This window comes from Macaca nemestrina, chromosome 4 (assembly GCF_043159975.1).
Source record: "Macaca nemestrina isolate mMacNem1 chromosome 4, mMacNem.hap1, whole genome shotgun sequence".
Lineage (NCBI taxonomy): Eukaryota > Metazoa > Chordata > Mammalia > Primates > Cercopithecidae > Macaca > Macaca nemestrina.
In genome coordinates this window covers 74142451-74286629 of record NC_092128.1, presented here as the reverse complement: position 1 = coordinate 74286629, position 144179 = coordinate 74142451, and the positions used below count along the sequence as shown (strand labels likewise).

General features: G+C 36.8%; 2 protein-coding genes and 2 long non-coding RNA genes across 22 annotated transcripts; 1 reads left to right on the top strand and 3 right to left on the bottom strand.

Annotated features, from left to right (window-relative positions):
- Positions 1-24760: 24760 nt before the first annotated feature.
- Positions 24761-32881, bottom strand: LOC105475532 (uncharacterized). 2 transcript variants are annotated; one of them, XR_011621659.1, is made up of 3 exons: positions 32730-32881; positions 25884-25934; positions 24761-24881 (listed from the first exon to the last, which is right to left on the bottom strand). It is a non-coding gene; the product is annotated as an uncharacterized lncRNA (long non-coding RNA). The 2 variants fall into 2 exon arrangements; XR_983431.2 differs by lacking the exon at positions 32730-32881 and adding an exon at positions 27453-27607.
- Positions 32882-45719: 12838 nt separating this feature from the next.
- Positions 45720-59023, bottom strand: LOC105475531 (paternally expressed 10). Its single transcript, XM_011730865.2, is given in 3 exon segments — positions 45720-50904; positions 50907-52078; positions 58769-59023. Coding segments are annotated over 3 exon segments (2352 nt in total). The 5' UTR covers positions 58774-59023; the 3' UTR covers positions 45720-49729.
- Positions 59024-59197: 174 nt separating this feature from the next.
- LOC105475528 (sarcoglycan epsilon) lies at positions 59198-130533 on the top strand. 18 transcript variants are annotated; one of them, XR_011622149.1, is made up of 13 exons: positions 59198-59371; positions 76088-76195; positions 85747-85869; positions 87504-87661; positions 92469-92541; positions 96905-97103; positions 112251-112413; positions 114928-115139; positions 116069-116095; positions 116820-117008; positions 126889-126955; positions 127053-127096; positions 130240-130533. XR_011622149.1 is itself a non-coding variant. In XM_011730853.2 (13 exons), exons 1-13 carry the CDS (start codon positions 59263-59265, stop codon positions 130288-130290), a joined length of 1491 nt encoding a protein of 496 aa, XP_011729155.1. In that variant the 5' UTR covers positions 59198-59262; the 3' UTR covers positions 130291-130533. The 18 variants fall into 18 exon arrangements, 16 of the variants coding, with proteins under 16 accessions (XP_011729155.1, XP_024646714.1, XP_011729161.1 ...); XR_003016663.2 differs by lacking the exon at positions 130240-130533 and adding an exon at positions 127967-127989; XM_011730853.2 differs by lacking the exon at positions 126889-126955 and adding an exon at positions 127967-128001.
- On the bottom strand, positions 128012-137098 carry LOC139362797 (uncharacterized). The gene is made up of 2 exons (XR_011622152.1): positions 130840-137098; positions 128012-128405 (listed from the first exon to the last, which is right to left on the bottom strand). It is a non-coding gene; the product is annotated as an uncharacterized lncRNA (long non-coding RNA).
- Between the last annotated feature and the right edge of the window lie 7081 nt (positions 137099-144179).

The following is a 144179-nucleotide window of genomic DNA, read 5'->3' as shown; positions in this document are numbered from 1 at the left end:
TTCTCCAGCTTTTGGTCCTCATGAATTCAAATGTTTTGTTATTGACAAATTCAGTATGCCTGAGGATTTCAAGAAAGTTAGTCTTCCTATTTTTTATACTTAGGCAGTACTGCATGGCTTCTGAGCCTTTCTAAGTGTATTGTTTTTAATAACTTGTATGTACAGTCGAAGAAACTTCAGGAAACAAGGTTGTTTGAGGATATTTTCCGTATTTCTTGGGTAATTGCTGAGCATCCTTCCAGCTTCAGAATGCACTGTGGAAACCTCGTGTTTATTCAACTGCCCCTGCATGTGACCTCTAGATTCCAAAGAGTGGATTGAAGTGCCATTCTGAGGTCCAATAATTTATATAAGGCATACTTTTTTTTTTTTTTTGAGATGGAGTCTCGCTCTGTCACCCATTCAAGTGCAGTGGCGTGATCTCGGCTCACTGCAAGCTCCACCTCCCAGGTTCCCGCCATTCTCCTGCCTCAGCCTCCCGAGTAACTGGGACTACAGGTGCCTGCCACCAGGCCTGACTGATTTTTTGTATTTTTAGTAGAGATGGGGTTTCACAGTGTTAGCCAGGATGGTCACGATCTCCTGACCTTGTGATCTGCCTGCCTCAGCCTCCCAAAGTGCTGGGATTACAGGCATGAGCCACTGCGCCCAGCCTACAAGGCATGTTTTAATTTAGTATATTCTCTATCTTAAATTAGTATATTCAGATCATGTTTAAGCATTTTGAGCTAGAGTTTATGCTATTCTTATGATACTACAAGAATATACATGGACATTAAGTTTAGTAATTACCAGAAGAAATGTTTGCAGAGCAAAAACAAAACAACCGTGGGCAAGGATCATTCTTGAAGTTAATGTCGCTGATGCCAACTTCCCCACCCCCTGCTACAACCAATCAAATCTAATCCTGTTATTAAGCTTACAATTTTTTTAAACCAGTTACGTTGATTACTGTTAATTTAAATATTCCAATAGTTTATATTTAAGTGATGAACAAATGCTGTCATTCAGCAATGCCTAAAGAAATGGAGGAGATATTACTAGGCTTCAAGCCACTGCAAAGCTAGTTGAATTTTGGGTGCAAAAGCAATGACATTTTTGTGGAAGTAAGGAATGTGCATATTGCACTAACATGCTTTATCAGAGAAAGAAATACAGTGAAACTGTATTTCAGAAACATTTTTAGAAGAATAACCTTCCTAGAGTCCTGGTATCTTCTATTTTAAATTCAGCTGTTTCCATTATTGACAATAACTGTTATAATCCTGATCCTAAACTTGGGAGTTCGTGAACTTATTCATCACTTATATACCAGTTAGATTGTTGCTGTACTCCTGAGGAGATAATGAGGGACAAGATAAGGCAAAAGAAACAGAAAAGGTAAGTTTAAAATATACTTAAGGTAGGATATATAGAATATGGGTACTGCTTGGAATAAAAAAAAAAAGTAGATTTGGAAGCTTAAAATGGGGTATAATTGTGACTGACATACAAATACAAAATGATTTTATTTAGCTCATTAGCTAATGAGGGACCCATAAATGTTCCAATTGATCCAAATGCGTGTTAAAGAATATGCACATATATAAGCAGTAAATATGCTGGAATTTATTTACAAATTGGTGTAATCCATGGGAAGTAGAGAGAAATCAGTTTGATTTCCCTAAGACAGAATTCATTTGTGTGATTCTGGAGAGTAATTACTTGCGTTACTATCAGTTACTTACAACTTACAAGAATTATAAAATAACTCAAAGACAAGGAAAAATACAGAGAACCTATAGATCAGATGACAGTAATAATGTACTTAGACAACTGCCTAGTTTCCCACTGAAGACACCCTGTAATCCTTCTGGTTCATTACAAAGAAGAGAAAACATGAGCTTAATTTATAAAAAAATTTTAATGGCCGGGCGCGGTGGCTCAAGCCTGTAATCCCAGCACTTTGGGAGGCCGAGACGGGCGGATCACGAGGTCAGGAGATCGAGACCATCCTGGCTAACATGGTGAAACCCCGTCTCCACTAAAACTACAAAAAACTAGCCGGGCGAGGTGGCGGGCGCCTGTAGTCCCAGCTACTCCGGAGGCTGAGGCAGGAGAATGGCGTGAACCCGGGAGGCGGAGCTTGCAGTGAGCTGAGACCCGGCCACTGCACTCCAGCCTGGGCGACAGAGCGAGACTCCGTCTCAAAAAAAAAAAAAAAAAAAAAAAAAAAAAAAAAAAAAAAAAAATTTTAATTTGTTTTCTCAGAGATTTTTAGAATAAATCCTGATAAATGTTCTTTATATTTGACATCTGATAATTCTATTTTTTTTTTCCCAGAAAAGACTGAGAACAAGACTCATAGAGTCTTAAGAGGTTTATTGATCTAATTCTACTAGATAGGACACAGTAAAACTTGGGTAAGAACATGGACTCTCAAGTCAGATTGCGGAAATTGCAATTCTGACTTCCTTACTAACTAGTAATTGACTTTGGGAAAGTTAATTTACTTTCTTTGTAACTCAGTTTCTACATTGCTAAAATGAGAAAAATAACAGCATTTAATTTACAAAACTGTTGAGAGGATTTCTTAAGATAATAAATGCCATGTATGTGACAAACAGTAAGATTCAGTGAATGCTTTCCAGTATACCTTGAGAGAAAGGCTATTAATATTGCAAATCTTCTTATATAGAATATATTTTGATGGAAACTTTATGTAAGTCAGTGATCCTTTTTCTGATTACAGCATTGCCCAGTCGTCTGTAATTTTCAGTCGCAAACATCCTTAGCCGCATTACTTTCAAAGCCAACCTTCAAGCAGCTACCAAGAGAAATGGAAGTGAAGAGATGCAAAAGATGCACCCCAAAATATGTCATTTTGGCATATTGATTATTTTGAGCTGAAGACAATTAAGAAGAAACAGACATAAGAAAAACTCTTCCCTCCCTTATTTGATTAAAAGCAGAACGTAAATTTGTAAATGTGCCTCTCTCTTCTCTCCACCAGGAAGGACAGAGGTAATTACTGGAGACAGCTCTAGACCCTTATCTGCCTGGAGACTGCACCAGGGGAATCTATGTAACAAATCTTATTAATTAACGCTTATCTTTCATTCATCCCCCCATATATTTGCCTTCCCATAATTTGCTGCCCTAGAAACTCAAAGTCCTTTTCCTTCATCTTGTCACATCTCTAAAATTTATTGCCCTAAAATCTATTAAGATGCTATGTAAGCCGAAATACTAACCATCCCTTTGAGTGCTCTTCTGTGTACGCATACTATACATGTTAACAAACTTCTGTTTGTTCTTCTCTTATTAATGTGTCTTTTGTCAGTCTAATTTACAGGGCCCCTGCCAATGATTCTAAGAGGGGTAGAGAAAGGAAAAGAAAACTTTCTCCCCTACAGAAGGAGCAGATATTGCTCAATTTTAGCCATGACAGTTTCATCTTTCATCATCACCATACACCCTCGTGGCATCTTAAGTCCCACAACCTTCACCTTGTCAACAGGGAGTGTTTTCCAGATAGATCCATCCTCTGACACTGTGGTACCAAAGGTATTTCTTCCCTCTAGCTAGTATTTCTCCATGAAATAAATTCCAAAATGACATAAACCCTACATGTCAAACAGAGAAAATAAATATTTTAAGGCAAAAATGACATATTATTAACAAGTTATGCTGAATGATAGCTGGCTCGGCTAGATTCTATTGTAAAGGAATAAAGGTAAAGAAATACTAGACAAGGCAGTTTAATATGTGTAACCCAGTCATTCATTTAAGCAGGCACCTGCAATTCCTTTTACAATTGCAATGAAAGCCCCCAACTATCTCAGCTATGTTTGAAAAAATACTTGGAGAACTTAGATCAAATTGTTAAGTAAAATTAACTCCAGATAGTGGATTTATGGTTTTTTTTTTTAATTTGAGGACACTTTTATTAGTTTTTATCAGTTAGTCCTTTTGTTTGTTTCTGTTTTTAAGGAGAATTTAAAATTCAACCTAAAATCAGTAAAGTAACTTCAGAAAAAATTTAATGAGAAAAGAGTGTTTTTCAGGAAGAATTTATTATCTCTGGCTAATTTTCTTTCCTCTTGTTAGACTTTATCAGTAAGTTATTTAGTTAAACCTTGATTTCAGTAAAAATTTCCTGTAGTCAGTGGAGCGATGTAAAACAGTCTGGAGCAGTGATTTAGAATCTCAAACATTCTGACGTGTCAAATTGAAGCCATGTTTGAAAAATCCATGTTACAGCTATTATGTTATTTTTCAATGCTGCTCTTTGCCCTGGAAGGAAGCTATGCATTCCTCATAATCTTAGCAGCCTGGAGAGCTGGCTACAACACCTTCGAAGATTACATTTCATTTATTTATTTATTTATTTATTTATTTATTTATTTATGAGACAGAGTCTTGCTCTGTCACCCAGGCTGGAGTGCAGTGGCGCGATCTCAGCTCACTGCAAGCTCCACCTCACAGGTTCAAGCGATTCTCCTGCCTCAGCCTCACGAGTAGCTACACCATGGCCAGCTAATTTTTTGTATTTTTAGTAGAGATGGGGTTTTATCATGTTAGCTAGTCTGGTCTAGAACTCCTGACCTCAGATTATCTGCCTGCCTCGACCTCCCAAAGTGCTGGGATTACAGGCGTGAGTCACCGGGCCTGGCCAAAGATTGCATTTTAATGAGGTAGACCAGGAATACAAAAAAGTCTTTCAGCTTTTCCTGTGCCTTTACATATCTTACTGAAAGAGTGCTCAGAAATCATAATTTGGGTATGTTAGGACTTCATTTCTTTTTGTTGAATTTTAAGTGTTTGTTACATATCTTGGATAATATCTCTTTCCAGGTAGGTGTTTTGAAACTTATTTTGGCTGGATATGAAATTCTGGTTTGAAAATTCTTTTCTTTAAGAGTGTTGAATACTGGCCCCCACTCTCTTCTGGCTTGTAGAGTTTCTGCCGAGAGATCTGCTGTTAGTCTGATGGACTTCCCTTTGTGGGTAACCCAACCTTTCTCTCTGGCTGCCCTTAACATTTTTTCCTTCATTTCAACTTTGATGAATCTGACAATTATGTGTCTTGGAGTTGCTCTTCTTGAGGAGTATCTTTGTGGCGTTCTCTGTATTTCCTGGATTTGAATGTTGGCCTGCCTTGCTATGTTGGGGAAGTTCTCCTGGATGATATCCTGCAGGGTGTTTTCCAACTTGGTTCCATTTTCCCCATCACTTTCAGGCACACCAATCAGACATAGATTTGGTCTTTTCACATAATCCCATATTTCTTGGAGGCTTTGTTCATTTCTTTTTACTCTTTTTTCTCTACATTTCTCTTCTCACTTCATTTCATTCATTTGATCTTCAATCACTGATAATCTTTCTTCCAGTTGATCGAATCAGTTACTGAAGCTTGTGCATTTGTCACGTAGTTCTCATGTCATGGTATTCATCTCTATCAGTTATTTTAAGGTCTTCTCTGCATTGATTATTCTAGTTATCTATTCATCCATTCTTTTTTCAAGGTTTTTAGTTTCTTTGCGCTGGGTATGTAGTTCCTCCTTTGGCTCTGAGAAGTTTGATCGACTGAAGCCTTCTTCTCTCAACTCGTCAAAGTCATTCTCTGTCCAGCTTTGTTCTGTTGCTGGTGATGAGCTGCATTCCCTTGGAGGGGGAGATGTGCTCTGATTTTTTGAATTTCCAGGTTTTCTGTACTGCTTTTTCTCCATCTTTGTGGTTTTATCTGCCTTTGGTCTTTGATGATGGTGATGTACTGAGGGGTTTTGGTGTGGGTGTCCTTTCTGTTTGTTAGTTTTCCTTCTAACAGTCAGGACCCTCAGCTGCAGGTCTGTTGGAGTTTGCTTGAGGTCCACTCTAGACCCTGTTTGCCTGGATATCAGCAGCAGAGGCTGCAGAAGATAGAATATTGCTGAACAGTAAGTGTTGCTGTCTGATTCTTGCTCTGGAAGCTTCGTCTCAGGGTGTACCCAGCCGTGTGAGGTGTGATATGTCAGTCTGCACCTAGTGGGGGATGTCTCCCAGTTAGGCTACTCAGGGGTCAGGGACCCACTTGAGCAGGCAGTCTGTCCTTTCTCAGAAATCAACCTCCATGCTGCGAGAACCACTACTCTCTTCAAAGCTGTCAGACAGGGACTTTTACATCTGCAGAGGTTTCTGCTGCTTTTTGTTTAACTATGCCCTGTCCCCAGAGGTGGAGTGTACAGAGACAGGCAGGCCTCCTTGAGCTGTGGTGGGGTCCACCCAATTGGAGCTTCCTGGCGGCTTTGTTTACCTACTTAAGCCTCAGAAATGGCGGGCACCCCTCCTCCAGCCTTGCTGCCGCCTTGCAGTTAGATCTCCACTGCTGTGCTAGCAATGAGGGAGGCTCCGTGGCCGTGGGACCCTCTGGATCAGGTGTGGGATATAATCTCTTGGTGTGCCGTTTGCTAAGACCCTTGGTAAAGCACAGTATTAGGGTGGGAGTTACCCGATTTTCCAGGTGTTGTGTGTCTCAATTTCCCTTGGCTAGGAAAAGGAATTCCCTTCCCCCTTGCGCTTCCCAGGGGAGGTGATGCCTTGCCCTGCTTCAGCTCTCGCTGGTCCGGCTTCACCTGCGGACCAACATCAACTGTCCGACACACCCCAGTGAGATGAACCCGGTACCTCAGTTGAAAATACAGAAATCACCCGTCTTCTGTGTTGCTCACACTGGGAGTTGGAGGCTGGAGCTGTTCCTATTTGGCCATCTTGGGTACCACCCACGTGTTACATTTGCCTTTTATTCTTTGTGAAAAATCAGTTAACTGTATTTTAGTAGATATTTGAGATTTGTGTTTATTAATCAATTTGTGGATTATTTTGCAAATACAATGTTTCATGATTACTACAGACTTATAATAAGTATTGAAGTTGAGTAATAACAGTCCTCTTTGTTCTTTTTCAATATTGTGTTGTTTTGATTTTTTTCTCTTCATATAAATTTTAGAAAGTATTCTCAAAATCTACAACGTAATTTCTTTGGGTTTAAATTGGGATTGTGTTGATCAATTGATGAAGCTGAGAAATGACATCTTGACAATACTGAGTTTTCTTGTATATGAGAAGGAAATATTTATTCTGTGAAATACAAACTATACTCTGTGAAATACACTGCTTCTCATTTGAATAAGAAGATGAGGCACCAACTGGAAAAAACTACTTTCAAAATACCTATAATATTGTATGTGGTTATTGATTTTTTTCATCAGAATTATATAGTTTTTATCAAAATGATCTTGAATATATTTTGTTAGATTTATATGTTTCATTTTGGAAAGTGCTAATTTACATGTTAATGCATTTAAAATTTCAAATTTGACTTGTTCATACCTGCTATACAGGAAACAATTTACTTCTGTATATTAATCTTGTGTTCCGCACCCTTATTATAATTGCTGATTAGCTCCAGATTGTTTTAGGTTGATCATTTTTGATTTACTACATAGACAATTTAGTCATCTGCAAAAAACGGCAGTTTTATTTTATCCTTCCCAAACAGTATACACTTTCCCCCATATTATACTATTCAGATTTTCAGTAAAATGTTGAGATGGAGTGCTGATAGAGGACATCACTGACTGGATCCTGATCTTGACAGGATAACTTCTAGTTTCTCACCATCTAGGTTATGATGGTAGCTGTTGGCCTTTTTTTCTTCTTCTTCTTCTTCTTCTTCTTGTTGTTTGAGATGGATTCTCACTCTGTCACCCAGGCTGGAGTGCAGTGGCATGATCTTGGCTCACTGCTACCTCTGCCTCCCGGGTTCAAGTGATTCTCCTGTCTCAGCCTCCTGAGTAACTGGGACTACAGGTGCCCGCCGCCACACCCGGCTAATTTTTTATTTTTAGTAGAGATGGATTTCACCATGTTGGTCAGGCTGGTCTTGAACTCCTAACCTCAGGTGATCCGCCCACCTCAGCCTCCCAAAGTTCTGAGATTACAGTCGTGAGCCACCGTGCCTGGCCAGGTGTTGGAGTTTTTAAAAAATATATGTTGTATGAAGTTGAGGAAGTTCCCTTCTGTTCCTTCTTTGCCCAGTCTTTTAACCACAAGAAGGTACTGGAGGTTTTCAAATGTTTTTCTCTCCATTTATATGCTCATGTTATTTTTGTTCTTTAGTCTCCATGGAATGGATTGCATTAATTGGTTTTTAAGTGTTAAACCAGATTTGCATTATCTGAAATAAATCCAAGTTGGTCATAGTGTGTAATTGTTTTTGTATCTCATTGAATTTGAATTGCTAGTATTTTGTTGAAGTTTTTGCATGTATATTTATAAGAGATATTGGTCTGTGGTTTTATTTTCTTGTAATATCTTTGTCTGGTTTGATGTAGGTTAATGCTGGCTTCATATAAAGATTTAGGAGGTATTCTGTCTTCTCCTGTCTTCTGGGAGTTTGGCTACTGTCTCATGTCTCTTCACATTGCAAGGCTATTTCCTTTCCTCCAGACAGGTGAGCAGGTCTGGCTTCAAGATGGTGACACCATTTCTTGGCTTCAGGAGTGTCCTGGGGTCTTAGCTATGAATGTTCCAATACCAGCAGGTCACAGAGCGATGGAGGCTGAGGCTGTGGCAGAATCACCGAGACCTCCTGGAGCAGAGGACACAGGGCAGTGAAGCACTGACCCCAAGCTCTGACTGGAGCGAGAGACAAAGGCTTTATGTTTTGTTTTGTTTTTTTTAAATTTTTTATTACTCTTTAAGTTCTAGGGTACATGTGCACAACGTGCAGGTTTGTTACATATGTATACATGTGCCATGCTGGTGTGCTGCACTTATTAACTCATCATTTACATTAGGTATATCTCCTAATGCTATCTTTATGGGTTTTTTAAAATCTTCTTTACAGTACACTGTGCTCCCCAAATTCTGTACAATGAATTATATCAATGTTTAATTAAAAATAAAGGGAGCCAACCCCTCACAAAATCTTCAAGGATGTCCTTTTAAACCCTAGATGCAAAAGGAATGATGTAGACACATAAGATAATATGAATCATGTCAATTTAATTTTTTTCACTACCTTACTGCTATGTCAAAAAAAAAAAAACAGATATTTTTCTAAGTCAGAAAATATTGTTTAATACAGAAAACATTAATACAGAAAACATTGTTCCCATATTGGGAATACACTTGAAGAATTATGGAACACCTGGTAAAAAAGAAGTAGTCAACTTTACAATAGAAAGTTTTGTATTCCCCTGGTAAATGCACAATTGTTATTCCAGCTTTGGCAGTAACAAGTATGCACTTCTGTTAAAGTTACCAAGTTACTTGCTCCCCAGTTTCTATGGTAACCACTTTTTGGGGGGAAGGTATGTGTATAAAAACATCATAAAATTAAGAATGGGGTTTCTTCCAGAAATTCCACAGCATAGAGCTGAGAGGTAAGCGGTCTATGTTTGAATTGACCTTAAAATGGATTGGCACTTCTGGCCCCTTTGTAAGAATCATAATATAATGTTCCTCCACTGAACTAAAAGGTGATGTGGAAATGAGAATAAACAATCAATAATGGATTTAACTACTTCAAAAAGGGAAACATAGAGCTTAAAACTGAGCATACTAATGGACTAGAGCTGAAGAGCTGTGAAAGTTATTCACTCACAATGTGTCTTTTGTCTGCCCCTAGAAAGGAATGCATAGGTTACACACATAGACTCCCTTTTCTATGGTAACAGCAACTTTCCCCAGGGCAACAGGAAATAGGAAGGGAAAATATTTTTGCAGGCCTGACATGGAGTTAAGTAGATGAAGTTTTTGGTAAATAACCAGGCTTCACCAGACTCTTAATCTCCCTTCACCAAGGACACTCTGCCCTCCTGCTCTTTGCTTTGTGTATTCGGTCAACGCTTACTTGTAACAATCTGTCATAAATGTCCTTAGAAATATAAATGCTTGATTACAGGTTGTTACTTTAGGTATTTATTCACAATGGGGAATATGCTCATAACCACAAGGAAGGGCGCTCCACAGGTAACACTTAAGGCATAAAACAGGTTGGTAAAGGAGATAGCAAGGTAAAGGGAATCCTGTGGTGAGCCTGAAATTAGGCTCCTAAAGCTGCCTTCTCTTAAAGTCATAAAGTTAATCCTATCCAGAAATACTTTTTTTTCTTCTATTTTTAATTGTGATTAAAAAAAATCCAACATAACAGTTACAGTCTTAACTATTTTTAGGTATAGAGTTCAATAGTGTTCATTATATTCACATTGTTGTGCAATGGATCTCCAGAATGTTTTCATCTTGCAAAACTGAAATTCTATATCCATTAAACAACAATCCCCCCCCCCCCCCCCCCATTTCCTGGTTCTCCCAGTTCTGGTAACCATGATCTATTGTTCGTCTCTATGAATTTTTTTTTTTTTAATAGAGACAGGGTCTCTCTATCGCCCAGGCTGATGTTGAACTCCTGGGCTCAAGTTATCTTTTCACCTTGGCCTCCCAAAGTGCTGGGATTACAGGTGTGAGCCACTCCACCCAGCCTGTCTCTATGAGCTCGACTGCTTTAGATATCTCATACAAGTAAAACCATGTGGCATGGTCTTTTTGTGACTAGTTTATTTCACTTAGCATAATGTCCTTAAGATTCATCCATGTTGTAGCGTGTGACATGATTTCCTTCCTTTTTAAGACTGAATAATATTCCATCATATGGATATACCACATTTTGCTTATCCCTTCATTCACTGATGGACATTTGAGTTGCTTCCACCTGTTAGTGGAAGCTGCTACAAACGTGGGTGTTCAAATACCTCTTTGAGATCTTGCTTTCAATTCTTTTGTATATATACACAGACATGGGATTGCTGGATTACATGATAATTCTATTTTTTTTATTTTTTGAGAAACTGCCATACTGTTTTCCATAGTGGTTGTGTGATTTTGCATTCCCATCAACCGTGTGCAAGGATTCCAATTTCTCCACATCCATATCCCTTCTAACACTTGTCATTTTGTTTTCGTTTTGGTGGTAGCCATCCTAATGTATGTGAAATAATATTTCATTGTGGTTTTGAATATTTATATTAATACTACATCTTTTACTAGACTAATTTATAAAAATTACTTACAATCTAACTAAATTATATCCCTGCAAATATTATAATACTTGGCAAACAATGATGCAAAAGAATGAAAAAGCTTAGTGATTCTCCAATACTCACGGGAAATTAGTAATAAATTGGGAGTTAAACTTGTAGCTATGAAGCCCCCTGCCATTTATGTAATCCCTGGAAGCACAGATATACTTTTGACTTCCATGTTCTGTTATTATTTCTCTATGCTAAAATATGTTTTTTATACTGCCTAATATGGATGCCACCCAATTTTGATAAAGAACATAGTCATGTGGTATATTTCTGCATGTTAACATAAAAAGGACTCTGCGAGGTGCTTTAATGAAAATAAAACTAAAGAGAAAATCATTTCTGATTAAAAGTCATCATCATATGACACAACGTCTTGATAGTCTTAAGAAAACATTGAAGCACATAAATCTGAGGCAAGAAAAGGAAATCTATTGAAATATTGTAAGAAATTTTGAAGCAATTTCATGAATTTCACAAAAGATGTACCTTTCTATTTAAAAGATATTACCTTGATGCTCTGTGTACAACACTTGATTACAATTATATAATAAAATCCCAAAGCACCAAAATTCAGTGAAAAACCATTCATTCAAATGTGTTAACGTATAGTTTTCACAAAAGTAAAATTATTACTCTCATACAAATATAATATAAACAAGTGTAAAAAATGCTATTGAACTCACATTTGCATGGGAACCAGTAAGGTATTAAAACCAGTTCAAGAAGCAGTTGAGAAACTATTATGCATGCATGCATGCACCTGTGTGCACAAACACACAGAGACATATTCAGTTAAGATAGTTGGGTAAGATACAAAACTGGTAATGTCTTATAGGGCAATAATATTTAGTATTATATGTTACTCTGGACAGAAATTATTTCCATTTCTACTGAACAGAAGTCTATAAACTGATACCTAGAAATGCAGATGAATAATGTACAGTAAGTCTAGGTAGGTATCTTCTTCTGTATCAATGATTCTGAAGTTATAGTTCCTGGATTGGAAATTCCTGGATCTGTCTCACCTGGAAATTTGTTAGAAATGAATATTCTCAGTCCCCTTTGCCAGATTTACAGAACCAGGAGCTCTGAGTGGGAGCCAACAGCCTATGACTTAGTAAGTTATTTAGATGATTTTGAATGCACACTGAAGTTTGAGACCTACTTCTCTAGATAATAATTAGGTTGCTGTCCCCCTAGTATGACATTGAAGGGATATGGTACCCAACTTTTTGCCACACTTTCAAATTTTGCCTAATTTTTTCATAGCAAGTAAAAATGTTAATATTTTATACTCTTGATTTTCCCCAAATTTTGCAAATGCCTCATAATGTCACTTCTACATTTAGGGTCATCTTCTGTCCCTGACATCACAGGAACTTTTATTGGATGAATCACAGATATTTTAAAAGGAAAATGCTAATGTTACATTTTCATAAAATAATCTTTATGCATATAATTTTCATACAATTTTTGGGGAAATGCGAGAGATGTGGGTTGTAAGCCAAACTATAATGGAGTCCACTAAACTCTATATTTGCCTTGTTAGGCTTTGGAAGACTTAGAGGAGATTTCATAAGGCTGTGAACACATATTTCTTCTGCATTATACATGTTACTGTTAAGTAAATAGTTAACATTGATCTTTTGTTGCACATCCTAACGAAATTATGGTTCTTTTAAGGTGTACTAACGGGACTAATTTCTAATCTCAGTTTTTACAACTTTGTTCTGCCTTTATACAGTACTGCCAAACTACAGTCTGAGGAGAAGGAGAACTTCTAGCAGTAAAACGTCCTATTTCACACCGGTTCTCATGAGTCAACTTAATAATATGTTGTTTTGAAGGTCAGCAGCTGGCAGGAAACAGCACAGAAGAAATAACACATGCAGTTTTAAACTTTCATTCTATACTATGGTATATACACAGAAATCTTTATGCAATCTGTATACATAAGGCTGTTTATGCTTTTTTTGTTTTTTGCTTCTTAAATTTGCTGCTGTTTGTGACTACTTCTCTTGGTAGCCATGGGCATGGTATAACATTTATCTAGCAAACTAAAAAAAAAAAAAAAAGCAAATACATTTATTTTTAAAAGTCCCCCTTCAAGTTACACACATGTTTATTGTAGAAAACTGAGAAAACACAATCTGAAAGCAAAAAAAATCAACATCGCTCTAAATTCTACCTTCTGGAATAACCACATTAATATTTTTATCTTCATATGAAAATATATATTTATGTTAATGTATGTTTTAATGTTAATGGACATATATCTTACTCAGAAAAGGGCTAAGAAAACAATTTCTAAGTAGAAGTACTGAAATGAATTATACAAACATCACATAACAATTTGCATTTTTAAAGTATCATGGTAAAAATCCTGTGCCTAAGGATTCATTTGCACAAACACAGATTCCAAATATACCAAGGAAAAAGCTGAGTTTTTGATCACAGCCATGCATCATTGTTTGTTTTATTGAGTCTCAGCTAGCCTGAAAATTACCATGTTACCTAGTGGATTATTCACCCATTGTGTGGTAGAAAAAGACAAATGTTGTCACCAAACAAGATGATACAGTATTTCCTTTTATTCATAAAATCACCTTGAAAAACAGAAGTGATTCATTAATTTAAAAAATCTATAGCAGCACTGGAGACAAAGCAGAGTGTCATTATCATACTTAAAATTTGAGGAATTTCTTAAAAACATACAGTAGTTAGCAGGATTAGTGCTAGAAACCATAGTGAAATGCAAAGCTTTGAGTCAGCAGGGTTAGTAATGGGAGCTGGACATGGGTCAGATAGTGAGCCAGTTCACTGAAGAATTGTGCAACAGTTGATCCAGTCCCAACTTGAATATTCTTTAGCCTACAGGCTAAATCATGTTAGAAGAATTAAATAAGTAGAATTTTAAATGAAGCCTTGGCATGAACTCCTGAACTGGAGTAAGGCAAAAAGGTAAAATTTGACCCTTAGAATGGACTTAAAGAAAATGACAAAGACATTGCAGCTCCATGCTAAGAGTTGGGCTACACTCATACTTTTCTTGTTTCACCATTTGAGAAAAGTCAGTAGATGATCTCTTTGCTTTTTGTCTATGGGCCTTTCAAAAACAGCTGCCCTTTTTTCTCCTGGCAAGAAGCATTCTTGTACATTTTTCCCCGTCACACTTATGGAGCCCTAAAGTTACAACTCCCTTTTGAGGGGTAGTTCTCTATAGCAAAGAAGGCTTGAAAGTGGCCAGGGAGCCCCATGACACCCACAATGGTGAGGCAAGTCTTTCATTTATAAATGTGAATACAAAATTTGCCAGGCATTTTGAGGAAAACCAAGAGCACATTTTAGTGAGGGATACTAAAAGGAATACAAAAATACAGAGGAAAAAGAAACATATTCCTTAAATAATTTGTAATTAATACCTTCAAATAGATTTGAAAGGTTATTGCATACAAAAAATGGAACTATCAGAACAAGAGAGCATTCTTAGAAGTAAAAACATGACACAAGGGTATTTTTGAAAAAGAACTCAATTGTTAGACTGAAGATAAATGACGTGTTTGTAGAATGACGTAATGACTGGAAGACAAAGTAGAAAGAAATTAACTGTTTTAGGAACTAAGCAAAGAGGTGAAAAACGGTAGAAAAAGTAGTTAAGAAAAATATGTAGTAGATTTTGTGTTCTTTGTGGCTGCTCAGCAATTTTGAACATCCTTTCTATGTTTGAAAAATTTCTTTTCTTATGAATCTCACCAAGATAGAGGCGAGAAAGTTGTCTTCCCCATCTCTCTTGTTATTTAAAGGTAAATTTGATTAGTTAAAAATTAAAATTGAAAACTCTAGGGCAGTCTCTACTAAATTATTTTTACAAAGAAGTATAATTAATATGCTAAAGAATGAGATAATGGAGAATTATAAAATGCTCAATTAAACCCAGGCAAGACAGAAAAAGAGGGAAGCGAAAGGAACAAAAAATAAGTGGAATAAACAGAAAACAATTATAAACAAGGTAGATGTTAGCCAAACTATATCAGTAACCATTTTAAATGTGAATGGTCTAAATACACCAATTAAAAGACAGATATGTCAGAGTGGATAAAATATCAAAACCCAGCTAAATACTGCTTACCAGAAAGCCACCTTAAATATAAAGACACAGATAGAGTAAAACTGAAATAATAAGAAAGATGGACTATGCTCACACTAATAAAAAGAAAAGAAAGCTGTGCTTTAGGAGGGCCAAAGTGGGAGGATTCCTTGAGCCAAGAAGGGGAAGACCAGCTTGGGGAACATAGGGAGATCATGTCTCTGTAAAATATTTAAAAATCAGCCAGGCATATTGGTGTGTGCCTCTGGTCCCAGCTACTTGGGAGGCGGAAGTGGGAGGATCACTTAAGCTTAGAAGGTTGAGGCTACCATGAGCCATGATTGTGTCACTGCACTGCAGACAGCAAGACTCTGTCAAAAAAAAAAAAAGAAAAGAAAAAAAAGAAAAAGAAAAAGAAAAAAGGAAAAAGCTAGAGTAGTTATTTTAATTTCAGGAAAAAAGTAGACTTCAGAAAAAAATATTAGGAATAAAGGCATGCATTACACAATGGTAAAGGTATCAACTCTCTAAAACGACATAACAATCGGTGTGTGTGCAGCTAAGAACAGACCATCAAAGTACATTAGGCAAAAACCAATGGAACTGTAAAAAGAAATAGATCCACTACAGATGTGGAGAATTCATCTGTTAGCAGGGGTTAATAATGCATACATCAAGCAGGTTGAAAACTAGTAAGACTATAATTGACAAGAATAGCACTATCAATCAATATGATCTAACTGACAATTACAGGATACTCTATCCAATAACAGCTAAATATACATTCTTCTCAAGTTCACTTAGAACATTTGCCAAGGTGGACCACAATCCGGGTCATAAGACACCACCTTAAAAACTTGTAAAGAATAGAAATCATACAAAATATGCTCTCAGACCATGATAGAATTCAACTAGATCAATGAAAATTCCCAAATGTTTGGAGATTAAACAACACCCATCTAAATAACACATGATTGGGAGGCCAAGGAGGGCAGATCATGAGGTCAAGAGATTGAGACTATCCTTGCTAACATGGTGAAACCCTATCTCTACTAAAAATACAAACAATTAGCCAGTCGTGGTGGCACGCACCTGTAGTCCCAGCTACTCAGGAGGCTGAGGCAGGAGAATCCCTTGAACCTGGGAGGCAGAGGTTGCAGTGAGCTGAGATCATGCCACTGCACTCCAGCCTTGGTGACAGAGAGAGACTCCATCTCTAAATAAATAAATAAATAAATAAATAAATAAATAAATAACAAATGAATAACAAAGAAACTTCAATAAAAATTATAACATTATTTAGAACTAAATGAAAATGAAAAATTTTCAAGTTTGTGGAATGCAGAAAAAGCAGTGTTTCGAAGGAAATTTAAAATTAAATGCCTTTATTAGAAAAGAAGAAAACCTAAAATCAATAATCCAAGCTCAGGAAACTAGACAAAGGACAGCAATTTATACCTAAAGAAATCAGAAGAAAATAAATACTAAAATTGAAAGCAGAAAGTAATGACATTGAAAAGAATAAAGTAATAGAAAAAATCAGGAAAGCCAAAAGCTCTTTAAAAAAAAAATCGGTAAATTTGATAAACTTCTAACCAAGATAACCAAAAAAAAGACACAAGTTACCAATATCAGACATAAAAACAGGGCCATCGCTACTGATTACTATCAGTACTGGGCCAATTCCCTGAAAGATACAAACTCCCAAAACTCACAACGAGAAAGAAATAATCTAAATGAGTGTACGTCTATTAAGAAAATTAATTAATCTTAATAACCTTCCAAAAAAGAACACATCAGTTCCAGATGATTTCACCAGTGAATCTTATTGAGCAATTAAAGAAGAAATTACATGAATTCTCTACAATCTCTTCCAGAAAATGGAACCAGAGGAACACATTCTAACTCATTGTATGAGGCCAGCATTATCCTAATACCTAAACCAAATAAAAATATTATAAAAGATAGCTTTCAGTAAAAAACTACAAATCACAATCTCTCAGTACAGAGATGACAAATTCTCAAAAATAAATTAGCAAATTGAAAAAAAAAATCTATGAGAATAATTATAAAACACAACCAAGTAGGATTTATTCCAGTTCTGCACACCGATTCAACATTCAAAAACTGAGTAATATAATCAGCCATTAGTAGCTAAAGAAGAAAAATTTCTTGGTCATGTCAATTGAGGCAGAAAAATCACTTGACAAAATTTATTACCTATTCATGATAAAATCTGTCAGCAAAGTAGGAATAGAGGGAGAACTTTCTATATTTAGTAAAGAATATCTACAAAAACCTACAGCTAACATTGTACTTAATGGTGAGACACTGGGTGCTTTCCTACAAAGATCCAGAACAAGAAAGAATGTTTCCTCTCACCAGTCCTATTCAATGTCATACTGTAAGTCTTAGTTAGTGAAATAAGACAAGAAAAGGAGGGCTTCAAGAGTGGATTACTGGAGGCATCTGGTACTTGCTTCCTCCACAAAGAAGAACAAAAATAGTGAGTAGATAATCACGCTTTGAGTAGATAAACTACAGAGAAGTGACAGGAAACATCCAACACAAGAAGAGAGGGAAGTGAAGCAGTCTGTTTGGCTAGGATCATCTGGGAGCATGGAGAGGCTCCCAAAGACACAGAAAGGGTAAGTGAGAGACCCTTAATGGTGCACATTTCCATCACAGACTCCTACAATCCTAATAGGGCCCTTTAAGGAGAACCCCTAGACCCTCAAGGGCCCCAAGCGCACAGGGAACTGCCCGGAGACTGTGCAAAGGTATTTCTCCAGAGTAGGAGCTCATGCTGGGTCTCACAAGGTGACATTTTGAGAGCCAAACCCCCACCAGGCTGTATCCTGCCTGGGGGCCCAGTAGCCCCTGTATGTCCACATCCTTGGAGCCCCATTGACATTCACCACCCACAGCCACTGCCGTTAGGGGCAAAAGTGTGAACTATTAGCAATGACCCCACTGCTCCAAGCGACAAAGCTGTCATTCATTTCCATGCACCCTGAGGACAAATTACCTCCCCAACACACACATACAACCACCATATATGCAGTCTGAAGTGCACACTCCCAGTTACTTGCATATGGTTGCTGCCACTGAAAACAACCACAGCTTCCCTAATAGCAGAGCTGTAGCACAACCACTGCCAATCCACCTGAACATTCTGCGAAGGGCCTAGAAATCACCCTGCCCCTGCCTACATGCACCACCGGAGGGCCTGATGACACGTCCACATTACCCAGCTGCAATCCACCAGTACCGACGCATACATCCAAAGTCCTGAGATTGCCCAGCCCAGCACACTACTGTTGGCATCTGAGCACTTATCCCGGGAGCCTGAGGTCGGGTCTGCTCAACCTGCCCTTATCACCACAGCCAGCAGCCACCTGCAGATGCCACCTGAGGGCCTGGAAACTGTCCTGCCCAGCCCTTCATAGTCACAAGTAATATCAAGATAGACTGCTTGGGAGCTAGAAGAATGTCATGCCACTGCTACTGCATCATATGTGCCATAAGTACACTGCTTTGGGCCCAAGAGCCTTCCCATCGGCCTGCCCCACTGCTGCCACTACCAGCACCTGAAAAAGTTACATGGAGGCCCAATAACTGGTCCACCTGGACCCGCTAACACTGGTGCCAGCATATACTGCCTGGAGGATCAAGGATAGGTACACTTGGCCCAATGCTGCCACCACCAGAGCCCACGGATAGGCCCACCTGATACCCTTATCCTCAGCAAAACTTCACCACCGCCACAAAAAACTGCACCCTAAGCCACTGAAGAAATCACAAATACCATTGATGTTATTTACAGTCAAAGAAATGCTGAGACTACACTACCACACACATCCAGAATCAAAGCCAAAGTGCCCTACTCAACCCACACCATAGATACACCTTCAAGAAAATGTCCTCTGCTATGAAAGAAAATTCAAAAAAATGGGAGAAGTGATTATTACACCAGATGCACAGAAATCAACATAAGGATACAACAAACATGACTGGGTATGGTGGCCCACAGCTGTAATGCTAGCACTTTGGGAGGCCAAGATGTTCACATGAGTCCAGGAGTTTGAGACCAGCCTGGCCAACATGGTAAAACCCCATCTCTACTAAAAATACAAAAAATTAGCCAGACATGTTAGTGTGCACCTGTAGTCCCAGCTACGCGGGAGGGTGAGGCATGAGAATCACTTGAACCCAGGAGGTAGAGGGTACAGTGAGCAGAGATCATACCACTGCACTCCAGCCTGGGTGACAGAGTGAGACCATGTCTCAAAAAAAAAAAAAAAAAAAAAAAAAAAAAAAAAAAAAAAAAAAAAGGAGGCACGAAAAAGCAAGGAAATATGATGTCTCCACAGTAACACAATTTTCTCCAGCAACAGATTCCAATCACAAAGAGATTTATGAAATTCCAGAAAAAGAATTCAAAATAATGAGGTGCAAGAGAATACAGAAAAACAATGCAAGGAAATCAGAAACACAATTCAATATATGATTGAGAAACTCACCAAAGAGATCTCATAAAAAAGAGCCAAACAGAAATTTTGAAAAGAATTTAATGAATGAAATACAAAATATATTCAATAATTTTAACAATAGACTAGATCAAGCAGAAGAAAGAACTTCAAAACTTGAAGACAGGTCTTTCAAAGTAATGAAGTAGACAAAGGAAAAAGAAACCTACATGACATATGGGACACCTTAAAGCAACCTCATCATTGAATTGCTGTTGTCTCAGGGGGTGAGGAGAAAACTAAAGGGACGGGACACCTATTTAATGAAATAATAGCTGAAAACTTCCCAAATCTAGCAACAGATTTAGGCATCCAGACACAGGAAGCTCAGAGAAATCTCAAACATACACAATTCAAAAATATCTTCCCCATAGCACATAATAGCCAAATGGTAAAATATCAAAGACAGAGAGAATTCTAAAAACAGCAAGAGAAGAGCATCTAGTAACTTATAAGGGAATCCCTATCAGACTAACAGCAGATTTATCAGTAGAAACATCTCTGGCCAGGAGAGAATGGGACGATGCATTCAAAATGAAAAAAAAAAAAAAATTAAGAAACCGTCGGCCAAGAATACTATACTGAGCAAATTTATCCTCATAAATAAGAAGAAATAAAGTCTTTCCCAGACAAGCAGAAGTTAAGGGAATTCTTCACTACTAGATCAGCCCTATAAGAAATGCTTAAGGAAATTCTATACCTGAAAGTGAAAGGTTGGTATCTACCAACATGAAAACACACAGAAGTATAAAACCCACTGGTAGAAATTCTAGCCAAAGAAATCAGGAAAGTGAATGAAATAAATGACATCCAAATTGGAAATGAGGAAGGAAGGTTGTCCCTCTTTGCAGATGACATGATCTTATATTTAGAAAAACCCATAGACTCTGCCAAAAAACTCTTAGATATGATCAATAAATATAATAAAGTTGCAGAGTACAAAATCAACATATAAAAATCAGTACTGTTTCTGTATACCAATAATGAGCTAGCAGAAATGAAATTAAGAAGGCAATCCTACTTGCAATAACTAAAAAAAGAAAAATCTAGAAATGAATATACAAACAAGAGAAACAAATCAAATGTTACCACTACAGAAAAACAACAAACCACAATGATAAACAATTAGAGAGGAAGAAAGGAGCAAGGAATATACAAAATAATCAGAAATCAATAAAATGACAGGAATAAGCCCTCACATATCAATAATAACATTAACAGAGTAAATGTTTCACTTAAAAGATACATACCAGCTGAATAAATATAAAAACACGGCCTAAAAATGTGTTGCCCATAGGAAATTGATCTCATCTGTACAGACACATATAGTCTGAAAGTAAAGGGATGAAAAAGACAGTCCATGCAAACCAAACCCACAAGTGAGCAGGAGCAGCTATACTTCTATCAAATAAAAGAGACTATAAGCGAAAACAGTAAAAAGAGACAAGGAATGTCATTATATAATGACAAAGAGATCAATTCAGCAGAGGATATAACAGTTCTAAACGTATATGAACCCAATATCAGAACACTCAGATACATAAAGCAAATATTATTAGCTCTAAAGGGAGAGAGAGACTTCAACATAATAATGTTTGGGGACTTAAACACCCCATTCTCAACATTAGACATGATCTAGACAGAAAATTAACAGAGAAACATTGGATTTAAACTACACATTAAAGGGACCTTAACAGTTATTTACAGAATATTTCATCTAACAGTTAAATAAAACACATTATTTTCATCAGTGCATGGAACATTCTCCAGAATAAACCATGTATTAGTACACAAAACCAGTATTATTAACAAATTTGTAAAAATAAAAATTATATTAAGCATCTTGCCAGAATACAATAGAATAAAACTACATATCAATAACAGGAGAAATTTTGGAGACTGTACAAATACATAGAAATTAAACAACATACTCTGGGATGTCCACTGGGTCAAGGAAAATACTCAGATGGAAATAAAAACATTTCCTGAAACTAATGAAAATAAAAACATACCAAAACCTATGGGACACAGCAAAAGCAGTATGAAGGGGGACATTTATAGCATTAAATGCTTACATTAAAAAAGCAGAAAGATTCCAAATCTACAATCTAATGATGCACCTCAAGGACCTGGAAAGCAAGAACAAACCAAACCTCAAATTAATAGAAGGAAATCAGCATGCAATAAAAAGTAAACATCTCTTCATGATAAAAACTTTCAACAAACTAGGCATAAAAGAAATATACCTCAACATAATAAAAGCCATATATGACAGATTTGTAGCTAACATCATACTGAGTGGGGGAAAGCTGAAAAGCTTTCCTCCTAGGAACTGGAACAAGATGAAAATGTCCACTTTTACCACTCCTATTCAACATAATACTGGAAATTCTAGCCAAAGAAATCAGGAAAGTGAATGAAATAAAAGACATCCAAATTGGAAAAGAGGAAGGCAGGTTGTCCCTCTTTGCAGATGACATGATCTTATATTTAGAAAAACCTGTAGACTCTGCCAAAAAACTCTTAGATATGATCAATAAAGAAGTTGCAGAGTACAAAATCAACATATAAAAATCAGTACTGTTTCTATATACCAATAATGAGCTAGCAGAAATAAGAAGGCAATCCTATTTGCAGTAGCTAAAAAAAGAAAAACCTCGAAATAAATTTAACCAATGAGGTAAAATACCTCTACAAGGAAAACTGCGAAACACTGATGGAAGAAATTGAAGAGGACACAAACAAATAGAAAGATATCTCATGCTCATTGACTGGATGAATTAATAGTGTTAAAATGATATTAATTAATATTTGAATTAATAGAATTAATACATAATACTAATGTATCATATTAGTGTTAATTAATAATACTAATTAGTAATATTATTAATACTATCCAAGGAAATCTTCAGATTCAATGCAATTCCTATAATATTGTCAACATCATTTTTCACGTAATTAGAAAAAACAATCCTAAATTTCATATGGAAACAAAAAGGAGCCTGATCAGCCAAAACAATTCTAAACAAAAAGAACAAAGCTAGAGACATTACATTACCTGACTTCAAATTACACTGCAAGGTTATAGTAACCAAACAGCATGGTACTGGTATAAATATGGACATGTAGATCAATGGAACAGAATAGGGAACCCAGAATTAAAGTCACATACCTACAATTAACTGATCTTTGACATAGCCAACAAAAATATACACTGGGGAAAGGACACCTTATTCAATAAATGGTGCTGAGAAAATTAGCCATATGCAGAAAAAAGAAACTGGACCCCTGTCGCTTGCCATATAAAAAAATTAACTCAAGATGGATTAAATATGTAAATGTAAGATGAGAAACTATAAAACTACTAGGAGAAAACATAGTTGAAACACTTCAGGACATTAATCTAGGCAAAGATTTTATAGCTAAGACCTCAAAAACAAAGGCAACAGAAACAAAAGTAAGCAAATGAGATTATATTAAGCTTAAAAGTTTCTGCACAGCAAAGGAAACAATTAACAGAGTGAAGAGATAACCTGTCGAATGGGAGAACATATTTTCAAACTATTCATCTGACAAGGGACTAATACCCAGAAAATACACGGAACTCAGACAACTCAACAGGAAAAGAAACAATTCCATTAAAAAGTGGGCAAAGAACACGAATAGACATTTCTCAAAAGAAGGCAAAGAAATGGCCAGTAAGTATATGAAAAAAAGCTCAACATCAGTAATCATCAGGGAGATGCAAATCATAACCACAATGAAACATCATCTTATCTCAGTTAGAATGGCGATTAGTAAAAAGACAAAGTAAGTACAGATGCTGGAGAGGAAGCAAAGAAAAGGGATCTCTTAAACGCTGTTGATAGAAATGTAAATTAGCACAGCCACTATGGAAAACAGTATTGAGATTTCTCAAAAAACTATAAAATAGAAATATCATATAATCCAGTAATCCCACTATTAGGTATTTATCCAAAGGAAGGGCTATCAGTATATCAAAGGGATACCTGCACTCACATGTTTATTACACCACTATTCACAATAGTGAAAATATGGAATCAACCTAAGTGCCCATCAACAGATGAATGGATGAGGAAAATATTGTGTATATATACACAATTGAATGTTATTTGGCTGTAAAGAATAAAATCCTGCCATTTGCAGAACATGGATGAAACTGAAGTTTATTACATTAAGTGAAATAAGTCAGGCACAAATAGATAAATATTGCATATTCTTTATCATATGTGGGAGCTAAAAATGTTGATCTCGTGGAGGTAGACCATAGAATGATAGATACCAAAGGCTGAGAAGGTTTCCTTGGTTGGAAGTTGGAATAAAGAGAGCTTGCTTAATGGATACAAACATACAGTTACACAGATAGAATAAGCTCTAATGTTCGATAGCAGACTAGGGTGATTATAGTTGACAGCAATGTGTTGTATATTTAAAATAGCTGTAAGAGAGGCCTTGAAACATTCCCAACACATAGAAATAAATACTTGAGGTAATGGACACCTCAAATACCATGACCTGATCATTACACAGTCTATGCATGTAATAAAATACCACATATATCCCATGAAAAATGTACAGCTATTATGTATCGATAAGAAAATAAAAAAGGAAATAAGCAGTATACAGATTGGGAAGGAAGAAAAAAACCTCTCTGTTTGCAGATGACTTCATTGGCTATATAGAAAATTCAAAGAATCAACATAAAACACCTGAAACTAATAAGCATATATAGCAAGACTATAGGATACAAGATTAATATACAACTAATCTTATAAATTTAATTGTTTTTATAAATACCAGCAACAAATAATTACAATTGAAATTTAAAGTGATACAACTTAAAATAGCACCCCCCAAATGAAATACTTGGGTATAAATCTAACAAATTTTGTACAAGATTTATATGCAGAAAAATTCTGATGAATGAGATCAAAGAATATCTAAATGAATGAAGAGCTATTCCAAGTTCATGAATTAAAAGATTTAATATTGTTAAGATTTCTATTCTTCCCAACTTGATCTATGATTTAACACAATCCCAACCTAATGGTAGCAAGTCACTTTGTAGGTATTGACAAACTGATCCTGAAGTTTTTGTCAAAAGGCAACAGACCTTCAACAGCCAACACAATTCTGAAGAAAAAGAACAGAGTTAGAGGTCCAACACTGTTTGATTTTAGGACTTAGTATAAATTTCAGTGATCAGAATAGTGTGATGTTGGTAAAATAATAGATATATAGTTCAGTGAAACAGAATAGGGAATTCAGAAATAGATCCAGAAAATATTGTCAATTGGTTTGACAAAGTTGCAACGGAGCAAAGGCAATACAATGTAGAAAGAGTAGTTTCTTCAATAAATGTTGATTGAACAACTGGACATTCACACGCAAAAAAAATGAATCTAGACATTGATCTTTTACAAAATGTTTCTGAGTTTTCAAAAATTCAAAATAGATCACAGATCTAAAAATAAAATACAAAACTATAAAACTTCTAGAAAAAAGTATAGGCAACCTTCTGATGGCAATGAGCTTGTAGATATATCATCAAAAGCATAATTAATAAGCCTTAACGTCGTCAAGATAGACTAACTTTGGAGGATTTTTAAAGTGTTTCCAGGTATATTCAGATTTTTTTTTGAGAACATTTACCAATAATATTGTATCTTGGTAGAGTTCATCTTCTAGAACTTAAAAATTTGCCAGGATGTACCTCAAACCTCTTCTTCCATATTAGCAGCTTATCCAAGAAAACGTGTGATTTTTCTGTAGCAATCATGTTAATTATTTAGGATCTGTCATTGAAAGACTTAATTATTTTCATATGTTTTAAAACATGTGCAAGCAGAACTCACACTGTCATAAAATAATTTCTTTCATAGTCTCATAAAATGATTTCTTTGCTATAGTCTAAATGTTGGTGTCTCCCCCAAATTCATGCACTGAAAAATGTACCCCGAAAGCAATGGTATTGAAAGGCAGGAACTTTAGGAAGTGATTAGGTCATGAGGGCTCTGCTTTCATGAATAGGATTAATATTCTTAAAAAGGAAGATTGAGGGAGCCTGTTTGCCTTTCCGCTATATAAAGACGCATCTAGAAGATGCTAAATTTGAAGAAAGGAATGAGCACTCACCAGACTCTGAATCTGCTGGTACCTGGATCTTGGACTTCCTAGCCTCCAGAACTGTAAGCAATAAATTTACGCTGGTTATAAATTACCCAGTCTAAGGTATTTTGTTATAGTAGCTCAAACAATCTAAGATAAAAATTGGTAATGATAGTGGGGGCTGTTTTAACAAATACCTGAAAATGTGGAAGCAGGTTTGGAATTGGGTGATGGGTAGCAGCTAAAAGGGCTTTGAAGTGCATTCCCAAGAATGGACCATAAAATGTAATTCTTGTGAGAACCAGGAAAAAGAGAAGAGCTGTAGGGAAGCCTCAGCCTTCTAGTGATTGCCTAAGTGGTAGCCATTAGAATGTTGGTAGAAATACGAACAGTAAAGGCCATTCTAATGAGGTCTCAGACACAAATGAGGAACATGTCATTGAAAAATGGAGGAAAGGCAATCCTTGTTATAAAGTGGTAATTAGGCTGAACTGTGTTCATGTCCTAGGGTCCTAGTGTTTTGTGAAAGGTACAACTTGTGAGTAATGAAATAAGATATTTCATGAAAGAAGTATCTAAGCCAAGTGTTGAAGGTGTAGCATATCCTTTCTTAACTGCTTACAGTAAAGAGTAGGAAGAGAGAAATGAGTTCAAGATAGAATTTATAATAAAAATGGAAGCAGAAATTCCATTTATCAAGATTTAAAAAATTCTAAGCATGGCTGTAAAGAATGAAAAAGCATGTTTTGGAGAGAACACCAATGTTGTGGCCAAGTGATTGTTAAATAAGAAGATTAGTATGGTTAGAAGCCAGGTGCTATTCATTAAAACAATGGAAGAATGACACCAAAGTCATTGTGGAGATCTTCAGGGCTGTCCCACCTATCATAGGCCCAGAATGTCAGAAGCTTGAGGAGAGAACAATTCTAAGGCTCCATTCATTTCATTCATGTGAAGTGGTCCTTGGTCATCCCAGCTGCAGCTTAACCAGGCCCAGGTGTGACTTTGGCGGGCCCTCCAGAAGGCACAGGTAGTAAACCATGTGGCAGTGTCTGCACAGTGCCACCTCCACAGGTCCACAGAGTACATGAACTGTGTGGCCATGGCTATCTCCAGCTAGATTTCAAAAGATGCCCTGGAGAGCCTCTGTATCCAGACAGAGAGCTGCCACAGAGGTGGGGCCACTGCAGAGAACCCCCATAAGGGCAATGCCCAGCACAGGCATAGGTCGGGGTCATCAGAGAGAGCATCACAACATTTAGTGTTGTTGTGGGAGTAGGCTCTGAGACTCCAGAATGATGCAACTCCAGCCTGGGAGAGCTGTAGGCACGTGATTCCAATGTATGAGAGGTACTGTGTGGCATGCACCCAGCCAAGCCTTGGGGATGGGGCTGCCTGCATCCTCGAAGGCCCACTCCCAAGGCTTGGTTGTGCCCCAATGTGTACAGAAGGCAGGACATCAAGTCAAAGGATATTATTCTCAAGACTTAAGATTTAATGTTATTAGCCCTGTTGGGTTTTGGACTTTGAATCAATTACTCTTTTCTTCCTTTCTAGTTCTCTCTTTTGGAATGAGAATGTCAATTTTATGCCTACCCCAATGTCGTGCTTTGGAAGGACATGACTTGTTTGATTTCATACGCTCACAGCGGGAGAGAAATTTGCCTCAGGATGAATCACACATTGGAGTCTCAACAATTTTTGATCTTGATGACATTTAGATGCAACTCTGGACTTCAGGCTTTTGAGTTGATGCTGGAACAACTTAAGATTTTGGGGGCTATTAGAATGGAATCAATGCATTTTGCATGTGACAAGAACATGAATTTGGGGGCATCAGGGTGAAATGCTGTGATCTGAATATGGTTTTACCACCAAAATTCATATGTTGAAATCTAATCCCCAGTGCAACAGGTATTGAGAGATGAGGTGTTCAGGAGGCAAACCCGGGGCCTTTGGGAAGTGGAGACCTCATAAATTAGATTAGTGCTTTTATAAAGGCTTGAGGGAGCTTGTTTGCCCTTCTGCCGTCTGAGGACACAGCTAGAAAGTGCCATCTTTGAAGCAGAGACTAGATAAAACCAGATACCAAATCTGCTTATTTTGTCTTGTATTTATTTTAAACTTGAAATCTTCTGGTTTTATCTTGAACTACAGCATCCAGAACTGTAACCAACAAATTTATGTTGTTTATATAAATTACCCAGTCTAAGGTGTTATAGCAGCTCAAACTGGACAAAGACAATGTTCAAAAAGTATTTTTTTGTTATTATTGTTTCATAAAATGTACAACTTGTGCTCAATAAGCATAGGAAGATTTATTCTCTTAAAAGCCAGCAAACTTCTCTGGTGGTGATCACTTCCTTTGCCCATTCCTTGACAAAAATTTTTAAATGAAATGATTCACATACCTTTTTCTGATAAAGTTAATTAGTTTTATGTCTGTTGACAAAACTTATTTTAAGACTGTAGGAAGAGTTTTGTTGTGAGTACATGAATGTGTTAAATGATGATGCAAAGCACTTTCTTTTCCCTAAAAGTAGTAAAAACTGGAGACATTATCAAACATTATGGGAGCTCCATCTAAGCAAAGAATATAAACCTTACTTCCTGATAGAATTACTTTGGCCAAAATATGATGTGCTGTTTACTAACTGCAGCAATTTCTAAGTAATAATGACTAAAAACATTATTTTTAGATATCTGTAATTGCAATTTGATATAAAAATCTCTAATTTCTATTGGTAGCCAAGTCAGGGATACAGATATTGCTGCTGTAGTTTGTTTCCTATGCTCATCATTGAAGGAAAGTATAAATACCAATTAGATGTTAGTGAAAATAAAAGGGAATATTTTTCCATTCAGATTCACAGATTTGCCCTGAATCTGTGGATCTCTTGGGGGACCCATGGATGCTACTAGTCTGCTTAGTAAATTATGATAGAAAAATGGTTAGCAATATAAAATAAATGATTCTTAAGTAACATCATAATTTTAAAAGGTTCTAGAAGGGTCAAAAGTATCAACATTTTTAAAAATTGCAAAAGAAATAGAGAAACATGTTGAAATATATTTTAATTTTGAATGGGATAGAACTTTTCTGAGCTTGCTTTATAGCATAGAGACCATCAATAACTGGAAAAATGTGTGACCATAAAATAAGCTATTCAAAGAAGAAATACAAAAGCCCAATAATGTGAGCAGCTCAAACTCTCCAATACTTAAAAAAAAATAAAACAGCAATTACATTATATTTTTGTCTACTGAATTGGTAAAAATAAATCACGCTGATAATATCCAGCATTTTTAAGCAAAAGTTTCTGTCTTTTTTTTAAAAAAAATCTTTATTTTAAGCTCCTGCTACATGTGCAGGACATGCAGGTTTTTTACATAGGTAAACATGTGCCATGGTAGTTTGTGGCATGTATCAACATATCGACTAGGTATTAAGCCTCACATGCATTAGCTATTTATCCAGATACTGTCCCTCCCTCTGCCCCCTCAATAGGCCCCAGTGTGGGTTCCTGTGTCCGTGTGTTCTCATTATTCAGCTCCCACGTATAAGAGAGAATATGCAGTGTTTGGTTTTCTGTTCCTGTGTTAGTTTGATGAGGATAATGGCTTCCAGCTCCATCATGTCCCTGCAAAGGACACGATCTCTTTCCTTTTGATGGCTGCAATAATATCTAGCATTTTTTAAGGTGTAATAAATCTGCAACTTTCTCATACTATTGTTGGGATTGCAAATTTTTATGACCTCTGGAGAGTGAGAGGACTAAGGAAAAGGTATCATCAATTTCAAATGTCTGTTCTTTTTGAAACAATTAATACCCATTTTAAGAACCCAGTGGCCTACCAGAGGCAGGTCAGTGGGAAGATCTGCCCAGGATATAGGTAATCAAGGGGTTTGGAGAGAGTTAAAAAAAATAAGAAGAAAACCAACCAAAAGTTATTCTTTGTATTATCACTATGCGCCAGCAATTCTAAGCAATTTCAGTAATAAAACACTTCTCTTAGGGTTGACTGCTCATTGTCACTAGCTCAACCCACCCCTTGATTGCTACTTTAAGATTTAATCCTTCAGAATTACTAGTTCAATGCAGCATTATTTATAATAATAAAATAAGCACCTGGCCAGGCACAGTGGCTCATAACTGTAATCCCAGCACTTTGGGAGGCCAAGGCGGTTGGATCACTTGAAGTCAGGAGTTCAAGACCAGCCTGGCCAACATGGTGAAACCCTGTCTCTACTAAAAATACAAAAATTAGCTGGGCGTAGTATTGTGTGCCTGTAGTCCTAGCTACTCGTATGGTTGAGGATGGAGGATCACCTGAGCCCAGGAGGCAGAGTTTGCAATAAGCTGAGGTAGTACCACTGCACTCCAGCCTGGGTGACAGAGCAAGACCCTGTCTAAAGAAAAATAAAAAGGCACCAATTTAAATACAATGGTAAAATAAATTAGACACCTATTGTTCAACATCATTCAGCTCTTAAATCAGATGGAACTCTAATAGAAAGTGATCCTGACCTATTCCATCTCTACTAAAAATACAAAAATTAGCTCGGTGTGATGGTGCACACCTGTAGTCCCAGCTACTTGGGAGGCTGAGGCAGGAGAATTGCTTGAACCCAGGAGGCGAAGGCTGCAGGGAGCCAAGATTGTGTAACTGCACTCCAGCCTGGATGACAGAGTGAGACTCTGCCTCAAAAAAATAAAAAATGAAAAGAAAAAGACAAGTTATATGATCTTACTAAATTTAAAAAGTATGTGTATACGCATGTGGTATGTGTTTGTGAGTACATATGTATGCTTAGAAAATTCAGAAAGCAACTGTTGTTACTCCTAGGGGCAATCCTTGCAGAAGAACAAAAGGAAGAATGTATTACTTTTGTATTACTTAGAGAAAAATCCACTAAAATTTTAAAAGAAAGAAAAGAAGGAAAGAAGTAAGAAGGGAGAGAGGAAGGGGGGAAGAAGGGAAAAAGAAATAGTATTCAACTACTATGTGATTCAAATCTATGCTCTGTAATTAACCATGAGTCTAAATTTTCTTCAACTACAAAACATGGCTGGGTGCGGTGGCTCATGCCTGTAATCCCAGTACTTTGGGAGGCTGAGGCAGGCGGATCATGAGGTCAGGAGATGGACACCATCCTGGCGAACATGGTGAAACCCTGTCTCTACTAAAATACAAAAAAAAAAAATTATCTGGGCGTGGTGGCGCACACCTGTAGTCCCAGCTACTCGGGAGGCTGAGGCAGGGAATCGCTTGAACCGGAGAGGCGGAGGTTGCAGAGAGCTGAGATTGCACCACTGCACTCCAGCCTGGTGACAGAGCGAGACTCTGTCTCAAAAAAGCAAAAACAAACAAGAAAAAATAACAACAACAAAAAAAAACCCTACAAAACACAAATCAAATAATTAAAGAGAAAATATTTTTAAATAGGACTTAAAGGCTTAAATGAAGACCACGAGGAATGATAATAGGAAATGCTGAGGAAACTGATGAGATTCAGTTGGCTATCATGAAGTTTTGTACAGAAGTGTGGGGAGAAAAGTGCGAATTAGGTAATGAAGAGTTTTAGTATAGGACCACTCCATGTCCATCACAGTCCATCTCTTGCATTTCTCAGATTTATTTCTTCACATACATTTTGGCAAGCAACTCTTTCAGGATTCATTCCAGTAGGCCTTCCTGCCCGGAGGAAACTTAAAGGAAGAAGATCAGTAAAATAAACTATGGCCCCTGCCTCTGCAGATTTTCTCAGTAAATATGAATTTCTTTTGTCAACAGTGTAGGAGAGTATTATTTTTTAAACACTTACCAGTTTGTGTCCTCTTACCAATAAAATATCTCCTCCTTGTCTACCATCTGCCATTTAGGTAAAGCTCTGAACTAGATTTGGAAAAGAGGAGGATGTAGGGAAGATGAGAAGGGGAAGTAAAAGATGAGCCTGCTCCTTGCAGTCAAGAAAGGGATACAGTGGTAGGGCGAGAACAGCAAGTGTTGAGATGTTTTGCTGTAACAGGACACCAAAGTAGAAATGTATGAATCACTGAGACGGAATACCATGTACCTGTTAAAATAGGTGGAGTGGAACTACATGTACATTTAGCCACAATAATGCAAGCTGTGATATTATTCAAACAATACTTGGAACAGGTATAACATACCCAATCTTAATGTTGGATCTGTATATATGTAGTTATTCTATAGAAACATTCATGGAAATGATAAACATGACATTTAAAATCGTTGGCTCTATGAAACATAAAATCTGAGATTGAATTTAGTGTGCTTGGCATCAGCCCCTGTGGAAAGGAGGAGAAGGAAGTAGAGGACTGGGAAGAGATAGAAGTCTAACTATGATACAGCCCCAATTGTGGCCATCATTTTACTTTCTTTAGGGTATGTTTTGATTAAAGATTTTAATATAGTCATGGATCAATGTGTTCTCTATTGTTAGCATTTTTGTGTTTTGAATTTTTTTTCCCTGTCCTGATATCATACAGTTACTTTTTCACATTTTCTTCTAAAACTTTTAGAATTCTAAAGTTTGCTTTTCAAATTAAAAGCATTTATTCACTTGAATTTGACTTTTGTGCATAGCAGGAGGCAGAAACTCAGTTTTGATGTTTGCTTTTTTCCCTTATGAATAAGCAAATTTATCAACACCTATGTTAATTATTTATATAACAAATCACCCTAAAAAATTAATGGTTTAGTACAACAATACTTATTTATCTCTCATGGTTGCTGTGGGTCAAAAATGTTGAGGAAAGCTCCACTGAACATTTCTCACTTGAGGCCTTTCATGCAGTTTCAGTCTTATGTCTTCTGGGGCTGCATTAATCTGGAAACCTGTCTTACCTAGGGCTAGGACATCGACTTCAAAGGTATCTCATTCACTTGGCTGGCAAAATGATGTTCGCTGTCAACACGGGCTTCAGTTTCTCTTTGCATGAGCCTCTCAAAAGGGCTGCTTGATTGTCTTCATAGCATGAAGGCTGGATTCTCCCAAAGGAAATGTTTCAGAGTGAAAGACAGAAAATAAAATGCCTTTTATGACCTAGCCTCAGAAGTCATGAACTGTCACAACCACTGTTATTTACTGGTTAAGGCAGTTACAAAGGTCTGCTTAGTTCAAGGGAAGGGAACACAGACTCCACTTCTCAGGGGGAGATATGTTCGTGTCACAGTATGAGAAGGACATAGTGGGCTATGATATATATTTGGTGCAGTCATCTTTGAAAATAAAATCTGCCACAACACCCATTAAAAAGTCCATTCTTTCTGCACTCATCTTCAATGCCATCTTTTTCACACATTTTAAATTTCCATATATCCATACTTCTGCATTTCATTTCTCTACTGGTTTATGACTCCTTGCCTATCTGGCTATAATAACATTTATCTTAATAATCTTAACAATATATTTATATTGTTGATATCTGCAAGATATACTCCTCAATTTTATACTTATAATTGAGGTAAATTTAATAGGTTTGGGACTCAGAATAGCATGTTCTCAATTCACTACTTCCATAAAGTCAAGATCTAAATCAACACCATTTCCTCATTTTGCTCATGATTCCCTTCATTCACCTTCCTTCCCTCAATACAAGTTGATATGGTTTGGCTCTGTGTCTTCACCCAAATCTCACTTCGAATTGTAATCATCCCTGAGTGTTGTAGGAGGGGCCGCATGGAAGGTAATTGAATCATGGGGGTGGTTTTTCCCATGCTGTTCTCGTGATAGTGAATCAGTCTCATGAGATCTGATGGTTTTATAAAGCGGAGTCCCCCTGCACGTGCCCTCTTGCCTGCCGACATGTAAGATATCCCTTTGCTCTTTGTCTTCTACCATGATTATGAGGCCTCCCCAGCCATGTGGAACTGTGAGTCCATTAAACTTCTTTCCTTTATAAATTACCCCGTTTCTGGTATATCTTTATTAATAGCATGAGAACAGACTAATACATAAGTAGGTCAAAAACAATGTGGATCTGGATTGTACTATGTGGTAGAAATTGAGTTGTCTATTCTAACATCATTGTTCTTTCCTTTTTCCTTAGGGATGGATCCCAGATTTTAGCTGGGAACAGAAACATTTAAAATGAAATGTTACATTTCCCATCCTGCTATACTCCCACTCATAACTGAGTTCTGAGCAATGAAATCTAAGCAAAGAATGTTGGGTTTTAGCTTAAAGAGACCTGACTCAGCATAGCAGGACCCATCTTGCTTTTTTGCCTTTGCTGCTTTTGACCAGCAACAGTCTTAGACTAGAAGTTGGTAGGATGGAAAGATCAGAGTCTAGGTATCTAGTGATACTGGAGAACTACTTCACTAGCTGTGGACTATTTCTTTTTGGTCTTCTTTTATTTGAGAGAGGAATGACTTCTGTCTTTAGCCACTATCACTTTGTGGTTTTCTTTTGTATGCAGTTAAAATTAACTGATTCAAACCATATGCTAGGGCTTAGAAACATCATTTTGCTTGGTTAAAATCTTTAAGGGGTAAGGGGACTGTGTCTGTGTGTGTGTGCAACTGTAATATTCTTATGTATTCCATGATCTGTTTTTCTAAAAATGTGGGACACATGAGAGACTTGGATTAGTTTAACTCAGTTTGGAAATGCTGAAGAAAGTACCATCATCCCTTCAGCACCAAATAACCCAAGCTTAAGGAAACAATGCTCCAGCTGAACAGCTGTGACACCCTTCTGAGTTAAACTGAGTGGAATAAGAAATTAGTGTGAGCAAAAGTTTGATTTGACTTAATGCAATAATTTGAACATTGACTTTTAGCTTTAACTTCAGAGACTTTTACAGTAGTAGAAGTTTCATACATTCTAACATGGCTTCCATATCAAATTTAGAAATTTGTCTAGGAATTTCATTTGTGCCTTCCTGGGCATAATTTGAGATTGAATTAGTAAATGGGATAAAATGTTGGCCTAGACTATGAAGTATTTTTGAAATTAATGAATACTCTATTATGACCCATTTCAGAAGTTTCTGGGAATAAAGCTGAACTACCCATCATTGGTCTTAAATAAAAGGAGCAGTGCATGTTTTGGGGGAGATACCTCAAGGTAGGTATGGGCCCGCATTGACAAGGTACTGGTGGCCTCTTCTCCAAGAATGATGGCCACCCCCACCACACCCTACAGCCTTGGCTGTGAAACCCAACCAGTTAATAGAATGAGGAGCTGGAGTAAATAGAGGGAAACCATTTCTCTGTTTCATCTTGCTTTCATACTATGGCCCATGTAACAAGAACTCAGCCTCTCGGAGGAATTTCAGTAAGGAAAGTTTCCCCTTCACTTCCCTGGAGCATCAAAGATATGTAGGTGATGATCAATGCTACTTCAAGGTCCATCATATTGCATTTGCACTTTCTTATGAGGCTTGCTGCCAACATAATGTTTTCCGTTACATCAGTCTAGAGCTTTTGAATTCCAAGACCTCCTGTGTCAGGGTCATGAGCAAGGCTGTATAATTACAGAGGATTCTAAGACCAAGACCTATGGTGAATACACTACAGACATTCCACTTGTTTTGATATAATAATGCGAACACAAACCAGAGAGAAACTGTTGAGATTACTTATACTTATTTTACTATAATAAATACCAAATACATATGCACATACAGTCATACATCTAATAATTACATTTTGGTCAATAACTGACTGCATATAAGATTATAGTGGAGCTGGAAAATTCTTATTGCTTAGTGCTATCCATCATAGCATTGTAGTGTAATGCATTATTCATGTGTTTGTGGTTAGCTGGTGTAAACAAACCTACTGCATTGTCAGTTATATAAAAGGATAGCACATACAATTATGTAGAGTAGATATTTCTAATGATAACAAATGACTGTATTACTGGTTTATGTATTTACTGTAAGATACTTTTTATCATTATTTTAGAATGTACTTCTTCTACTTATAGAAAAAAAAGTTAACTGTAAAGTAGCCTCAGGCAGATCCTTCAGGAGATATTCAGAAGAAGGCACAGCAATCATAGGAGATGATGGCTTCATGCGTGTTATTGCTCCTAATGACCTTCCAGTGGGACGTGATGTGGAGGTAGAACACTATGCTATTAATGCTCCTGACCCTGTGTAGGCCTAAGCTAATGTGTGTGTTTGTGTCTTAGTTGTTAACCAAAAGTTTAAAAGTAAAAAGAAAATAAAAAATTTTCAAAAGAAAGAAGCTAAGCTGTCAGAAGAGAAAAAGTAACAAAGATCAGAGGATAACTAAAGGAAATTTAGACCCCAAGAAACAATACAAAGGCTGAACAAAGTGAAAATTGGTTCTTTGAAAAGATAAACAAAGTTGATAAATCACTAGCTAAATTAACCCAGAAAAAACAAGACTCAAATAAGTACAATCGAATGAAAATAGAGGCATTACAACTGATTACATAGAAATGCAAAAGATCATCAGAGACTACTATGAGCATCTCTATGCGCACGAACTAGAAACCCTAGAGGAAATGGTTAAATTACTGAAAACATACAACCTCCCAAGATGAAACCAGAAAGAAATAGAAATCTTGATCAGAGCAATAATGAGTACTGAGATTGAATCATTAATGATAATAATAATAATAAAGGACCAGTCAGATTCACAGCTGAATTCTGATAGATGTACAAAGAAGAACTGGTTCTAAAAAATTGAGAAGGGACTCCTCCCTAACTTGTTCTGCAAAGCCAGTATCACCCTGATACCAAAGCTGGGCAAGCAAAAAACAGCAACAACAGAAACTACAGGCCAATATCCCTGATTAACATAGATTCAAAAATCCACAACAAATTACTAGCAAACCAAATCCAACAGCACATCAAAAAGATAATTTACCACAATCAAGTGGATTTTATTCCAGGGATGTAAGCATGGCTCAACATTTGCAAATCAATAAATGTGATTCACCACATAAATACAATTTAAAACAAAAACTATACAATCATCTCAATAGATGCAGACAAAGCATTTGATAAAATTTAGCAGCCCTTCATGTTAAAAACCCTCAGAAAACCAAGAATCAAAGGAGCATACCTCAAAATAATAAAAGACATATATGACAAACCCACAGACAACATCATACTAAATAGGGAAAAGTTGAAAGCATTCCCCCTAAGAACTGGAAAGAGTCAGGAATGCCTACTTTAATCACTCCTATTCAACATAGTACTGGCAGTCCTAAATAGAGCAATCAGGCAAGAGAAAGAAATAAAAGAAATCCAAATTGGAAAAGAGGAAGTCAAATTATCTGTTTGCAGATGATATAATCTTATACCTAAAAAATCCAAAAGACTCTTCCAAAGACTCTTAGATTTAATAAATGACTCAGTAAAGTTTCAGGATACAAAATCAACATACAAAAACCGGTGGCATTTCTATACACTAATAAAGATCAAGCTGAAAACCAAATCACAAACTCAATACCATTTACAATAGCTACCAAAAAGAAAAAAAAACACACAAAATACCTAGGTATACATTTAACCAATGTGGTGAAAGATCTCTATGAGGAGAACTAAAAAATACTGATGGAAGAAACTGTAGATTCTTCTATCAGTATTCTTTCCACAAACAAATGGAAAAACATTCCATGCTTATAGATTGGAAGAATCACTATTGTTAAAATGAACATACCGTCCAAAGAAATCTACAGATTCATTGCAATTCTTATCAAACTACCAATATCATTTTCCACATAATTAGAAAAAACAATCCTAAAATTCATATGGAAACAAAAAAAAGCCTGACTAGACAAAGCCATCCTAAGCACACACACAGAAAAAACTTCTGGACATTGACCTAGACAAAGAATTTATGACTCAAAAGCAAAGGCAACAAAAACAAAAATAGACAAATGGACCTAAACTGAAAAGCTTGTGCACAGCAAAAGAAATAATCAAGAGAGTAAACAGACAACCCACAGAATGGGAGAAATATTTGCAAACTATGCATCTGATGAAGGACTAATGTACAGAATCTACAAGAAACTAAAACAACTCAAAAGGAAAACAAACAACCCCATAAAAAAGTGGCCAAAGTGGTGAAAGTATTACACTGGTAATACTGTGGGTTTTTATTCTAATTTTATACTCCAGATGGAAATGGGGAGGTGATTCCTGGGCTTAATTTTCTTTAAGGACATGGGAGTTTGGTTTCTTTTTTTTATTGCCATGGGCTCTTTTGGAAGACAGTGAGTTGATTAGCAGGGAAGAACCATAGGGAGTTATACACTGAGATTAGGGTGTACTGGCTGAACTGTGGAAACTGTATGCAATTCTGCATTCCTCAGTAAGTGAGATTAGCATCTAATGAGTAGCACACATTTACTAACTTACTAAGTAGTGGTATAAAGGGATTTTTATTTAGTTGATTACTAGGGAGATTTAGCATAAAGGTTCTGGATTCAATAAATCAAGTCAGATTAGATCATTCACCTTAACTTTTACTTTAGCAGCCATTTCCACTAATCTCCATTAATAGTGTTCTATAAACTTTGGTTCAAAGTGGAATCAATGTCTTCTTCATCTTGTGACAAATTTCTGTGACTATGATGCATGTGAGTGTTTTCATTTCATCTGGTAACTCTGTTGTTCCTTTCACCATGATATTCACAAGATCAAATGAATAACTGACCAGAATGAGAATTGTCCAGTGGCCAAAAAACATGAAAAAAATGCTCAATATCACTAATCATCAGGGACATGCCAATGAAAACCACAGTGACGTAGCATCTCACAACAGTCAGAATGGCTATTATTAGAAAGTCAAAAAACAACAGATTCCTGTGTTTTGAGGGAGCTTAAAAAGATTAACAAGAATGAAACAACAGATATTGGTGAGGTTGCAGAGAAAAGATAATTCTTATACACTGTTGGTGTGAATGTAAGTTAGTACAACATCTATGGATGGAAAACAGTGTGGAAGTATCTCAAAGAACTAAACAGAAACTACCATTTGATCCAGAAATCCCACTACTCGGTATCTACCCATAGGAAAATAAATCATTGTATGAAAAAGAAATCTGCACTTGTATGTTCATCACCACACTACTCACAGTAACACAGTCATGGAATCAACCTAAGTGTCCATCAATGGATGATTGGATAAAGAAAATGTTAGTAATATTTCTTGGTGTATGTGTGTATATACCTTCAGTGTGTGGGTGCCTCAGTATGTGTGTATTTCTTCAGTGGAAATAGCTCAGAAACAAAAGCAAGTACCACATGTTCTCCCTTATAAGTGAGAGCTAATAAATGTGTACACATGGACATAGAGAGTGGAATAACAGACACTGGAGAGTTCAAAAGGTAGGAGGGAGAGAAAGGAATAAGGGATGTGAAATTACCTGTTGGGTACAACATACACTATTTGGGTGATGGTTACACGGAAAGCCCAGACTTCACCGCCATAAAATATATCCATGCAAAAAATAAATACTTATCCTACCTAAATCTATAAAAATAAAAAATAGAAAAAAGCTTATAGAATAAGGATATAAAAAGAGAAAATATTTTTATACAACTGTACAATATCTGTTTTAAGCTGTGTTACAATAGTCAAAAATCTAAAAAAATTTAAAAGTTTTTGAGGCTAAAAATTACAGTAGGTTAATTTATTATTGAAAAAAGAAAAATTTTTAAATAAATTTAGTGTAGCCTAAGTGTACTGTTTATAAAGTCTACAGTAGTATATAATAATGTCCTAGGCCTCATATTCACTCATGACTCACTCAATGACTCAGCCAGAGCAACTTCCAGTCCTATAAACTCCACTTATTGTATGCCCCCTCTATAGGTGTACCATACTATTTTTTAACTTTTTAAATTTTTATTTATTTATTTATTTATTTATTTATTTATTTATTTATTTATTTATATTTTGAGACGGAGTCTTGCACTGTCGCCTGGGCTGGAACGCAATGGCACAATCTCGGCTCACTGCAACCTCCACCCCCCAGGTTCAAGCAATTCTCCTGCCTCAGCCTCCCGAGTAGCTGAGATTACAGGTGCCCACCACCATGCCTGGCTAATTTTTTACATTTTTGGTTGAGATGGCATTTTACTATGTTGGTCAGGCTGGTCTTGAACTCCTGACCTTGTGATCACTGCCAGCCTCGGCCTCCCAAATTGCTGGGATTATAAGTGTAAGCTACTGCACCTGGCCTATTTTTTATCTTTTATACTGTATTTTTACTGTAAATTTTCTACAGAAATATTGACCTTTGTGTTACAATTACCTATAATGTTTAGTATAGCAACATGCTATACAAGTTTGTAGCCTAGAAGCAATAGCCATACAGCCTAGGTGTGTAGTAGGCTATACCATCTAGGCTTCTGTAAGTACACTCTATAATGTTCACACAATGACAAAATTGCCTGACACATTTTTCAGAATGTATCTGAATACTATATAACATATAATAATATGTTTATACTTATTTTACCTACATCTGTTATACTATATTGTACTATTATTATAAAACATATTAAATAACTATATAATATATGATATAATATATACTAATATTTAGTATTCTTATACTATATTATATGTTATACTCCTCTATATTATAATAAATATAAAATTTATAGAATACAAAATACAATAGTGTATTAGTCTGCTGGGGCTGCCATATCAAAATACCATAGGCTGATTGGATGAAATAACAAAAATTCATTTTCTCCCGGTTCTGGATGTCAGAATTCTAAGATCAATGTGCTGGCAGAGTTGTTGTCTGGTAAGATATTTGTGTTTGACTTGCAGATAGCTACCTTTTTCTGTGTCCTCACATGATCTTTCCTCTGTGTGGGTGTTCCTGGTGGTTCTTCCTTTTCTTAAAACACTAATTCTGTTTGATTAGGACCCCACCCTTATGAACTCATTGAATCTTAATTGCTTCCTTAAAGGCACTTTCTCCAAATAGGTCACATTGGGAGTCAGGGCTTCAATATACAGATTCGCGGGAGGGAAGGCAGAAAATTTAGTCCATAACAAATATGTATTATAAGGATTAACTATATATATGAGTATGGAATTAATCAACATTTAGAAATTCTACGTAGACTGGGTGCGGTGACTCATGCCTGTAATCCCAGCACTTTGGGAGGCCGAGGCAGGCGGATCACTTGAGGTCAGGAGTTTGAGACCAGCCTGGCCAATGTGGTGAAACTCCATCCCACTAAAAATACAAAAATTAGCTGAGCATTGTGGCAGGTGCCTGTAATCCTAGCTACTTGGGAGGCTGAGGCAGGAGAATCACTTGAACCTGGGAAACAGAGCTTGCAGTGAGCCAAGATCACATCACCACACTCCAGCCTGGGTGATAGAGTGAGACTTCACTTAAAAAAAAAATTCCTGTGTAAAACTAAACTGTCTAAACTACACATTCCTATTTATAATAAAAATATCTCACACATTTCTTTGCAGTAGGTATAGAACACCACCTTTTAACCTCTAGGTGGGTGTCCGTGATGGTTCATTTATCATCTCCTAGGTAGGAATGTGTCTTCTTCAAAGTGGTCCTTTAGGCTATCACTGTGGATTGGAATCACTGTGAGGACTCTCATCACAGTGAGGTCCAGAGTATTAGGTCAGATACTTGATCTTTCAATATTAGGGGAACAAAGGACAGCAGGTCCCCTGAAGTAGGAACAAGTGTCATCAAGTTCTTAATCAGGATTTTTATACTTAGTGAACCCTAATATGCTACACTAGACATACGTGCAACCCTTAGCTTTCTGGTTGTAAATTTTACATATGTGCAAATAAGTCCAATCTCATATGTATCTCCTGATAAGAGCTATCACTGGACTGGAGAAACCTTACATATCGGTGTTGACAATGTCCTGAGAACAAACTGGGACTTCAGTTCTATACTCTATACTTACATGCAATCTACATAGACCTTGTCTTAAAAAGGTAGGCTTGTAGGCATATCTGCCTTGCTTTTGTTCCTCTCCCAAGTTCTTGATGGGTGTGAGGCAGCTCACGTGCCTCCTTGAGGGGGCTGTGTAGTGTATCTACTCTGAGCACATCTTATCCTCAGATCCAGAATTGGGGAGGAGGAAAGGAATAGGATGGATAATTTTAACCTAAGGCCCAAATTGCATTCTACAGCTTAGCTTGACCATAATAAAGATGCATTTTAATCCACATCTAACTACCTGTGTTCATTCTCAAGTAGGTACAAAAGAAAAGAGAGGCCATTAGTGAACACTCTTCCAACCTCAACATTGGATTTTGGTGAGGTTTAGTGCTTAGTAAGAAGACTTAAGCCCAGTTGTCACAATTGGGTAGTATTTCAGACTTGGACTGATAGGGTAATTTGCTGTACCAATGTTGTGGTTCAAAAGCTAGCAAAATATTGTTCACCCTACTTTAACTAACCTTAAGAACTGCAGGCAGTGATGAAACTTAGGGTATTGCTCAAGAGACTCAAAGTAGAAATGAGCATGTGTAGTCTTCACATCAACTTATACCTAGAAAGTAGGATGCTGTGTTATTTTATTAGATTTATTCTAACATAGGCTGATATATATGAGATTTAAGTAATGTTGAAACCTCTTAGAAATAAAATAGGAAAAAATATTTGTATTTTAAAAAGAATTTTATCTATAATAAATTTTTATAAGGTGCTATCTCTGAGTCTAAATTCCACCTATTTCTTTTTTTGTAACATGGACTGATTGAGAATAACTAGCCAATGATTTAAAGTTATATAAGTTATAATTCATTTTAATTCATGGATTTTCTTATGTAAGGACTATAAGGCTAAATAGAAAATAGCAATTAATGATTTAATGATATTCCAAAGATTCACTTGCTCTCTTTTTTGACTGTCTTGGATCAAAATGTTATTCTGTAAATTATCCTGAGTTTCCAGGAACTGGGATTCTAGATATACAGCTGTCAACTACCTCTAGGGATTATCTGGGAATAGAATAAGGGAATTTTATTATATGCTAAAAGGGCTGCTTGGGAGGTCAATTTGGGAGGAAGGAATCATTTCTCTTGTTCATTCTTTCTAATCCTCAACTGAAAAAGATTAGTAAAAATAAATATTTAAGAAATTTAGTGTATTCTAGAAAAAATCTTAAATGTCAAATATCCTTTGTCTGCACTAAACGATAATTAAATGCTGCCTACTCACAAATGACTTGGGCAACTATGGTGCCTAAGAACAGTTGGAGTACTCGGGTGTTATCATATGGATATGGTTTGTTTGTCCTTACCAAAACTCATGTTGAAATTTGATCCCCAATGTGGCAGTGTTGGTGGGCATGGAGCTAATAGGAGGTGTTTGGGATATGGGGGCAAGTGCCTCATGAATGGCTTGGTGCTGTTCTTGAGGTAGTGACTGGATTAGTTTCCTTAAGGGTGGGTTGATATAAAGCCAGATGCCCCTCAGGTTTTTCCATTTGCATATGTCTTCTTCCCCTTTGACCTTCTCAGTCAGGTTGTGACAAAGCTTGAAAGTCCTTGCCAGAAGCCAGGACCATGTCCTTGAACTTCTCAGCCTGCAGAACTGTGAGCTTAATAAACTACTTTTCTTTATTGATTACTCAGTCTCAGGTATTCTTTTATAACAACGAAAATGGACTAAGACACCTAGCTAGAGAACCCTTGGGTGCTCACCCTTCAACTGCATTAGGTGTGGTAGTCCAAGGTCTGTGCCCTGAATTGCATTCCCTTAGACCTAGCTTACTGCCTTGAACATTGAAAAAAATTAATAAATTGTTATTGAACATACCACACACACATACTCTCTCTCTTTTTGTTATTTATCCCTCCTTCCAGATTCTTCTTCAAATACAGTTGTCCCTTGGTGTACGAAGGTAATAGGTTCCAGTACCTCCCACCCTGCCAATAGTAAAATCTGAAGATGCTCAAGTCCCTCAGGTAAATCCATAGTATTTGCATATAACTTATGCCCACCCTCCTGTATGCTTTATCTCGATTACTTGTTATACCTAATACAATGTAAATTCTATGTAAATAATTGTATTGTATTATTTTTATTTTTATCTTTGTATTGTTTTTTTACTTTCTTTTTCTGAGTATTTTCCATTTGAGATTGGTTGAATGTAGATGTGGAACCCGAGGATAAGGAGTAAAGGGTGGGGATTGTGTGTTTAATTTTTCTAGCAAAAATATGAGGTGGTTTGAGTAGTGAATTAGTTATCAAATCTTTTATAGGTATGTACCAAATACGTTTCCATTCTATTGTGCGTGTTATCTTTATTAATTTAATTCATCTTAGATTTATTAGTTTACCCTCCTCATACCAATAAGTTATTCTTCCTTCTTGTAGTCCTTGATTTATGCAATTTTTTGAGGTGTGGCTCAAGAGTGATTCTTATCCTCATGAATACTTAATTGCCTTTATGTTTTTAAAAGTTGTTTATTTTCCCATTGCTATGTAACATTTTGTGCCAATGATTTAATTTATTCAAAAGGGCAACTCAGAGCTCCAATCAGTGGAACACGCACCTCTATTAGACTGACCAAATGAATGTATATTTGTGTTTTTAAGTTAACATAGTGTGGTCATCATTCTAAAAAATTGTTTTGATTGTAGTTGTTTTGATTGTAATTAGTTGTTTTGATTAATTGCTAGCATCCACTACACTAGATAAGAGGGAGTCTTTATTCATTTCATAAAAGGTTTCAAAAAATATTTCAATTGTTATGTAAAATAAGTTTATTGTTCTGGACTAGCTTTGTCATACAGCTGCATAACTTAATATCTTGAGGCTGAGTACCTTTTTTTGTTTTTGTTTAATCACGTGGATTACGGAAAGAAGTGGGGCCCAGGTGGGGAGGAGTCTAGGTGTAACAAATAGGAATGAATAAGATATTTCCATTTTCTTTCAACATGATTTGGCTATTCACTTTTGCATCAGGTTCAATTTTAAGAAACTCCCAGGGCAAGTACTTAATAACTCAGTAGTTCTTGGCCGAGGACCCTCATTCCCAATTTCTTCAAATCCACCCACCACCCTGCACACCGTTGGAGTTTATGAACTCTACTTCTGAGGGTAGACAGTTTTTAGTTGTGTGTTTTCATTAGTTCTAGATTTTTCCTTTTAGTCACTATCTTCCCAATAAAGTCATATTTATGTGACTATCATGTCACAAGAACACAGCAGTCCTTTGAAACTAACCCACTAAGAGTCCCTTTTTCAGGTTTCCTATATGCAATCTATTATTCTACAACCCTGAGTGGGGTCACCGTGTTTTAAAATCTGATAGGATGAGTGCCTTGTAAACACCACTTGCCACTTTTTCCTTAGATGAATTTCACTATCACTCTCATTATATTGTTTTAGTGTTAATTGGTATAAATCTGTGTGTTAATTTCCCACACATCTATACTGCATTTATGTCTTCTTCTATGTCCTAATACTTCATAATTTTCTGTTAATGAATCTCAAGTATTTAAAGTAAAACTGATGTTAAAGTGTGTGATACTATATCACCAGAGTTGTTATTAATTGTGTACCTTTATTTTATATGTTAAACTTTTGCAGCTGGAATAACTGATTTCCTGGAGTATTCTGGCTATATAATTCATACTGGGTTGTAATAGACAATGTTCTTTATACCACCACCCCACTATCCCAAACTCAATTCCACCCCTATCCTACTCACCCTCCTACCTCCCACCTCCCCACCCTTCCCACAATCCCACCCTCCCCACAGCCCCACCCTACTCTACTATCCCCACTTGTAGCCTCTCCCACCCTCCCTACTCTCTCAGCCTTCCCCACCCTACCCCACCCCATTGCCTCGATGCTGGTAGATGCTGAAATGATCAGGACACAGTTTGCACTTAACCACTAAATCTTTATTGAATTTTTATTGTAACAGCAATGCAATATTAGCAAATAGAGAGCAATATAGAGTGAAGAGAATACAGCAATAAAGTTAGAAGGAGGGGGTAGGGGTAATGGGGTTCAGTGGTAGGAGGAGGGCTACTGACAGGGGTAAAAGCAAGGGTTTTTATTTATCACTTTTATAACTTCCATGAAAATTTACCATCCATCATTGATAATTTCATTCTAGCAGTAATTTATCAAAGGGCACTCATCCTCTATTAAACCATTAATCTAATCACCTTTGAACTTTCTCCCACTAGGGTTTTTATCCATGTCCAATTCACTCTAAATAAGTTGGTCTCCCTGCAGTTCCCTCTGAGTTATTTGAAATCTTTAAGGATAGCAATTACAGGGTAAAGGGTCACAAGTAAGTACACATGCCCACTTATAGCGATATCTAATACACAATATTATTCTAACATTCTAAATAACCCCACCCACTTAAAATTACTTAATAGTCCCTCCCACCCTAAAATGCTTATGATTATATATCCCCTATTACTTAAACTTGATTACACAAAGAAATAAAAGCAATGCAATTTCCACAGACCAATTCAATACCATTCTACAATCTAAAACAACAAAGAACTTTCAGTCTCATCAGATGTGTCTTCTCTCTTTAGATGAAAATGTAACATGGCTCCCGCAGGGCTCTCCATTTCTGCCCAGGTCTTTCCAGCAGGGTGTTCTCTGTTGTCAATCTTGGAACTGTCTGTATCTGATGTGAGATGTCTGTGGTGGATGACAACTGGATCAATTCAGATGTCCAAGAGGTACCTGCAAACTTAAACAGAATTCCAGACTGCACCATATAGATGTGGCCCTCTTATTTTGTGCACCTGCAAGTTCACTGTATTACTTCATGATTCCATCAGACTAATTCTCCTTTTTTCCACTATCTAGGACAAATACCTCACTGTCCAAAGTAAATTGACCCTTCATAAATGTATGTAAACCTTCTCTGTTTCAATATCCTAGCATGACAAATTTAGCTAGTTCTCTCTAGGCTTGCCTATCAATGGGAGCTCTTAGATCTTCTTCCTTCTTGATTTAATTAACAATGTAAATTTGGGCCAAAAGTCAATTAATTAATTTTGCCAGTTTGTTTCAAAAACTCAGCTATTGATTTTGCTTAATAATCTATCTCCTTTATGTTTTTTATTTTGCTCCCTTTCTAACTTCTTTAGATATCAAATTCCATTGATTTTTTTCCTTTCTTATGAATAAATCCATTTTTGTTGGAAAATGCCAAAAAAATTAAAGGATCCAATTAACATAAACTTGATTAACAACAAAAGAAATCAATTGAGTGAAAGGAAACTTAACCAAACTTCAATACTATAGAATAATAAATTTAGAATTACTTATCCTTAACATCTACATTTATAGATAGCATATATAGCAATAGAGCATAGTACACACTGCCAAAAAGTTAATCACAAGCTTTAGTAAGCAGCCAAATGTGGATCAGGGACTTTCTGAGTTGTTAACCCACAGCAGCATATTCTCCCTGATCATTCTTGTCGTTGGGGAACTTTTCCAGACTTTTGCTTGCAGTGGTGGCAAATGTCCGTGTGCACATGCCAGGGCTACAGACAACGGCCCATTTCTAGGCACCCTGCAGCTTGAAGATCAATTGACAACTGTAAATTTGACACAAAACAACTTGAATTCAAAGGTATGGAGGATGAATTGATACTTGAGGTAAACAGAAGTGACGCTTCAAAATAGTTCAGAAGCACAAATGCACCATTTTAAAAGTAATTACTCTAAAACACATGAGTGATTGACAAGCTTTCTGATTCCATTGAACAAAAAAAAGTTGTTTTGGATTAAATAGTCAATTAGGTTTCTCTTTTGAAATTTTATATCCTTTTATATGATTTTTAAAGGCCCAATTAATAGAATTGAAATTATATATGATGTTAAAATTGAAGATGAACAGGATGAACCGTTATACAAATACTCCAGTTCTGAGGAGCCTCTCATTCACAGCATTGTAAGAACTTCACAGTAAAGAAATATTTTACACTATGTTACTTATCATTTTTACTTAGTTTAACTCTAACAGTAAGAACTGGATAGTACTTTGTAATTCAATGGAAATTTTTGAAAGCCTAGTCACCACTTCAAAACACTTACACGAAAAATTATACTAAAAATTTTAAGTATTTAAACATGCAAGAATAAGGGTGGATGATAATGAACATGTGAAAGATGATGCTGATGAAAAGTGAAACTTCACCGTTAAGACTCCTCTTCACGTCAGGCAATTTGAAATACACACCATGTTGTTTTCCACCGCTCGCAATTAAAGCCTGCCTGTTACATCTCTGTGTGTGGCAGCAAAATGGAGTCTCAGCAACCAGGCAGGAACATGATACAAATCCTGCAGCAGGGTCAATGGCAGTAGTAAAGAATTAAACAGAAAAAGAGAGGTTAGATAAAACAGTTCAAGGTAGTAGCAAGGGACCAGGCTAAAGGAAGTCAGGCAGTCCCAGGTTAGCATAAAGCATCCAGGGGACACCAGAGGTGTCACTGGGCTGAAGACAACTCTTGTGTTGTTCGTTGCTTTGAGTTCTTTGAGTTGCTTTCTGAGGCTTTTCATCCATTGGCAGCTTCACATCAGCTCCATCCTCTAGAGGGACCCTTTTCATTACATGGATTCTTATCCTTCTGAAGTGGTTATCGTCAAGTAATGTGGAGTTCACTAAGGAAGTCCACATCCTCAAGACAGTGTCCACAGCCCTAATTCCTCTTCTTCAAAGATGTCCCTTCCAGGCATAGGAGTGTGAATCTGGGTGCTAAATCATTTCTCTTCTCTCCACACATCCTAACACGCTACAGTCTAATGAGGGGACTGAAGATGGAATGCCCAGATGCGTATGGAGACAGACACATGGATAGAGGCTTCTAAAACGTCAGCTGGTGCTTTTCCAGCCAATTAACAACACTCATGAAAATTCTTTCTGAAGTACCAGGACAAATCTTTTAAGAGTTGGGTACGGGATTTTGGAGTCCTTTTGATCTGCTATTCTTTAGCCCTCGAAGGTAATTGAGATGTGGTCACATTTCATGAACATCTAACACCCCTGGAGCCACCAGTAATCTCTGGTTACCAGGTTTAATGCTTCGTGGACGCCATTATGGCATGATGATGGTAAGGTGTTATGTCAAAGCCGGAGTCCTGGGTACATGTGATTTGCACCACGATGTGAAGGCACACTCTTAACATGCAAGAGTCCATCTGAGAGAGCACTTTCTTTTCAAGCCTGAGATGTTTCATGTTACAAGGGTTTTGCCTGCTCCTGGGAGAACCAGTCAAGTTGCTGCTCCTTGAGAATTAACAGAACCACAGAAATGGAGTTTGAAGACGGTGAAGTTTCTAAGGGTGCAGCGAGAGGATCACGGAAGCCTTTCCATACTGCACCGATAATTTTGGCTTCCTTAATAAGGCCTCGGTCCTCCAGTGATTTAAAGAGGGTACCGAAACTGCAAGAAAAGTCATGTCCTCCTCCTCCTCTTTGTCTCCCCCTCCATAAAGAAATCAGCATTTCCTGCATTTGTATCAGCTTCTCTGTAAATGTTAAAGAACAAATTTGGCAGCCTATAATTTAGATGGTGACAGAGGTTTTGGCAGGTAAAACCCAGACTTCCAGGACTGGCTGGAAAGTAAACTTACTAATTATTTTAGTTAGATTGGCAGTCAAGGTGGAAAAATGAGAGCTAATTTATTGGCAAATACTCTGTTGCTCTCAGAAAATGTTGAAGGTCTTATGGTGCTTTAGGATGTGTGCCAGTCCAGGGTGGCCCTGACCTTCTACAGCCGTTTCAGAGAGGATGTGCCTCAGGTGGCCTGAAGATACAGTAGCCTAAAACTTAGCACACAGTCACTGATTGAGAAGCTGAACAGGAATAAATTTTGAGGGCAGAGATCCTGAAGGACATGACAAGTATTTACAGGGTACTGTAAGATGGAGGCGGCGGCGGCGGCGGTGGTGGAGGCGGCGGCTGTGGCGGCGGGTACTGTGGTACCGGAGGCTGGCGGTACCAGTGTGGATTCCAAGTGATCATAACAGGTACATATAGTGATCTTCCTTGTCCGTCTCTTCCCACTGGGTACCAGGCGAATCCTACTGGGTAGGTCGGGTATGCGGCATATGTGGGGTACGTTTGGTATCCAGGTATTTGAGGTACGAATTCAGTGTACGTTGCCAGGTGCGCTTGGTCTTCTAAATTTGGAATAGATAGGCGAGGATACTGATTCTGGATAGTAAAATTGTTTGGAGCTCGGCAATCGTAAGAAACTTGCAGTTTCCACCCCCTCTTCACCTGGAGAACTTGGGCTCCATTAGGTGCGATCGTTGGTGTAATCAGCCCATCTTTCACATTTCTTGCCACAAAATCTCGAAGAGCTGCCATTTCAGGTTCAGACAGTGAGTACACATGTCCGCTGGGAATACTGTGTGCTCCAGGTATCATTTCTATGTGAGGGTCAACCAGGCGATGATCTGGGTAGACGTGCTCATCTACTGGAGTGTACACATTCTGGACATAGTAATATCTCACTGGTTGGTAAACTCTGTATCCATCTACTGGATAATAGAGTGGCGGTTGTTGTGCTGGTGGTGGGAGCGATGGTGGTATTGGAGAATACATCCGGCAGTGGTAGCGGCAGTATTCAGAATCAAAGACAATAGATCGAGTGCTCCATGTGATGTTGGGATCATGTGTGCTCAGCCAGCGAACCCCTAGGACGACAGGGAAGAATGGAGACTGAGTCACATCAAATGACAGCACTTCACGGTGATCTCCCAGGTCAACTATCAGGTCGTGAGTTTCGTGGACAACTGGGCCCGATGCTATGGGGCGCCCATCAATTGCTTCCACAAGTATTGGCCAGTCCTTGATTCTTAGAGGAATTCCATTTTGAGCAACGTATTCGTGATCAATGAAGTTGCCAGAAGCACCAGAATCGATCATGGCTCGGACGAACAGGGTGTGTCTGCCCGGAAGATGAATCTGGAGCATCACTTGCAAGTGTGGAGATGAGGCGTCATCTTGTGGGGACCTTATTATTTCTGGCCCGGTCGCTGAAGGTCCCTCTACAGCGGGGCCGGGGAGTTTCCCGCCGGCGAAGCCTTCGAGGCCTTGGCAGGACAGTTGTCAGCGTAGTGACCTCCTGTTCCACAGTAGAGGCACAGGTTCAGCTTTCTGCGTCTTTCTTTTTCCTCCTGGGTCAGGCGCATGCGGGCACCTCCCACCGGCTCGGTTGGATCTACCTGGTGGTGGCTTGCAACGTGAGGCAACACCAGCGCCCGGGGTGGTGAGCGTGGCTTGCGAGCTGCAGCAGCCCTGGCCAGCCTTCTCTCAATGTGAATGCACTGCCCAATCAGAGCAGACAGCGACTTGGCGACCTCGAGGTGGGAGAGCTCCTCCTGAATGTGGTCGCTGAGGCCCTCGTGGTACTGGTCAATCAGCGCAGGCTCGTTCCAATCCAGGTCCTGGGCAATCATCTGGAAAGCATTGGAATAGTCGATGACAGACCCCATGCCTTGGCGCAGGCGTCTGATTTTGCGTTTGGCAGCCTCTCGCCTCTGAGGGTCTTCAAAGACATGCTTCATTTCCATCATGAAAGCTGGGTAGTTGTGCATCAGGTAGTGGGAGCGCTCCAGCTTTGCCGAGGCCCAGCGGGCAGCACGGCCGGTCATCATGCTTGTCACGAAACAGACACGGACACGATCAACTGAGAAATCTCTGGTGCTCTTTTCCATGAAGATCTGGCACTGGGCCATGAAAGGAGCCAGCATGTCTGGGTTGCCATCGAACTTCTCTGGAAGGTCTTCTGGGCACTCTTCCTCTATTGGAGGGGGTGGGGCAGCAGCTGCTGCAGCACCGCGGAGCTCGATGTCATCATCATCATCCTCAGGGGTGGGTTCCACTTGCTCTCGAAGGGTGGTGTTCTCCTCTGTGAGCTTCTGCACCTGGTTCTGCAGGTTGCTGTTCTCCTCGGACTGCCTAATGACCTTCTCTCTTAGGTTGTTGATCTCTTCAGAGAGCTCATCCCTTCTTCGTTCGGTCATGTTGGGGACACACGCGCTCTTATGGCCGGTGTGCTTGGAGTTGTTGTTGTTGTTGTTGTTGGGGGGAGGGGGAGGGGGAGGAGGTGGGCAGTCGGGACCCAGGGTGACGGTTGGGGTGGGAGGAGACCTCCCAGCTGTAGCTTCACTTCTGTGGGGATGGAGGCCTGGATCCTGGCCCCCTCTTCCACTCCTTCTTTTTTTTGTTTTCAAAATCCGCTTATTTCTGTAAATAAAGATAAATGTATAAATCCAACTTATAGATTCAAAGCAGCAAAATGCAGACACAAAGGATTTAGTATTTAAATTATCCCTTGCTCTATGCACTTACTTTAATAATTAGCGAACAAAGAAAACAAACTTTCAAGAGAAAAGTATCAATCAGCACCAGAGATAACAAAAAGGAAACTACTTTTTGATGTTCAAATGACCTTGTCTTCCTCAAAGGCCACCTGTTCATTATGATTCAACAATACATCATCAACAGCATGCTTACCTTTATAAACTATAAAAGAATGTTGAAACCCTCTAAACAAGTAGTTTTGTATTGAAACAGAGGAAGAAACTTCAAGGCAAACATAGATACCAAATCAATTATGCAAATTAAAGCCAAAATAATAACTTTTGTTACTAAAGAAGCTAGGCCAAAAATAGTTAATACTACAACTAATAGAAGCTAATTAAAAAAAAGGGGAGTATTAAAATCACAATGCATGTATTCATCAGCCCTGTGGGCGGGAGGAGGGTACTGTGGCCAACTGTCACAACCCTGTTTCACTGCCACAGAGAAGATAACTGGTTATCAAATCAAACAACCACCACCACAAAAACTACAGGACTGCCTAAATTACTTTTCTGACCATAATTTAAATCCCCAAAGAAAATTCTCTGTGGGACAGAAATGGCACTAAGCAGCAATATGTGTATGTCAGTTTCCCTTGTCATTTATGCAGTCATTCAAGAAATACTAATTGATGCCTCCTAGGAAAAGCTATAAAATGGGGCATTCAAAGAAGCCCAATAATAGTATACCTCAAACTAATTGTGAGGACTTAATTAAATAGTGCAGGTAAATTATGTAGTGAGTATTCAATAATGGTTAGCTGATATTAACAAAGTTATTAATTAGAAAATAGAAAGGTGATTATCTGTGTGAAGAGAGTGGGATTAAAAGAGGGAGGGGCTGCAACTATAGCAACATGGGCATGCATTTCCCACCTAAAGATGTTTACTTTTTTAACAACACTGTGTTGGTCAAATCCAAGGCCTTATTTGTCTTGCAGGTCACCAGTTTGCAATCCATAGTTTTTAACCAAGGTTTGTCAGCATAGCCCCAAATGCACGTTTGTAATGTTAAGGTGGGACAGGGCTGCATTCCTGCGGGTGAGTGGATGTGTGTGGGGAGGTGGGGGTAGGGTGTGTGTTTAAGCATTCTAATTATGAATGCAATGACAATAAATCACACACATAAAAAATCCTGACACAGTGTCTGCCTGTGTACTTCCTGAAAATACAGTTAAATGCATTTAGAATGATTTAATTATTTTAAATTTTATTAATAATCTCAAGTCCCATATTCGGAAAATTTAAATACATAAAAAGTTTAAAACATAATATGTAAAAGTTTAAAAAAGTTTAAAAAACTTTAATTTAAAAAGTTTAAAACTTTTAAAGAAAGTTTAAAAAGTTTATAAAGCTTTTAAAGAAAGTTTGAAAAGCTTATAAAACTTTTAAGAAAGTTTGAAAAGTTTATAAAACTTTTAAAGAAAGTTTGAAAAGTTTATAAAACTTTTAAAGAAAGTTTGAAAAGCTTATAAAACTTTTAAGAAAGTTTGAAAAGTTTATAAAACTTTTAAAGAAAGTTTGAAAAGCTTATAAAACTTTTAAATAAACAAAAGTTTAAAAACATAACTTGGTCCTCTCTGGATACTATGTGATTTACCTGCAAAAACGGACACCAAATAAATTACATAGAATAAGCCCAGAAAGATACACAGTTGGTAATTAGAGAAGTTACTATTTTCAACCAATAGAGTACAAGAAAAAAAAAAAAAAGAAAGAAAGTGGTAATTAAATATGATGCCCAGCCCCTGGCTGTAAAGAAATGCTCCTTCTTCCCCAACTCCTAACCCTTTAGGTACCTCCCACGCCCCAATGTCACCACCCACAGATACTTTCCCTGTGTCCTTTGCAGTTGGTGTAGCCTCTCCAAGGAGTGGCTATACAGCAAGCAGGGTCTTTAAGAGACAGGGAGTAGTGTGACATTTTAATAGTTTTAACCCACTACTTAATTACTTTAGTAACTTAGTCTACAAAAACAAGTAATTGACATTCAAGATAAAATATTTAAGTTTAGAAAAAATTAGAAAATACAATAAACACATCATAACCTGTGACATCCAGTATCATTTCCAACTCCTTAAAGACAATTCTATTGGTGACCCTGACAATATAACATCACAACATAATGCAATTTTTACTTATTAAATTAGGAGTTTTCATGTACCATTAAGAAACAACTAATAAGCATAAGTAAGGCGACTAAGGTACCACTTTTGTCATCTAGACATTAATATCTTCAAAACCTTGAGAAAAGACTTCCTAAAGAGCATTCACAGCATGGCCTGGTGCAGCCTGACCACTTGTTAATCACGGCCACTAAGGGGGGCTTTATTGAAGCCCAGGTCTGATAGTTTCATTATCTGCAAAAAACAATGATGTGACAGAAATAATAATACATTAGGAAATCAGCAAATTAGGAAATCCCTAAACTACATGGTTTAGGGAAATAAAAGATCAATAAGTGTTAAAAATTCAAATACTTTTGATATATAAGGAAGGTACTTTAAAAGTGAAAAGAGACCAGAGTTAAGATGGGAGGGGCTGCAACAATGGAACTTGGAGGTGCATGCCCTCCCCCCTACCCCCCCCCAACCAGACATTTCGTTCTTTTTTATTTTTTAATGTAGTGCTGGTCAAGCAAATTCAAGGCCTACTTTAGCCTGCAAGGTCACTCACTTAAGACTTCTGACCTTTGCCAATAACAAGCCTGAGGCCTTCACATGAGGGTTGGCAAGTTTAGGGTGGGACGTTAAAAGAGACAACTGCCCAGGGAACAGTAGTTTATACATTAAAAGTAATAGGGTAATGGGCAGGCAGGTTAACAGTGCATATAAAAATATTTAAACAGCGACTGAGGCAGCACAAGTTAACCTGGGACAAGGAGCAAGTTTACTTGATTTGAATTATAGAACTATGTATGGCTCCTTAAACTCCCCCTTAGTAGGGGCTGCATTGGAGGGGAGGGTTCAAGAGGTCTCATTCCTGAAAAATTAAAAGGACAAACTGCATAAAGCCAAGCTGCCTAGGACAGATGCCATCTTTACATGATAATAATTTCAGTTTTAGTCTTTTTAGGAATTAAATACATTTGGTTAATTATTGACTCTTCATAATAGCTTGGAAAAATTTCTATTCCACAAACACACCAAAGAGCAATAGTAGCCAAAAACCATAAATAAACATCCCATTAGGAAATGACACCTCATTAAGCAACTCTTAGTTGCTTCATATTTTCAAATGTCCAATTTTTTACTACTATCTTGTACTATTTATGAAATGCAAATTCTCTTAATATGCATGTTATTACAGTTGTTTTGAACCTCTTTAATATGCCAATATACAATATCCAAAGAGGAGGGGGAATTACTTAAAGCTGTAATTATGATAAGCACAAATTTTCCATAGATTGTGTACTTGTTGTGGGACGGGGGTACATGACACGAGATTTTTGGGAGCCAAAGCCCCCAGCTCCTCCCCTATCAAAGTCCTGGCTCATGATTTGTAATATATGGAACCAGGTTTTAAAATTTCTTCATTCAGCTAGAAACACAATTCTTATATGGTACATCTTACTGGGAATCAGTTATAAATTTGTTTTATACAGATGTTTATGCAAGCTGAAACAATCTATATTTTGTAATGTAACCACTTTATGTAACATTACACAAACTTTAATACCAATATGTACCATTAACAATCGACTTGCCCCAAATTTAAATTAGCTTTTTATGAAAAAAGCTAATTATTTGGAATAACTAGCTTTTTATGAAAAAAGCTAATTATTTGGAATAAGTAGCTTTTCATGAAAAAAGCTAATATTTGGAATAACTAGCTTTTTATGAAAAAAGCTAATTATTTGGAATAATTAAAATTAATTTAGTTGTTTTGTATTATAATTACAGCTTATATTATTGGAGTTTAAAAACACATACACTTTTAAAAATTCTGTTAAATGTGAGAGACAACGCAAACAAGGCAACCCAGGACAGCAGACCACCATAGGAAAGGAGCAAATCAGAAGAGACCTACAGACATCAAGCAAGACACTGAATAAACCAATTTACTCTGATCATTTAACACATATTTAATGAATGCCTACCATGTGCAGGCACAGTTTATTATACATAGGCAAATAGGCTAGGGTTAATCACCTACAGATGCAAGAAAAAAAACCAGCTTCATAGGCACACAAATAAAAAAGCCTTATCCTCACTCAGAGGCCAAACCAACAGCACCAATTTTGTATCCACCAAAACATCGGATTCCAAAAGGTCCACTAGTGTCTCTAAAAAAACCTTAAATGTGAAAATATTTTTAAAGTTTTTAAAAAGAAGTTGTTAAGTTTTGGTTTTCATCTGCAGTAAATACATTTGGCTAAACTGCCGTTAGAGGCACCAGCCATGCCAGTTTACAAGGTCCCTTCGTAAGCCATTATCAGGAGTTTAAATTGTGGGATTGTGTCATTGAATATATGCAAAGCACATATTAAAAGTGCTCATAAATTCCAGTTATAATTATTAATTGTTTTATTATTCTAGTAGACACTAGTAGCCAAAGAGCAAAACCGACACAGCAGAGAAACCGCAGGGGGGCGGGGCTGTACAGCCAGGCTCAGGCTGGGAAGGTGCGCAGGCGCAGAGGACAGGGGCCTGAAGGGAGGGCTGAGGGCTCACACTGCGCATGTGCGCTAGCTGGCTCTGAGGGAGGCGGAGCTATAGGCCAGTCCGGCAGAGGCAGGCTTAGGGAGGGGCCAAGCCTTGGAGAGGGGGGGCCTGAGCAGGCCACCTCAGAGAAGGCGGGCCTGGGGGAGGCGGGATCTGGGTGAGCTCACCTCAGAGGAGGCGGGCCCAGGGGAGGCGGGGCCTGGGCAGTTTATCTCAGAGGAGGCGTGCCCGGGAGAGGCGGGGCCTGGGCAGTTCACCTCAGAGGAGGCGGGCCCAGGAGAGGCGGGGCCTGGGCAGTTCACCTCAGAGGAGGTGGGCGGGGAGAGGCGGGGCCTGGGCAGTTCACCTCAGAGGAGGCGGGCCCGGGAGAGGCGGGGCCTGGGCAGTGAGGAGGTGGGCTGGGGAGGCGGGGCCTGGGCTGCTCACCTCAGAAAAGGCGGGCCTGGAAGAGGCGGGGCCTGAGCCGCTCACCTCAGAATGAGGTGGCCAGGGAGAGGTGGAGCCTGGGCAGGCAGACGCTAAGGAGCTGGGAGGAGGGGCCTGAGGACGCCGCATCTAGAAGGCGCGCTCTGGGAAGGCGCGCTGCAGGGGAGGCGCGCTCTGAGGAGGCGCTGTGGGAGGAGGCGCTAAGTACCGCAGAGAAGGCACGCTAGGATGGGCGGGGCAGGCCTGAGACTGGCTGCTACAGGGCTGCAGAGTATCTGCACGCCCCCCCCAGAATCCCCCCTCCCAAACTCCTCCCACCAACCACCAAAGCCAGATTCATTTCATGCAGCAAGAGCAATCCACAGATCCAATCCCCCCGCCATACTCAGCAAACCCACAGTTTCCACAAACTGTTGCTGGACGCTGATTCGCGCCACCACAACTACACCGCCACTTCAATCAAGCACAACCAGGCAGGCAGCCTGCTCTGCCCTCACCAAAAGATTCCCGTTTCCACTCAAATCAGCGCCCCTCCACTCCACTGCTATAGCGGGAATGGTATGGGCAGAATGTTAAACACTAATTTTTGCCCAGGGCTCCATTTTGTCTACCAGCACCATCATGCAGAGAACCGTCCTGCAGAAAAATAGAGTGGGAGCCATTCCAAAAGGTGAAAGGGTGGGGTCCTGCTCCAAGAAAACAGAGGAATTGTACTCCTCAGCTCATGTCCCACTACGGCTGCTTTATTTGTAGCGCAAACACAGTCTGCAGCTCCTGTACCTCTGTAGCTCTTACCACTTTGTAGTGCATTTTAGGTGTGAATTGTTCCGCAGCTCATGTACCTCTGCAGTTCATGTGCCTCGGAGCGCAATGAAGCGCTGTCTTCGGGCTGGCTAATCGCATCGTTTTTGTAGCGTTTTTGTAGTGCTACTCTTCTGCAGCTCAGATTTTGCAGCGCGTGTAAAGCGCAATTCAGTTTTCTGTCTGCAGCTCCTATATCGCTGCTCCTCGTTCGGGATTGTAGCGCCACTGAAGCGCCCATCCATCAGTTTGTGGCACATAAAGCGCCCATCAGTTTGTAGCGCAATGAAGCGCCAGTTGTAGCGCCCATCAGTTTGTCGCCCGCGTGAAGCGTGCTTGTAGCGCATCTGAAGCGCCAGTTTTGTAGCGCATTTGAAGCGCTTATCAGTTTGTAAAGCATGGCACTTGGTAGCGCATTTGAAGAGCAAATTGCAAATCGATCTGTAGCTCCTGACCGTCTGCAGCTCATCACTGTCCGCAGCTCATCTCTCTCTATAGCCCATATCTGGACTTGGTCCTGGAAACCCAAGCCTTGAAGGCTTGTTTTCCCCATTTGTTTTGGGGTACAGCCAGTGAAGGCGTGACAAGGTTTGCGTGGAGACATTCTGGGGTGCTACTCTATCTCCCGCAGCTCCCGATAAGCACGGGGAATGAACGTGATCTTTAAAAAAAAACGTCCTCACCGCATACTCACCACGCGAGGACTCCTCTGCGAAGGCAGGAAGGATGGGGTCCCACACCTGAGCCAGGCGCGGTCTCCACTGGGTGCTCCGCAGCCCGGAGTGGCTCCGGACGACAGCCCGCTCAGTGGACCTTTCGCCAGGCTTGGTGGACCTTCTCCGCTGTTCTCCTCAGGGCGCAGTCAGGTTTCTTCGACACACACCAACCGAAGTTGAAGCGCGTGTACCAAGAGCGCAGACTGCGAGCCTTATATAGGTTGCACCGAGGAGGGGGGCGCCAAATCCCAGCGTGCTCCGCGGGCTAGGGGGTGGAGGGGGGTGCGGGGGATGGGGGATGGGGGTGGGGGCGGTGGCAACACTACAGTGGCCCGCCGCTAGAGGGAGTACGGGATTACCGAGGGGGTGCGGGATGCTGATGCTGAACTGGCCAAGCTGGGAGGGAAGAAGAAAGGGAGGGGAGGGGAGAATCGAGGACGGACGGCCTAGCCAGGCCAAGAATGCAATTGCCCCGGTGGTGGGAGCTGGGAGACCCCTGTGCTTGGACGGGACAGGGTCGGGGGACACGCAGGATGAGCCCCGCGACCACTGGCACATTCTTGCTGACAGGTTAGTGGCCTGCGCGCGACGTGGAGGACCCGGGGCCAACAGGCCGCCGCCTCCCCATCCCCCGCTCGGGTTCCGGGCGCCTGGGCGCGCCCTTTGGGCACCAGCCTCTCTTTCTGTCCCGGACCCCACCGTACCCCTCCTTCAGTACGCCCTGTACCCCACTTTCCCGGCCCAGCTTCTCTCTTCCCAGGCTTGACCCCTGGCCTTTTTTCCTCTCGGCGCCCCCGCGGGCCCCTCCCTGCTCTGCGGGCGCAGAAATTCCATCTCCAATTCCCGTTCCCAACATCCCCCTCCCCGCCCAGCCCCAGGGTAGTCCTCTCCCGATCCCTGCAGCAAAGAGCTGGGGGTCGTTGCCTGTTTTTCTGGGGGGGCCGTTTCCCCGCGATTGGGCTCTGCGGCCGGGATGCGAGCCAAAGGAAATGGGTGTCAATCTGCGTCCCCGCTACACAAACACATCTTTTCTCCTTTTCTTGATCGTGATAGAGAACACAACAATTTGACATTTAAAACACCGAATTTCCCCCTCTTGCTAAGTCCATTTCTCGGTGGCGGAAATCTCGGTTTTCTTCGGTTTTACGGAGCAGGGAAGCGGAATCGTGAGATGCTGGGAACTACACAGGGCGTTCAGGTCAGGGTTAACCCCGGCTGGAAGCCAGAGATGCTGCCGCACCAAGTGCGCTATTTCCAGAAACCAAAACCAATTTAAAACAGCTGTGGATGCTTCCACTGTGTTTGGCGGGCTTCGGAGGCTCACAGCTACGGACTTTTGGTGGCGATTACGAGGTTTACACAGAGATCTTGCTTCCCCTGCAACGTTACATTTTCCTAAATCTTGTAGGGTGAATGAATGCGTTTAGTCACGGCAACCGCACGTTTAATCCTTTCCAGCGGGTTGCCGAGATTCAGCCACAAATATTTGCGTGCATTTGTACTATCAACATATATATTTTATGTCAGGGAAAATTGCAGTGGCTGATAAGACGCTAAAATACTGATGAGGAAGGATGCTAAATAAAACCTTAACGCGGGTTCCCATCTAAGCGCCTCAGTGTTAGGCGCTTGGGAAACTGACAATCTGTTGATGATCTTAGTAAAACAAATTTAAGTTAAAAGGGAAAACCAAATTGTCTACAGCTGAGTTAGGTTTCTGAAACACAGATGAAACGCTTTCATATTTGAAGAGCAAAATTGAGCACATTTTAGTAACATTGCTACGGATTATTTTATACTTGGAGGATCAATAAGAATTTGACTTATTGTCGTAACAACGTTGCAGACACCGCACTTTAAAAGCGAGCCTTTCTAGGAATAAACAAAACTGGAGCCCATTTCCTGAGATTTTACTTTTCATTAGAGATAAAATATCCACTATCCGGAATATGAATGAAGGAAATGCAGCTTTTTAACAAAGACATTTTCCTAGGAAGTTGGGTGAACACAATTACACTTTTTAGAAGTGCCTTTTAATTTAATCTTTAGGATATTCACTCTCTTCTGCAAGATAGAATAATTCCAGGATTTCTTATGCTTGGTAGAGTACTGTTCTGATGACCGCTGTCAAATTCTTAGCAGTTTTGTTTGTTTAAATTCGAAAGTTACTTCACCTAGTTAACTGAGACATTATTTTTCTAAAAATTGAGATTTAAAACCAGTATAGATGAAAAGTAGGAAAAATTAAAGTTCAAAACTCCATCTTAAGACTTTGAAAGTTTGAACAAGTTCGAACCAATTTGATTTTTTCTTTCAAAATGTTAACCAGGACTTTTTTTTAAAAAAAACGTAATTAGTATTTTACCGTAATAAAAGTAATTTCAGGTATTGTACAAAATTCAGGAGAGAAAACCTTAGAAAACTCTAAAGAAGAAAAGGTCACCTGTAACCTCTTCACCCTGCAATAACACCAGTAAACATTATAGAGTCTGCTTTTTCAGTCGTTCTCTATGCATATATAGGTATCTATACCGTAAATATTTTTCATAGGATTGCAGATACTTTCTAAATGTTAAAAACAAGATCAAATTAATTCTTTTCGATTATTTTCTTTCCAAAGAGCCTTTAAATGTTAAATAACATTAAGTTTGCAGAGCTTTCTTTCAAGGAAATAATAGTAATTAATTTTTTAATTAAAATTGTAAATGAACAACGTTAGTACATAAATATTTAAAACCAGAAAACTGAGAAGAATTTTCTCTGGTCTCACTGTTTCTAACATATTATAGTTTTTTTTATTCTTTTACATATGAAAATATTTTCACTTTGCTTAGAAATAGAATTTTCTAAGGGAAAAAACAGCATCAATGAATAAGTAATTTAGATAAAATCTTCTTGTTATCCAAAAAACAAAACAATATTAGAAATAAAACAGAAAGATAACATTAATAGAGCAATACTTTCGGCAACATTTTTGTGTTGTCTAGAACAACAAAAACTTTCAAAACCAAAAATAAAACAAAATTAATAGATAAGAACTTTAAACATATTTTGGATATTTAATATCTACGTGAATTTTGGATTTTCTCAGATATTTATTCCTGGTGTTGACTATTTCTGCCCATTTTGCACAGGGTTGCATATACAGCAAAGAGGAGTTAATGCATATTATTTATTTTATCAAATAATAACTGGGCTTTGTATTTAGACATTTTATCTATTTTTATGAGAGTTTGCTGTAGATCTACGAAGCTGTTGATTTAACACCTATATTTAACTTCTAGTAGGGTAAGAAAATTGTATTTCAAAACAAAGTGGGATTTTCACTTGTTAGATAATAACTAGACTTTCTCTTTGGATATTTTACCCATTTAATGAAAATTTGCCATGTATTTATAAAGCTGTTGAATTTACCTTATGTATTTAGCTTAAGTTCTAGGGTTTTAGAAAAACTATTTCAAAACGAACTGGAATTTTCACTTGTGAAAGAGTAATTGCACTTTTTCTATTTGGACATTTTACCCCTTTTTAATGACAATTTGCTATAGATCTGTGAATCTGCTGACTTATTACATGTATTTGGCTTAATTTCTAATATGATAGAGAAAATATATTTCTAAGTGAAGTTAAATTTTCAGTTGTCAAATAATAACTGGATTTTCTATTTGGACACTTTATTCATTTTTAATGACAATTGCTATGGATTTACGAACCTGCTGACTTACCACCTGTATTTGGCTTAAGTTCTAGTATGGTAGGGAAAATTTATTTCTAAGCAAAGTAGAATTTCCAGTTGTCAAAGAGTAAGTGGACTTTGTATTGAACATTTTATCCATTTTTACAACAGTTTGCCATAAATCTAAAAGCTGTTGATTTGCTTCATGTATTTTGCTTAACCTATAGTATGGTGGACAAATTGCATTTCTAAGCAAAGTGGCATTTTCACTTGTCTCACAGACATTGAAAATAAGGGACAGCACCAGAAAAAACTGGTTAGAGACAACTTCAAAGAAATAAAGATAACATGTATCCAGTTTCCAACATTAGTTTTCCACTGGTGAAAATCGTGCAGTACACAAAATATGGAAGCAGTGAAGAAATCCTGACTTGTTAAAAAAAATTCCCAAGTCAAATATTCAGATTGTTTCTTATTCTAATAAGTGCAATATTTATAGATCACATTGTCTCCAAAATACCCACCTGCCTTCTTCCTTTTTCTTTTTTGCTAATTATCCGTACTCTACTCGAATAATCCTTTCCTTAAAATTCACCCTTCCATATTCTCTAAACACCCAAATGCATATTCTAACACTTATTTCCTACTCTCGGTGTAAAGAAATGACTCTAGGGGAATTGATGATATGGGTTTATGTGTTTGTTAGAAATTCTTGGGCTGGAGGGGAGATCGCTTTTACACTTCACTCCATTTTAGTCCAGAGCTTCACAGAAATGTCAATATGATGACTGCTTTCTTTCTATCCCTCTCAACCTCCCCAGCAGAGACAGACAGACAGACAGACAGACAGACATATGTGAGGGGCATACATAGACTAATACACACTCCATTTAGGCTTTTTCTAAACTTCGGAATCCAGTTCTCCAGTCTGTTATCTCCCTGATTTCCAGAAATATTAAGCATAATGTAGCAGTACAAGAAACAAACAAACAAACAAAAAATGAAGAAGAAAAAGCCAATGTTTCTAGGTATCAACAAGTCTTTTCCAATGAATATGTTTCTGATTCAAGTTTTCATGTTGGTAGGATCAGATAGAGTCTCAGTGCTCTTAAATGCTGTTACACATGGATTGCTTCCAAGATAAATTCTCTCTTCATAATTCCCAGTGTTTTAAATTTTGTAAACAATGTAACCGTATTAAAGACAGTATTAAGTAAAAAAACAAACCTCCAGTTTCCACAGCCTGACACTGGAACAACCATTTCCATTGATGTTGTATCCCTTCTAGTCTTTGTTCTGTATACATAAATATTTTTATATAATTACAATTTTAATATGTATAGATTTCTTACACTTTGTTTTGAAAGGTAAGTTAATCCTGCTGTCTGCAAAGCATTTGTCAAGGATACAGGATGTTCTTGTGTATGAGGTGGTGTGCAGATTAATTAACAGTATTTCTGTGTGAGCGGGAGGCAGACTGAACCAGCACCGGCGAGGTGTATGTGTTCTTGGGTTTGGGTCAGGGTATTATCCCTGGTTAAGGATCATAAGCCTTTGCCCTGAGTTTTCTCTTCCTCAGCATTTGTATGAATGAGTTGCATGAAGATCTAGGAGGCTTGCTTTAAAATCCAAGGATGAATTGAAAAGGGATAGCTGTTAGAAATTGATAACAATTTAGAGTTAACATGGTTTTTAAGTTGGCTGCAATGCTGTGCTGAAAGCAAAGAATATTTTATAGTAGTAAATGCATCATAATTCATTGGTATGAAAGTATGAAAATGACTTTGTATGGTGACAGTTCTTTAGGAAAATGAAGGTTAATATGAACCAGTGGCATGAGGTGGTTGCAAAAGAAAAAAAATTAGTTAGCTTCTGGTAATAGTATAGTGTCCATATGTCACAAACATTAATAGTACCCTGCTCTAATCAACCACACCTGTAGTATTGTGTCCATTTCTGGCTGTCACATTTAAAGAGAGATTTTGACAAATTAGACAACTTCCAGAACAGTCCATGGGGATGTTGAAGGGTCTGGCAATCCTGTCATGGGAGGTATCTTCACAGGGTCTGGAAGTGTTTAACTTGATAAGACTAAACAGTCAACATGAACTCTCTGATGTTTGCTTTGGAAAGTAGAACTAGCATTGGTGGGTTAAAGGTACAGATAGATTTCAACATGAGGCCTTCCTAACATTGCAGCTCAACAAAACAATCAACTTTATTTATTCTGTTCTTTAAATATCGGAAATATTCACCTTTCTTGCAATGAATATTTAACTTGAAGGCCATGATAACATTTTAGTGTTCACCTGAAAGACATTTGTGATGAGAACATTTTATTTTTTCTGATAAACTGTCTAAATAGCCCTGTGTGTTGCAAGTTCATTTCTTACAGCTTGAAAATAGCTGCAACAGGATAATTTAACACACACCCTCCTATCTCTCCCATTCTATTTCAAACATGAAAACCTGAGAAGAAAATGAAAGATTCCTTTTCCCCCTGCAAAGTGTCTTAACTTGCTTAATTTGCTTCCTAGAATTACTCTTTCCTGGAATTTCTTGCTCTGTCCGAGCAGGCTACTGAGGCTGAGTGACCGTGGATGCCGAGGGTACCTAGGGCTAGAGGGGGCAGGCTGGCTGCTGGGGCTCAGCTGCCACTTCTCCAGAGGGAAATAGGGTCCCTTCTGCAACCTCCCCTCCCTTGTGATATATCTCCCTACAAAACTTAACAGTTAAAATTTTTAGCTTTTACATAGCAAAATAAAATATTTTTATCAAATGTTTTTAACTTCTGTCCGTTTCAGGTTAGCCTGGTTTCTGCCTGGCTTAAGGGCACATTCTTAGTATCTCAAACATGTCTTGAGGCAGATTTTTCTTTCCTGTATGGTGATCTGCCTATTGATTGTTTATTTGGTTACTATATCGAACTTTGAAAATACGATTTCTTAAAATGAATTTGTGGAGTATATAAGACTTCCTTACAGGACCCCTTTTGTGAGTAGTTTTGGATTCCACGGAAGCTATTTTTATACCCTGGAGTTTCTAGTTCTTGCAAACTAAGAAGTCCAATGAGAGAGGTGAAGGAATGATAGAAAAATTCTTGTGTCATATTTTCTAACTTTTCCCTGCAGCTTTCACTTCTGCCTCACGCTTAGAATTTTCTCCTCCACTCCAGTTGTTAGGTCAGAAATGCAGTCACTTTCACTCTGACTGTATGAAGTATATTTCTAATGTTGAACAACTTTCTCTTTTCCTTATTTTCTCTTTTATAAAAGGGCCCTGTGCACTTTTGTGGGATTGTAATAATGCAAACAGCAATTTACGATGGCTTGCATCCCTGTTGTTGAAGATGCCACGGGCGTTCTTGGGCTGAGTTCATATTTCCGAGACAGAAAAGCTCAAAGATGAGTTTCTGGCTTGTCAACGCTCAGCTGGTCTACAGGTGGCTACTTGTAATTCCTTGAATGCAGTGCTTGCTTGCTCTGGCTCCGGCTCCCCTGCTTTGGAAGTAATAATCCTGTGTTTACATTTTAAAACTTAAAGATGTTACCTTAGGAAATAAATAGGTAGCCTCGAAACATTAGGTGCTGGCATGATTATTGTTATATTCTTGGAAACAATATGTTAGTAAAAGCCACAGTGCTGTTTTCTTCTTTGGTCACTCTTTGGTAGAATTTTTTTTTTTTTTGTATCTTTATCTAAGAATTTTTATGCAACGTTTATGCAATAGCAGTTTAAGTGCATTTTATTATTTAAAAACCTCTCGTGTTTAGTACATTTCACTTTGTATTTAATTGTCTTAGACTAATCAATTTTTTGGAATAGATCTTTGGCATCCTGTACCACGGGAATCGCCACGGCATCTGTTGTGACATGTACGCAGACTTTCTTTTCTGATAAATGAAGCCGCTCATTTAAAAAATGTATAGGAGTTAGGCAGTCTGGTATAAATTCTTTCCCATTCTTTAGCTTTTCACTCATTTGTCGGGTCACCACTTGAATTATTATGGAGATTTGGGGTTCAGTGCAAATTTGAAAGAAGAGATCACAGTATTTTTCTTACCGCAGTTAAAGTGGAATATTTGTTACCTATTTCTTCAGCAGTATGCATACAAGGATAGTTGCTCTTTTACCCTGGAAAGCAAAATAAGAGAAAAAATAGCACTGAGGTTTTTTATTTCTCCTTCTTAGCAAATTCATGTTTCTTGCTGTGCAGTAAAATGACATTGGCTTTTCTCTTCTATGAAATAGTTAATCAGTGTAGCACTTTTAACATCTTTTATTTTCTGTAGCTACAGGGTTGATTCTCATGAAACACCAGTACTGCAGAAGTAGAAACAGAACAGATTACTACACATGCTTATCAGAATTTGAAATGTACATTATTTTTTGTCTAACCATTTTACTGCTAGAAGTCTAGCTTACAGATATAATGATGAAGGTGCTCAAAGATACAGATAAGGGTTTTTATTATAGTATTGATAATCATAATGAAAAAAACTAGAAAAAATCCTGGTTATCTTTACTAATTAGTAATTCTTTTTTTTTTTTGAGACAGAGTTTTGTTCTTGTTGCCCAGGCTGGAGTACAATGGTGTGGTCTTGGCTCACTGCAACCTCCGCCTCCCGGGTTCAAGCGATTCTCCTGCCTCAGCCTTTCAAGTAGCTGGGATTACAGGCACCCGCCACCAGGCCCAGCTAATTTTTTGTATTTTTAGTAGAGACAGGGTTTCACCATGTTGGCCAGGCTGGTCTTGAACTCCTGACCTCAGGTGATCCTCCCACCTTGGCCTCCCAAAGTGTTGGGATTACAGGTGTGAGCCACCACACCTGGCCAGTAATTCCTTTATTCATTCATTTTTTTGAGTGTTGACTAGTTTTGAGACCCCACGCTGGATGCTGGGGAATACACAGCTCAGCTATCATGGAACTTTTTACACTAGTGGGGTTGACAAAGGACAGGGTTTTTTTTTTCAAGATTAGTTGATTAATCAAACATTTACACATATAGATGTGCCCTTAAAACTATGGTAAGTGCTACAAACATGACTAGAACTTGTAAGTAGAGGATTTGGCCGGATAGGGGGTTTAAGGAAGGCTTTTCCAAGGAAGCACTCAGATCTTAAGGATGAGTAAATATTAGTAAGGAGGGACGGTATATTTGAGGTAAAAGGAAGACCTCTGTAGAGGGCCTGGGGCAGGTTTAATATGGTAAACAGAAAGTGCTAAAAGACGTCCAGTGGAGTTGGGGCAGAAAGAGAAGGGTGAGCACAATGTTAAATGAGGCTAGTGAGGAGATCAAGGAACAAATTTTGCAGAACCTGGTAGACAGCCTTAAAGGGTTTAATCTTTATACTAAGAGCAATGGGAAAATCTTTGCAGGGATTTAACCAGGACATGATCAGATCTGCATTTCAAAAAGAGCACTTTAGCTGTTTGTGAGGAAAGGGTTGGAGGGATCAGAATAGCTTGTTGTAGACTGGTTAGGCTCCTTTAGTAATTGAAGATAGAGATGATGACCTTGTGGGCTAGGGTGGTGATGGGGAGATGAAGATAGGAGAGATATTTTAGGGGGTAAAAAACAACAGGAGTGAGTGTTGCATTGAATTTGGTGCTAAGTTTGTCAGGAGAAGATTTCAAGGATGATTTCCAGATTTCTGTCATCTACGTGAGGACAGATGGTGGTGCCACACACAGGATGAAGAAGGCTCGAATGGGATCAGTTTTTAAGGGAAAGATTATGGGTCCTAGTTTGGACAAGCTTAGTTTGAGGTGATGATAAATAAATTATGATTGAGACACAGCAGAAAACGATGTAGCCTTAAAATGTGCTATCATGTAAACATGTTCAAGATATATTCTAAGTGAAAATGTGATCATATTATGCAAAAAAGAGCATGGTATGTGTTTTGTGTGTATACACATAGAATATGGAAAGATGCCAAGACGATTAAGAGTAGATACGCTAGGCAGTGACATTGGTGGGATGGCAACAGGGATATGAGAGAGAACGTTTATATTTTGTATCTTCCTGTTTATACTATTGGAATGTATCATAGTACAATGAGAATGTATGGATTTTTATAATTAAGAAAATTAATAACAATTTAAAGCAAACATCCAATATGAGGATATTTCTTCTTTAGAGGTTACTTAGTTGGAAAGATCATGAGTGTTGTTGTATTTTTTACTGTGAACAGAAATTTTTCCTGCAGCTTTATATCCCTAACCCAACAGCTCCTACACTTGGCTTTTTAATCCTTTTCCACTAGATTGCACTATTACACTAGATTTTACATTGCCTTTATACTGTTTTTTATTCTGCTTTTCACTAATTGTATTATTCTCACAATAGTCCAACATTGTGCAAATAAGGACATTAAATTGTAATGGTGCATGTAACTGTTGCTTATGTGCATTGTTTTTGTTAAAGTTCCCACTGGTGTTCCTATTTCATCTGAGATATAGTACTGTTCCCATGAGTGGAAACCCAAACTTATCTTCTCTGGCTATTTGAGCAAAGGAGCAGAAAATACCAAGAGAAGTGAGGAACTTTCCCTTCTCCAATAACTATTCTGTCAAACCAGCACTTCTTATATTGAACGTTTAACTTTCCACTCAATTTTGATATTGTGATTAATGCAGTTGAGTCTTGCTCACACATAACTTTTTGCTTTTGTTGCATTGTTTCCTCTAAATAAATATCTAAAAGCTTATGAGAGTCAGAATATAAATATCAATGTAATTCATATCTTATTACATCAGGCTTCCCTAAAAAGGGTTAAACTGCAGCCCTCAACTTGGCTGAGTGCAGAGAATGAGGACTGGCTGAGTTGCCATCTTTTTAGCCCTTGGGCAACCATGTAGTAGAGTTTGGTATGACTGTTGCCTCTTCTGAGTAGCCTCTACTGTTGACTCTATAATATATTTCTATAGAATATCATTTTTCACATGTGTCATGATTGTGGAAAAAGTGAGAGTGCTGTATTATTATATAATGCCACCTGTAGTGATGACAGTTTTTTTTTTTCATTTGAAGATGTGTTTTTTAAAATGATTGTATTTAAGGAAATCCAACATTTTCTTCAAATTAGATGAAGAGTAAATGTAATAATAGTTTTTATTTTGGGGGGACATCACTATATGCTAGGCATTCTTCTAAAGTTCTTAAATATATTATGTCATTTAATACTCAACGGTTTGTCACTGATATGGATACTATTCTATTCCAGATGAGGCACAGAGACATTGAGTAACTTGCCCAATGGACAAAAATTAGGATTTGAACCCAGACCCTGTGTCTGTAAAGATTGATGTTAAACACTACCTTTCTGCACTACAGTTTTATTTCACTCTAAAGTCTCTTATATCTATTTTTTTAGGTTCTTCTGGCATTCTTCATTTAAAGTCTTGCTGTAACATTTCTTTTTTATTTCACTCTAAAGTCTCTTATATCTAATTTTTTAGCTGCTTCTGGCATTCTTCATTTAAAGCCTTGTTGTGACATTTCTTTTAGGATTATCTTTTCCCAGCTCCTTTCAGAGGTTGGGGTAGACAGTCCTCCTCAGTAAAGCCATTTTTTTTTCTCATAGGTTCCAAAATTTAAAGCTTTCTTCTTTCAACAAATTGTTTTTGTTCTTGTTTTGGTGCCTGTAGTACATGAGATTAATTTCCACTGCACAGCAATAGCGTAGTAATGGTGATGGGAACTTTGGTTTTCTATATGAAAAAATATATATAAATAAAAATGTATATATCATTTTGTGTAAGTACATTCTATGATTGCACAACAACAAAATCACCTAACAATGCATTTCTCAAAAAGTATCCCCATTATTAAGCAATGCATGACTGTATTTGGGGATAGTATTGATGTGTTCATGATATAGACTTTGCAGTCAGCCACGAAATGGGTTCAAAATTCAACTCTGCCACTTAGTAAACATAAGACCTGGGGTAAGTTAACATAATTTTCTTAAACTTGGTAGTCTCATTGTAAAATAGAGTGAATGCTACCTACTTCACATAGTCATTGTAAGGATTACATTAGTTAATATGTGTACAACCGTTAGTGTAGTATCCAGCACTTTGTATTTAAGACATTGTAGCTAAAGAAGAGAAGTAATAGTGAACTTACACTTTTTAGAGAGAAAAATATAAAAACAATGTTTCGGTGTAAGAAACAATTTTAAAAGAAATAGGGAGAATTACATAGAAGAAGGGAAGAGAAAAATGTAGAGGGTCAGGGAGCAACATAGCAACTTGGATGGGGATGGTAAGAGAAGGGAAGGGATGCAGGACACGTGAGCTATATAACTAACTTCTGAAAACAAAGTCTTCCATCCCCCTTACAGTGAAATATGAAAGAGACAGATGAAGTAGTGGACAGAGAAAGACTTGACAGTTTGGTTTTAAGGTGAGTATGATAATCAGATTAAATTTCATTTGACATATCCTGCTGTTTACTTGGACAGTGATGTCTGAATAAGTTATTATTTATTATTTCCATTCCTTGATATTCTGATTAGCTCATCAGCAATCAGTCACTATTCACAGCTCTTCAATTACTTTTATTAAATAGCAATCCTCTCCTCCCCCAGTCAGCAAATTATTCAAGTTTGGGTAACAGTAATATCTCTTCAGAGATTGCTTGCCCCAGGCCAGATGAAATGTAGTTATGCTGCTAGAAGACTCAAAATGAATCATGGAATCTTAAGACAAACTTTAACTGTCGTATGGTTGCTAGGGAAGGTGAAGGCATGCCAGCCACCTTTGGATTAATTTAGGCTTTGATGATTTTAAAGGGGGAACATTGAAAATATGATTAAATTATGTACAGTGATATCCTGGCTAATTGTGTGAATGCTTTCTTAGCTTAGGCTTTGTAAATGCAAGATACATATGATTCTTTGTTTCTGTGTTTATGAACCAGAGTAAAACTCACACCCAGATGTAATTGTAATGTAGATTTCCATGAACCTGGTGAGCACAGTGGTGTTCTCTTCCTTTTAGGATTCCTGGGGATAGTCCAGTGTCTTTGGAGGAAGTTCAAGAACCGGTCTGTACAAGTCTGACATATCTTTACACATTAGATTTAATCTTGAAAAGTTGTAGGTAGGATAAATATTTTAAATATTGAGTCATATTTTTCCATCCTAGAGAAATTCATTCTCACATTAAAAAATGCATTGGTCCTTTTCTAATGAAAATTAAACTTTAAAATACTAGCCTTTTTCAATGAGTACTCTGTACTTGTCAATGTACAGAATACAATACTTTTCTATACAAGAAGTTAGTCAAGTGGATCCATGATATTGGACACACAATTAAAAATAAATAGTTATTTCCCTATTATTAAAGTTTCTCCCTCAATATGTGGGACTTGGTTTAAGCACATCATTTGTGGCATCGTGTCTTGCCTTTAGTGATATTGCTTGGGGAGTAGAGCCATAAAACATTATCCTTTTATTGAGATTTATTGGACTTCAGTCTTCTGTGGTCAAAGTAGGACTTCATATGGATCAATACAAACTTTCAAAAAATGAATGTGCTCAAAAGCAGTGCTGTCCTTGAAATAGAGCAACGTCTGTGTGTTGTGTTTAAACTATTCTACCCTGCCTCTCTGTTTAAACAGTTGAGACACCAATTCAGTTTGCTTTTTGAATCCTGTAAAAGCCAACTAGGCTGCCCTTCTACAGGACCTGGAAAGTATGAGCAATGATGCATTGATTCACTAGCCAAGGACATGTAGTGGTGTTAATTCTTATGCTGGGTTAGTCGGATTCTAAAAGCAAGGGTGTAAGAAAAAATTCCATAGACCTAAAGTTATCCTAATTAATCCTTTAAATCGCCCATAAGGCATAATATGTGTAGTTTTGTGTATAAAACTCTGAACAATAATTTTTATGCACAACATAGTCTGAGAACCACTGAGCTAGAATAAAGGAAGGAACAAAAGAGAAACTGTCTGGGCACTCAACATGTTCTTTCTTTATGGTAACTACCCAGTTCATGGAGAAATGGAGAGTTCTATAGAGTGTCTGCTTGCCTGCAGGATTTACTTCATTATGCTTTAAGATTAAGCCCCTATAATCTTCAGACACATTAATAGATTGATTTGGTTTTGTAAGGATTGAATTAGACAGTATATGTGAAAGCACCTTGCTCAGGAGGTGGTGATGGGAAGCAGTTAAATCTAAATGTTGCTTGTCATATCCACGCAGTTAAATCTAAATGTTGCTTGTCATATCCACACATACATTGTTCTTTGGAACATTGTAGAGAAGAATTTGGCCACCTGTTTCTTGTCCTTCTAGTTGGGATATTCCACTATCCAGCAAGGTCTTGTATGTTTTTGCAGATTGGCTGTATCTGTAAATCAGTTGGAGGTTGGAATGGGTAGGGTTTTCACTTCTAAGGTCAGCCCTACATTTGTTGCATATGTAACTCAGGTGATAGTTTATATTTCTTTGGGTTCTGTAATGGCTCTTCTGTCTTCTAGAGTTCACAGTTTTGTATGTGAATTACCTGGCGGAACTGTGTAACCCACCTACCTAGACTCTCCATGGTGAAGTCATGAATATGTGTTTCAGAATTTTTTTACTATGTATATTTTGGGGGTACCTGTGAATATGTATTTTAGGGGAGCTGCCTATGTGATTCCTATGTAACTAGCATGTTGCTTTTGGAACATAGCCATCAGGATAACCCTGGGGGTGGAGTATTTTGTCACAAGAGACTATTAATATTTTTGATCCTGTTTTAGCTTAAATTATTGGGAAATGCCTCCTGTATTATTCATCTAGATTTAAAAATACATAACTTCAGTTATTAAATACATTAACCATTTATTAGAGAAATTCATAACATTGGTCATTTAGTAGATAAAATTAATATTCTTAATTTGATGTATTTTTAAAATTGAATACAAATTAAGTAGCTTATTTTGGGGGGTGTTGTGGATTTTGATTTGTACTCCTAGGTAGCACTGACATGATCACCTGAGGTTTTGTTTGTTTTTAATAACCTGGGTTTAATAACTTTTTAAAATTTTAATTATGGATATGTAATAATTGTACATACATAAAGGGCACCTGTGACATTTTGATACAATCATCCAATGTGTAATGATTAAATTAGTAACCTCGGTTTTAGCTGGCTGCAGTGGTCTGAGCAGTTGTTGTAGTCCTAGCTACTTGGGAAGCTGAGGTAGGATGATTGCTTGAGCCCAGGAGTTCTAGTCCAGCCTGGGCAACATAGTGGACCCCATCTCTAAAAACACTACCACTACTACTACTAATAATAATAATCTGGGTTTTGAATTGTATTCTTTTCTCATTTTGAAGGGTGAATTTTTCATAAAGTTCAGATTTTTACTGGAAATTTAGTTTGAAAAGGAAATATGCCTTTTATCTCTGATTTATTAAGGTGGGGAGCTCCTTTAAAGTGAAGTTTGCTATACCCCACTAACTGTTGCTGTCTCTACTTTCCTTTCCCTTTCTCATGCCCAAAGCATTTTCCTTACTTCCATATGCTTTGTCCTACCCATTCTACCTTTTCTTGGATTGTATCTTATCAGTTATGCTCCTGTTCTTTATCCTTAATCTCTTTCTCCCCCCTTACATCTTTTCCTCTATTTAGATACAAAATATGTCATCCCTACTAAAATAAACAACCTTCTGTCCACCTTGCCACTCTTCAGTCTATCATTTGATCTTTTTGATTCCCTATTCTGACCAGTGTTCTTGAAAGATTAACTGTAATTTCTGCATCTATGTCTTGACCTTTTGCAGTTTGGCTTCTACTCTCACCACTTTATCAGAACTCCACTTTCAAGGAGTCACCAGTAACTTCTCACTTTTCAAATCTAGCAGTCTTTTCTAAGCTCTCATCCTCTTTGACCTTTTTGCAGTAAGTGAGGATGTTGATCATACTCTCCTTCTTGACATGTCTCTTCCGTTCCGTTGGCTTATGTGACTCTTCAGACTTCATTTTTTAACCTCTGTGACTGCTTCTTTCTTCTTTCTTTCTGAATCATCCTCTGCTTTTGATATGTTAATGTATTTATTAATATGTTGTTTTGCTTTTGCTGTCCCTCTTCCTTTTGAGCATTCTTCCTTACCGCATACCAGGTCCAGAAGCTAGGACAGGCTGGGTGTGGTGGCCCACACCTGTAATCCCAGCACTTTGGGAGGCCGAGGTGGGTGGATCACCTGAGGCCTGGAGTTTGAGACCAGCCTCAACTCCATCTCTACCAAAAATACAAAAATTAGCCAGGCATGGTGGTGCACGCCTGTAGTCCCAGCTACCCCAGAGGTTGAGACCAGAGAATCTCTTGAACCCAGGAGGTGGTGGTTGCAGTGAGCCAAGATCGTGCCACTGTACACCAGCCGGGGCAACAGAGTGAGACTCCATCTCAAAAACAACAACAACAACAACAACAACAAAAAAAAAAAAAACGAAACAAACACACAGAAGCTAGGACAAATCCCCTGGGCAATTCTTGGGCTGAACTGAATCCACAAGGAACTTACCTAAAGTAGCCCAATGGAGAATAGGATGGAGAGCCAATATTGTAATCAGAAAAAAATGGTGCCCAAATCTATCATGTCTAAAATGTAAGGGTGAAAAATCAGAGAGTAGACAGCAGATTGGCAGTTTGGATGATGAAAAATAGGATCAATGAATGGGTCAAGAACAGGAACATATATTTGCTCCAGATCACTTTCTATGTAAGAGCCTGATGTATGTGTTACTAGGGAATCACACTAGGGCTTTAGCTTCAATAATCATTTCTTTGGAGAAGAACTTTAAATCTGTATGTGAAGCTCCATTACATTATCTTCTTCTCAAATCGTTTCACCTAGATATCCAACTAGTACCCTAAGTTTAACATATCCTGAATCAAATTAATCTTCTTTCTCTTGAAACTGACTTTTCTGAGGTTCCTAATGTATTGCTATTCTATGTCATTCTAGATAAAAACTTCAAAGGCATCTTTGATTTTCCTTTTATCCTTACACCTAGCAGTTTGAAAAAGTATTGTCAGTATTATCTCCATGTTGTCTTGTAATTGGCACCACTTTTTATTTCCTTGTGCTTTACCCTGACTGCTATCTGACACTCTTGTGGTAGCCCCTATTTAGTATTCCTTAACCCCTATCCTAGTCATTGCTGCCAGTGTGAGGAAAATTCAACTGTGAATTTAAAAGTTACTTTAAACTTAACACAACATTCCTAGCCAGAGATAATTGCTGCCCCATCAGTGTTCTTATAGCACTTATGCTTTCTACCATTTGTGTGTATAATTACTATGATGTATTTTATATATATCTGTGTATGTATATATACACATATATATGTATATGTATATGTACATGAATTGCCAATCCCCATAGATTATAAGCTTCTTCAGGGGCAGGAACTATGCCTTGGTTGTCTTGTATCCCCACATATTCATTGTGTCAACATACAACAAATATTTGCTAACTAGAATTAAACAGTTAGCTGGGCTGGAAGGAATCTGATCCCAGTTAATTGTAGGTGATCTGTGATAGTCATTTTAACATGACATTAATTTCATTTTTTTGTACATTTTTTTATTCTGAAAAGCTTTTTTATTAAGCTGTGCTGATGGCATAAATGGAACAGTTAACTGGAAGACCAGACAGGCCAACAATTTTATTATCAGCAGAAAAATGGCTGCTGGGATGAAAGATGGTGAGTTTAGGTTGTAAATCTAAATCCCTTTGGGGGATCCAATTAAATGTCTGCTTCCAATAGTCTCTTCGCTTTTTTAGTCATGTGTGGCTTTTTGTTGTTGTTGTTGTTAGTTTGGAAAAATAAAATTTTGTTTTCCTAATCTGCTAAAACTTCTGATCCTCTGTGTTCTTAATCCATTATTTTTCAAGTCCTTTTCCTTGGCTATAGCTTTGCCCTTTTTAAAGAAAAACTAAAAACCATTCCTATGTTTTTAACCTACCTTTTATCCAGTCACTAGCTTGCCACTTATAAAAATTGTCCTACTGTAGTTACTATAACAAGTTATTTATAATATTGAAAAATGTATATTTAACATCTATCATTTAAAACAGTATGTATGTAACCTTGGAGAAATAATCATAAAATATTTTGGCTAATTTTGGATGATTCTTGTTGCAAAACCAAATTGATATGTTTTGCTATTACTTAGTTGGCACTTGTTTTCTATTGGAAAGATGACTTGACCTGTAAATGACTGATTGATCCTTATAAGTTTTTCTTCTGTATCTATAAATGTGACCATCAGCAATATTCCAGGACTTTTGAAATAATGTATTTCATTAGGGAGAAAAGGTATTACTTAACAGTCAAAATATTAGTTGTTTTCAAAATATCAATTACCATTATGAACTTGCACTTAATATTTCTTTATATTTTTTGGCTTTATGATCCTTCACACAAAGTATTAACTACATGTGTTCATGAACATTAGCAGAATAGCAGTTTATCTAATTTTGGAGCAACCAAAATGTCTATAAAAATAAGAGTAATGTTAAAATGTTTTCAAAAGAACAGTAATTTTATGTGATAAGATGATAATGCCAGATGAAACCTGCTGGGTACTTGTAGGATTGATTCCTGGCTTACCTCATTTTGTTCATACATCTCTGAAGTTGGGTGTCACTAACTTTTTTATAGCTAGAACCAAATTATTCTTCAGCTGGAGTCTTTTTGCCCCAGATCTCTTTCACAATGGGACAAAGTTTCCCAGCATATTTTTTCTCAAGCGACTTTGAAACAAACCCACAATACCTGTGTATTTTTAAGGAATTTTCATTGCTAAGATTTGTAAGAAAACATACGTAGAGTTTCATACAAATAACTTCTCATGAAAAGATCACAAAAATTTGTTTTAAAAAGCACTAGACGCACTTGTTCCTGGACACAGGCCCATGATCTCATAGTTCTTTTCCCCACATTCTCTTTAGATATTGCCATCAGATTCTCCCATGTTCCTTCAAGGGAATCACCCCGATTACACCCTTATCTGGCTGGTTTCTTGAGCAAGCTGAGAGCCATCGGCTTCTTTGACACAGTCACTCTTCCTTTTTTCTAATCTATTTTCTGGATATGGGTCCCCGGTGTCCTTCACTGTTGCAATCTGCACTGAGCTTCTGCTCTGTCATCTCCAAAGGACTTGGGACATGCCCTGGTTCCTTGTGCCTCACCTAGAATCTCCAAAGATTCTTCCTCTGGACTTCACATCATTTTTCACTAGATTGCAGTCATCCCTTTTCTTCAGTCTTTTCTCTTTAGCTTTGATCCCTGGAACCTCGATCCTCTCTGAGCATGCCTCTCTCTCACTGTTTGATTTGCCCAAAAAAAAAAAAAAAAAAAAAACTCAACAGCTGCTACACTCAGCAGAGTCATCTATTATGGCGCTGTTCTCAGGGAAATGCATTTCAAGACCTTGACATATAGTGTCATCTAGAATCTCTAAGAGACGCCAGTCTCTTCCTGTTTCAAACTTCAGACTGTCATTGAACCTCACACTGATTTTCTCCTTGGAACCCTAGAGATAACTAGAGTTTTCACAATAGAAATGATCACTCCATGTTGAATCTACTGAGGTAACGAGTTTAGGTTATAACATTCTCTTATTGCTTTAGTTTAGCTTGATCTCATCCTTTAGATTATTTTTCTTTCTTCTCATCCTATTTATATCCTATCTTTGTAGTTCTGAATTATCAAGATACCTTATACAGAGAGTAAGTTTTGTCAACTGTATGAGGAGAATTTTTTCATCACTTTTAAAATTATAATAACAAATACTAGTAGCTTGTATGGCAAGGCCATTTTAAATGCTGTCTCAGATATATAATGTTCTTTGAGATGTTCTTGACCATGAATCTCAGTCATCTCTTTTTGAAAATTTCAAGAGAGCACAAAAGATGATAGGTTCGTTTATATATAAAATAACTTTAACAAATGTATGTTTTGTGTAGTGCTTTTTTTTTTTTTTTTTTTTTTTTGAGACGGAGTTTAGCTCTTGTTGCCCAGGATGGGGTGCAATGGTGTGATCTCAGCTCACTGCAACCTCCTCCTCCCGGGTTCAAGGGATTCTCCTGCCTCCTGAGTAGCTGGGATTATAGGCACCCACCACCATGCCCTGCTAATTGTTTTTTGTATTTTTAGTAGTGACAGGGTTTCACCATGTTGGCCAGGCTGGTCTTGAACTCCTGACCTCAGGTGATCCGCCCGCCTCAGCCTCCCAATGTGTTGGGATTACAGGCGTGAGCCACTGGGCCCAGCAAAGAATATTCCAATTCTAAGCTAAAGTGGTAGGATGGTACTTCTTCTGTAAATAGGATTCCAAGGAATTTGAACGCCTTGGAACAACACTTTTGGCATCATTCTACCTCAGCACCCAGTAAGTGGTTACAAAAGTAATGAAGAATACTCCAGATATGGACTATGGAATCTCTTCTTTTTTTCCCTGGAATGGGAGTAGGGGACCTACTTGAGCAAGCTGAGGGCCATCAGCTTCTTCAACACACCCTTCCTTTTTTCTGTTTTCTCGTTATGGGTTCCATAGGTTTGAAGCAGTCACTTAGTCCCTGTAGGTTCAATTTTGTTATCTATAAAATAGATAATAGAGAGACTGAACTCTCCAGGAGAGCAAATGCATGCAAACTCTGATTGTTAGTAACTGTCAGGAATCGTGGGTTGAGTAGGAGGCAGAGGCCATATGCAGGTAGGAAGTAATGTTACGATCTGTCTCTTAATAAAGAAATATATTTGGCATGCCCAGACATGATAACATATAAAGCTCTTTTCAATGTAGCATACTATGACACTAAGCTTATTGATCACCAATTAACAATGGTATGGAACCTCTTTCCAACTGACATTTAAAAAACACACACACATGAAATCACATAATAATCAAGATGTTTAGTTCTAGTTTGGAAAGATTAAAAGTCAGTGGTTTTAGTTGGGAAAAAAATATCATGAAGAAACTCTTCTGCTTTTTTGTAGAAGAAGATTCAAGTAATAGATTCCTCTCCTACTTCATGTAAAGAAAAGTGGCCATATCTCTTAGAGAAATGAAGTTTACAAAGACACTGTAATGCCTTCCCAGTGATTCCACAGCCAAGGCATGGACTATCTGTGACTGAAAAAAAACAATAGCTGGCCAATGCCAGATGAATGGCCTGCAGTACTTTGATGTTGAGTGAATTCAAAGGTGAAGGGCAGACTGCTGAGAAAAGCTTTTGATTCAAAGCCAACATTCATAAAGTTGTATTGATAAAACACAAGGTAAATCTTAGTGAGAAAAACAAAAACAAAAACAAAAACAGGTTGTGTAACTGGCTGGATATTGATATCTCTTAAAATATTTCTCTGCAGCAATTATCTGGTTTAATAATTAAATTTCAATTTGACTGTAGTAACATGTTAAAAAATAAATTAGAAAGGCATCCATAAATGTATCAGGCTATGCAAACCTTGAAATGAGTTCTTTTGATGCAGAGACAGCAAGTGAGATTTGCCTCTTGTAATCAATTTCTGTGTATACAGGGACTCTGAATCTCATAAAGAGTTTTTAGATGTTAAAACTATAAAATATGAGACAAGAAGTATTAATTTTTGTCAGTACTTAACATTTTTAATTATCAGGGATGACCATACCTAGTTGCTTAGGCAACAATTTATTTAAAAGGTACAGCAGATCGGTGGCTATTTAGTACTCTCTTTATATCCTCAACATACCTTAAAACCTTCTTAATTATTCTTATCCAAAATTTTTTTTTAGATAATACTTACTGTTAAGGCAATATTTAAACTAAGTTCAAATTGCTTAAACAGCTAATTTCCCAGCTGTGAAATATATACTATCATATTTAAGTAATTTGAACTCAATTAAAACACCTTTGTGATGCTTGCCCCCACCGAATAGCTTCCATCTTCAAACTCTTCATGTGAGAAACAAATTGATAAAATTGAAATGCTTTTAGAAATAGACTTTAATTGCTTATTAATAAGTTACTTATTAATTATATTGTGTTATAGTACCTTAGGCTGATTTTGCTATAACTAAGGGCAATAGATCATTTAATTCATAGATCTCTTTGTTTAAATTATGCAGTGTATTTCCCACACATCAAATATGTAAGTAATTATTTTATAAAACTCATTCAATCCATTTTTTATTTGACAGTTCATGGTTCTGTAATATATGGGTTGAATTAAGACTTTCAATTGTACACCTATTTATTTGTGAATGTATTTTATAACAGAGTTTCTGCTGCCATCACCTTAAGTAATGGCTCTCTCTCAAGTATAGTAAGATCATCTATTCAGAAGTGTACTGCGTCAACTAAGAACCAGGAAATACGCCACAAAAGAGTCTTTCAGCAGCCAAAATAGATGCTGCGAATGCAGGCTTCTGTCTTTTACATCTAGCAGAGCCCTATGTGCGTTAAACAGTACGCATTTGCTTTTACTTTAATGCGCAACCCTGCCTCATTTGGTAGTCTGGTTTCTAAACCTGTAGCTGATTAATAACAGCAAATTAGAGGGGATAGAGAAGCTGCTACAGGAAACATACTGATAGCAATGAGAAATGACAGCTGACAACTTGTCTACAAAAGATAAAACAAATCTGTAAAACACACAGCCTTAAAAAGCATTAGCAGACTGGGACCCACAGTATGATCAGTAAATGACAAGGCAACCAGACAGTCCGCACGGGTATCACCGTATAATAGAGCAGAGTGCAACAATTGATGTAGAAAATGATGATCTTGTACCGTCATGAAAAAGAATCAACTGCAGAGTACTTCAGAAAAATCAGCTCCATGGAACAATTCATTTCATGGGGTTCTGGGAAACTGAGATTTTACTAGATCCTTGTAAACCTTAAAAATTAGAAAATGATGTTATAAATGGACATTTTACAGTGATTAATTTATTAATAAAGCATCTGTAAGAGAGACCTAAACATACTGGCTACCTCATAAAAGTCACCTGGACATAAATATCGACAATACTTTATGACTTTCTTCTCAAAGATTTCACAAGAGAGATGACTTTAAGATTTAAAACTAGCTCAGACTTGCAGGGTCTTATACTCCGTGGTTATTTTATCTTTATAGCCATGTAATTGTTCTTGGTGATGCAGAAAAAGGGCTGGCAAGTGTTCTCTGGACATTTTTGTAGCGAAGGGGCTGTGTGTGTGCCTGTGCTTATGCATATGCCATTAAGAATAATCGTTGTGAGAATTGTGAAGTTATGTGCTGTGGATTCATTAGCAACATACCATCATAATACTTTCAAAATTTAATGTTTACTAAATACATTCGAACTTGCTTTGAAGGTAATTGTAATAAGCACACATGCACACCCTAATATTTTCATTATGGAGAGAGAAAGTTTCCACTGGACTATTAGTAAAGGAAAACAAGACATTGTTTAGCTTGCATGAGGTCCCAGGTTTTTTTGCTACTGCTATCATGGTCTGTTATTTGGGCTCTGTGCTGTCACATAATATACAGTTGTTGAAATGGCTGCAGATTCTATACCTGTGAATGAAACATACAGATAACATTTTGTGAACAAGGTTTTGGTAACACGGTGATGAGAGACATTGGGACTATGTTTAGGGAGAGCGAGATAATGATCCCAGCTACTTGCTTACATACCCTTTTGGCTGTCTCTACTCAGATATGTAATTATTACTTTTAAAATTCTGTTCCTTATGACTACCTGTCTTCAGAAGTTTTTAATCTTTGTAAATCTAGCTATCCTTGCTATTTGGAGATGGTGTTTTTGACCTCTTGTGGGTTGGACTTTTGGTTTCATTGTTTTTCCCATTACTGGTGATAGAATTGCATGGATTTAACCACCCATAGGTTTCCAGTTTCATTTATATCTAGTGGCATATGTTTGCAGAGGTAATGGATTTGCAGCCATAGAAGATTGCAAAACCATGCGATACACAGAGAGGCCAGACCCTGTTACCTTGGCTTAATTAGCATGGCACTGTATACATGTATATTTCAGAGTTTAGATCTTAGTGTTGTGGATTCTTAGAGTGTTTAAATTTGATTTTCAAGACTTGCTCTTAAGGAAAACAACATGCTTTAAGCTTATGGTTTGTGAGTACTGCCTAGGCATATGTGAGTGCAACATGTGTTAACTGTTAGTAATAGCCTCTGTGGGTGTTGGAGCAGACCCCATCAGCTTTATTTATATGGCTCATGTTTAGAACAAGAACCTATAGCTTCGAATTCTCTGTGTCATTTGTTGTTTTTGAAAGGAAGCATAGGTGTAAATACTGCCCAAATTGCCTCTGTTGAAGAGCTATTTGTTTTGCAAGTAACAAATGCGAAAGGGAAAGGCAAAGGGCACTGCTCTAAAATGTTGTGTGGGTGCCTGTAATTTAAACTGATGCTACAGAAAGGAAGTATTATTTTTACAAACAAAACATAGTGGCTTAGTCATTTTCCATTTCTAGATGATGAATGTGTCATACATCTGTATCATGTTTTTCTCAAAGTGAATGGCATACTATACTTAAAGTGAAGCAGCCTTTACTGTGGAGTTGCCAAGGTAACTGACCAGCAAGTATGCAGTTCAGCAGATTGCTGAAAGGCAATTGAGTACACATGAATAAAGAAATGTGCTTGTCATCTTCAAACCCAGGAGGGCCATGGTAGATTGTGTCTTGGCTCTGTAGATCGCAGAAATGTTTTTTATAAAAGCAGAAACTGAGATGTTCTATGCAAGTTCTTGAAGTGAGATGATATGGGGTGGCAGGTACCCTTTCTTTAATGGTTCCACTTCACTACCTGTGGAGGGCAATGTAGAAAATGGAATCATTTCAGTATTATTTAATATGAACAACCTTTCATTTTGCTTTGTAAGCTAGCTTTTACCACCTTATAGCAGCAAATACTAAGGGAGACTATTAGTTTATAATGTCAATGAAGGATGATAATCTACAGAATGCTACCTCTGTAAGTATTATATATATTTAGTTCACTAATGGGAAACTTGTGTTTGCCTCTGCCGTACTTTGTATTAGAACGTACATATCCATTCCATAGGCATTGATACAATTATTCAAATATACCAGACTCTCTTCTAGCTGCCGAGAAAATAGCAAGGTAAATAAAACTTAGTGCTGTACTTCAAGGTATTTTTAATCTCTAGAAAGAATAAATTAGATAATTAGATAAACTCCAAAGAGATTCCTTTAGATTATTTGAAATGTTCTCTGCTTGGGATGTAAGGCTGTGATCCTGAATTTAAATACTTTGATATATAGAGTGAAATGACTTCTTAGCAGGAGTTCAAAACTCCCTATTTTGACTCTTCTTTTCTTCCCAGTTTTGCCTCCCCCTACCTTAAATTTACCCCAGGATCCAGCATTACTGGCTTAATTCCCTTCCTTGAAAGGCCCTCACAGTATCCAGTATTGTATGTTGCACATATGTTCACTGCTGAATTGCCGAAATTCCACATCTCTGAGTTTCAGAATCCTACTACTGTAGTACTTGAGGAGCCATATTGAATTCCACTTCTTCCATAAATCTTTTCCGAATCTGTCCAACTTTAATTGCTCCTCCCGTTTTTCCAGGTGTTGCCAGAGCAGTTTTACCTCGGGGATAATACCTAGTTAGGTGGATGTTGGTCTCCCAAACCAGATGGTGAACTCCTGGAAAGCAGTGGCCGGGTCTCTTTCATCTTCATATTCCCCATAGCACTTCACATTCAGTGTACATTGTGGTATCAAACTGGTTAAAAAAAAAAAAAAAAAAAAAGGATAGAATTCTCATCTTTACTATTTTTCTGTGCTTCATTCATTCTTGTTTTGGGGAATGCGATTATTCCTGCTGGTAAGTACATTGTTCTTGAGTAGAAGGTGGGTACTGTAAATGCCACGGGGGAAGATCACTTATGAATACTAGTACAAAACAAATCAGGAAAGAATAGATCTCTCTACAAACCTAGTTTAAACATAACTTGTAGCTTCCTTCCCTCTGTTACACAGCCTTTGAAGTTATGTTTTTAGTAGTAAAGCTGTAGATACATGAAGCTACGAGCCAAATATTTTAGCTCAGTTCCCCCTTTCTGGCAGCTATCCACTGAACTGCAGGGACAAGTTTTCACAGATAAAGAAACATTTTGTGGGAGTTTTGATTTTTGTGCTGAAAAATGTAGTTCAGTGATCTTGCTATCTAAGGCTTTTAGTAAGTTGTGAGCTTGGAGTGAGCAGCCTTGGGGTTCTTAAGGTTAATTACCATATTTACAAATCCATCAATGACTTAAAAGAAAGAACTGGCCTGATAGGGTTAATCTGTCTAAAAATTGCAGCCACTAGCCAATCAGGAAAATAGAAACCCAAAAGAGATTGCAGATGTGATGAGAGTAACGGCAATAATGTGTTAGTGGAGAAGATGCTATCAGAGCAAAAACAATAGGTGGAAACTAATCAAAATAATTGGCCATTTTAATGTACTCACCTCGTATGTCTTAAGTAACTGGTAAATCATGAAATTTATGTATTTCACTTCAATAAATTATTTGGCCTGAATTTTATTATGTAATTGTTATTGCTTATTTAGGATGCAGCATATAATAGATTATATTGTTTGAATTACTAAATATCAAGATCAGGGAAAATTGAATAAATCATGTCTATGAGGGATGTGAGGAATGAATTCCCAGAAAAAGTATCCAATACATTTTTATAAGTATACATAAAAACCACATTATACCTATTGATAGTGTTATATAGTCTGACATGCTTTGCCTAGAAAACAATTAGTATAGTATGGATTCTTACCACTTAAAAATTACTCTGTGTACTTTGCTTTAAAAAAAAGGAAAGAAGAAAAACATCTGAAGCAATTTTGTAGCTGGTCAGTTCTTATGATGTATTTTGTTGGTAATAACCTCAAAAAAAAAAGAAATTACCAAAAAGATATTTTGGATAGCTTCATTATTTAATAATGGTCTAAAATATCAAATGTGCATAATTTTGTCTATGTAGTGTTTGAAAAGCCTGTAAACACAAATCAAAAGAATTTTTTTCCCATTTTGTCCTGAAATAACTTCCATTTAAAACAAATTGTTATTAACAGTTTCCTTGCATGTTGCTTCAATTTTTCCAGAAATGTCTACGTAGTGAGACCCCTCTTTATAAAGAGTGTAAGCTGAATTATCAAGGGCATATCTCATTATTTGTCTTTCTGTTACTTATCTTTCCTCTTTGTTTTCAGTGTACACTATTTTCTCCAAGGTACACTCCGATCGGAATGTATACCCATCAGCAGGTGTCCTCTTTGTTCATGTTTTGGAAAGAGAATATTTTAAGGGGGAATTTCCACCTTACCCAAAACCTGGTATGTTCTTTGTGAGGAGAAAAAAAGTAGTTAACGCACTAAATTTTTTGTTTAATTTGCATAATCTAGACATATATGATAAAATATCATTAACATTAATTCAAATGGTCTAAATGTGATAAATTGTTGTAGGACATTTCTCATTTTCAGATTAGAAATTTAATTACAGACAAAAATAATTTATTTTTGAATGTTAAAGAAACCATATTTCTGGATTCTCAGTCTTGAGTTTTATGTCTCTGACAAGTGATCTACCTATATTCACATGGAAATGATTATAGCTGTAAACTTACGATTTTCTATATTAAGACCTAGATTCTCACATAGTACTTTCATTTTTGGAAAACTATACATATGTTGTAGAGGAGAATGAAAAATGGCATTAGGTAAGAGCTTTTAAAAAGCTTTTACAATAGGATATAATTTCATATAACTCCTTAATAATATTATGGAGATTAATTTTTCCTTTTAAGTGATACCAATTATGAAGTCTTATTTAATTCACTACTGGCTTAAATATGTTATTTTGAATGATCATAAATGCCATCAAATTAACGAAGGTATACAAAGAATAGCAAGAGAAAACATATCGTTATAACTCTTCCTTAAGCAGAAAATAAAAGCAAATTTTATGAAAATTATATTGTATAAGAATGTTTTTAGCATTAGAATTGATATAACTATTCTTTTTGAAGATTATATGATGAATACTGTACCTGAAAACTCTCCCACGATATAGTTAACCATGTTCCTAATAGTATTCAAGAAGAAATAGTCTTTTCATCAATTTTTTTTTAATGTTTTCTTATGAGGCATTCCATGTTTGCAAAACTATATGGCTCAAACTTTTGAGCAGCAGCCATAACATTTGAGAAGAAAAACATGTAGTTAAGAGCGTAGTTCGTGGAGTCAGCCAGGATTAAATGCTATTATAGTTTCATCACTTAATATGACCATGGAGAAGTAACTTAATGTGGAAAATTACATATTCCATCAATAAAATCAGGGCTAATACTAGCAGTAGATTCATAGGTATGTGTGAAAATAGATGAAATACGGCTTGTAAAGCATTTAACAGGGCCAGGGAATGTGCTAATAAATGATGCTGTTATTATTGCTTGTGATTAATATATGCTGTCATTAGTACAGTTGTTATGGATTTGTAATGTCTTTTTCATCCTATCCTCCAGTGTTTTAAAATTACATTTTTTTATGAGACTTTTACAATTTTGGAATATCTTTCATACTCATATGATAGTGTCCAGCGTTTCATGAATGGAATATTTTGGAAAAGAATGAGTACATCAGCATGATTAGGGAATTTTCCTGAAAGATAGTTGTCTCACTGGCAGAACTATCTCACTGTTTGGTGACCAAAAATATATTTCCAAGAAAATTGTATGAATCTGCTTTCTTTGTTGCATCAGATTTTGAGACAAATTAAACAACCAAAAGGATTTTTTTTTTTTTAACGTGGAGCCCTAATTTAAATACCCAGATGGGTTTTGTATGTGTGTATTTAGTTGGCTACAAAATAAGAAAAAAATTTTAGACAGAATGTTTTGATTGAAACTACCAAAGCAACATGTGTGAAAATAACTGTCTTATGTCTTAATTCTCTGTTTCTTATCTAGGCGAGATTAGTAATGATCCCATAACATTTAATACAAATTTAATGGGTTACCCAGACCGACCTGGATGGCTTCGATATATCCAAAGGACACCATATAGTGATGGAGTCCTATATGGGTCCCCAACAGCTGAAAATGTGGGGAAGCCAACAATCATTGAGGTAATTTACCCCTAGAAAGAGCAAAACTATACATGTATATGTGTGTGTGTGCGTGTGTATATATATATATTGTAATGTGAGTTTTAAGTGTTGAAACTGTAGTTACCTGATGTGGTTTTTAATATTTTGTGCATGGAAACACAGTAGATAACATTTGGAAATATGCCATTCTTTTCTGTTTATAAAGTTTTGCCTCAGCTTTTATATTAAAATGACAGTCTAAATTTGTGAAAAAAGTCACGACATTTAAAAGAAATAGGTTATTATAATATGAATTCTATTTGAGAAAATAATTGTAGACTTGATAGACTTATTTGCTCTGTATTTTGAATTCTGGTTTTATGTTCATTGAAATATAGCCATTCAACAGACATCTTATATACCCCTACTATGTGCCAAGCATTGTGATAGGTGCTTAGGGATAGAATGATAAATAACAGATGAGTCTTGCCATATCTTACAATTCAGGGGTTGGAGGACTGGGATGCAAACAAATACTTAGCCCACACTGTAATAACTGCTATAGTAAGAAGGTGCTGTTTGATGCAAAGTAAAGAATTTACTTCACAAAGTAGAAGGAAGGCCGTCTTGGGCAGAAGAAACAACGTATTAAAATCTTGGAGGTATAAGGAAAGTCACATGGTCTCAGAGAATGATAAGTGTGGCTGGAAGAGGATGTACCCCAGTAGGCAAATGATGGGAATGGGAGGTGTTGATGCTGGTAGGGGCAGATCTTTGAGGGCTCTGTAAGCCATCCTGATGTGTTTAGCCTTTATTCTAGAAGTGATGGCAGTGTTACCATTCATCAGGTCCTCACCAGCACCTAGCATCTTAGCTGGGAGATATTAGAAATTAACAACAACAAAACAGTTGTTACATTGAATCTTTAGTGGGAATTAATACAATACTTTAAAAAAATGAATGGATGTATAAACTAAAAGTATACATCCTTTCAGAGGATTACTTACTATGAATCTTTCTCCAAAGTTTTAGTCAGCTGTGTACTGTGGATGTGAGCTTCCACAGTGGCCAATTCATTTGGAATTGAAGTTTGTATTAACCGTTCAGTGATTTCTATCTATAAATCGTATGCCTTAAGGCAGTGTAGCTATAAGATAGACAGGTACTTAGAAGAAGCAAGTTAGTTTGAGCTATTGTCAAATTAATTTTTTAAAATATTCAGTAAAAGTTATAAAAGAAATATATAAATGTAATTCACCACATTATCAGATTAAAGAAGGAAAAACAGCATAATTGTCATGATAGTTATGGAAAAAGTGTTTATTAAAATTTACTACCTATTCTTGATAAGAAAAAATAGCTCTTGGCAAACTAGGAATAGAAGTGAAGTTCTTTAATTTGCCAGTTTTTACCAAAAGTAATAGCGAACATCATTCTTCATAGTAAAATGTTAGAGAAATTTCATTTAAATTCAGGAACAAAACAAGAATAACTCTGTCTGATAAATCTATTACAGAATGTATTGGAGGTCCCAGCCAGTACAGTAAAGAAAGAAAAAGAAATTAAATCCATAAGGATTTAAAAAGAAGAAATGGAAACTATCAATGATATAAATGGTCTGTAGACCATTAAGAATCTTAAAGGCTAGCAGTGAACTGTGAGATCAGTATAAATTATTGTGGCATTTCTATACATGAATAGCAAGTATTGAGAAAACACACATTTTTAAAAATACCATTTTAATAGCAACAAAAATGTTGAGGTACTAGGAATATATCTAACAGAATATATGCCAGGTCTCAAGTCTAGGTAGATTAGGGATTACATGTAAAATGCAAATTTTTAAACAATTATATTAAAATGTAGAAAAATCTCTTTTTGACCTATGGATAGGGAAGGATTTAAGTAAGACCTAAATATTTTTAAGAGAAAAATTTTATCAATTTCACTATATGAAATTTGTGAATGTCTGTTCATCAACCATTAAACCAGAGCATGATTTAAAAAGACAAGCCACAAACTGGGAGAAGGTATTTTCAATACATGTAGCTGACTAAGAGCACCTAAAATAATAAAGAAATCCTGCAATTTAATAAGAAACAGATATTTCACTAAAGAGGAGACACAAATGCCAATAAACTTAAGTAGCTTACTTGTATGGGTAATGAGGAATATTCAGATGGAGATCACAATGAAAATTTTGCCATCAGTAAAATGCACTGCAGGTGGATGTGGGAGTTGGCTTCACTACTTTGGAAAGCAGTACTGAATATCTCATATCGTTGAGTATTCCTGTACCTTATGATATGGCAGTCCTACTTCTAGCAATATGCCCCAAAGAAGCACTTGCGAATGCCCTCCTGGAGACATGTACAATCATGCTCATCAAGCAACATTTGTATAGCACAACACTGGAAAGCCACAAAACAATAGAGACCCAAAAGTCTATCAGCAAGAGAATATATTAATCTTGATGTATTCACACAGTGAATGTTCAGAGCAACAGTGAACTTAAGCTTGCCCAGCAATATGAATAAGTGTTTTAAACACAATGTTCAATTTAAAAAAAAGTACTAGAAGACTACATATAATAGTTTGCCATTTTGGTAGAGCTCAAAAACAAGCAAACTAAACCATATGCTTTAAGCATTCATGCAATTATAATAAAATTGTATTTTAAATGAATGGATTGTTAAACACCAAATCCAGAATGACTACTTCTGGTTGGGGAGAGACAAGGGCTTAGGCTAGGAGTGAAACACATGTACTGAGATGGTTTCATAAGAGTTTATTGTGAGTGCCTTCATTATATACTTTATGACTAACATACAGTGTTATGAAAATGTGTAAAAATATATTAAAAAAATAAAAATGAAAGTTTACCATATCTTTCATATAACGTAGTGATTTATCTGTAAATAGCTCATTTTTACGTTCATTTATAGTAACAGGTATGATATTTTAAAATATTCTATTAAGTTAGTCAAGAATTTTTGTATCTTAAATATATAATATTTAATCATATAAGTCTACTATTTCCTTCATTCAGTAGATGTTTATTTGAAATATTTAAATTTTAAGTATCTAAAGTAGATCAGCTCTGTTTTAGAAATTGGAGAATAAAAATAAAGCATGCACACATAGACACACACATACTCTTCTGCTTTGAAGGTCTTCACATCATCATCATAAGTAAAATCTGAGGATATTACAGCAATTAAATGTCTCATTGGAAGTGATAGAAGGACTACATTCTGATACAGCTGTTAAAATTAAGCATCAACTATAAAATCAGATAATAAAATTCTTCCTCCTGATATAAAATATTCTTCACTCCCTTCAATAGTCTGCATTATTTAAAAATAAAGACATTTATTGGAATTTATGAAACTTATAATAATGAAATTTGTGATGATTAAGGGAAGGCTACCCATAAAAATGTTGCTATTAATTTGAAAAAATCTATCTTTTTCTGAGCTGAAGCTTCATGATATTGTAACAAATAGTAGAGGATTATACTTTTTATTGAAAATGTGATTAAATGTTTTGCAGGGTAAACTTTTCAAATGATGAAGTTTCTCAACAAAATCTAGTTAGCATTTTTTGTATGTTTCATTTGAGGAAAAATTCCTAGTTTGTTTAATGGCTAGTCTTAATTTTAATGTTTGGTGTGAAATTAATTGATCATGTGTCCCAACAGATAGCAGCAAGGAAATAATTAAATATGATGGAAATTTGACAAATCATGGAGAGAGAGTTTCTTTTAACTTTATGGAGTAATATGCCTTTCAAAATATGTACCTTTTAAACATTGTTAAAGGTTTGGAATTATTTATTTCAAAATTCTTGCTATTCTAACTTAGTATTTTCAATGACTGCAACTTATTTTTTTGACACTCATGTAATGTATAAAAATCTTTGATATTTGTTTTAAAATGCACAAGATATTTATTTTTAGTTGAAATCAGTTTCATCCTACTTTTTTGTCTCAGTGTCACCTCCAGCTGCAATCATTGCCAGAAGGTTAGTGCTGGGATTCTAAGATTTTGACACAATCATTTGTTCTTTTTCTTTTTTTTTTTTTTTTGAGGTACTGCAGACGTGTCCGAATGATTTAATATCTGTTATAAAGTTAAATAGTCCTTAAGTTTTGAAACCATATCCTGTTTTTGGCCTTTGCTTTGTGTGTTGTTTGCACTGGCTGTTTCTGAATTGACTTTGATGTAAGTCTATTGGCTCTGCAAATGTTTACTAATATTTGACCGTATGAAGGGATTGATTTGTGTTTTTGAGCATGTTCCATAACCTTTATGGACTCTGATCCTTACTACTTTACTCCCATCATAAGTGAGATATGATTTCCAAAGGGTTATTTATGACATTTTTTGACTGATTGGGGTGCAGTTTAGAATTAAATGCAAAAAACACAAAGATGTGCTTGTTTTAAAGTGTACTTTTCATTATAATTCTTAAATTCCATGTAAAAGTACAAAAATTATTGTTTGTTTTTTTGAAAGAACATCACCGGTAAGTAATTCTTAATGGTTAATCCATTTACTAATGATGCATCTGCATTGCTACCAGTGCTTAATGGCCTTCTATGAAAGAGTCTTTCTGATTTTAACTTTTTGTTTCAGTACATTAAATAGACCTGACTAATTATTTATTTTCCCATAATATTGCTAAAAGCTCTGAGTTCTCATTGCCTAGAGAAGGATTATTTTGTAAGTGTATCAACAAATAATGAAAATGGAAAGAACGACAATTTTTTTCATTTTAATCCTTAATGAATTTCATTTTACAAAGAACATTTCACTTCTTTAATATGGTTTTCCTTTTATAATAGATAACTGCCTACAATAGGCGCACCTTTGAGACTGCAAGGCATAATTTGATAATTAATATAATGTCAGCAGAAGGTATGTATGAAAATATGTTGATGATCATTTCCTTATTTACAAGAAGTATTTCATTATGTTTTATAACTACATAAAATATAGTTAAGAATTTTAAAATGCCACATACCTAATATAACTGATGAAATAATAAGATATAGAAAAGAAAACTAAGCAATATCTAATTTGTTATAAAATATTATGGTGTGTTATGATGATGAAAAGCTCAGATAGGAAGCCAAACAGATAGTCTTCTTATTTCTCTAATCCTTTTTCATCACCTTAAAATGGGACTAACAATAGCATTTCTCTTATAAGTATGGAGTAAGGAGTCTACAAGTTAAGGCTGGAGTACTGCACTCCAGCTTAGCTGACAGGGTGAGACCCTGTCTCAAAAAAAAATTACTAACTGCTTTTATTATTTATTTAAAAATTTACTGTAGGTAGTAGTATAAGTGTATGTGATAATGTAGGGTTTCTGGAGAACAAATAAACCATAACTTAGGGCACAATTTCCTTCCTAAATAATTAATAGTGTATTAGTAATTTGTAGAGTCTTTCAGCAATTTAAAGTTTCATATGCTCAAATTGTAAGTGATTTCCTAAGAATTTTGAAGGTTAGGGATAAGGAATTATTCTCAGAATTACACTCAAATATTTTGACCTTTTTAAAATCAAAATACCGCCAAATACTTTGTAATTAATTTTTTTTTTTTTTTTTTTTTTTTTTTGAGATGGAGTCTTGCTCTTGTGACCCAGGTTGGAGTGCAATGGCGCCATCTCAGCTAACTGCAACCTCCGCCTCCTGGGTTCAGGCGATTCTCCTGCCTCAGCCTCCCGAGTAGGTGCGATTACAGGCACCTGCCACCAGGCTTGGCTAATTTTTTGTATTTTTAGTAGAGATGGGGTTTCACCATGTTGGCCAGGCTGGTCTCAAACTCCTGACCTCATGTGATCCACCTGCCTTGGCTTTCCAAAGTGCTGGGATTACAGGTGCGAACCACCACACCTGGCCTGTTGTTGAAATGTATAAATCATGAAATAATCCTCCCTATGTTAGATATCATTTATGAGGATGACAGGAGGGAAACAGATCCAGAATTTTTTTCCCTCTAAAAACAAGAAAACAATTGTGCATTCTTGATAGGGGAATTTTTGTTGCTATTTACTAGTGCAACTAAAAACAAATGAGCAAACACCAAACATTTTATCAGAACCTACTAATTTAGAATTAATGATAATGCAGTCAAGGCTGTTTTAAAAATTACTTTTACACTATATGAAAGAAGGAATTTCTGTAAAATTAAACATATGTGTGGAGAGATTGCTTGAAGACTTAAACCCCCTTAAGTGAATGTTTTCCCCCAGGAGTTTACCAGTATCAATTGTAGACAACAAATGTGCAAGTTTAAAATTTAAAATGACCTTCATATATGAAAAGCAAGTCCAAGTGCCAGTTCTGTGGGCCTGGACAGAAGACTCCCTGTTCACTCTCCCACTCCCCAAAGGCTTTTGGTAGGTATTTATGTTTGGATCAGGGAGACTTTTGTTCTTGACTACAGTGGTGATTGGATGCTTGCATGCTGTCTAAGCTGGCCCTGTAGAATTGGAATACACTTAATGAGCAGAATAATTGAAAAGTTTCCTTCCTCCTTGGGAATTCATCATTATAGTTATAAAGTTATACTACAGTGGCCTTGGACCATCTCACCTCACCATTATTTTCTCAAAGGGACTCGAAACTCTGTCAGGTGTGAGAGTCCCTACAAACTGAAAGCTTGGTCTATAATTTGAACTTCTTCCTTCTCAAATGTAGTCTCAGTGCTGTAGATACAGATTACTCAAGGCATCTCAATAGATGTTGTTGTTGACATATGGGGACCCATGGTCAAGTAGATACTAATGGAAGACTGCTAGACAACTGTAGGATTGAAAATTGGCAGTAGGGCTCTTTGTCTAAATAAGGGGTTTGGAAGGTGTGCTAGTGAGAAGGAGTAGAAGACAGGTTTTAGAAGCCTCCACCATTACTCCAGGCAGTGCTTGTTCCTTTGCTTTTTATGTAGGGTTAGTGGCCCAAACCTATTTGAACCACATGCACTAAAGTCCATGCATTTGTCCTTGCTGGTCTAGAAAGAAATGTGCAGTGGGATGTACATCTTTGAGCATGGCCTACACTCGTGTTATTTATCCCAGATTAGATTTAGGAAAAGAAATAACAAAAGTTGTATATCAGGGTAATCATGCTCTGTCCAACTCCCTGCCCAGCTGTCTCCTGTTCTGAGAGACCTAATGGGAAATTAGTCATGTAGACTCACACAGCATGAAGCTCAAGGAGAGTACATAAAGTGATTCTCTAAATTGGGTTTAGTGCCTCAGAGGCCTGCCACCAATCTGTTGGCCTACTGTTCTCTTGGCCTCTGTGATTTCCAAATATAGCAGGCATGGGATTTCCCCAGAGTTAGAAAGCTGCTGTGACTCATCTCTGGGAGTCCTGGCAGCAGCTCTTGGATGGGTAGATAGCAGGCAGCTGCCCAGCTCAGAGCCTCTGAGGGGTGTGGTGGCAACCACAGGCTTTGCAGCAGGTCTCAGAAAAGGAGCCATGAAGCGGGATCACATGGAACAGGAAAAGCCAGATAATAATTCTCCAAAAAGTAGCACTGATCATAAGAAAAAAGTTTTAGATACTTTTTAAGAAAACTGAATGTAAAAACATTGAATGAAATGAATAGATTTTAGACTTGTGGCATATTCAAAAGCTGCATTTGATATTATTTATAAATATTTTATTATTTATTGCCAAGAAACTTTTTCATAACACATTTCTGCATGACTATTTCTAGGTATGCAGATAAATGTAGCATGATTAAGCTATTTATCTGTATAAAACAGGAAATTTATTTGCATAAATGAGAAGAAATATATTTTAGATTGCAGATGGGCTATACATTAAGCAAATCTAACAAAATTGTAAGCAGAACAAGTGACAATATAGGAGATAAGCAAAGAACTTTGTATGATTAGGGCTTTGAAAAACTAAGTCTTTAAAAAGTGATGACCAAACTCTAGAAAACTCTTGAAAATTCTGAAGCCATAGTTTCTTCTCTGACTTCATCTCAGGCATCAAATGTCCTTTAATAGGATGCTTCATAAGAAATAAGTTAACCAAGATTTCAGGTACTTAATGTAATTTTTATTTTTTGTTCATTAAATAAAAGTGGAATATCTTACAGATACATGAATTTTATTGACATAAATGAGAGGATATACATAGTGTAATTACTACTGGGGACTTTAAATCTGTGTAGCACCTAGAAGCATTTTCTTGTCTTTTTAAAGTACAAATTCAGATAATCAATCTTTTCATATTATTATAATTAAGCTAACATCTAATATTTTATAGGCTCCTACTATGTGTTGGGAGCTCTGCTGAGCACCTTATATATGCAGTCTCTTTTAGCATAGATAAAAATCATATGAGGTAAGTTCACATTATGAGATAAGCTTCTGGACCTCTCTAAAAATAAGCTTTCTCATAGGAAAGTATAATGAAAAATACAAACAGCTGCTCACCCTCTTGTTGTGAGAATTAAATGTTCTAATTCACCTAAGTCCCCTAGCTTGGCCTGCCTCATAGTAAATACATTTAAAAAATTAACCTTTATTCTTACAGAAATATTATTAAATAAACAGAAAGCTATTATTTATCATAAGAGAACAATTAGAATATAGAGAGTGATGATTTGTAATTGAAGAGTAGCATTTGAGTAACAAATAATCTTTATATATATTTACAGTTTCTTATATCGAAAGGCTGAGTTTGACATGGGGTTGTTTTAATATGTGAATCATGAAATATTTAGAGAGAAATTTTGATGACACATTGTGGAGGAAAAAACACCAAATCTCCAACAATGTGAAGTGGAATTCCATGAGAACTTTATAATTTTTCTAGAATATTTAATTATAGTACAATTAAAAACTGTGGAATTGTTCTGGTTTTTAGAATTCCTATTGGACATATAATTGATTTTTATTTCAGAAAAACTAATATTTTAGCATGCTGCCGAAAGATCAGTAATATTATAAATTTAAAATGCAGATTTATCTTTTCTTAGTTGTTTTGCCAAATCCTGTGATTATAAATTGCCCTGATGAGTCTCTGGTGAGCCTTGGATTTTATTATATTGTAGATAAAGTTCTGTTTCTAATGTCGGTTATGTTTTTAGACACATCCTCTGTTATACAGAAAGCCTTTAAAGTCAGTATTAATATTGCTTCCTGCTGCCAGGATTATGACAGAACTCAACAAATTGCAAATTGTTCTTTTGTTTCCTTTTTAAAAGACTACTTCATTAAAGATATGCATGCCCTTTTTCACCAAAATTAGACTTCCCGTTGCCATATCAAGCAGAATTCTTCATTAAGAATATGAATGTAGAAGAAATGTTGGCCAGTGAGGTTCTTGGAGACTTTCTTGGGGCAGTGAAAAATGTGTGGCAGCCAGAGCGCCTGAATGCCATAAACATCACATCAGCCCTAGACAGGGGTGGCAGGGTGCCACTTCCCATTAATGACCTGAAGGAGGGGTAAGCAGACCTTTATCTCATTGCCTTAAATATAGATTTTTAAAATATGGTGATCTTATCAAACTTATTATAGATGGAAGATGGTCTATTGCATTTTTCTTTTTAATAAGAAATAGATATTGTAAAGATATGAACATACTAGTAATTTTCTATATTGACAAAGATATCGTGTTAATGGTTTTTTATATCTCAAGTTCCTGGTCTGTGAAATCTAATTGTAGATGAGGGTCAGCATCATAAATTACAGCACTAAGTCTTTTGTACCTTCCATAAAGAAGCTGATTATTTAGGGCCATGAATTTCAAAGGAAATTGACGCCCCAGTTATTAGCTGCAGAAGGATGCGCAGACTGCTGTAACTTTATTCTAGGAAACTATTTCTTCATCTTTAACATTCTTTCCACCATGTGTCGGTGACTGATGGCTGGGGTGGATTTGAAACCCATTCCTGTGACACAAAGGCCTAAAGCCTGACCTTGTCACTCACAAGCTGGGTGACACTGGGCAAACCCTGAACTCCTCTGTGCCTCAACTTCCTCATCTGTTCCTGTGGGGAACGGATATTCTCCCTCAGAGTTGTTATAATGATTAAGTGAGATAATGCATTTGAAAGGTATTTGTCAATTCTCAAGCAGTGCAGATAGAAAGCATGACTTCTGACCTTGTGGAGGTCAAGAAACAATCCTGCCTGGGTAAAGTTATTATCAAGACAAACTTTGATGTTTAATTTTTAATATGTAGGTTGAGGCAGATTTGCTTCTCCTCCCTCAATCCTATAAAAGTATAGTCTGTGGAATAAATCACATTTTGCATAGCATATTCCCCTTTCAACTTCTCCTTCACCCATAATCCTGGAAACACTTTTATACAGGTGATATCTAGAATTAGCTAGAATACGTGGATTAGTAAGAATTAAATGTAAGGATAGCTTTAAAGGAGAACTATGTACACATGGATGCGGTCTGTGGGAGTAGGTAGAAGGCAGATGGGGAAAAGCAGTGAGCTGTAAAGTCCAACCTGAAAATTTCAGAATTCAATTTTATCTTCTATTTTATAGCAATGGATTTTGAAGTCAGTCAAGCATACATAGAAGTCCTTTGAGGAAAATGGTTGCTTTATCTCTTGTCTATGTGCTGATTGGCTTTCTATATGAAAACATAATTCTAGAGCTTAAATTTTTACTTCATAGTTACAACATGGTTCTCTTTCCTATAAAGTAATTAAAGCAGAACCATAGAATGGTATGAATGGGGCTATCTTCCCTGAAGGCATTCTCCAAATAAGGAGGTTTTAAAACAGTTTTCTTAAGGTAATGTGTTCCACAATTGTTAAAACAATGACCAAATAGTGTTGGAGGAAACAGCACAAAAACAAGGCATTGGTAGAGTTTTTCATTGTTGTGCTTTATTCTGGTCTCACTTTTTCTTCAGTTAGTAGTGCAGGTCCCACCTGTCGAGGTACTTTTAGAGCCTGAACTAAACTAAATTGAACCAAGCAACTCCCTAAACAAAACTGTGACCTAAAGCACTGCTTTCCAACTATGTCTAGCCTGAAAATTGCCAATAGAACATTACTAAAAATATAGATAGGTTCCTGGCCTTTGTTCCCCCTAGAGACTGATTCTTTGAGCCTAGGGCTGGGCCTGAGCGTGTGACTCTATATTAAGAACAGAATTTTTGTCCTACAAGTACTTGTTTGAGAATTCAATCACTGACTGACCCCCAACACCTGCTAGAGGGTGGCACATGCTGTCAGATATTTGAGAGAATCAGTCCCGTGGCATTTATTTGGACTCTTGTCTCAGATCCCTTCCCAACTTGAAATGCTTTCCATGAGTTTTAATTTAATGTTAAGCCTTAACCTTTACAAAATATTCATATGGAGTCTTTTAAAATAGCACTTCTATAAATTGTACACAATGCCAACTCTATTACTCCAGTGTCCCTATACAAACACTCATAAAGTAAAATCCTACTTGAGTTATAATTCAGAAAGAAAAGTTTGTCGCTGCAAATGATTTTGCATGTTTTCTTGAGTTGTTATATAACATCATGATAATAGAAACAATTTTTTAGCCCTATTGCCTTAAATTTAGAAAAAAAAAATCCAATGCTTAACTAGTACTTTCTTTCCTTTTTACCCGTGTATATTATGATTTTTAATTCACTTAATATACTTTCTGCCTTTGCATTTTCTTTTGAAAATATCAGGGGCTATAAATCCTTTAAAATGAAATATTGAAAAGATCAAGAAATAGGGTCAGAGCTAGTAAAGGAATTATATCCTTTTTAAAAATTTTTGTTTAAAAATATATTCATACACTTCAGAAGTATTAATTAAGCACCTAATAAATGTATTCTGTGTAATACTTGGCATAAGTCTTAGTCCCAGATTTAAGAAAAAGATCTCCATGAAATTATTTCCTATTACACATGTCAGCCACAATTACTACATGCAAATTTTTTCATATTTGATATGTATAGTCAGTTAAACAGCAGATGACCAAGAGTAGCCCTCAGTAGTAGACCCTCAGAGTAAATCTACTACCCTTCTACTGCCTAAAGTGTAATTAAATGTCAGTCCCCAAGAGCCCAACCTGCAGCATCTCAGCTCCTCATCCTTCTTGATGAGCATTTTTTTTTTTAATCTGGCAGAACTCACTGACAGCTTTCAAACTTCTCCTAAATCAAACAGAAAATGATTATAAAGATTTACTTCAAAGTGAATAAGCTCCTGCAAAGGAAGGCTGAGCCCTCTGAAAAGATTCATTTTCACTTGCCAGACCCATAACCCCAAGGCAACTGTGCTATCTCTGGGCATGGTCTTGGTGCTACTTTTGCTCCTAATGCTGAGCTAGAGGCTAAGGCCTCATGGATGTATTTAGCCTGGGATAAAGCTGGGGGAAGAAGAGCAGGTTCATATTTCATTCCAGGCATGTCATGGCTGCCAACCACAGGCGAGTGATGTAGTGTAAATGGTGGCTATGAAGGGAATGATGGGGTGTGAGGATTAAAGAATATACTCACTTTTCCTAAGAGATTGTCAAACCTACCACTATTTCCTCTGGTTACCAAAGCATGTGGATCCAGTTTCAGTCAGCAACAGAGAATCCTAGTTTATTCTCTAGACCATCTCACAAAGTACTCCCGCTGATTGTCTGCTTTTTGCTGTATGTCAGAGGCCTCAGTGAGAAGTTATAGTTGAGGAAAAGAATGGAAATCAATGGCTGCCCAGTATTGGTCTGATGGAAAGTCATGATCCTGGGCCAATTTCAGTAGGGTTCTGAAATTGTCTCTATTTATTGTAACTTACAGAATTGCCCTTTATCCTTTTTTTTTTTTTTTTTTTTTTTTTTTGTTATGCGGGCTAGAATGCAGTGGTGGGATCTCGACTCACTGGAACCTCTGCCTCCTGGGTTCAAGTGATTCTCCTATCTCAGCCTCCTGAGTAGCTGAGATTACAGGCTCCTGCCACCATGCCTGGCTAATTTTTATATTTTTAGTAGAGATGGAGTTTCATCATGTTGGCCAGGCTGGTCTGGAACTCCTGACCACGTGATCTACCCGCCTCAGACTCCCAGAGTGCTGGGATTACAGGCGTGAGCCACCATGCCTGGCCGAATTGCCCTTTATTCTTAAATGATGTCCCTTCTATAATTTTGGTTCAACTATGCTTTCTTTTATGGAATAGTGGTGATATAGAAATATTTGCAAATGCCTTTAATATAAAATTGGAAACCTGTATCAATTTTTATAACAAAAAACAAATGAAGTCAATGCAACTATATGTTTAGTATCTACTCTTCTGAATTCTATCTCTTTTTCTTTCATAGTTTAAGGTTTATTCAGTATTTTTTAAATGTGAGAATATTTTATTAGTCTTTGGAGTAGAGCGATTTTAAAAACACAATCTAGGCTTGCAGTCTACTAGGGAGTAGGCAAATAATCAGATAATTAAAATCAGTGTTTTAAGCACCACAATTGAGGCATCACAGAGAGGGCTCCTCTCTCATTACAGTTCTACACCTGGAAAAGGTTTATAGAGGATCTGAAGGCTGACTGAGTTGAAAATATAAGTACAAATTAGCGTGCTGAGAAAATGAGAAACAGGAACGCTATGCAGGGGTAAAGGCTTGGGCAAGTCCCTTAGGTGGGAGAGAGCATAGTGGATTCAGAAATCTACTTTGTGTGGAAATGGAGAAAGATCCAGAAGGGGCAAAGACCAGATCATGTAAGACCTTGTTTTCTGGGAAAAGTTATTTGGATTTCATCCTGAAGCATTAGGACCTGTGCAGAAAATCGTTGATACTAAAGTTTTTGTTTTAGAGAGATCACACTTGTAGAACAGGGAAGACTGAATGGAGGAAATGCTGTGTGGATATAGGTGCTGGGATTTTAGGGGACCCAATAGCATCCATTTTCCCCTGCCAAAGGATACATGAACAAGAGGAACATGAATACATGAAAAAATTCTTTTAGAATTCAGTGCCAATAAAACATTTAGGTCTCTAAGGAATAGTCATGCTTTCCTCTCTCTAATGATGAGAACTGTGACATTTACTGTGTTTTTTTTTTTTTTAATTTCAATTTGGGTACAAGAAAATTCAGTGCCAAATGCAGTGCTCTGGCTTGCAAGATAATTATTAGTCCTGTCGAGTTTTCAATGTTTTCCTAATTTCTGGTGACTTTTTCACTTGTTTATTTTATTATATGTGTTTCGCTATAATCCCATACATCTTTCATTCTTTATTTTTCATCTTAATTTTATTGATTAATTGCAGATATGTACATTAAAAAGAAGCAGGGTGGAAGAAAAGGCAGGAAGTTTGGTGCTGCTGCTTTTGAGAGCTCAACATTTCCCAGGCAACATGTAACATATATGGACATATTCTTCTCTAAACTGTCTTTTATCTTCTATATACATAAAATAACAAAGTATGTTCATTAATTGGACAATTAGGAAAAAATACAATCATTGGATCCATTTATTTGGTTATTGCTGTAAAAGGTGGAGTTTTGACTTAAATTATTTACCGTTACTTGTTTCTTCATATTATAAATCTAAAGGCCTCAATAAATGCATTTTACCTCAAAGAAGAGAAATTGAATTGTTCAAATTGAAAGGAAAAAATTCTTCACAAGAAACAACTCTATCTAGTGTACTCCAGTCTCTAATATTTTGAAGTATCAGGTTTTGTTAGCATTCATTGAGAGTCTTACACTTGATAATAGCCTCCTGTCTCATCTGTTTATACACATTTGAAATTTTGAAAACATGTGGTAGGGTCATAAAGGTAAAGATCATTCTCATTTTACTTCATACAAATTTAAAATTTTGACATATCAAAAACTAGGTGAAAGGAAAACAACAGATTACAAAAAACATAATTTTAGCATGTGTAGCATAGTTATTATTTTTACACATGGACTTGGACAAAATTACATATTTTAAAAAGCTAGCATGTTCAAACTTAGTGATTCTATAAAAGAAGCCATAAATATACTTTTTAGGAAAACTTAATGAGACAAATCCAATATCTACTGCTTTTGAGCATGACATTTGTGTTCCGTTTGTTTTTAAACTGGTATAATGCTTTTCATTCATGCATTCATTTAGCCAATAGGCTACTTGAGGACAGTGGCAAAGACTAGGTTCAAGGAGCACCATTAAGGGGCTGTTCCTTCACTCCCTTTGGAAGGTGATGGTGACTAGAACTACAGTTCTAGCAGTGGGACAAAACAAAGTGGACAGGTGTGTATGAGAGTTATTTCAGGGTAAATGTCAGAGACTGATGATGGATTAAATATGTGGAGAGAAGGAGAGGAGTCAAAGAGATGGTGCTTGAGTTCATGACTTGAGCATTTGGGGATGTCAATCACTGAGAGAGAAGATAGAAGGAGGAACAGGTGGAGGTGGGGTGGAGTAATGATGAGCTCAGTTTGGAACATATTAAGTTGAAAAGCTTATGGATCATCCAAGTAGAGATGAAAGTAATTTGGCAATATGTGTCAACTGTCATAAAAATGTTTCCACTTCTAGACCTCTCTTTTAGGATAGTCACATTAAAGAATATGCAGTGATAGTCTTTGTAATATTATTTATAACTTCAAAAAATTGGAAGCAACTTAGTTGTCCAACTCTGAAATAATTGCAAAATAAATCATATGTACTTAAAAAATTATATTGCCATAAAACTATAATTACAAAGACTACAATGTGGAATATGCTTAGATGTAGTAAGTGAAAAAGCAGGACACACAATTATATTTTAGAGATTATTGCAATTAGATTAAAATATATGCATTTGAAAAATATTCTGCAAGGTACATTGGAAAATGAAAATAGTTCTCTTGGCAATATAAATGAGATTTGCTTTTATACCTCAGATTTTCTTTAATGTTTTTATATTGCTTTTATAATTTAAGGAAAGAAACATTTCAAAGCATGAAAATCTCTTATGCCCATTCATGTTACCTTGAAAAGAATTAATTAAAAATCTTACGGCCCGGCGCGGTGGCTCAAGCCTGTAATCCCAGCACTTTGGGAGGCCGAGACGGGTGGATCACAAGGTCAGGAGACCGAGACCATCCTGGCTAACCCGGTGAAACCCCGTCTCTACTAAAAAATACAAAAAACTAGCCGGGCGCGGTGGCGGGCGCCTGTAATCCCAGCTACTCGGAGGCTGAGGCAGGAGAATGGCGTAAACCCGGGAGGCGGAGCTTGCAGTGAGCTGAGATCCGGCCACTGCACCCCAGCCTGGGCGACAGAGCAAGACTCTGTCTCAAAAAAAAAAAAAAAAAAAAAAAAAAAAAAAAAAAGTAATAACTTGTTTTAAATTGAATATGTTTATATCCACTGATCATCTAAATACCAATAGTTTCTCATATCTACTTTTGTTCTGAATTTTTAATTTGATCTTTAATTTTAGTCAATTATTTACTATTTGTTTCCCAAAGGTACAATAGGTTTTTTAAAAAATAATCTTTCAAATTAGTCTTAAATCCTAATACAAATTTGATGTGAAGAGCAAATGAATTTGTGTGAACATACTCTCGAACACAGTTGTCATCTCAGGCTTGGTCGTGACTTCATATTTACATTTACATAGCTTTGAACTTTTGTGCTGTACTTTTATTTCATTTTTTAAAAATAACAGCTTTATTGAGATATAATTCACATATCATACAATGCACCTATCTAAAATGTACAATTTTAAATCGTGATTTTTAGTAAATTCACAAAGTCATGCAATCATTATAATAATCAATTTTAGAAAGTTTTTATTATCCCAACACCACACACCCACCCTTGTACACATTAGCAGTCACCACCACCCCCACCCCTAGGCAGCCACTAAGGTACTTGCTGTCTCTATAAAGTGCCTATTCTGGACATTTTGTATAAATGGAATTATATAATGCATGGTCTTCTGTGACTGGCTTCTTTCACTTTGTATAACATTTTCAAGTTTCATCTATGTTGTAGAATAAATTAGTATTTCATTTTTAATCATGGAGTAATATTCTGTTTTATGGATATGCCACCTTTTGTTTATCCATTTATAAGCTGATGAGCATTTGGGTTGTTTTCACTTGTTGACTATTATGAACGATGTCATTGTGAACATTCATGTACAAGTCTTTGTGTAGACATATATTTTCACTTTTCTTAAGTATATCCCTAGGAGTCGAGTTGCTGGGTCATATGGTAACTCTATATTTAACATTTGGAAGAATTGCCAGACTGTTTTCCAAAGCAGATGTATTTTACATTTCCACCAGCAAAATAGGAGAGTTCCAACTGTTCCACATCTTCACCAGCACTAGCTATTATCTGTCTTTTTGATTATAACCATCCTAGTGAAAGTGAAGTGGTATCTCATTGTGGTTTTGATTTCTATTTTGCTGATGGCCAGTGATACTGAGCATCACTTCATATGTGTATTAGATATCTAGATATCATTTTTGGAAACAGGTCTATTCATATCCTTTGCCATTTTTAATTGAATTATTCATCTTTTGATCAAGTTGTAAGAGTCTTTTATATGTTCTATATACAAGTCCTTTATTAAATATATGATTTGCAGATATTTTCTCCTATTTCATGGATTGTCTTCACTTTTCTTAATGGTGTTCTTTGAAGCACAGAACTTTTTTTATTTTGATAGACTTCAATTTATCTATTTTTTTTTTGGTTACTGCTGGAGCTTTTGGTGTCATATTTTAAAAAATCATTGCCTAATCCAAGGTCATATTTATGCCTGTTTTCCTCTCAGAGTGTAATAGTTTTAGCTCTTAAAGTCTTTGAATTTTTTGTGTGTATACTATTTTTTAGAGAATTTTTAGGTTTATAGAAAAATTAAGAGTAAGGTGCAGAGATTACTTTTGCATCGCCTCCCCCATTATCAACATCCCTCACCAGAGTGGTACATTTGTTACAAATGATGAACCTACATTGACAAATCACTATCACCCAAAGTCCCTACCTTACATTAGGTGTCACTCTTAGTGGTTTACATTCTGTGGGTTTGGACAAATGTATAATGACATGTTTCCACCATTATAGTATCATACAGAGTAGTTTCACTGCTCTAAAAGTCATCTATGTTCCACCTGTTCATCCCTCCTTCCCCCCAACTTCTGGCAATCATTGATGTTTTTACTGTCTTTATAGTGGTTTTTCTTCTAGAATGTCATATAATTGGAATCATATAGTCTGTAGCCTTTCCATATTGGCTTATTTCACTTAGTAATATGCTTTTAAGTTTCTTCCATACCATTTCATGACTAGATAGCTTATTCCTTTTTAGCACTGAATAATATTCCATTTTCTGGATGTACCACAGTTTAATTATCATTCACCTACTGGAGGACATCTTGGTTGTCCCCACATTTTGGCAGTCATGAACAAAGCTGCTATAGACATCCATGTGCAGGCTTCTGTGTGGAAGTAAGTTTTTAACTCCTTTGGGTAAACATAGAGAGAGTGATAGCTGGATCATATGGTAAAAGTATGTTATTTTGTAAGAAACTGCCAAGCTGTCTTCCAAATTGGCTACACCATCTTGCATTCCCACCAGCAATGAATAAAAGTTGCTGGTTGCTTCACATCCTTGCCAGCATTTGATATTGCCACTGTTCTGGATTTTGGCCAATCTGTGTGTTGCATATCTCACTGTTTTCATTTGTCTTTCTGTGATGATATGTGAAGTGGAGCATCTTTTCATGTGCATATTTACCACGAGTATATCTTCTATGGTGAGGCGTCTGTTAAGGTCTCTGGCTTTTTGTTGTTGTTGTTGTTGTTAAGACAGAGTCGTACTGTATCGCCCAGGCTGGAGTGCAGGGTTGTGATCTTGGCTCACTGAAGCCTCTGCCTCCTGGGTTCAAGAGATTCTCATGCCTCAGCTTCCCAAGTCAAGTAGCTGGGAATATAGGAGCATGCCACCAAACACAGATAATTTTTGTATCTTCAGTAGAAATGGGGTTTCGCCATGTTGGTGAGGCTGATCTCAAACACCTGGCCTCAAGTGATCTGCCCACCTTGGCCTCCAAAAGTGCGGAGATTACAGGCTTGAGCCACTGCATCAGGCCTCTGGCCCATTTTTAATTGGATTGTTTGTTGTTTTATGTTTTAAGTGTTTTTTGAATAACAGTCCTTTATCAGATATGCATTTTGCAAATATTTCCTTCTAGTCTGTGGCTTCTTGTATTACTGGGAGTCTTTTGCAGAAGAGAAATTTTTAAGTTTAATTAAGTCCATCTCGTCAGTTCTTTCTTTCATGGATTGTGCCTTTGGTGTTGTAACTAAAAAGTCATCATCAAATCCAAGGTCATCTCGATTTTCTCCTCTATTGTCTTCTAGGAGTTTCATAGTTTTGCAGTTTGCATGTAGATCTGTGATGCATTTTGAGTTAATTTTTGTGAAGGGCATATGCGTCTAGATTCATTTTTTACATGTATAAGTCTAGTTTTTTCAACACCATTTATTCGAAAGACTGTCTTTCCTCCGTTGTATTGCCTTTGCTCCTTTACCACAGATTACTTGAATAGATTTATGTGAGTCTATTTCTAAATGTGTATTCTGTTCCACTGATCTGTTTTGTCAGTTGTTTCCCAATACTGCACTGTCTTGATTGCTGTAGCTTTATAGTAAATCTTGATGTTGGGTAGTGTCCTCAAAATTTGTTCTTCTCCTTCAATATTGTTTCGGCTATTCTGGGTCTTCTGTTTCTCCATATAAACTTTAGAATAAGTTTGTTAATATCTGCAAAATAACTTTCTGAGATTATGATTGAGATTACATTGAATCTATAATTAATTTGGAAAGAACTGACATAAGGACAATATTTAGTCTTCCTATCCATAAACATGGAATATCTCTCCATTTATTTAGTTTTTCTTTGATTTCTTTAATCAGTTTTGTAATTTTCCTCATACAGATCTTGTACCTATTTTATTAGACTTATATTTATATATAAGTATTTTATTTTGGAGGGTACTCTGCGCCTAGGCTGGAGTGCAGTGGCACAATCTTGGCTCACTGTAACCTCTGCCTGCCGGATTCAACCCCTGGCTCAACCTCCTGAGAAGCTGGGACTACAGGCGTGACCACGCCCAGCTAATTTTTGTATTTTTAGTAGAGATGGTTTTGCCACATTGGCCAGGCTGGTCTCAAACTTCTGACCTCAGGTTATCCACCTGCCTCGGCCTCCAAAAGTGCTGGGATTACAGGTGTTAGCCACCACACTCGGTCTGTGTTTTTAATTTCAAGTTCTACCTGTTCTAGGAAAGTGATTGACTTTAGCATATTAATCTTACTATCAGCTGTATCAGCTCTTGCCTCATGTATTTTGATGCTTTCTGTTTTGGAAGGTTATTACTGATTCCTGCAACCTTGCTGTAATCACTTACTAGTTTTAGGAGTTTTTAATCAATTCTTTTGAATCATATCATCTGCAAAGATAGTATTTGATCTTTTCAAATCTGTATACTTTTTATTATCTTTTTGTCTTTTATTACATTAGTTAGGACTTCCAGTATGATGTTAAAAAACAGTGATGAGAGGCAACATTCTTAACTTTTTCCTGATGCTAGTGGGAAAACTTCAAGTTTCTCATCATTTAGAGTAATGTTAGCTGTAGGTGTCAAATTGAGGAAATCCCTCTCTATTCCTAATTTACTAAGAATTTTTTTTTTTCCACAAATTGCCATTGGATTTTGTCAAATGCATTTCCTGCATCTGTTGATGATGTCATGTGATTTTTCTTCTTTAGCCTGTTGATGTGATATTAACTGATTTTTGGATGTTGAACTAGCCTTGCATAACTGGGGAAAGTCCCAATTGATCATTGTGTATAATTCCTTTTATACGTTGTTGAATCTGATTTGCTAATATTTTGTTGAGGATTTTTGCACCTGTGTTTATGAGAGATGCTGGTATGGTGTGTAGTTTCTTTTCATGTAATGTTTTCTGGTTTTGGTATTAAGGTAATTTTGGTTTCACAGAATGAGATAGGAAGTATTCTTTTGGCTTTTGTCTTCTGAGAAATATTGTAGAGTGTTGGCATAATTTCTCCTTTAAATGTCTGGTAGAATTCAACAATGAACCCATCTGTACCTGATGCTTTCTTTTTTAGAATATTAATTATTGATTCAATTTCTTTACTACATATAGGCCCTGTGCAGATTATCTGATTTTTATTATTATTTTTTTCTTCTGCTTACTTTGGATTTGACTTGTTCTTCTTTCTCTAGTTTCCTGAGGGGGAAGTTTCAATTATTGATTTTAGATCTTTCTTCTTTTCTAATGTATGCATTCAATGCTATGAATTTCCTTCTAAGTATTGCTTTTGCTGAATTGTAAACATTTTGATAAGTTATGGTTTCATTTTCATTTAATTCAGAATATTTTCAGGTTTCATCCAAGATTTCTCCTTTAATCCATGTGCTATTTTTGAAGGATGTTGCTTAGTCTCCTAGTAGTTTGGGGTTTTTCAGTTATCTTTTGATATTGAGTTCCAGTTTAATTCTACTGTGGTCTGAGAGCAGACAGTATATGATTTCCATTCTTTTAAATTTGTTAATTTTTTATGGTCTGGAATGTTGTTAAATGTTTCATGTGAACTTAAGAAGAATGTGTATTCTGCTATTTTTGGATGAAGTAGTCTCTAAGTGTCTATTAAAACCTGTCGACTAATGATGATACTGAGTTTCACTATGTCTTTACCAATTTTCTGCCTGCTGGTTGTGTCCATTTCTGATAGAGAGATGTTGAAATGTCCAACTATAATAGTAGATTCATCTGTTTCTCTTTGCACTTCTATCAGCTCTTGCCTCGTGTATTTTGATGCACTGTTATTAGGCACATACACATTAAGGAGTGATTTATGTTCTTAAAGAATTGACCTCTTTATCATTATGTAATGCCTTTCTTTGTCTCTGATACGTTTCCTTGCTATGAGGTTGGCTCTGTCTGAAATTAATATAGCTCCTCCTGCTTTTTAGAGTTATTGTTAGCATAGTATATCTTTCTCCACCCATTTACTTTTAATGTATATGTGTCTTCATATTTAAAGTAGGTATTTTTTGTAAACAGAGTATAGTTTTTCAATCCACTCTGACAGTCTCTGTCTTTTCATTGGGGTATTTAGATTTAGACCATGGATGATTAAAGTGATTATTGAGGCAAGCCATGGTAGCTCATGCCTGTAATTCCAGCACTTTGGGAGGCAGAGGCAGGCAGATCACCTGAGGTCAGGAGTTCGAGACCAGCCTGGCCAACATGGTAAAAACCCATTTCTACCGAAAATACAAAAATTAGCTGGGTGTGGTGGTGGGCACCTGTAGTCCCAGCTACTTGGGAGACCGAGGCAGGAGAATCGCTTGAACCCAGGAGGCGGAAGTTGCAGTGAGCCGAGATCTGCACTCCAGCCTGGGTGACAGGGCGAGACTCTGCCTCAAAAATAAAATAACAAAATAAAATAAAATAAAATAACCATATTTGTTACTGCTTTCTGTTTGTTGCCTTTGTTTTTTGTTTCTATTTTTGTCTTTCACTCTTTTCCCACTTTTTATAGTTTTCATTGAGCAATTTTTATGATTGTTTTCTCTCCTCTTTTAACCTATCAGTTGTATTTTTTAAACTTTCTTTCAGTGATTGTCTTAGAGTTTGCAATATACATATAAAACCAATCCAAGTTCACTTTCAAATAACACTATAATACTTCCTAGGTATTGCAGGTATCTTATGATAACAAAATAATCCCTGTCTCTCCCTCATCTCTCTTGTATCATTGCTGTCATTTATTTTGCTTATATATGTGTATATAAACATATAGATATATACATTTATGGATACACGGGTGAATAAATTGTAGATATTATTTTAAACAAGTCATCTGTTAGATCAATTAAGAAAAATAAAAGGTTTTATCTTCACTTATTCCTTCTCTGATGCTCTACTTTTCTTTATGTAGATCTCGGTTTCTGACCTATATCTTTTTCCGTCTCTCAACAGAAGTTATTTTAACATTTCTTGCAAAGCAGTTTCACTTTATTCATTAGAGCCCTCTGCATATTAGTCATGGTTGTTTTAAATTTCTGGTCTGATAATTTCAACATCTCTGCCATCTCTGTCTGGTTTGATGCTTGTTCAGTCTTTTCAAACTGTTTTTTTTTTTTTTTTTTTTTTTGCTGTATAGTATGTTTTATAATTTTTTTCTTGATAGCCAGACTAATATATGGAGTAAAAGGAATTTGACTATAAGTAGACCTTTAGTAATATGGTGGTCAGGTGTTGTGGGAGGGGAAGAATTCTGTAATCCTATGATTCGTTCTCAATCTTTTAGTGAGCCTATGCCTCAGGACCATGAATTTCACATATGCTTCTCATCTGCCTTTTTAGGTAGGACAGGATATGTGGATATCCAGTTTTTCCAGCACCATTAGTTATAACAATTATTCTTTCCTTTTTGAATTGTCTTGGTACCTGTGATAATAATCAGTTTATTAAATATGAGAGTTTATTTCTGGATTCTTAGTTCTATTCCATTGATCTGTATGTCTGTCCCTATGCCCATACCAGATGACTTGCTTACTGTAGCTCTGAGTAAGTTTTCAAATTGGGAATTGTGAGTTTTACAAATTTGTTTTTCCTTATCAAAATGTGTGTGTGTGTGTATGGCTATTCTGGGTGCTATGAACTTCCTTAGGAATTTTAGGATCAGTTAGTCAACTTCTGCAAAGAAGGTAGCTGGAATTTTGATGGTTTTATTTCATTTTACATTGTCATCTTTTTCTTAGCATTGTCATTATGAAAAGGAATGGTATTTACTTGGAGTATTTTCCTGGTTTTCTTTTTTCTTTTGAAAGGCCAATGAGATTCCTATCTTCTCAAGCTGCTCCAAGATTATTTAAATATTGTTGTCACTATTTTCTGTTGTGAAATCTTTTCAGTCAATTAAGTAGAGGTCTTTCCCCATAACTCCCCTACACTAACAAAATAGATTTTGTTTGCCTCTTTGTGTTTACCAAACAATAATTTTACTCTTATATTAATGTCTTAGATAAAAGACTGCAAGGCCTTCTGATGAGAGACCAAGCATATAGGGGTTTGTGTAGTAGAAAAACTGACTGAACTGGTAGGTAAAATAGTGATGTCCACCCAAAGCTCCATACTTCCAGGGATGTAATTTAAGAGTTTTATTATAAAAAAATTAAGTGAAATGTACTACTTAGTTATTTATTATTGTAGTAGTGGGGTTATTTTCTAACTAATTTACCTTAAGGATAATTTTTTAATGTAAGTAGTCTACTAAATATAGTAATTACTAAATATAGTAATCAGAATATGATGCATGTTTATACTGAATGAAAATAAATGGGATGAAATAAAGCTTTTAGAAATTAACATAGAATGGAGAGAGTATCTGGTATACCAAAGTGCTCAGTAAATATTGGCTGAATAAAGGAATGAATGAAAGGAAGCCCCTACATGAATCATTGTTTTTAAAGCCTAGGCCCCTACCTCAGGGATGAGTCTAGTTAATCTCTCAATTCAAAAGGCTAAATCCTGCTTTCAAGGTAGATTGTTTTTTAGTGTTTTCAATTTTCTTAAAGGATAACCTGAGAGTTTCACATTTTTACAGCGTTTATGTCATGGTTGGTGCAGATGTCCCGTTTTCTTCTTGTTTACGAGAAGTTGAAAATCCACAGAATCAATTGCGATGTAGTCAAGAAATGGAGCCTGTAATAACATGTGATAAAAAATTTCGTACTCAATTTTACATTGACTGGTGCAAAATTTCATTGGTAAGTTTTTATTTTGTTTTTGCAAGTTTAATTAAAAATGATGTGACTGGAGTTAACATTTGACTAAAACCTGAATTGCTTTTAGAAATAAATCCTGGGTTTACTTGAACTGCAGTTGACTTCCCTTCAGATTAAGGATCTGGAAAGCTCATTGACAGTGCATCCATTTAGGAAAGAATATATCCACTTTTGTACTTATTCTGTCCTTGATTAGTTGCTGGGGCTGGATTAGCTTGGCAGGTGGTCCAAATGAACCCCCTGGACATCCATATAGCTGCTAATGAGCACAGATAATGGAGTTAGTATGATATGTGCAGAATGATTCTTCTTAAATATTCTGCCACTAACCCACTTTGGAAGGAGAGGATGGAGTACAATAATAAATCTGAAAATAAAGCAATATTGTGCTATGATTTAATGTTCTGAAAACTCAAATTATAGGGAAAGTCCAAGAAACAAGAGACAATTTCGAGTGAAGTTAGAATCTTACCCATAATTCATAAACATAATATTTCTTTCCAAATCACATTTGAATTTGCATGTTAACAGATTTAGGAAAATGTAAGGTTTCAAATATATGTAAGATGTGTAATATTTTATATATGTTTGTATATTTTATATTATGTCTGTATATAATATTTTGATCCTGTTATCTGAAAGGTAGGAGGGTTGTTTTAATTCTTTGTTTTTTCTTTTTACTTTTCATATTAATGTATCCAACTGATGTTTTAATTCTTTAGTGTCCTTTTAGATTTAACTTCTTTCAACTCTTTATGATTGGTGGTGAGTGAATTAGATCTAAGTTTAAAGCTGACATTTTAACAAAGTTACTGACACATAAACACAACTATCACTTCATGTCTTAGAGAGCCAGCTGCATCCTGGAGAACATATTACTCACACTGCAACACTTAGCACTCCTTGTGGCCTTTTGCCTTGAACTCTTCTTCTCATGCCTCTTGTCTCATGGCCTTTAGAAAAATGGCCTTCTTTGCCTTCCTAAATCAAGTAAAATTATTGTTATAGGCAAATATGCTCAATATTTCAATCATGGTGCTAATGATACAGGGGTACAGGAGACTGAGCAGCTGCAACCATAACTTAGATTCCTCTCCCAGCATCATCGGTGGACAGCAGACCCTAACAATGCCATGTTACTTGTGGTTGTTCTGGAAAATGAGTTTAAGACTATTACCCAATCTCTAAAAGTTAAAAAATGATATATACCTTGAAGATTTTTGTTTATCTGTTAAGGCTTTATAAGTGGAAAGGTTGGGAATTTTTATTTTTTATTTTACGTGTATTTATTTTTATGCCACATCTTGCCACAAAAGATTTCAGAAGGTTAAACAAGAGTCATACAATAAACATAATAAATAAAATATAAAAGAAGTGGAAAATCAGGACCTAAATTTCACCCCCCAAAAACAAGCATAAGGCTGTGTTGGACAACAAGCTGCCTAATGTGTAGGACAAAAAAAATGAAATTCATATTTAGTTCTCATTCTAAAAAGGAGGCACATCAATTCCTTGGCAGAAAACAAGTTTTCACTAACACTATATTATTAACAAAATTTTTCTTATTTTTTTTAAATTATACTTTAAGTTCTAGGGTACATGTGCACAACGTGCAGGTTTGTTACATATGTATACATGTGCCATGTTGGTGTGCTGCACCCATTAACTCCTCAGCACCCATCAACTCGTCATTTACATTTTGGGAGAAGATACTGAATAATGCTACAACTAATTCTCCCCAGCATTTTATTTTAGTAGCAAATGTAGTAGCAAATTTCACATGGCTACATTTTTAGTGTCCTTCAATAAAAACCTTAGCATAATTAAATGCAACTCAGTGAAAGCAGCACAGTTAATATGGAGGTAAATTAACATAGTGCAACTGTTGTAGTTTTTTTTGATACTGGGATAGAATTAAGTAAGACTGGGATAGGTTCCATATTCCCTAGACTATCTTCCATAAAAGTTACTTCTGTCAGCTGGAAGGCAGAAAGATCAAGGACAACACGTTTGGAAATTGTCCCTCTTTCCACCCCCTCCCCCTCACACTTTTCTCTGTCGCTAACCTTAGAACAAATACGTGCATACCTGGTTTTCAGCCAGTTTTAGGTTTGGTAAAATCTGCACTTGAGCTTTGCCACTAGGAAATAAGACATTTACATGGTAGTGTAAAGGACTGCTGCTTTAGAGGAAGGAAACTGAAAACGAACAACTACACGCATAGGTACACACATGTTAAATATGTACACATGTAAATGTATATGTATATGTGTTTTAGGAAGAACATAGAAAGTAGACCAAAGTAAAGCCTTTATTACTTTCATTCATTACATTCCCTGCCTCCAATAAATACTTGCAAATTCACGGTGATAAAGTAATTGGAAAAGATGGCTTTTTAGACAATTTGTCAAAGAATGTTTTAGTGTATCCAGATCTTAAAATCTCATAATGTTTGCAATGATTAATTTGTTGTGTAATTGTCTTCTTTTGTATCAGGTTGATAAAACAAAGCAAGTGTCCACCTATCAGGAAGTGATTCGTGGAGAGGGGATTTTACCTGATGGTGGGGAATACAAACCCCCTTCTGATTCTTTGAAAAGCAGAGACTATTACACGGATTTCCTAATTACACTGGCTGTGCCCTCGGCAGTAGCACTGGTCCTTTTTCTAATACTTGCTTATATCATGTGCTGCCGACGGGAAGGCGTGTGAGTACTTTAAAACTAATAAGAAAATTAGAGATCCTGCTAAGATAACAACATAGAAGTTTCCATTAAAAGTGAAATTTCATTTTAGTTCATAAAACACTTTGTAAATGAATTGAAATTGTGTCCAAACTGCAATACTTTATTCCTTTAAAATGAATTAAAATAGTTTTGAGTCTAGTAAATCAAGTTAGGGGATATAATAACTTTATTCAAAAATTATTAAGGCTAGATGTAAATACACACTGGCAAAACAGTCCCAAGAATAATTGAGGCTAGATATTTTGGTTATACAAGCCATCTTGTAATGAGCAGAGACTGCAGAATCTACTGACATAGTAATTGCACTTAAAAAATTAATCGTGTTAGTTTGACCAGAAGTGATGGTCAAAACTCTTGAAATCATTCTGCCGTCAAACAGGGTAACACAATCTAAATGTATAAAATATATTTTTAAAACCCAACGAAGGAGTAAATTAATGAAAATAAGGTATAATTTGAGTAACAACTCTTCACTTCATGAATAGTTAGTACTTTCAGGACATCTATGTCAATTAAGGTAATCTCCCAAGATTATCTAGAAGTCAGGGCGACAAAGGAAAGGATAAAAATTTAATAAAGCAGCAAGTAACAAATTCTTTCATTTTTACATGTAGCTTGATTTCATTATGTCATAGAGTTTATTTCAATCAAGGCCTTGATTCTTAATCTCCATTTTTTTTCATTTTTCTATGTGTTTCTCATCAGTATTCCATCGCTGTATGTGTACTCATCCAAGTAATGTCATAAACCTGGTGGCAAATGCTGCCTGGTTGCATTTAATAGTAACAATGTCAGCATTTCCACATCATGCAAGATCCCATGAGCATATAGTCTTAATGTTCCAAATATCAATGCTATTATTTAATTCATAAATTTTGTTTTGTTTCTAGGGAAAAGAGAAACATGCAAACACCAGAGTAAGTGTCTTCTTTCCTGTTATTTTCTTCATCATTTTTTCCCACCTCTCAGTTGCCCATCATGCTCCATACATGTGTGTCAAGCTTTTTTTCATTTGTCATCTTTCATAGTTTATTTCATAAATGTGAAAGCTGCTTTCTAAATAGAGATATTTAGGAGGGGTAGAAACTAAAACTAGAAAGGGTTTAATAAGATTACACAGATAAAAATTAAACCTAAAATATTTCAGATTCAGAATATTAACTTACCATTTATACTATGTGGTTTCCAATCTGCATTTCTATAAACCAGAGAACAGATGAAAAGACCTTTCATACAAGTTTTCCAGAATCTACAGTAATAACCTACCATAAAATGAAACTTCTGTGAGTATTTATAAATGCCCCACCAGAAGCAAAAATATAAAAGCTATGGAAGTTTTATCTTAATCATAGAAAATAAATAGAAAACTAGTTTGTTACTTAGGACAGTAATATTAATACAATGCTTCATAGCTTAGTTTAATAAAACATGTATTTTAAAATCAGTTTATAATTTTTAGTTTTGTTACATTAAAAGTATGTGAGATGTATGGCTTTCTGAAATAGTTTATTGAATGTCCAAAGTGCAATAATGTCTTGTTATTTTTAAAGATAAAAATACTTCATAACTTTTTCAAATTGATGACCCGTCAGGTTAATATATGATTCTAAATATATGTTGTTTTATTTCTTTTTGACCTAGCATCCAACTGGTTCATCACAGTGCTATTCAGAAATCTACCAAGGAGCTTCGAGACATGTCCAAGAATAGAGAGATAGCATGGCCCCTGTCAACGCTTCCTGTGTTCCACCCTGTGACTGGGGAAATCATACCTCCTTTACACACAGACAACTATGATAGCACAAACATGCCATTGATGCAAACGCAGCAGTAAGTGTCCACTTAGAGCCATAGTTATTAATATACATGTATATTTTTACTAATGTCTGTAAAGAACAGAGCTTTCTGTTGTTGTGTTGTTTGTTTGTTTATAACTGGAAGAGAAAATACCAAAAGGACATTAATTGTGTAAATCCCACCCCTACTGTCCTGACATATACAATACAGTTACTTTTAGGAAATGTGCTTTTTTCCCCCCACTAATCCAAACAAGACTACATATACCTTAATATTTAAGAAATTGACACTGATACTAAACTCAACATTACATGTTTGCTCAAAGATGAGTTAATTATAAAAAAAGAACCATATCCTAAGCATTTCAAATTGATTATTTTTAGAGATGTTAGAATTATTTGGTTTAAACCTATTAAAATGTTATTACCATAGACCTTTGTAATCTAAATTTTTGCCTCAGAATTAAGGGTGTTTGGGTTGTTTTTTATGATCTGCTTGTATGTCAGAGCAAGCAGTTCCAATTTGGGCTATAAACACCTATTTTATTAGTGCAAACCTTGTCTAGTGCTCTAGGGATCAGGGTTAGAAACCCTGGAAGGACTTTGTAAGCAGTAGGTAAGAGTGAGGGGTGAGGAAATTGTACAGTTGCATTTGGGAGACCATGCTATATAATGCTGTAATGCAGCATTATGCTGCATTCTATATTGCTGATACAATGTAGCCTAGTGGCCACATTTTTATGTAAGGGAATGGTGGGTAAAACTGTTATTTATAAGAACATGTCTCTTTTTTTTCTTTTTCCTTTTTTTTTTTTTTTTTAAGATGGAGTTTTGCTCCTGTTGCCCAGGCTGGAGTGCAATGGCACGATATCAGCTCACTGCAACTTCCGCCTCCCAGGTTCAAGTGATTCTCCTGCCTCAGTCTCCCAAGTAGCTGGAATTATAGGCACCTGCCACCATGCCCAGCTAGTTTTTGTATTTTTAGTAGAGATAGGGTTTCACCATGTTGGCCAGGCTGGTCTTGAAATCCTGACCCAGGTGATCCACCTACCTTGGCCTCCAAAGTACTGGGATTACAGGTGTGAGCCACCGTGCCCGGCCTTTTTTTCGTTTTAACCATATGTTAAAATGAGTTAAATTCAATTGCCCCAAGCACTAGAAGTCACAAAGTTGGCTTTTGAGGTCCTCCTCTTTTTCACTTTACTTTTAAAGATGGAATGGCTATACAGAAAAATCTCTCTTCCTCTCTCTGTCTCTCTCTCTCTCACACACACACAGACACATACACACCCTTAGGATATAATATTAAAGTGAACACATTTACCTGGGAACTCTACTGGGTACATTTTTCCCATTGAGTGCTTATTTTGTAACCAGGTAGAATGCATGTGGTAATTTGAAGATTAAATAACAATTAATATGAGTAGTATAGACAGACTAGATAAGTTTATCCAGAATACTTTAGAAACCCAAAAGTATTATGAATATTTTTCTAAAGTTCTCTAACATCACTTAGGGTCATACAGACTAAGGTGCCTGTTTATGTACATGTGTGTGAGAGAGAGTAAGTAATGGGTAGTGGGTAATTTAAGAAATGGGTGAAATTGCATATGTTTACAATTTTAAATTTTGGAAACATTAATACATCAGGGATAGAAATATTAAGGTCTACAAAATTTAGTTGTACTGAATGGAACAGATGGGTTTCTGTGCTCTCTGGTGGTCAGTAGCCCACCTATTATGGGTCATCATAAAATCCAGTTTACCAGGATTAGATACTGATGAGAAAAATTGGTAAAATTTCAAGAATATTGTAATAATTCAGAATTTAACCACCTCTTATCCTGTTTTTAGATGAAAATTATGAAATGGTTTTGTCTTTCATTTTCAAAATGAAAAGAATTTGTACTTATTCTTTAAGGTTATTATTTCTGATATTGTTTACCCTAGCATGCCAGTGAAATGTTGACAGATATCCTTCAAAAGTGGAATGGTCAAATACACTTGGAAAAAAGCAGTAGCAACATTGCAAAATTCTAACATGAAACATGAAATCCTGTAGCTAACCAAATTGTTTATGAATGATAAATTCAGTATACTTAGTATGAATGTGAAGATGAAATGCATGCCCTTTTAAGAAGGGTTAATTAATAAGTACAAGGCAGCATTATCCAAGCATATACCTGGTTATTGAGTACTGTAATGTAAAGGTTTTATTTCATTTTTTAAGCTACAACAGTCTTCAGTCCCTTGGTGTGTTGATATACTTTGTGAATCCATAGGAAAAGGTCAGAATAGGTAAATCTTCAAAGAACACAGTTTGAGAAATGCTTCTATTGATAATGTAACAATACTGTAGAATTTTAGAGTAGAAACTAGTTATAATGAGTAGGAGAACTTGAATATGTTTGTAAATCAGTAAAACTCTATTGATAGTGAAATTCAAGAGAGGAAAAAGGTTGTTGTCATTTTAAGATAACCCTTTCTAACCATATATATTGAAAATAAGAATAGCTCCTTAAAAAGTATTTTGATTCCCGGTGGTTAGAATTTTGCAATGTTGCTACTAATATACAAGCAAAATAAAATTTTCTATCTAGTTTACACCAAATGCATCTTTCTGGTCCTTCCATATCCCCATCAAGACTGTCATTATGTTGATCAGATCTCTCTATTTGCAAATGCAATAGGCTATTATATTGAACTCGCAACAACTTAAAACCATACGTATTTTTAAGTCCAGAAAACCTTCACATTATTCAGATTTCTGCTAATGGAAAAGCTCCATTAACTAGCACTTCTATATAAATAGGGTACATAGATAATTGATGATGTTCACAATGATTATTCTGAGGCACTGCAGGATCATCAAGTGCGTCTGACTCATCAGAGGAAAATTAAATTACATTCGGTGTCGTTTCAGTGTTGAGTGTATATTATCTTTCTTTTATTCTTAGAAATGGATCATATGTCTCTATGGTAACTCCCTATAAGCCAGAATATGTGATTAACCTCATTTTCCAACCATGCCAGATAATAGGGAATTTATTGTATGGGGTTCATCATAGCTGTCCTTTATGCAAATTCAACTTTTACTTTTTACCAGAAAAACAGCCATGTTTTAAAAGTTTTACTTCAGCACTGAGTAGACACACACAAATATTTTGGTCATTTGGATTGAACTGAATTCTCAAGATTAAAATGCGATATTATATTTGGGGAGGCATTACAGTACTCAATAACCAGGTGTATGCTTGAATAATGCTGCCTTGTACTTATTAATTTACCCTTTCTAAAAGGGCATGCATTTCATCTTCACATTCATACTAAGTGTACTGAATTTATCATTCATAAACAGTTTAGCTAGCCAAAGGATTCTGTGTTTATTCTTCAGATTGATACCAGAAATATTCAGACATGGATATGGCTAAAGGTTTATATTGGCTTCTAAGCAAGACTCAATAATATTCAAAGCTTTCTTGCAAAACTGCATAAAACTAGTTTGTTCCTTTAAACAAGTCAATTTACATCAGAGGTATAGAGAATTCACAATGTTATGTAATGAATGGCTGCCACCATTATCAATTACATGGTAATATTTTCTTTTTGGTAGAATGTTTCACAGAGCTCCAGACTGGCACCATAAATTAGCCAGTAAGAAAAAATGTTTAATCATTTGCAGATGATAAATTTGAGACACTGATAAGAGACAAAGTTAAATTAGGTCAGAACTGAGATTAGATTATTTACCTATCCTGATATCTAGGCAGGGATAGATAATGTCGGTCATTGACCTCAGAGAGATCTCTGATTCAGGTTATAAGCAAAATGAACAAAGAGGCAGTGGAAAGGGAAGCTGCAGCAGAATGTGGAGACGTAGCACATGCCCAGAAATGAGGTGTTTCATTTTGTACTGTGTTTCTTTTGCTTTTCAAATTACAGAGACAATATAAATAGGCTTTTAAAACTATCACATAGTCTAGAAATGTAAGGTCAATTTAATTTGATCTTGGCTAATGTATTTATTCTTTAATAAACTTTTTATTTTGGAATGATTGTAGAGGTACAGGAAAGTTACAAAGATAATAGAGTTCCCACATACCCCTCAATCAGTTTCTCCCATTGTTAACATCTTATAGTACCATGGTACATTTGTCACAATGAGGAACCCAGTATTAGTATGTTACTGTTACCTAGACTTCAGACTTTTTTCAGATGTCATTAGTTTTTCCACTAATGTCCTTTCTCTGTTCTAGGATTCCATCTAGGACACAATATTCACTGTGTCTCCTTAGTCTCCTCAGGTCTGGGCATTTTCTTAGACCTTTCTTGCATCCCATGACCTCGACAGTCATGAGGAGCTGTAGCCAGGTATTGTGTAGTATGTCCCTCATGCCTTCATAAAGTAAGTTTTTCTGCATCTGTACTTAGTTATCTTTGTAGCCTAGTGAATAAGTGTTGCCATTAATAGCAGGAATAATTTTTCCCCTATAGACATTCGTCTTATTTATTACAATTTATTTCTGGAAATCACATTGTAAAGTAACTCTTAAAAGTAAATTGACTTTGCCAAAGAATCATTGTTGTGATTGGGGTTATGTTTGTAACCAAAGACTTCACATCAAAAATCTATTACATATTTGACCGGTGTATCTCGATGATTGCCTTTTGTAAATATTTAAATGAAAAAAATTTAATTCCAAGTAATAAAATTTTAGGTCATCAAAGGAATGTCAAGAGAGAGTCTAGCCTTGTTCCCAAACCACGTTGTGTCAGGATCACTGTAGAGCGTTTATAGTACACATTCTGGGGCTCTGAGTATGGGAATTTGCAGTCTGGTGGGCGTGTGTGTTATGGTAGAGCTCCTGCAGAGAGCTTCTCAACAAAGGTTGAGAATTCCTGGCTTAATAATCAAAGGACTTAAGTTTCAGGATCGGAAAATCCAGAGCTCTGGTATTTCTGGTTGGGCCCGTGAGTAAGAAAGGTTGTTATTCACATTCCTCTACATGGAGTTTTAAAAGGGGAACAGTTTTTCCTGATTTCCCCATGTGAAACTGAAAGAAAAGCAGTCCATGCACATTGTCTAGGAGGTTGGAACTGTTTGGGAGTTTATACTTCTCAGCCTCTATACTCTTCCACACCTCCCTAAACTGCCTGAGGAAAATGGTGTGGAGAGGTTGAGAGATGAGAGCTAATCAGAAAACAGTGCCTGGAACAGCTAAAATCCATTGAAAAAATGTTATTTTGTAGTCTTATGCTTGGGGAAAGGGGCATTGACTGGAGGATCCCAAATATTTGATTTTCTAAAAAATAACTTATTATATTAAATTTGTAGTGAGGTATGCTGTCTTTTGGGGAAAGATCTGCCTCTTCACTATTCTTTTCTTATGCCAACATCAATACCAATTGATTTTTTTGGAGTGGTAGGCATCTTCATGAAGCCCCGTAGGTAATGAATAATTGGGGACAGTACTCCACACATTTTTCAGGAAGATACTAATTTGCTACACAAAAATTTTCCTTATTCATTATTCTAAACATAATTCCTAATCCAGGATAATTGGGTCTCTCTCAAAACAGGAGATAGGTTGTACTTAATCTTTTGAAAATTAACAAGTATAAAAGTAGAATTAAGTCTTCTAATTGAAGACAGTATCTAATAATTTTAGCTTTTATTTAAATATTTTTCCATTTGTCCTGCTTCTGGTCACAGTGACAACTAACTTTATGGTAAAAGTCCATAAATAAAAATTAAGTTTTAAAAAAAGTTAGTATCAGTTGAAGACAATGTTTCAGGGGACTAAGATTATGGTATCCTATTGAGAAGTATCAAGCAGCCAAGAATATTTCAGAGCCATTGATTTCCAAAAATACATAACTATTTCTTATTGTTAAATGATGCCACCATACTAACTGAAAAGTGAAATGTTTTGTATTTCACACAACTAATGTCATTTTCTTTCAACTCTGGCATGGATTCTGTGACTTTAAGCAAATCATTTTGCTTTTTAGTCTGAAACAAGTAGCAATATAATCAGTTGATAATCATCAACTTTACTCACTGAATTACTGTATAGGGTATCCAAGAATGTCAAATTACTTTAAAATGGTTGTACAAATAAGAAATAATTGTGTACTGCCCCAAATCACTTATTTATTAATTTGCAAGTTATTGCTCTTGCATTCTTAAAGAATGAAGTTTGTGCAATGACTGATTTACACAATTTTCTATTTAAATGCATGAAATTAATGAAAACACAATGAGAAAATAATTAATGCTAATAATTTAGAGAGTTACAGTTTTCTTAAATTTCTACATAATACAGTTTATACGTAATAACTTTTCACTTAGTCTAATAATCATTAAATTGTTTTATGACTTTATTAAGGTCCTTTCTTGGAAGGATTATACGGCCTCTATTTGAAGTCGACGCCCCCTCCTGTATAATTGCCTTTAGCAGCCTGCTCTCACCAAAGATGAGAATTCCCCACTTCCTTCCTGCATTCTCTGCATCTTAACTAGCAGAGTTGGGATTGTAGGCATTTTTCCAGTATGCCTGAAGCAGTGCTGTTATGAAGTATGTCCCTTCAACTCTTAAATGGAATACACAGTTTTAAATATGCCCATCATAGATGTATTCACACTTTAATACTTACAGGTTCGCATGTAGTTACAAGTTTGGGAAGCCACAAAAACAGAGCTATGTGCACACATCTTGGAGACTCAAGGGTCTCCTTCAAAACAGATAGGTGTACCCAATCAGGGGAAGTTGAATCTCAGAATATTTTTGGTTGAGCACCTTTTTGCACACATAAGCACTTTTAATATAACTCATCTAAGTTTCCTTTGAAATTGCAAGGAGTGCATGTGCATTGTTCAAACACAACCACTTAGAACACACACTATGGATACTTTTCAGTCCCTAAATCAATGTAAGACATACAGTTGCTTTCTTATGCATCTTCTCCAAATTTCTTGCTAGTTTGTGTGTGGCATTTTTCTCAACCAGCCATCTCTTTTCACCTAGCCCAGCCCATTGTGATTTAGAAAGTTTAGCAATGTAGCAAAAGAGGAAAAAACAGAGACTAGAGAAGAAACGACAAGGCATAGGTTGACTCTGATCAGTGGTTTTCAAGCTAAATTCCACAGAAAGGTCAGTTGGGAGGGCCAACAAGAGAAGTAGGGGTCATCCAACAACCTCATCCAAATGCTGATTTTGAATTTGGAGGATCCTTAATCTAGTGCTTTTGGAAAACATGTGTCTTTTTTTACTAACCACTACCTATGTTAGAACACCTACATTCTATACTTTCTTTTGTATTTTGTTGAAATGTGTTGATTCAATCTGCTAACAGGCTAGGTAGAGCTGCAGATGGTAAGGAATGAGGAAGTGCTTGTGTGTGGTGTGTGCCTATGTGTAGAGGGTGCACTGTATTCGTTCTGAGTGTAGAATAGACCCAGATCAGTTATACCTGAGTAGATAAAGTAAAACACATCCTCCCACCCTGTGCCAGATACCCATCTAATTGCATTTTGACTTCTGTAGTAAAGATGTTTGCCTTGCCATCTTTAAATGTAGAACTTATTCCCTCTTCGTAGTTTATAAATTTATCTTTTTACTTTTGTGACCAAAATCAATATAAATACATAGCGTGAAATTCTGAAAGAACAAACAAGCTAAAAAAGAAATACTCCTCTAGCCTACACAAGGATAAGGCTGATAAGTAACAATAAAAAAGAATATAATCATTGGGATGAATTATTAAGTAACTTCCTCAAATTGTGTTAGAGTTTATTATTTCCTTAGTAATATCTTTAAAGTGGAACTGAAACATTGAAAAAAAATCGCTCAAAGGTGTTAACTATAGATTAAATTAAGAGTTTAAACAGTATTTAACTAGCACATACTGTTTTCCACTTTAGATTGTTGTATCTGGAACATAATATTTGCCTGGCTGAAATATTATCAATGGTTTTCAAACTGTTTCTTACAGATTCTTAGAATTGCTGCAGGGGCCAGCATGAGGGACAAAGAAAACAAAGCGGACAGGATTCCTAACTCCCTTGTTTCAACCCAGGCAACCTCACATTTATCTCTTTTGTACATCACAGTTCTGCTTAGGGTTTCAATTAAGAGAAATCCCAGTGCTAAAGAGAAAACAAAAAACTTTGAAAATCCCCAGCATGGATCAAACTTTATTACAAAGGACTGACTCTTAGAGTTTCTTCCATACAGAACCTAAATTGTACATTTTCATAAACTAATTTTAATATCAAAATGTGAAACTAAATCTGTAAGTTAATAAATGTGTATACTTTATAATGCTTACTGCTGAGGATACTAAACAAAATATGATAGTTCTTACTGTTAATATACTTTAGGACAATTAAATATTATGTACAGAGAATACAATGACAATCAGCATGTGAATGAAAGCATGCTAAATGGTAACCTAATTGTGGGTTGCTTAGAGAGTAAGGATGCATAGGGAGGTGGTTCTTGAGATTTTTTAAATTAAAAATAATACATTAAAAATTTTAATAACATTTCTTATGGGAATTTTTAAATTATAAGAGTAAAACCTGTATGCTGTAACAAGTTCTGAGTTGAGTTTGCAAGGACAAATGGGAGCTGATTGGGTACAGGACATGGTAGTAGCCATGGTGGTTGGTTGTCGGCTTCAAGCAGACATGGGGCACTCCATGTAGGAGCGAGATATATTGTGGCTTTCCAGGCCACATTAAGAAATCTGAAATTTAATCTGCAGATAGATACAAGGAAATACTTAAATGTGTGTTATTTAAATGACATAATAGATTTGTGTCTTAGAACACTGGTCCCCAACTTTTGGCACCAGGAACTGGTTTCATATCAGACCAGGTGTGGGGGATGGTTTGGGGTGATCCAAGGGCATTGCATTTATTATGCACTTTATTTCTATTATTATTACATTGTAATATATAATGAAATATTATATAACTCACCATAATGTAGAATCAGTGGGAGTCCTGAGCTTGTTTTCCTGCAACTAGACAGTACCATCAGGGGGTAATGGGGAACAGTGACAGATCATCAGGCATTAGATTCTCATAAGGAGTGCACAAGCTAGATCCCTTGCATACACAGTTCACAATAGGGTTCACGCTCCTATGACAGTCTACTACTGCCACTGATCTGACAGGAGGCAGAGCCCAGGTGGTAATGCGAGTGATGAGGAGCAGCTGTAAATACAGATGAGACTTCGCTGGCTCACTTGCCACTCACCTCCTGCTATGGAGCCCAGTTCCATGGCCCAGGGGCTGGGGGCCCCTGTCTTAGAAGAGCATTCTGACAGCAATGTGCAGAGTGGATTATAAGGGGACAAGAATGTAAATGAGGAAACAAGTCAACCCCCTTACAAGGATCCAAGTGAGAAATGATGATGGCTTCAACCAAGTTAGCAATGGAGATGGGGAAGAATGGGGCAGATCCAAATAAGACGAAAAGAAATGTCAGAAGTCCCTAAGTGGTTGGATGTGGAGACTGAAGGAGAGGGAAGGAACAAGGATGACTTCTGCATTCTGCCAATGCATCTGGATGCATGCCTGACATGAAGATAAAAGAGCACAGATGTTTGGGATAGTGAATGAAGGTGGTTATATATGTTGTTCCATGAAAATATGTGAGCATGTTTATATCTTCTAGGCCTGGATCTGAAAGTGTATAGGTTAAGAGCATAAGCCACTGTGTTCATATCTTAGCTACCATGTCCTAGCTATGTAGCCTTGGATCTCCAAGGCTATTTCTTCACCCATAAAATGGGGAAAACATTAACACCTACCTCTTAGGGTTGTTGTGAGGTACTTTAGAGTATAGCCTGTAGTAAAAATTTCATGCATGTTATCAAATATTGTTAATTTTTATCTTCCTCAGACCTCAAGTTTCCTCATCTGTAAGCTCATGAAAGGGGAGGGGAATTGTGCTGGATTACATGACTGGGGTCAGTTACCAATAAAGTTTTTCATTCTAGTATGTCTGCTCTCTATTTACAAGTGTGTAAACAAACAGTTTTACTCAAAAATGTTCATCATTTCTAGGAACTTGCCACATCAGACTCAGATTCCCCAACAGCAGACTACAGGTGAGTGCTAAGAATAATAAATTGATGTTTATGAATGAATCTACAGATTAAAAGATAATTATGGCACTATATAATTTATGAAGCTTTAGCTTCACCAAATAAGGCAAAACACTTGTGTCATTCCTTAATCAGACTTAAAACCTCAGAATAATGGCTTAGATTATTACATAGATTGGCATCAGAATGATAAACACAGGGTAAATGATCTTAGAGCAAAAGCATCCATGGAGGTCCTGTCTAATTAAGGAAGACTGAATAAAACCCCTTCCTTCAGTGAAGCTCTCTATTCTTCCCCTTGGTATGAAAGATTCTTAGCTTGGATGCATCTAGGATTTGTCTCAGTAAGTGAGCAGCTTGAAACTGACTCTTACAAAAGGAAACCATTGTGACAAATCACTGAGGCTTCAGGGGGATAAATGAGAAATGGCTGGCCTGGTTTTAAAGCCGCTTTAAAAAGCTGTTATAACATGACCAGTGACAACAAGATGGCAGACAATTCTCCTTGGACTATTCTATTTCCCTAAGACTTGCTTTCTTTATTTCTTTCAAGTGTCCCTAAAAATTTTCCACAGCCAATTATTTCATTCATCTCTATACTGAGTAGATAACTTATTCATGATTGTCTTCTAATTAGTGGTTGATTCCTAGTTCTAATTGCCAGGCAACCATTAATGCCTTTGTAGCTCTTTTGGAAAAGCAAGAGAAGTTTTAAAAATGTAAGTTGGGTGTGGAATTCTGAGTATGAATGGTGGCATTGTGGTAGGGAAACTGTTAAAGTAAATCTCTTAAAAACTTCAGGCACATACAGAAATGTATTGGATGTTTTCATTCAGAAATTATCTTCTCTATTACTGCTTTCGTGAATTTAAGGAGATTTTCGTTTGACAACTTTTCAAAGATTTGAGGCAAGTATAATGAAATTGTTCATCAGATTTTAATTACAAGATAATGTTTATCAGAATTTTCCATACAATTTTGATTACTTGTTTTAATTAAATGCTAACATGTTTCAACAAGACTGTTCAGTATATTGATGTGTTGGTGCTACTTTGTAAGCATTCAGGAGATTGATGAAGGAACAAACTTTGTTATAAAAATGAGTAACCTAAAGAGAGCAAAAAGATAAATGAATCCCTACTACCACTAATTTCATGGTTTTTTAAAGAGGAAAATTTCTAAAAGAATACTTCTACGATAGAAATGATAGAACTTCTTTGTTATTAACCTTGTAGCTTCCATCTCTCCTACGATGTCTATCTCCTGATTCTTAATTATTTCAGGCAGGGAGTGAGTAGGAAGGAGGCAATTTCTAGAAAAATAGTAAATATTTATTTTGAGTATTTAAAAATCCAGATTTTACTTACCCACTAGGAGAATTAGGAAACTTGACTAGATGATATTAGAGCAATTTGTTTAGTAGTCACATAGATATTTTACCAAGTGCTCTTGTTAACTTGCTACATTTTAGTAATACAGAGCATTTCCAAATACAAGGACAATTTATGCCTAAACAAATATAAGAGCCAAAGAGTTTTCCTAGGGGATTTTAAGGTTGTTTAACCCAATTTATAAAATTATTTTTCTGAAACAGATTTTAGGGAGCAGGTATTTTGCTTGAGTCAAGAAAGTTTTGTTCTCCTTTTTAGTTAACACTAGAGCCTATTACCTTGTTTTCTTACATTTTTCTGCAATTTGGATCATACTATTGACTAAAGTACACTATCTCCTCTTGGTTGTTTTGTTGTTATTGTTGTTTTTTTCAGTGAGTCCCCAAATATCTTAAGTGCCAAAGGGAGAGAGACCACCCTAGCATTTTTTTTATAATTATGAAAGATTGGTGTGTTTGTGCCTCTGGTACATTTAAAGCTAAATGGAGGCCAGGTGCGGTGGCCCACGCCTGTAATCCCAGCACTTTGGGAGTCCAAGGCAGGTGATCACCTGAGGTCAGGAGTTTGAGACCAGCCTGGCCGACATGACGAAGCCCCGTCGCTACTAAAAAAATACAAAAATTAGCTGGGCATGGTGGCATACACCTGTAATCCCAGCTGTTTGGGAGGCTGAGGCAGAAAAATCACTTGAACCCAGGAGGTGGAGGTTGCAGTGAGCTGGGATCGCACCATTGTACTCTAGCCTGGGCAACAGAGTCAGACTCTGGATTTAAACAAACAAACAAACAAAAACCTAAATGGAGGCATGCCTCCTGGAGAGAAGGGCTAATGGGCAGTTTACATTCCTTATTTCCATTCTGTTCATTTAAATGAAAAACTTTATTTCTCAATTTCTAAATTATTCTATCTGCAAATGCATGGATTCAGTGCTGTTTATATATTTTTTTGAGTACAGCAGCTTTTCTTTTCTTTTACCCTGATTATCCTAATACTGCAAAGAGGCAGCTACATTTATGCGATTGTCATGGAACAGTAACTGGAGTTTTCCAAGTACCATAGAACATTATGTGCGTGTCAGTTTTCTTTATGAAGGTAATTTAGGCACAAGAGTTTGCATCTTGGATATCAAGTAATTTTATTTGTAGCTACCTATATGGAATTTATCAGGGGAAAGTATATCTTGAAGTTTTTTTTTTTTTTTTTTTTTTTTCATTTAGTTACTTGTTTTCTTTTAAATTCCCATCAAAGCTTTAAGAAATGAACTAGCTGCTGGTGTTGTACTCCTGGACTTGAGCACTAGCCGGGATAATAGAGCAGTTAAAAGCTGACAATCGCACTAACTTTTGGACTAGGCCCAAACCATTAGGTTTGATGCCCCTTCAGGTTTTCTCATTTTCTCTGCCCTACCAGCCCACATGATATTTTTTTAAAAGCCACGATTAAAAGGTACAGTTATATATCCTGCAATCAACCTCATTCTTTTTGTTTATTGTGGGAGGAATTTTCAGACTGTTCCTTTTGGGAAATACAAAATATTATAGCCTTGGTCCAAGAAGGAGAAGACTAATTTAGAATTTTTTCTTTCGCTTTCTGTTTTTTAAAAAAACGAAATACAGAGAAATAATGCAATGTAATTATTTTACATTGTATTAAGAAGATGGAAACTTTCTCCTTGCCATAATTTGCTTTGCTCAAAATCTAAAAGTATACATGCCCTGACTAACTCCTGCCCATATTCATTCTTACACATTGCAGGTAAATGGTATCCCTGAAGAAAGAAAACTGACTGAAGCAATGAATTTATAATCAGACAATATGGCAGTTATATCACATTTCTTTTCTCTTCCAATAATGCATGAGCTTTTCTGGCATACGTTGTGCATGTTGGCAGTATTAAGTGTATCACCAAATAATACAACATAACTTTCATTTTACTAATGTATTTTTTTTGTACTTAAAGCATTTTTGACAATTTGTAAAACATTGATGACTTTATATTTGTTACAATAAAAGTTGATCTTTAAAATAAACATTATTAATGAAGCCTAATGACTGGTGAAATTTACTTCAATAAAGTATTTGCTTCCTATTTAGTAGAAATCTTTTAATTGCTAGAAACAGGTTTATGTGTTCATTCTCATTCCACAAGACTTTATTTAATGCTTCCTATAAATATACAAAATGCCTGTGCCTCCGTGTTCCAGTTGAGCAACCCATTTAATACTTTAACTCTTGTGGCCTGTAAATCCTGTTGTTTTATATACCACTTGGAGTGTTTTTGAATAAACCTAGTTTTATGGATTGTGAAACTGATGACACCCAATTCACGCAGGGCAGCCCAGGTTGCATACTTACCTGACTTCATAATCAGATATTTGGTTGTTTTTTTTTTTTTCTTTAGCTACACCTACTGGAATGGGAGGATATTTGGATCTAGAAGCAAGACAGGAGCTGTTACACAAAAAGAGAATAGTTACTGCTAATGTGACATCAGTTAGCTCCAAATCCCCAGAGTACTTTACATAACTCCTTTATGTTCAAGTCTCTCTAGCTTTGGTCAGTTTCATGCATCTTGGATACTATTGGATCAGTGTGGCTATCATGTCACCTGGCAGGGCAGCTTTCCTTGCAGACTGGACTAGCTGGAAACCTTCTCTTAATCTACTCTGGGAAAATTTTTGTGTCACCTATTAGGTGGCCAGAGGTCACACAAATTCCAAAATCCAGAAAGATTCCCTGTTAATGTTAGGTACCGTAACTTGTTTTCCACTTAGGGAGAATACTCTGTCACATCATTGACATTAGAACCTCCCCCTTCTTTCTAGGACAGAGGATGTAGGTTCTCTTATTTCTTAAAGATGTATCTCTTACTCTAATTTCTTCCTAAGTTAACTAGGGCATTGCCACTTGCTGTTCTACAGGAGTAATCAGCTTGAGGTTGTAAATGTATTGCAACAGAGTCATGCCTAGGAGGAATGCAGTGTTGTCAAGGCTCCAGAGGACCAGATTTTGGCACAGAACGCAGAGTAAACAAACTGTTGCTACTGCCAGGTGAAATCAAATTGCTCCTAATAGTCCCAGTGAGCAGGAACAAAGTAATGCACGATCAACATATCATGGACTACAGATCAGAAATCAGGAACTTTATTCATCTATTCTAGTAAAGAAGCCATTTGGAGATTGCAAAGTGCAGTTGGAGTTAGAATTGGTTTCTACACTGACCATATTGAGATATTGAATGGGGACAGAAATCACTGGCCAGCATCTTACAAATATTTAATAATAGCTTTAATCACTGCAGTTCCCCGTGAAAAAGTGATCTTGCTTCTGACTTAATATTTTGGTGGGGAAAAGAGTACAAATAATTTCCCCTTGGTTGATGCTACCCTAATAGTCCTTAAGGACTATTAAGGGTTTTTGTGTTTTGTTTTGTTTTCGAAATGAGGATTCTGCCACGTGCTGAGGATTTCTATCCCAACTATACTCTCCTAGTGGGCAAAAGACTATATGGTAAGTTTTGGGTCCTGATGATAAACTTAAAACACCTTTTCAGTTAGCCAGCATAATCCCTTGCCCTAAAATACTGACTAGAGTGGTTCTCTACATTTTTAGGAATCCAAGTAAACTCAGATTTAGATTCCAAATATCCCCTAAAAGTTAGTGACTTTTCCACCCTCCAAGGTATATTTACCCATATACATGACAGCCTCTCTTTGAGGAAGGTCTAGGTTCAATTTCCACATGGTGTGTACCTGAGGTTACAAGATTTGCCATCATTTCACAGGTTCCACGTCTATAAACTGGTTCTTTAGAATTGACTAAGGGACCATGATTCTTTCGAACACTGACTTTAGTAAGGCCTTCTCCCACCAAACTTGTGTGTTTATTTCTATCCCCCTTCAGCACTTACTTGGAGGCTACATCAGTAATGGTACTGGGCAGTGCAATAAGGAATTGTTGATCTTTAGACACAAGTGCCAATGGCAGTAATGAAACTGAAAGCCCCTATAAACATTTATTTAGGTCAAAATATGCATTAAAAAATTTACATCTGTAAGTCTACACTGATGACAGAAAAGAGCACTAAGTAAAGCTATTAAGGCTAAATTTGAGGCTAAGAGAATACTTAGAAAAAATTAAATAGAAAATAACATCAAGGTCAGTGCCTCCAAGTACATACATAGCAAATAGGTGAGGTGAGTGACCCTTGGGATCAATGGTCCAAGATCTGAGCTATTCTCACGTCTTGATCATACCAATTAAGGATGAATAAAAGCCTTCAAGCAAGCCATCCTAAAATAGGGCAGCTTCAAAAAATTTGCATTTCAGAATTTCCTGTGAAACACCCCTACCATTTGCTTACTTACTGAATGCCTAATATGTTACTATAAGTCAGAGAGTGTTCTAAGATGTAGTCGTGAGCCATATTAGACATAGGCTTGTTCTCAAGGAGTTTACATTCTACTGGAAAAGACAGATATTAAGTCATTATACAAATAAATGTCAACCTGTAATAGTGTGATAAATGCTATGAGGGAAAGTAATTGATGCGATAAAAGTTTATCACAGCAAGACTTGACCTAGTCAGCAAGGTCAGAGAAGCTTCCCTAAAGTTTGGTTGATACCAAAAGAATGAGTAGTAAATGCTAAGATGAAAAGAAACTATCAACAGAGTAAACAGACAACCTACAGAATGGGAGAAAATTTTTGCAATCTATACATCTGACAAAGGTCTAATATTCAGCATCTATAAGGAACTTAAACAAATTTACTAGGGAAAAAAACATTAAAAAGTGGGCAAAGGACATGAATAGACAATTGTCGAAAGATGACATACATGTAGCCAACAAACATATGAAAAAAAGCTGGCCAGGTGCAGTGGCTCACGCCTGTAATTGCAGCAGTTTGGGAGGCCGAGGCGGGCAGATCACTTGAGGGGTAGTCAGGAGCTCAAGACCAGCCTGGCCAACATGGTAAAACCCCATCTCAACTGAAAATACAAAAATTAGCTGGCCATGGTGGTGGGCACCTGTAATCCAAGCTACGTGGGAGGCTGAGGCAAGAGAATCATTTAGACCCAGGAGGTGGAAGTTGCAGTGAGCCGAGATCACACCACTGCACTCCAGTCTGGGAGACAGAGCAAGAAAAGCTCAACATCACTGATCATTAGAGAAATGCAAATCAAAACCACAATGAGATACCATCTCGCACCAGTCAGAATGGCTATTATTTAAAAAAAAAAAAAAAAGTAAAAAAATAACAGATGCTGGCAAGGTTGTGGAGAAATAAGAATGCTTTTACACTGTTGGTGTGAGTATAAATTAGGTCAACCATTGTGGAAGACACTGTGGTGGTTCCTCAAAGACCTAAAGACAGAAATACCATTCAACCCAGCAATCCCACTGCTGGGTATATATGCAAAGGAGTATAAATTATTCTATTATAAAGATACATGCACATGTATGTTCACTGCAGCACTATTCACAACAGCAGAGACATAGAATCAACCTAAATGCCCATCAATGACAGACTGCATAAAGAAAATGTGGTACATATACACCATGGACTACTATGCAGCCATAAAAAAGAATGAGATCATATCCTTTGCAGGGACATGGATGGGGCTGGAGGCCATTATCCTTAGCATACTAATGTCGAAACAGAAAACAAAATACCACATGTCCTCATAAGTGAGAGCTAAATAATGAGAACACATGGACACATGGGGGTAACAACACACACTGGGACCTGTTGGAGGGCAGGAGATGGGAGGACAGAGAGGATCAGAAAGAATATCTAGTAGGTGCTGGGCTTAATACCTGGGTGATGGGATGATCTGTGCAGCAAACCATATGGCACACATTTACCCATGTAACAAACCTGCACATCCTGCATATGTACCCCTGAGCTTAAAATAAAAGTTGGAAATGAAATGAAAAAAACAAAATGTCATTTAATGTCAACTGAAAGAATGAGAATGGATGTCTGCCTGACAACTAGTGTTGGACAGTGTATTAAAATGGGCATTGATATACAGCCAGTGAGATCGTAAGTTGGTACCACTTTCCTGGGAAGAGACTTGACGATACGTTCTAAGAGCCTTTAAGCTTCATTTCATATGCACCAAGCAATTTCTAATTTAAGTTGGATTCTCATGTTTATCTCTTTTGAGGAGACACAGCACTGGTCATGGCACTAGGAGAGTGATATTTTTCACTATACATTTAAAAATTGGCCTTATGAATCTATGTGTCTAATGTGAGTCTACCCCTGAATGGTAGCTTTCTTTATGGGATTCTGGCAAAATCAGGCTCCTGATCCTGTAATACCAAAAGCCAGCCCATGGACTATGGTTAATTGAAGGAATAAGTGTTCCTTGGAGAGGGCTCTTGACAATGATACAATTGATATCCTTTGCAACACCTTGGCTGACTGCTCCCTGTTAATTCAAACTGCAATAGAAAATATAGATTGAGTTGATTTGAAAAGAAACTAAGAGAATGATATGTTTCAGTGCTGGTATGTGAAGAATTATTGCAAGTATGAGCAAAAGGGTAGGGCAGGAGTAAACACTATGTGCATTGTGAAATAATTGATGGCTTTGCAACCTAAGATGAGTAGCCTTAGGTGACAAGAGAAGTGACTCAAGAGTTCTAAGGCCATCTGTTGGAACAAAGGTGATTTTAGAAAAACAAATCTAACTGAACTTGTGATGGTGCTAAGATTAGGAAAGTTATTTCCTGACTTTATATTTATCTGCAATGTTATAATTTTTTGTAAGGAAGAATGTATTCATATCTTGAGTAATTAGAAAATCTTCAATAAAATTTTAAGGAAATGTCAACAAAAGAAAATGCTAAGATGAAGAAGAATAAGAAAAAATATTTGAGGCAGACAGAAGAGCATTATCTAAGCCCTTTTGGAAGAAGAGATACTAGTGAGTCTAGAGTTCTTTAGAAAGTCCAGGGTAGCCACAGTAATGGAGACTAGGCAAGAGATGGTGAAGTACAGGGGAAGGTGAGACCCAAGGTAGGCCAAAACCATGCATGAACTTAAAGGAGAAAAATAAAGTCTGAAGGATGTTAAGAATGAAAAATGTGATGTGGTCATATTTAACCTTTTTATACATACGAATAATCCAACAATAATATAGAGAGCAGACAGAGCAGTTGGGCAGAATGGGTGTGGTCATACTAGTCAGAAATCTGTTTTAGATACAATTGGAGAAATGATAGCTTTGACTACGATAGTGGTGGGAGATTCAAGAGCTACTTAGGAGGTAAAAAGGCAGCAGTTGTTGGTACACTGATACTTTGGAAATAGTGTTGAGGAACAGAGAGAAGCCAATTCTGATGTGTGGGTTTTCTTGGTCAAATGGTGGCAATATCCATTGTGACAGACAATAGTGGATGAGAATCAGGATTAAGGAAATGATATGAGCTTAGTTTTATGCAAAGTGAACTTCAGGTACCTCTGAGAAAATCAAAATAAGTAGACAATTGAATATATGAATTTGAAACTCAGAGTAGAAGTTCGGACTAGTGCTACAATTGGTGAGTCATCTGGATATGGGTTTTCATTGAAACCATAGGATCTGATGAGAAAACTGGTGGTCATTTTGTCATCTGAATATTCATGCAGCAGCTAAAGTGTGTTGCAATTATTTCTCCAATAGCTAGCAAAAAGGATAAGGTACCTGAAGTTGGATATTTGCCAGAATCTAACGATCAGAGAAAGTCTGAGATGGTATTTTATTGACATTTCACAAAATTAAAATATAACATTACTTATTATTTTTGTACAAATTTTATTACTTTCTTAATAAATCTTACGTTTTTAAAGGTTGTTCATGTGCTCCAAGGATTTCGGTGATCAGACCATCTCACTTTGCATTCAATTAATAGGCTGCAGTTCATTTTAGGCAGTTTATCATGTAGTTTTCATATTATGTTTAATTTTTATGTGATTAAGATTCTTATTACCTTAATTTGGGAGTCCATGCATGTGCCTAAAGCAAATTTTAAGTGTTAAGACAATGAAGAAAGGTTGAGATAAACTGGCCTAGTAGAATTATATACTCCCTTTCCTTTTTCATTTTTTAACATTTCAAAATATCTTATTGGACTGAGTATGAGGGCCCTTTCATTCATTCATTGAGTGAATATTGACTTATGACCTTTTGTGTTCTAGGCATTGAACTATGCACTGGTGAATAAAACATAGTGTATTATGGAAGATCATGAACAAAGTCTAGTATACTATCTGGTACTAGTTGGTGCTAAGTAAATATTTGTTGACAGAATTAACCTAATGTCTAATATAAAAGGTATGAAGGTTTTAAGAGTGTTGTAATAGAGAATGAGGAAAGGAAGCTACCTGGATTAAATGATCAGAATAGGCTATCTAAAGAGAAAATATTTAAGACATGATTTGAAGACTAATCATGTGCCACTCATGCTTAGCATTCTGGTCACAGGAAACAGCATGGGCACAGACCGAAAGGCAATGTAATGACAACAGGTGGTTGTGGTTTCTGCCCAGTATCAATTTACCCTTCTTCTAGCAACTTTACATTTTTTTCTCTACACAAACATCTCTGCTCTAATTTCTAGCCAGGTACTTGCATTTAAGGTGACTCCACACCTTGCACCAGATCTCGGGTCTGGCTAATCAGAACACTGCATCTCTCTGGTCAGGGTTTAGACCTCGGACTCAGTAGGACCTGTGAGATATAATTTAATTTTACTGAGACTGCCAAATGGGTGGGGGGCTCTTATCCAATATACTTGAATTTGGAGTGAAAATAAGGCCAACAGAAAAAAAGTAGAGGACCAATAGAATGGTCAGAAACCAATTCTTTATATACTGCAGGTAGTTGGTTTGAGTAACATTTGACTCTCAAGAACATGAAGGATCTCTGTGTTGTTGGAACATATTGATGAGGGGGAAGTGAGATTAAAGATGATTCTGGGGGCCGGGCGCGGTGGCTCACGCCTGTAATCCCTGCACTTTGGGAGGCCGAGGCGGGCGGATCACGAGGTCAGGAGATCGAGACCATCCTGGCTAACACGGCGAAACCCCGTCTCTACTAAAATACAAAAAATTAGCCGGGCGCGGTGGCGGGCACCTGTAGTCCCAGCTACTCGGGAGGCTGAGGCAGGAGAATGGCCTGAACCCGGGAGGCGGAGCTTGCAGTGAGCCGAGATCGCGCCACTGCACTCCAGCCTGGGCGACAGAGTGAAGACTCCGCCTCAAAAAAAAAAAAAAAAAAAAAGATGATTCTGGGGATGTAAACAGAGTCCTATTAGTCTTACAGACTTTGATCGTGGAGTTTGGATTTTATTCTAAAAACATCGGAAACAAAGCATTTGAAGTAGAAAAACAACACGCAATTTACATTTTTAAATTACTCTGGGTTTGTCCTTAATTGTTCCAGCAGGAATGTGTGACCATACAAGTGAAGTGTTGCTAGGAAAGTTCACCTAAGCCTTGGTATCCAGAGATTTTGTTGGGGGTCAGTCATGTAGGCATGCAGTGCCCATATGAATGACCTCAGCTACTCAGATTCCATCCAGTCTTCACCACAGAGCAAAACCAGGCATTCATCACAAATCACTTTTCTAGGATGAACTTATCCAGTCAAACTGGTACAGTGTAGGCCAAGGGCTTAGTCATACAAAAACAGATGTTTACAATAAATACCATAAATACAGCATGGTTCAGGGCTTCCGGCATATAGAAACTCATATCAGGAAGAATGTTCCAAGGGCTCAGAGGCTACCTTCCAGGGGCCAGCCAATGGCCAGGCCTGAAGATAAACATTTCTTTGAAATGTGTAAGATTTGAGCAACCCAATCCTCCTGCCCAAGGATTTAACAGCAGATTTGAGCAGGCAGCAGAAAGAATCAGCAAACTTGAATATGGGACAATTGAGGTTATCCAGTCTGAGGAATAAAACAAAAAAAGAATGAAAGTAAATAAATAGAGCTTGAGAGATCCGTCTTACTCCATAAGCATATCATCATATGCATAATGGGAATCTTAGAAGGAGAAGAGACAGAGAAAGAGACAGACAGGAAGAATACATCAAGAAACAATGGCCAAAACTTCCAAAATTTGATGAAAAACATTCACATTCAAGAGCTCAATGAACTCTGAGCAGGACAAACTCAGAGATACACACTTAGACACATCATGATCAAATTACTGAAAGACAAAGAAAAAGAAAGACTCTTGAAAGCAGCAAGAAAAATGTAATTCAGTATGTGCAAGGGCTCCTCAACAAGATTAACAGTGGATTTCTCATCAGAAACCATGTAGGCAAGAAGGCAGTGGGATGACATATTCGAAGTCCTTGGGGGAAAAATCATCAACCAAACATTTTATATCCAGCAAACTTATTTTGAAAAACTGAAGAAGAATTTAAGACATTCCCAGATAAACACAAAGTAAAGAAATGCTAGAAAGCTTGCCCTACCAGAAATATTAAAGGGAGTCCTACTGACAGTATTAGACAGATCATTGAGGCAGAAAATTAACAAGGATATTCAGGACCTGAACTCAACCTTGGACCAAATAGATCTGATGGACCTCTACAGAACTCTCCACCCAAAAAAACAGAGTATACATTCTCATCACCACATGGCACATACTCTAAAATTGACCATATAATTGAACATACAACAATCCTCAGCAAATGCAAAAGAATGGAAATCATACCAAACATTCTGTGGGACCAGAGCACAAAGAAACAGATGTCAAGACTAAGAGGATCACTCAAAACCATTCAATTACATGGAAATTGCTCCTTAATGACTTTTGGGTAAATAATGAAATTAAGGCAGAAATCAAAAAATTCTTTGAAAATAATTAAAACAAAGATAAAACATATCAGAATCTCTGGCACACAGCTAAGGCAGTGTTAAGAAGGAAATTCATAGCACTAAATGCCCACATCAAAAAGTTGGGAAGATCTTAAATTAACAACTTAACATCACAACTGAAAGAATTCAAGAAGCAAAAACAATCAAGGCCAAAGCTAGCAGAAGACAAGAAATAACCAAAATTAGAGCTGAACTGAAGGAGACTGAGACATGAAAAACCATTCAAAAGATCAACAAATCCAGGAATTGGTGGTTTTTGTTTTGTTTTGTTTTGTTTTTTGGTTTTTTGGTTTTTTTTTTTTTTGAAATGGAGTCTCCCTCTGTCACCCAGGCTGGAGTGCAGTGGCATGATTTTGGCTCACTGCAAGCTCTGTCTCCCAGGTTCATGCCATTCTCCTGCCTTAGCCTCCTGAGTAGCTGAGACTACTGGTGCCCGCCACCACGCCCGGCTAATTTTTTGTATTTTTAGTAGAGACGGGGTTTCACCGTGTTAGCCAGGATGGTCTTGATCTCCTGGCCTCGTGATCCACCCGCCTCGGCCTCCCAAAGTGCTGGGATTACAGGCATGAGCTACCACACCCAGCCCAGGAATTTTTTTTTTAATCATTGAGATAGATAGACTGCTAACTGGACTAATAAAGGATAAAATAGAGAAGATCCAAATAAAACAATCAGAAATGATGATGGGAATGTTACCACTGACCACAAAGAAATAAAAATAACCATCAGAAACTACTATGAATACCTCTGTGCACACAAACTAGAAAATGCAGAAGAGACAGATAAATTCTTGGACACATATACCCTCCCAAGACTGAACCAGGAAGAAATTGATTCCCTGAACAGACCAATAACAAGCTCTAAAACTGAATCAGTAATAAGTAGCCTACCAACCAAAAAAAGCCCAGGACCTGATGGATTCACAGCCAAATTCTACCAGATGTATAAAGAAGAGCTGGTACCATCCCTGTAGAAATTATTCCAAAAAATTAAGGAGGTGGGACTCCTCCTCGACTCATTCTATGAGACCAGCATAATCCTGATACCAAAACCTGTCAGAGACACAAAACAAAAAAGAAAACTGCAGGCCAATATCCTTGATGAACACTGATGCAAAAATCCTCAATTAAATACTTGCAAACTGAATCCAGCAGCACATCAGAAAGCTAATCCACCACAAACAAGTAGGTTTCATCCTGGGACTGAAAGTTGGTTCAACATACACAAATCAATAAATGTGATTAATCACATAAACAAAAGTACAGACAAAAACCATATGGTTATCTCAATAAATGCAGAAAAGGCATTCAATAAAATTCAACACCCCTTCATATTAAAAACTCCCAATAAACTAGGTATTGAAGGAACATACTTCAAAATAATGAGAGCCATCTATGACAAACCTACAGCCAACATTATACTGAATGGGCAAAAGCTAAAAGCATTCTCCTTAAAAATCAGTACAAGACAAGAATGCCCTCTCTCTTCACTCCTATTTAACATAGCACTGGAAGTCCTAGCCAGAACAATCAAGCAAGAGAAAGAAATAAAGGGCATCCAAACAGGAAGAGTGGAAATCAAACTATCAAAGTATTCTGTTTGCCGACAAACATGATTCTACATCCTGAAAAATCCCATAGTCTCAGCCCAAAAGCTCCTTTCACTAATAAGCAACTACAGCAAAGTTTCAGGATACAAAATCAATGTACAAAAATCACTAGCATTCCTATACACCAACAGCCAGCTAAGCCAGGAGCTAAATCAGAAAGGCAATTCCATCCACAATTGCCAGAAAAAGGATAAAATATCGAAGATACAGCTAATCAGGGAGGTGAAAGATCTCTACAATGAGAATTACAAAACACTGCTCGAAGAAATCAGAGAAGACACAAACAAATGGAAAAACTTCCCATTCTCAAGGATGGGAAGGATTGACATTATTAAAATGGGCATAGTTCCCAAAGCAATTTACAGATTCAGTGCTATTCCTATCAAACTACCAATGACACTCTTCACAGAACTAGAAAAAACAAACTATTTTAAAATTCATATGGAACCAAAAAAGAGCCTGAATAGCCAAAGCAATCCTAAGCACAAAGAACAGTGCTGGAAGCACTGTGTTACCTGATGCCTCAAACTATACTACAGTGCTACAGTAACCAAAACAGCATGCTACTGGTACAAAAACAGGAACATAGACCAATGGAACAGAATAGAGGATATAAGGCTGCACCCCAAAGACCATCTGATCTTCAACAAAACTGACAAAACATGCAATGGGGAAAAGACTCCCTATTCAAATAAATGGTGCTAGGATAACTGGCTACCCATATGCATAAGATTGGAATTTGTCTCCTTCCTTACACCATGTACAAGAATCAACTCAAGATGGATTAAAGGCTTAAATATAAAACCCAAAACTATAAAAGCCCTGAAAGACAACCTAGGCAATACCATCCTGGACATAGGAATGGGCAAAGATTTCATGACAAAGACACCAAAAGCAATCAAAACAAAAGCAAAAAATTGACAAATGGGATCGAATTAAACTTAAGAACTTCTGCACAGCAAAAGAAACTATCAACAAAGTGAAGAGACAACCTACAGAATGGGAGAAAATATTTGCCAACTAGGCATCTAACAGAAGTCTAATATTCAGCATCAATAAGGAACTTAAACAAATTTACAAGAGAAAAACAAACAACCCCATTAAAAATGGGCAAAGGACATGAACTGACACTTTTCAAAAGAAGACATACGTGTGGCCAAGCATATGAAGAAAAGTTCAATATCACTGATCATTAGAGAAATGATCAATGTACAAAAATCACTAGCATTCCTATATACCACCACCAACCAAGCCAAGCCAACAAAAAAACATAATCCAACTATATGTTGTCTTCAAGAGGCACACTTGAGATTCAGAGACTCAAATAATTTGAAAGCAAAATTACAGAAGAAAAGATATTCCAGGAAAATGTTGACCAAAAGAAAGCTGGAATATTGTATCAGAAAAATAAACTTTAAGATAAAAATTATTAGCCAGGCATGGTGGCTGAGGCCTGTAATCTCATTCAAATTTAGGAAATCTAGAGAGCCCCAGTAAAATACTGCAGGAGAAGATCAACCCCAAGGCACATAATCATCAGATTCTCCAAGGTCAAAATGAAAGAAAAAAATGTTAAGGGCATTCCATGGGTTTAATGGATATTAACTTCAGTAGGCAAAAGCCACAATCCCAGATGTTTCTGAGAGAATTCCTTCTCTATTTTGGCCTCCTGCTGAGGGACACCACTTTTGTTTCCTAGAAGTCCTCTAGGTTGGGAAGATCTGTAAGGCACAACCTTAATCTCTTGCAAGAGTCCTTTATACGATTTCATCTTCTAACCATCTTTTTTTTTTTTGAGGTTTTAGTAAAAGGTTGTACAGTCATACACTCAACCATCTTTTTGTGCCACACTTTTGGCAGCCATTTCTGATTCTAGGCTTATTTTGCCACATAGAGAAGCTAGAATTTTAAATGTCATCCAGTCTTGGTTACTTTTTGTCTCCTTTCTCTCATTTTTTACTGTAAGCAAACCAGGCATATCTTCAATACCTTGCTTGGAAATATCCTTAGCTACGTATCTAAGTTTATCATTTGTGAGTTCTCTTTCCAGGAAACAATTTCCCTAAGCTTTCTACCACTACATGACAAGAATCTCCCTTTATGCAGGTTCAAATACTGTTTCTTATTTTCTTTTGAGCCCTCATTGGCAGCACCCTTAAAATCCAACTTTCTACTAAAAATAATTTCAAGGCAGTTTAGGTTTTCTGTATCAAGCTCCTCATAATTCTTACATCCTGCAGCGGTGGAGGCAGTAGGGAACCTGTCAACTAAGAATTCTATGTCTGGCAAAACTGTCCTTCAAAAATGGGGGTAGGGGGTATGTGGCTGGACGTGGTGGCTCATGCTTGTAATCCCAGTACTTTGGGAGGCTGAAGCAGGAGGATTGCTTGAGCCCAGGAGTTCAAGATCAGCCTGGGCAACATAGGGAGACCTTGTCTTTACAAAAATTAAACAATTAGCCAGGCATGGTGGCTTGTGCCTGTGGTACCAGCTACTTGGGAGGCTGAGGTGAGAGGATCACTTAAGCCTGGGAGGTCAAGACTGCAGTGAGCTGTGATTGCACTATCGCTTTCCAGCCTGGGTGACACAGTGAGACTCTGTCTCAAAAAAAAAAAAAAAACAAAGGAGAATTTAAGACATTTCCAGATAAAGAAAAGCTGAAGGATTCTCTTACCATTAGACCTGTCCTACAAGAAATGCTCAAGGTAGTACTTCAGGGTAAAGGACACTCAACAGTAACTCAAAGCCAAATAAAGAAATAAAGATCTTCAGTAAAGTTAAATACACCAGCAAACAAAAAAGTTGATACTACTGTAATTTTGCTTTATAGCTCTACTTTTTCTACATGATTTAAAAGACAAATGTGGGATGGACATGGTGGTTCATTCCTGTAATCCCAGCACTTTGGGAGGCCAAGGTAGTTGGATCACCTGAGGTCAGGAGTTCAAGATCAGCCTCGCCAACATGGTGAACCCCCGTCTCCACTAAAAGTAGAAAGATTAACTGGGCATAGTGGTGTATGTCTGTAGTCACAGCTACTCAGGAGGCTGGGGCAGGAGAATCATTTGAACTTGAGAGGTGGATGTTGCAGTGAGTCGAGATCATGACACTGCACTCCAGCCTGGGTGACAGAGGGAGACTCCGTTCCCCCCACCCCCGAAAAAAAAGAGAAATGTGTAAAACATAAATCTATATTATTGGAC

What these genes read in the sequence shown, in the direction of transcription:
- LOC105475528 (XM_011730853.2), top strand. Translation starts at nt 59,263, where the DNA reads ATGCAATTGCCCCGGTGGTGGGAGCTGGGAGACCCCTGTGCTTGGACG. An exon ending in GGAAGCCAACAATCATTGAG is followed by an intron (nt 87,662 to 92,468) that starts GTAATTTACCCC and finishes CTTTTATAATAG; the next exon opens with ATAACTGCCTACAATAGGCG. An exon ending in TGCTGCCGACGGGAAGGCGT is followed by an intron (nt 115,140 to 116,068) that starts GTGAGTACTTTA and finishes TTTTGTTTCTAG; the next exon opens with GGAAAAGAGAAACATGCAAA.